This window comes from Bos indicus, chromosome 19 (genome assembly GCF_029378745.1).
Source record: "Bos indicus isolate NIAB-ARS_2022 breed Sahiwal x Tharparkar chromosome 19, NIAB-ARS_B.indTharparkar_mat_pri_1.0, whole genome shotgun sequence".
Classification (NCBI taxonomy): Eukaryota; Metazoa; Chordata; class Mammalia; order Artiodactyla; family Bovidae; genus Bos; species Bos indicus.
This window is the reverse complement of record NC_091778.1, coordinates 62474928-62619106: the sequence shown is the minus strand read 5'-3', so window position 1 is coordinate 62619106 and position 144179 is coordinate 62474928. Positions and strand designations below refer to the sequence as shown.

At 43.6% G+C, this 144179-nt stretch overlaps 2 protein-coding genes across 5 annotated transcripts in view; both read right to left on the bottom strand.

The window, feature by feature from the left end:
* ABCA10 (ATP binding cassette subfamily A member 10) overlaps positions 1 to 53926 on the bottom strand; it is a 54586-nt gene extending 660 nt beyond the window's left edge. Inside the window, exons 1-39 of one of the 2 annotated variants that reach the window (XM_070774182.1) lie at positions 53619 to 53926; positions 51583 to 51684; positions 48744 to 48951; positions 46246 to 46410; positions 45803 to 45906; positions 42955 to 43181; positions 42243 to 42384; positions 41568 to 41753; positions 40332 to 40479; positions 37895 to 38063; positions 35965 to 36023; positions 34814 to 34924; positions 34276 to 34451; positions 33956 to 34075; positions 33577 to 33715; positions 31559 to 31649; positions 30935 to 31074; positions 30073 to 30192; positions 28525 to 28723; positions 25913 to 26079; positions 25017 to 25150; positions 22951 to 23088; positions 20728 to 20829; positions 19471 to 19638; positions 19148 to 19261; positions 12675 to 12791; positions 11505 to 11588; positions 9420 to 9511; positions 8608 to 8728; positions 7845 to 7959; positions 7384 to 7475; positions 6112 to 6290; positions 5777 to 5852; positions 5612 to 5706; positions 4752 to 4871; positions 4506 to 4646; positions 1867 to 1946; positions 703 to 758; positions 1 to 584 (exon numbers count right to left, since the gene is read on the bottom strand). The exon at positions 1 to 584 is cut by the window's left edge and continues 660 nt beyond it. In XM_070774182.1, coding sequence (XP_070630283.1) covers positions 486 to 584; positions 703 to 758; positions 1867 to 1946; positions 4506 to 4646; positions 4752 to 4871; positions 5612 to 5706; positions 5777 to 5852; positions 6112 to 6290; positions 7384 to 7475; positions 7845 to 7959; positions 8608 to 8728; positions 9420 to 9511; positions 11505 to 11588; positions 12675 to 12791; positions 19148 to 19261; positions 19471 to 19638; positions 20728 to 20829; positions 22951 to 23088; positions 25017 to 25150; positions 25913 to 26079; positions 28525 to 28723; positions 30073 to 30192; positions 30935 to 31074; positions 31559 to 31649; positions 33577 to 33715; positions 33956 to 34075; positions 34276 to 34451; positions 34814 to 34924; positions 35965 to 36023; positions 37895 to 38063; positions 40332 to 40479; positions 41568 to 41753; positions 42243 to 42384; positions 42955 to 43181; positions 45803 to 45906; positions 46246 to 46410; positions 48744 to 48951; positions 51583 to 51678 — 4890 coding nt within the window. In that variant the 5' untranslated portion in view covers positions 51679 to 51684; positions 53619 to 53926 and the 3' untranslated portion in view covers positions 1 to 485. Of the gene's footprint in view, positions 585 to 702; positions 759 to 1866; positions 1947 to 4505; positions 4647 to 4751; positions 4872 to 5611; positions 5707 to 5776; positions 5853 to 6111; positions 6291 to 7383; positions 7476 to 7844; positions 7963 to 8607; positions 8729 to 9419; positions 9512 to 11504; positions 11589 to 12674; positions 12792 to 19147; positions 19262 to 19470; positions 19639 to 20727; positions 20830 to 22950; positions 23089 to 25016; positions 25151 to 25912; positions 26080 to 28524; positions 28724 to 30072; positions 30193 to 30934; positions 31075 to 31558; positions 31650 to 33576; positions 33716 to 33955; positions 34076 to 34275; positions 34452 to 34813; positions 34925 to 35964; positions 36024 to 37894; positions 38064 to 40331; positions 40480 to 41567; positions 41754 to 42242; positions 42385 to 42954; positions 43182 to 45802; positions 45907 to 46245; positions 46411 to 48743; positions 48952 to 51582; positions 51685 to 53618 lie in introns of both variants that reach the window. The other variant, XM_070774181.1, reaches the window with a different exon arrangement.
* Positions 53927 to 64944: 11018 nt separating this feature from the next.
* On the bottom strand, positions 64945 to 128029 carry ABCA5 (ATP binding cassette subfamily A member 5). Of its 3 annotated transcripts, XM_070774179.1 has the most exons (40): positions 127890 to 127980; positions 118335 to 118482; positions 113940 to 114059; positions 112702 to 112906; positions 111785 to 111946; positions 110361 to 110449; positions 108623 to 108852; positions 106720 to 106861; positions 104688 to 104876; positions 102767 to 102914; positions 99776 to 99944; positions 98380 to 98438; positions 97260 to 97370; positions 93872 to 94047; positions 93013 to 93132; positions 91846 to 91984; positions 91232 to 91322; positions 90657 to 90796; positions 89485 to 89604; positions 86703 to 86904; positions 85939 to 86108; positions 82864 to 82991; positions 80060 to 80197; positions 78445 to 78558; positions 76864 to 77034; positions 75765 to 75878; positions 74984 to 75118; positions 73520 to 73594; positions 72938 to 73029; positions 71895 to 72021; positions 71461 to 71578; positions 71267 to 71358; positions 69563 to 69738; positions 69101 to 69176; positions 68918 to 69012; positions 68117 to 68236; positions 67387 to 67536; positions 66930 to 67009; positions 65761 to 65816; positions 64945 to 65255 (listed from the first exon to the last, which is right to left on the bottom strand). In XM_070774179.1, the coding sequence occupies exons 3-40, from the start codon at positions 114039 to 114041 to the stop codon at positions 65148 to 65150; spliced, it is 4929 nt and encodes a 1642-aa protein (XP_070630280.1). In that variant the 5' UTR covers positions 114042 to 114059; positions 118335 to 118482; positions 127890 to 127980; the 3' UTR covers positions 64945 to 65147. The 3 variants fall into 3 exon arrangements, with proteins under 3 accessions (XP_070630280.1, XP_070630279.1, XP_070630281.1); XM_070774178.1 differs by lacking the exon at positions 118335 to 118482 and having other exon boundaries at positions 127890 to 128029; XM_070774180.1 differs by lacking the exons at positions 89485 to 89604; positions 118335 to 118482 and having other exon boundaries at positions 127890 to 128029.
* Between the last annotated feature and the right edge of the window lie 16150 nt (positions 128030 to 144179).

Here is a 144179-nt window from a genome sequence, read left to right as displayed (position 1 = left end):
TTGAACAACACAGCACATGTTAATATCATGTGATTTATGAATTAAACACAAAACAGGCCTGATCAGTGTAGGGTCTGATTACATTAACTTTGTCTGCTGCGTTTCCCTAACTTTGCCTCTTCTCTCCATTCTAAAATTTAAAAAGCCATTTAAAACCCAATCACGGGATTTCCCTGGAGATCCAGTGGTTAAGACTTCTCCTTCCGATAGAGGGGGTGTGGGTTCCATCCCTGGTCCGGGAGCAGATACCCCACGTGACACAGGGGCAAGAAACCCAAACGTAAAACAGAAGCAGTACTGTAACAAATTCAATAAGATCTTTAAAAATGGTCCACATCAAATAAAAAAATATAAAAACCTTAACCGTTATTGAATGTCTGAACTACTGAATGCTGTGTTAACTTCAAGAACAAGAGCTTCTTCTACAGTTATGGGAACTGAGGATGCAGTGAGAGCTAACATCCGGCACGAGGAGGTTCAGGGTCTTAAGACTCTTCCTGCGGCAGAAGTTTCCATCTGACTGTCGTATCCACGTCATCATCCAAATTCCCCAGCTCCTGCTCTTTGGAGAGTTCTAAGAATACCTAAGTCAGAGAAAATAAAGAAGGCAACGACCATGTCAGGGTGTTTCTGAAAGGTGGGAGTGCCCTGAGACTCACACAAAGATGCCCTAGGTTGATGCTCGAGGGTTGAAAACCTCACCTGCTCCAAGGTGGCCTGGGAAAGGCTGTATTCTTCCAGGTCGAAGGCCTGTTTCACTGCGAGTAAAGGGGCTGACGTTAGGGTCTGCACATTTGTCATCAGAAGTATTTTCAAAGCCAGCAACATTAACAGCAACTTCGAATTCAGGAGATACTTTAGGATATGGGCCAAGTAAACTGCATTTTCTTGAAGGATAAATTAAAGAGTGCTGATACGGCTAGTCAAAAGAGCACTGCATCCCCGTGTAAACGACCTGTAAGCCTCCCTCTCGTTACCGAGAACCGTGTGGCTCTTTCAGCGTGCGGCCTTCTGAGGCTCTGTGCCTGTGTGCTTTGGCCTCCAAATCAACTGCTGAGCATCGCTTTGTTGTTGTGTAGTGCTTACGTCGTGTAGTGCTTACGTCGTGTAGTGCTTACGTCGTGTCCGGCTCTTTGCGACGCCGTGGACCGCAGCGCGCCAGGCTCCCCGCCCTTCACTGTCTCCCGCAGTGAGTCAGGGATGCACCCAACCGCCTCAGCCTCTGCTCCTTCGGTCTGTAATGCACCGAACCGCCTCAGCCTCTGCTCCTGGTCTGTATTTACAGATCCACGGAGTGCACTCCCTGCTGGTCCCCGTTCAGTCAACGCCATGCTTCTCACATGTCAAGGTACCAGAAACACCCAGCGTGAGCTGTGCTCAGCGCCTCTGAAACCAGTTCAGAACCGCCTCTCCGACCCTGACTCGCCAGTCTCATCCCTGCGTGTTTTCAGTCGTCCCAGCACTGACATAAGCACACGGATCAGTGGAGTAGAAGGTATCCACAGTTAGATTGAATCCGTGGCTCCAAGCTTCTGCTCTTGTGCCTCTGACTTTGACAAACCTGGAGCTGCCAGAAGCTCGCCTTGGTGTTCTTTGGGATGCCACAACGATAATTATGCTCCAATGGTATGCTAGGGAACCAGGACAGAGTGTTCTGACTTATTTCCTCGTGAGCAGAGGGGGAATCGGGTGGCGTGAAGCCAAGTCTAGGGTCGTCCATGCATTCCCTTTAAGATTTTTAAGACTATTCCAGGGGAAATTTTCCAAGGCTTGACTGATGCTATACATTTTGTCCTTGAAGTTATGTGATATCCATTCCATATGAAAAAATTTACAGTACATTAAGTTTCAACAGTCTAAACTCACCTGCCTCTAATTTGGAAAAGGTCTGAGACAGAGGGTGGACATCCTCTATGGCTAATTTATATGCCATCACAAACGAATATCTGGGAGGAGGAAAGAGGGAGAGTTACTATCCTTCAACATTACAATACTGGGAAGGTCTTGACAGCTAAAATAACCAAAGAATTTTTTAAACGTTTCCTTTAAATAAAAGGCGAATAGTTTAATTTGATACAACATGAATCTGAGCCAAAAAATTATCTTTCGTCATAAAAATCTGATTAGGACAAAAATCTGCTTGCCCCTAACTTACTGTTCAAGATAAATTCTGAAAAATCACTCTGATACACTTTCACACTTGGCCTGTGGTGTCTTTCTTTCGTATTCTATTTCTTACTCTCAAAAGCCAATCTTTCTATGCTCCCTGGAACCTTTTAATCAAATTTTCTTCTTTTCAATCTTTTGTACAAGAATTAAAACTTGTAGAGCTCTCTCCCTTTAAAAAATTCTTCCCTGACCTCTAGCCTTCCCAAATATGTCCATCCGGGACCTCATGTTGCACAATTCAGTGAACATTCTTTGGTCCTTCTCCTTTAGACTTCTCAAAAGAATCAAATTCACACACACTTAATAACTTTCTCCTTTTTATTTATTACGTCCTTGGGGGTTTTTAAGTTAATTTTCACTGGAGACAGTTCTTTACACTGTTGTTAGTCTTTGCTGTGCAGCAGAATGAATCAGCCTCATATGGATACAGATCCTATCCCCTCTGGTTTGCATTTCTTTCCCATTAGATCACCACAGAGCACTGAGTAGGGTTCCCCGTGATCTTCAGTAGGTTCTCATTAATTGTCTATTTTATGCATACTATCAGTCATCTCCCTGATTCACCCCACAGCCCCTTCCCCCTTGAAGAGAAAAGTAAATATCGTACATTAACGCATGTACGTGGAATCTAGAAAAATGGTACAGATGAGCCTATTTGCAGAGCAGACACAGAGACACAGATATATAGAGAACAAATGTACAGATGAACCTATTTGCAGAGCAGACACAGAGACACACATGTAGAGAACAAATGTACAGACACCTATATGCAGAGCAGAAACAGGGACACAGGTAGAGAACAAATGTGCAGACATCTCTTTACACATCATGGATATGAGCTTTCTCTCCATCTTCTGTGCACAGAGCTCACTCTTGAGTGTTTACACATGATGTTTTCTCAAAAGAGTGACTCTTATCCCCATTCTTCCACCGGCCAAACCTGCTCAGCCTTAAAGTCCACCCTTAACCCTCATTCATTTGCATCTTCCTTTGCTAATACTCTTTCCTCAAAAGGACTCAAGCACCGTAAGAACCTCGTCTATCTATCTAGTCCATACACAGTGTCCAGCCTCCAGCACGATATGTGCTCATAAGTAATAGTTTTTAAAAAGAGTAGTAGTATGTAAGAAAACTGTACACCTTTCAATGAAATTCTGGCTCAGTCTGCTATTCACATGGGTTTGCTTATCTTTATTTGTAACTCACAGCTGACCTCATGCAACTTTAAAGGAACCATTCCATTCTCCAGGGGGATCTTCCCATCCTGGGGATCTTCCCATCCCAGGGACTGAAACTGGATTTCCTACATGGCGGGCAGATTCTTTACCATCTGAGCCACCAGGGAAGCCCAAAGGAACTATAGGGAGGATCAAATTATTTATAGTCAATTAATTTAAGATAGAGTCAGGGAAGTTCCCTGTGGTCCAGGGTTTAGGAATCCACCCTGCAATGCAGGGGGGCTCAGGTTTGATCCCTGATTGGGGAACGAAGATCCCACATGCCTAGGAGCAACTAAGCCCACGAGCCAAAGCTAGAGTCCTCCGGCCACAACAAAGAGTCCACGCGAGTCGGGGAAGAGCCCGTGGGCTGTGACTAAGAGCTGACGGGGCCAAAGAGGTTAGTGGGAGAGATAAATCCAAACCCCAGTTGGAGCAGGAAACTGCAACCCACTCCAGCATTCCTGCCTGCAGAATCCCCAGGGACATCTTAAACACCCCCCCCCCCCCCGCCCCCGCCATTAAGGCAAAGTCAGCCTTTCTGAGGCATGTGAGTCTGTTCGAGCTCTTGGTGTGATTTCGTATTTGGTAAAATGTTATAGACTGATACAGAATTTTCATTGTCTGTTTAAAAAAACCATTAAATTGATGATCAAGCTTGTACTTTCCCCCTAATCTCTGTCATTCCACAGTTTACACACACACACGGACACGCATACTGTCCACCCATTAATACGAAACACTCACTGAGAATAACTTTCAGGTGTTGTCTGTCTCCTGTGTGTCCTTGTTGCTGTTTAGCTGCTCAGTCATGTCTGACTCTTTGCGACCCCATGGACCGTAGCCCGCTGGACTCCTCTGTCCATGGGATTCCCCAGGCAAGAATACTGGAGAGGGTTGCCATTTCCTCCTCCAGGGGATCTTCCCGACCCGGGGATCAAAGCCCACATCGCAGGCAGACTCTTTACGGCTGGGCGGCGAGGGAGGCCCCTCCCTCCTTCCTAGTGGCCCCTCCACAGCCTGTTTGTAACCGACAGGCAGCCGGGGCTCCCTCTTCCCATCCTCTGGACGAGCCGAGGCCGTGGGTGCTGGAGGCCTCACACCTGGGGCGGCCCTCACCTCTGCTGCCGAGCAGCCTGGGGGAAGAGCTTGAGAATCTCCATGTGCAGAGGCTCCACCAGGGTGAGCGCCTTTACCTTCACCTCCAGTAAATAGTCTTTGCCGAACTTGCTTTTCAGATGCTGAACGGAACCGATACACCTGGTCCAGGGAAGGGAAAGAAGAGTTGAAAGACAAGAGAGGCCTCCTGGGCTCTCTGCCCCTGCGGATGCGGGGGAGGGGTCCGCGCGCCAGCCAGGCACCCACCTCAGCCTCCCGGACACCATGATGGCCACGCGGTCGCACACGGCCTCCGCCTCGGCCATGGAGTGGGTGGTCAGCAGGGCGCCCCTCGCCGAGCTTTTAACAATGGCCTGGATTGCCTGCCTAGAGACAGAGTAAGGGACTGTTTGCACTTCGAAGGTTATCTGGGAAAATTGATGAACAGGAATGACCAAGGAAGTCTTAACAGAGAATGCTTAGATTATGTTGCAAGAAAAAAAAAAAATCTTTGGAGAGAAAGAAGAAAAATTGTCGTGTGTTAGGTAATTATATCACCAAGTCAACAGGCTCTTAGAATGAAAAGCAGATGTTTTAAAAGTGTGCCTGACTTGGTGTTTGCTTGAAGAGCAGGAGAACACCACACTGCAGGGTTTTCAACGACTGAAAAATAAATCAGGAAGAAAGAGGCAGCGGGAGGACCAACAAGAGAAAGAAGTCTATGGAGCGCCTTCAAGAGCCCATTTGATTCTTAAAATGTCAATTTTTGTCTTCCTTGAGGAAATCTGAGTGAGTGAGTGGTAGTTGCTTAGTCGGGTCCGACTCTTTGTGACCCCATGGACTGTAGCCCACCAGGCCCCTCTGTCCGCGGGATTCCCCAGGCAGGAACACTGAAGTGGGTTGCCCTTCCCTTCTCCAGGGGATCCTCCAGACCCAGGGATAGAACCCGGGTCTCCTGCATTGCAGGAAGATTCTTTACCATCTGAGCCATCAATATGTTGAATTTCAGTGAATCAAACAATAGAGGGTCTGAGCCTCAAAGGTTAGTGGAGAAAACGTGAAAACTCAATGAGCCATCGCTCCAGACTTAGACGGTTGACACCGACACTTCATATGACGCCCCTCACCACATCTGCAGCTGCCCCTCGGGGTCCATCCCTGTGGTCGGCTCGTCTAGGAGCAGCAGAGCCGGGCTCCCCAGGACGCTCAGCGCGAAGCTCAGCTGCAACAGAGAGGAGCCGCGTCGGCGCCGGCCTGGGTGCGCGCGGGGGCGGGGGGCGGCCTGGTCCTACCTTTCTCTTGGCCCCCTCGGGTAAGGCCTTGGCGGGGAGCGCCATCTGGTCCTGTAGCTTCAGCGCGTCCGCCAGCCTGCGGGAAGCACTCTGATTACGTCCGTGCCCAAAACATCTAGGGCACCCCAGCACTTTCAGTCGGAGAGACGTGCACGAAGCCTCATTCACAGGGCCCCAAACAATACATGTCATGACTTGGTTCTCATTCAGATTTTCAATCATTTGCATGCAAGTTAGAGGCACGGTTCATCATCTCCTTTTCACATTTCCTGAGTAAGTTCTGTGTCCCCCCTTCCTCCAGCTACAAACCACATGCGGGAGGCTTCGCACCACACCTTGAAACGCTGAGAGCAGCCTCCTCTTTGGTCAGGCCTTTCACGGCCGAGTACAAGTCCAGGTGTTCTCGGACCGTGAGGTCGGGCCACAGCACGTCCTCCTGTGGACAGTACCCCAGATGCCTGAAGCCGCCGCCTGCCTGTCGCGTCGGAGGTGTTCCGCTGTCCCTGAAAACCACCTGCATCGAACAGCAAAGGTCAGCGTCACCTGCCTGCCGCTTCGACCCTCCTCCCATTGCTGAAGGAGGGAGAAACGACCATTCAGCCACAGCCCTTCTTCAGCATGCAAGAGGGGTTTTATAAATTCATCTGTTTATTCTTTTTTTTTTTTTTTTTTTAATCATTTGATGCTGGAGAGAGTGTGGAGAAAAGTGAACCTTCTTACACTGCTGGTGGGAATGCAAGCTGGTGCAGCCACTACGGAAGACAGTATGGAGGCTCCTCGGAAAACATAAAGGACAATTACCATGTGGTCCAGCAATCGCAGTCCTGGGCGTATACCCAGATGAAATTATCATAAAAAAAAATACCTGCAGCCCTATGTTCAGAGCAGCGCTAGTCACAACAGCCAAGACATGGAGACAACCTCCGTGTCCATCAACAGAGGAGCAGACAGAGAGGATGGGGCACGCACGTACGATGGATGTGCAGCCTCGAAAAGGAACGAAAGAACGCCGTGCGCAGCAGCGTGGATGCAACTGCAGATTATTTCACTAAGTCAAGTCAGTCACAGAGAGAAAAACAAATATCACACAGTAGCACATATGTGTGAAATCTCAAATACGGCACAAATAAACTTATCTAGAGACTCACAGACATAGAGGGCAGACTGTGATCGTCAAGGAGGACGTGGGGAGGGAGAGGGTGAACTGGGAGTCTGGGGTTGGTATAAGCAAACTATATGCATATATATAAGTATATTCACAGGATGGCTAAACGAGGTCCTGCTGGAGCACAGGGAACTATATACAACGTGATAAACCATAATGGAAAAGAGTGGCAAAAAAAAGAGTGTATATATGTGTATAACTGAGTCACACTGCTGGAGAGGGAAGTCCGGTGTACTGCAGTCCCCGGGGTCGCAAAGGGACAGACATGACCAGGCGACTGAACTGCACTGCTGTATGGCAGATATCGGCACAGCACTAAATCAGCTATACTTCAGTAAAACATAAACCATTTGACTGACTGATGAGAACAACAGAAGAGGCCACTGACACTGAACAGGACATTCCCCCGGCCGTGAGCTGGGCTGCCCCCCACGCCACGTACCACTCCCGCGGTCGGCTTTGTGTCTCCAGTTATCATCTTAATACAAGTGCTCTTCCCAGCTCCATTGTGCCCCAGCAGTCCCAGTACTTCACCTGGAAAAAGGCTCACCATCACTTTCTGTTCTTAAAAAATCGGCTAACCCAAAATCACTTAGCTCAGGAATGTTTGAAATAAAATAGCATTTTCAGACAGCACCTCTGTCATTTCTATGTGAATGAAAAGACTGCGGATTTACATGAGAAGAGTTTGGACATCTGGATCTAAGATAAGTTGGTTTTCTTGACATTTGATCTGGGACAGGATTTTGAAATAAAAACGTCTCTCTGCCAGCAAGTCAAATATTTTTATAATTACATGTTAACTGAGATATATGAACAGACTGAAAGAATGAAAAGCATTCCCTTCCTAGTGCTAAAACTAGAGAATAAGGAACATCCTAATAAACAATACATTATCCAAACCTTTGTTAATACAGAAGGAAACATTCCGAACGGCTGTTTTCGTCTTTCTTGCTGAAAAGCACCTTTTCTTTTCCTGTTTATATTCCTTGTGTAAACAGCTTGCCATTATTACTGGCTTCTAGAAAACATGGGAGAGCATGATTTTCCTCTTAAATATTTCATATTTTGCGCATTCATGTTTCAACTTTCATTTCCTAGGCTACGAATTTAACCAGATTTTTTGTGCCAATAGTAATTCAGCCTCTTGTTTCAAATAAAACCCTCAAATGTACATTTACGACTGAGGACTTCTTTATCAACTTCTTATGAAACTAATTCCTAAGCAAATGTATTTCCTTTGTGTTACGCTAACCTTGCCTTTGGCATTAATTGCCCTTCTTGTTAATTTTAATGCAGTATGAATTCACCTACTCTTTTTCATACGCTATTTAGAATTATTGACATGACAATTTCAATATATAGCAAAATGGAATTGAAACTCTTCAAGGTGTGGGATTTTGTTAAAAACTGATAAAGAATATCAGAATTCTTGAACTGCTCTGATGAATGAAGATTAAAATCCACCAAAAAAATGGAAGAAGAGAAAATTAAGAGCGAAGACTGGATAAATTCTTCAAAAGGTAACGACCTGAATATGAGCTACAAATGGAAGGACTGAGGATGCAATCGCAAGTTTTCACACTAAAAGCCAGCACTTTGTCCACTCTACAAGACAAGCTGACTATTTCAGTACTTCACCAGCGGCCCAGTTGCTTGTTTTCACCTCATCCAAGCTGGACGCAGTGAGTGCATTCGCCGTTTTCACCCTTTCCGTTTGAACGTCTTCATCCTCTTCTTCCGGTTCTTCTGGGTTTGGACGATATTCCCCTCTTCTTGGAGAGATTCTACAGAGAAAATAAAAACATTAAAATGAAATTCTAACTGTACAACCACTACCAGGAGAATATGGCTTCAATGATTTAATTCTTTTTCTCTGTTTTACAGGAATGTAAATGATTACATAATGACGAACAGGATTCTCCTTGACAGTAATAACTCCCTCAAGTAGCCAAGTCCCATGAAATACTCTTTGACTATTTATTCTCTTTAAAACTTTTTATCCCATCCATCGACCAGCTCTTTAAATCCTCTCAAATACAGACTTAGTCTTTTTAGTCTGTTACCATCTAGGTCATCATCCCGTTGCATCATAAACGATCACCATAACTGGCCTCTCTCGCCTTTTCAGAACATTTCACAATGAGCTCATTTTTCATTCCTGCGTCTTCTACTCAGAGACCTGTTCTTCCCATAAGCGGGAGAAAAAACAACGCTTGAAGCTTAACCACTGCGTGAGCAGCTCACAAGACAAACACCCAACTTGCCCAAAATCACAAGACCCGTGTCGAAACTGTATTACTGCACTCAAAGTAATTCTCATTTTTTTTGTTTTTGTTTTATTTTTTCAGAATAATATTTCCCAGTGGGCCTAGCCAAGAGTTTGGATAGTAAATCCATACTAATAAAATGATGTTAAAAGAACTGCTATACACATTACATGTTTAAATTATATTCAGATGTTAATGTTCTCCCAACCTGAAAAATGGATCTTTCCTCATTGTTTCTTTTCCATACTTCATTTCCAGGCACCGTATAATAAAAAGAAAAACGATGATCTGAAGGTACGGCTAAAGGCAATGAAAAATGATTAGAATATTAGTATCATCTTGGGATTCAAGCTCCACGGGCGGAATATGCCTTCTGCCATAGGAGATTTGATCCTTTTCTTACAAATTTGATAAAAGTCTTATAAAATGCTTCTCACATGGAGAAGTTTCTCAAACCAACCTTATATATGCTGCCTACAAGGGACTCACTTCAGAGCTAAAGACAGATACAGAAGTAAAGGGATGGAAAAAGGTATTCCCTGCAACGCAAAGACAGCTCACGTGCAAACGCAGCCACGCTCACATCAGACAAAACAGACTTTAAACAAAGACGGTGATATGAGACAAAGAAGGACATTCAGGACTTAGGGATCGATCGAACAAGAAGAGACGCAACTGTAAATACATAGGCATCCAAAGTAGAAGCGCCTAAATAAAGTAAATGTTAGCAGACACACAAGGAGAAGCGGACGGTAACGCAACGGGAGTGATAAGTGATGCGCGCGTGCTCACTCATGTCTGACTCTTTGCCCCCCCGTGGACTGTAGCCTGCCAGGCTCCTCCGTCCGTGGGATTTCCCAGGCAAGAATACTGGGGTGAGAGGATTGCTATTTCCTCCTCCAGGGGACCTTCCCGACCCAGGGATCGAATCCACGGCTCTTACATCTCTTGCACTGCAGGTGGATTCTTTACTACCGTGCCACCTGGGAATCCCCAGGAGCAGGAGACTTTAATGTCTCACTTATATCAATGGACAGATCATCCGGGCAGAAAACAAAGAAACCAGCATTGGCCTTAAGTCATGTATTAGATCAATTGGACTTTATATATACATACAAATTTCATCCCAAAGCAGCAGAATATATTCCTGTCAAGCGCACATGGAACATTCCTGGAACGGAGCACACGCTAGGCCAAAAACCAGGCCCTGAGAAACTGAAGAAAACTGAAATCACAACAAGCATCCTTTTCAACCATGACTCTCTGAGACTAGAAATCAACTATAAGGGGAAAAGTTGCAAAAAACACAACGATGTGGAGGTTAGATAACTGTGCAACTTTGGCATTTATTCACGGCCAGCAGAAAACCGCCATGTGTGATGCGTCTCCGTGTACATGGGTGAAACAAGAGGAACAAACATTCAGTATACAAACACCCATGTGCAATGCATACATTTTACACGTTTATGAATTTCTAAACATTTAGAAAATGTTCTCGCTCGTTAAACTCCTTTTCTGCCAAGAAGAGAAAACAAGAAGCCTGTGGTCCACTCTTTCCCCCTTACTCCTCATTTACTATGATGCACGGAAATAATATTTACGTTTCGCTTCAGTATCTTTTCCCAGTAGAAAATTCCACTTACTTTGCTCTCTTTATTCTTCATTATTCAAATCATCTTCTGTTTTAATCCGTATTGAAATGATTTTTAGGCACACACCACCTTTGGTATTTCTTATAAACCCCCTCGAATTGTCTTTGGATACATATATCAGCAATGTATAGTAATAGCAGTAATAACAGCAATCTAGACTTTAGAATTTCTGGTATATACCATACTGTTCTTGCCTTAAAAATCCCATGGACAGAGGAGCCTGGTGAGCTACAGTCCACCGGGTCCGAAAGAGTCAGACATGACCGAATGACTAAGCATACACTCTATACAGAAAAATACCTTTAGGTTCTACTACCATTCCATTTGATTATAGAACACAGCGGTGGTGATGGTAGTGGTCGTCACTCAGTCGTGTCCGACTCTTTGCACCCCCACGGACTGTAGCCCGCCAGGCTCCTCTGTCTGTCCATGGGATTTCCCAGGCAAGAATACCGGAGTGGGCTGTCTGCTGCATTGGCAGGCAGATTCTTTACCAGTGAGCCACCCGGGGAAGCCCGTAGAAACAGTAAGAGCAGGTATTTGGGCGAGCATTTCAATTTGCCATTCTTTGAATAAGAGCAAGTGCATCATGTGGCTATAAATCCTATGTAGTATATATTCAGATAGAAATATTTTCTTACTATGAAGATTGGTAGAATCATTTTACCAGCTGCACTCTTCTCAGAGTCCTGACTCTCGGACCTTCTGTGATACATAGAGGACAACTGTTGAAGAAAAGCAAGGGCTGTATGAAATTTCTCTGCATCACGAATATAACGTTCTTATGCTAAATACACCTGTATCACATGACTTGCTGTTTCACAGGACATGAGGGAATGCTCTGTGAATTGGGACAAGACTTGTTCTATGACACTAAAATCTGTCGGGAGGTGACACCCTTCCTTGGTTATAATCTCCAATACTTTCTGTATTCGGACTCTGTGCAGAGCGTGAGTGCAAATGTGCTAAGTCACTTCACTTGTCTCCGACTCTGTGTGACCCCCATAGACTGTAGCCCGCCAGGCTCCTCTGTCCATGGGATTTTCCAGGCAAGAATACCGGAGTGGATTGCCATGCCCTCCTGCAGGGGACCTTCCTGACCCAGGGATCAAACCCGCATCTCTTATGTCTCCTGCATTGGCAGGCAAGGCCTTTACCTCTAGCACAACCTGGGAAGCCCCAGTTCTGTGCAGTGGGGATTCACAGTTTCTTTTTAGTGGAAGTGACTGAACACACAAATGTGAAGTGGTTGGGATCTGCTGTCACGTCCCCAGAATTCTCAGCGGAACTTGGATCCTCCCAGAAGTTCCTAACAGTATCTTGCTTCCCTTCCTTCACCAACCACTCACCCCCAAAGCAATCTACTGACTTTTAGTGGTACAAAGAGCATAAGATATCACATCTTCCCTGCAGTCCTCTGTTACAGGGAAAGGTGGAGCTAAGCACAAAAATAATTTCAGATATTTATCAAAATTGAAATGGGAAACTTCCACTTCATGGTGAGAAGAGAGAGTTCTGTAACAGTGGGAAAAACATAATCAGTTACAATCCCCTCTTGGAATTCATAAACCACAGTTGGGTTTCCTGTTGCATTTCTTAATGGATTTACCTGCTTCCTTCCGGGTGTGAATAATGGGTTCTGGGTATTTGAAACTTTTAGCTTCATACAATTTTCATGTCTTCTTTTCAGAATTTACCAACAATTGAATAATTTCTAAAATTTTATTAAATGTACCTGCTCCCCTATCAGAAAAGATTTAATTAATGAGCTACATGGTCAAGGTAAAAATAAAGTAAGTAAAACTGCTTACCTCTATCATTTGGACAAGAAAAAAAACTGAAGTGCACGAAGGTATTAAAATTATACATATAATTATAATATTTTCAGAATGAGTTAGTCCCAGGAGGATGAGCATAAATAGTGAGATCTAAAGGGAAAAAATCCACAGACATAATTTGCTCAGTCATATTTAATGTAAGATGTTTTCTATAAGTGATCTTATAGATACTCCTATTTTCAATTTTCACCTTACGTACAACATCGAGAAGACCGCCTCTTTAAGAAGCATCAAAGTGTCATTACAACTGAGACACATGATTACAGTTAAAGTCTGACATAAACATCTAAAAGCTGCTGCACTATCCGGTATGGACATGCGACAACCATTTAAAAAAGGGACTATAACATTATTTTGCTTTATGAACATCAATCCTTATATGCTTTCAGCACTAGCACACAATTAACTTCTTGTCGAATGGTATATGTAGTACCATAGTTTTAGGAATAACAAGAGAATAAAGAAGGGAATAGAAACTTCTCTTAGCATCTACTATTTACCAAGTACTCTGATGAGCAATTTACCAGCACTGTGATAGCGAATGCTCTTAGAGAGACTCAGTCCTAACCCTGTAAAGTGCTACTGCTTTATATATACATTCTCTGAGTTCAGAGAACTAAACCTCAAAAACCTGAAGTAACTTCGCCCAATATCTTACAGCTATTTAGTGCCAACTTAGAATCCAAACCTGGGCTGTCTGACTCCAGAGCCTAAATTCTTACCCTCCATACTTTTATAAGAAGAGATTGGGGGCTTCCCTGGAGGTGTTAAGACTCTGCTCCCACTGCAGGGGGTCCAGGTTCAATCCCTGGCCCAGGAACTAGATTCCACAAATTGCAACGTAAGATTCTGCATGCTGCAAGAAGACTGAAGATACCATATGCCACTGTGGAAAATTCTTCAAGAGATGGGAATCCCAGACCACCTGACCTGCCTCTTGAGAAACCTGTATGCAGGTCAGGAAGCAATAGTTAGAACTGGACATGGAACAACAGACTGATTCCAAATAGGAAAAGGAGTACGTCAAGGCTGTATATTCACCCTGCTTATTTAACTTATATGCAGAGTACATCATGAGAAACGCTGGGCTGGAAGAAGCACAAGCTGGAATCAAGATTGCTGGGAGAAATATCAAGAACCTCAAATATGCAGATGACACCACCCTTGTGGCAGACAGTGAAGAAGAACTAAAGAGCCTCTTGATGAAAGTGAAAGAGGAGAGTGAAAAAGTCGGCTTAAAGCTCAACATTCAGAAAACGAAGATCATGGCATCTGGTCCCATCACTTCATGGCAAATAGATGGGGAAACAGTGGAAACAGTGGCTGACTTTATTTTTGGGGGCTTCAAAATCACTGCAGATGGTGATTGCAGCCATGAAATTAAAAGACGCTTAGTCCTTGGAAGGAAAGTCATGACCAACCTAGACAGCATATTGAAAAGCAGAGACATTACTTTGCCAACAAAGGTCCGTCTAGTGAAGGCTATGGTTTTTCCAGTGGTCATGTATGGATGTGAGAGTTGGACTATAAAGAAAGCTGAGTGCCGAAGAATTGATGCTTTTGAACTGTGGTGTTGGAGAAGACTCTTGAGAGTCCCTTGGACTGCAAGGAGATCCAACCAATCCATCCTAAAGAAGATCAGTCCTGGGTGTTCATTGGAAGGACTGATGCTGAAGCTGAAACTCCAATACTTTGGCCACCTGATGCAAAGAGCTGACTCATTGCAAAAGACCATGACGCTGGGAAAGATTGAGGGCAGGATGAGAAGGGGATGACAGAGGATGAGATGGCTGGATGGCATCACCAGCTTGATGGACATGGGTTTGAGAAAACTCCAGGAGTTGGTGATGGACAGGGAGGCCTGGCGTGCTGTGATTCATGGGGTCGCAAGAGTTGGACACGACTGAACTGAACTGAACTGAAGACTTGACATGGCCAAATAAATAAATATTTTTTAAAAATTAGAGATACCAAGGGAACATTTCATGCAAAGATGGGTACAATAAAGGATAGAAATGCTGTGGACCTAACAGAAGCAGAAGATATTAAGAAGAGGTGGCAAGAATACACAGAACTATACAAAAAAGGTCTTAATGACCTGGATAACCACAGTGGTGTGATCACTCAGCTAGAGCCAGACATGCTGGAGTACGAAGTCAAGTGGGCCTTAGGAACCAGTCCCACGAAAAAAGCTAGTGGATGTGATGGAATTCCAGCTAAGCTATTTCAAATCCTAAAAGAAGCTGCTGCTAAGTGCTGCACTCAATATTCCAGCAAATTTGGGAAACTCAGCAGTGGCCACAGGACTAGAAAAGGTCAGTTTTCATTCCAATCCCAAAGAAGGGCAATGCCAAAGAATTCAAACTATCTCACAACTGCACTCATTTCACATGATAAGCAAGGTAATGCTCAAAATACTTCAAGCTAGGCTTCAACAGTACATGAACTGAGAGCTTCCAGATGTACAAGCTGAATTTAGAAAAGGTAGGGACCAGAGATCAAATTGCCAACATCTGTTGGATCATAGAAAAAGGAAGAGAATTTCAGAAAAACATCTATTTCTGTTACACTGACTACACTAAATCGTTAGACTGTGTGGATCACAGCAAACTATGGAAAATTTTTAGAGAGATGGGAATACCAGATCACCTCACTTGCCTCCTGACAAGCCTGTATTCAGGCCAAGAAGCAACAGTTAGAACTGGATATGGAACAATGAACTGGTTCCAAATGTAAAGGAGTACATCAAGGCTATAAGTTGTCACCCTGCTTATTTAACTTCTATGCAGAGTACATCATGCGAAATGCTGGGCTGGATGAAGCACAAGCTGGAATCAAAATTGCCAGGAGAAATATCAATAACCTCAGATATGCAGATGACACCACTCTAATGTCAGAATGTTAAGAGTAACTAAAGAACCTCTTCTTTTTAAAATTTATTTAATAGGAGGATAATTACTTTATGATCTTGTGATAGTTCCTGCCATACATCAACAGGAATCGGCCAAAGGTATACATGTGTCCCCCTCATCCTGAATCCCGATTCCCCCTCCCTCCCCACACTATCCCTCTGGGTTGTCCCAGAGCACTGGTGTGGGGGCCCTGCTTCATGCATCAAACTTGCACTGGTTGCAAAGGTGAAAGAGGACAGTGAAAAAGCTGGCTTAAAACTCAACATTTAAAAAACTAAGACCACGGCACCTGGTCCCATCACTTCATGGCAAATAGATGGGGAAAAAATTCAAACAGTGACAGACTTCATTTTCTTGAGCTCCAAAACCACCGTGGATGGTGACTGTGGCCATGAAATTAAAGGGTGCCTGCTCCTTAGAAGAAAATTATGACACACCTAGACAGCATATTAAAAAGCAGAGACATCACTGTGTCAACAAAGGTACGTATAGTCAAAGTTATGGTTTTTCTAGTAGTCATATACAGATGTGACGGTGGGACCATAAAGAAGGCTGAGCGCCAAAGAATTGATGCTTTCAAATTGTGGAGTTGGCGAAGAGTCTTGAGAGTCCCTTGGACTGCAAGGAGATCCAACCAGTCCATTCTGAAGGAGATCAACCCTGAATATGCACTGGAAGGACTGACACTGAAGCTGAAGCTCCAATACTTTGGCTGCCTGATGCAAAGAGATGACTCATTGGAAAAGACCCTGATTCTGGGAAAGACTGAGGTCAGGAGGAGAAGGGGGCGACAGAGGATGAGATGGTCGGATGGCATCATTGACTCAATGGACGTGAGTTTGAAGAAACTCCAGGACCTAGTGAAGGGCAGGCAAGACTGGTGTGTTACAGTCCATGGAGTCACAAAGTGTCAGACACAACTGAGCAGTTGAACAACAACAAAAGTTTAAAAAAAATTAAGGAGATATTGCATGAGTCAGCTGTCCACGCATCCAGTCAATGAGTCAACCTATAATGTGTCAGATACCAAGATTTTAAGTATATGAAACTGATTATAGAATTAAAAAAAAACTCTTTAAAGTGTTCTCTCTATAAGCACAAGAAATATTTTCTCATAGAAAAAGCAATATAAATGGAAATAATCTGAGGGTTCATCAGCGTATTTTAGGACCTTAATCAGAACTTCCCGAAAGGTTCCCTGGCCACACCGTCACGGTTATGAGAAGCGGTGCTTTAGTGAGATGTGTGTCGGTGCATCTTCTGTCTCGTGGAGACCTGCAGCCAAGCTCTCTAATCTAAGAGTGCAGGAAAAGAACTTACCCTTCACCACCCTACTTCCTCCTCTCCATCCCTTTCTTTTACCTTTTTTTTTTAAAGAATCATTTATTTGGCTGCATCGGGTCTTGGTCGGGGCTGAGGGACTCTAGCTGAGCTGCACAGGCTGAGCTGCTCTGTGGCTTGTGGGATGTTAGTTCCTGGACCAGGGATGAACTCACGTCCTCTGCATTGCAAGGCAAATTCTTAATCACTGGAAAGCCCCCTTTCTTTTTATCTTACTGTACAAATTAGCTCATCCATCACTTCTAACCCATTAGAAAAATTAAAATAATCCTCCCATTAACTGTTCCTTCCAACAAGCAGCAATAGGTACAATCTGTCCACGGCACTTCCCAGGCAAGTACACTGAAGGGTGGGTAGCCATGCCCTTCTCCAGGGGATCTTCCTGACCCGGGGACTGAACCCACATCTCCTGCACTGCAAGCGGATCTTTACCATCTGAGTCACCAGGGAAGTCCTAGGATTCCATGCTTAAAGGTCAACCAAATATGAACTCTTGATTAAAAAAAAAAACAAACAAACATACAAGGCGACAGCCCATTAAGAGTGAGTCGAGAAGGGGAAAAAATACAGATTAAAACTATCTGAAGACTTTAGCTACTAGAATTATCAAACAACAAATACAAATATGTCAATTAAATGTAGACATAAATCACATGTGAAATTTTAAAAAAACACAAACTAGTAACCAAAGGCTGTGAGGAACAGTTCAGGAAATTTGAAACAGAAGCTGAGTTCTGAAAAGCAAAACTGAGGTTTTAAAAATTAGCCAAAGATTAAAGATAATTTAGACACAGTCGAATGGTTTTTGGTCATAAAGCCACTGTTAGAATAAACAGGATCACCACATAAAGTTTCCAGACTTAAACATACCCAATAAAATAGTCTCAAAACATATACAGCAACATTAATTCGAGGGTAAAACCGACAAATCTACCTTTCCATTGGAATGCATGAGGAAAAAAATTAGATCAAGAGCAATTCCAACAGTTAAGGACGTATTACCGTGCTATGACATTTAACCACCAATATCACAGCCACCAATAAAACCGGCTCAGGATCACAGGTATACAGGGACGAGACTTACCAATAAAACCGGCTCAGGATCACAGGTATACAGGGATGAGACTTACCAATAAAACCGGCTCAGGATCACAGGTATGCAGGGATGAGACTTACCAATAAAACCGGCTCAGGATCACAGGTATACAGGGATGAGACTTAGAAGCTTAGAAGCAACTCAATCACCTTTAGGATGTCTACTGTTGCAATGAATTCTCGAACTGGTTGCGTTTGGACATTTCTGCCCACAGTAAGCCCAGTCTTTGGATACCACCCACAGTGACCACCAGCGTAGGTCTCACGGCCTTAGAGAAGCAAGACCTTGGTCTCCTGACCCAATCCCTCCACCTCGTCCCCAAAACAGACAGGAGGAAGGCGAGTCCACGAGAAAGAGAGAAAGGATAGAACGTCTTTCCTTTTCTCACCAAGGTCCTCAAACTAAGGGCATGCCTGAAATGCAGCTGGAGAAGGAAAGTTTCATTGTTTGTAAGGTTAAAAGTTGCGTTTTGGACTCGACTGGCCTTTTTTAGTACTTAAAGCAAATCTTAAGGAAGGAAACAAGACTGTGTTAATATCCACAACGGTCAGAAAGGAGTGCTGACCTGCTCAAGATGCCAGCAAGGCCTGGGGGAGGAGGCAGAGCAGAATATGCCTGACGTGGCTAATAATTTTATTTCTTAATAAAACTTTCCTCTGTTTACTTGTTTGCTTATGTTATTAGTCAATTTGGCCACCTAGCACAATTTTTTTTATTATTATTAATAAAGGAAGGAGGAAACCTCCCTGAGTTGAGAGGCTCGGGCTCAGGTCTAATCCTTTAAAGTTTCTCCCACTCTATCAAATGAGGGAATTGACCCCAGTGATCTAGCCTTTCAGCTAGGACACGTCAGGATTTCTATAGCTGTTTCATCTCTTTCCAAAGAAACAGAAGTGCCAAAGAGACTTTTGAGAACAGAAAAAAAGGGAAAAAAAGAAGAAAATGAACTGAAACCTTAAACCATGAGCAGGGCCAAAGTGCGAAAGAAGTAGTTCCACTTCCTCCTAAGTATTTATGCCTAACTCTCCAGTTTTAGAAAAGGAACTTCAGGAAAACTTCATATAAATACGTATGTGTGTGCATTTTCAGATACTTACGAGAAAAAAGCTGAGGGACCAAAAGCCGTTATTTTTCCTTCCGCTGGGAAAGAGGAATGAAATCACGTACGTGAGGAGTATGAGACACGCCGCACAGCCGGCCACGCAAACCACCTGACCACACAAGATTAACAGCAAGGTTAGAGACGGGGTCACGGACAGGGTGAGGGGCAGGCAGAGGATCGGATCCCAGATCCCAAAGCTGTCAAAGGCAATTTTCTTGCACATGCCTTTTGTTAAGGACAAAGTGTTAACGAAAACGAATTTTTTTGTTTTGATTCTATTATTATATTTGGGGAGTTTGGGGGAAAATGACCACTTACCAGAGCAAACATGAATTGTAGTACAATTGTGGATTCCAAAAATATGTAGTACATTAAATGTATCGAAACAAGAATTCCGAAATAAAATGGGATGTCCACCAGGGCCTGTCCACACCAGTATGCTGAAGGACAGAGGCCTGAGATCCGTAACTGAGATTGGGCTTTTTGCTAGTGAAGAAACAGAAGGGATACGGGTGAGGCCGAGATCGTGGGTAGAAGAGGTATTTTGTTTCTGTGAAAATGTTAATTTTTAGTAAAATTTTAGAAGTAGTATGCTGCAGCAGCTACTTTTTTTGGTGAAAAGTCCATGTTCTTTTATATAGCAAATCTGCCTTCAGGAATTTGCTAGCCTGGGTTTAGAAGGCAGGCCACAGGACAACTAAGACACTCACACTATCCCAGAGAAAATAGCATGTCTCCCAGCTGGGGCTAGCAGTAAAGAATCCACCTGCCAATGCCAGAGATACAGGTTTGGGCCCTGGGTGGGGAAGATCCCCTGGAGGAGGAAAGGACAGTCCACTCCACTGTGCTTGCCTGGGAAACCCCAAGGACCGAGGACCACGGCAGACCACAGTCCATGGGGTCGCAAATAGGCACGACTGAGCACAGATGGCACGTGGCCAGAAAGAGCATTTTCCAAAATCCCTGCCATCCTGCTGGGGCGAGAGGATGGGGTCACCACTGGCCCTGCAGGAAGCGTCTGACCTGTGCCCCCTTTACAAGAATGGAGTCAAAAATTAGGAAATGTGGCATATCTTATATTTCACACTAAACAATTCCCTTTAGAATTGTAGATTAACTACACAAGTCAAAAGTAGTGCATTTTCACCTCTGAAGTTGATGTGAAGCGATTCCCTTGTTAAAAATATGTATGTATTTGGCTGTGCTGGGTCTTGGTTGCAGCATGCGAGCTCTTAGCTCCAACATGTGGGATCCAGTTCCCTGATCAGGGATTGAACCTGGGCCCCCTATATTGGGAGTGCAGAGTCTTAGCCACTGGGCCACCAGCAAAGTCCCTAGGGTGAGTCCCTTTAAAACCAAGGTTACTTTACTGTGGTCAGTCATGAACTTTCTCACCTCTTTGACATCACGATGAACCATTTAATAAAATGCATACTTAGATTGGAGTAATACAATTCATGTGTAAACATTTTCTCGTCTAAGACAATAAAATTCCAGCTTACTGAAGTCAGAGAGAATCGTCTCTCCTCCTCTGCCCACCCTCCATGCGCCCCCTCCCCTCACCCAGCTTCTTACTTTGTAATCACTGACGCTGCTCATTCCAATGTAAGGAGAAAGGCAGTTTACGACGAGCAACAAAAGAAAATCCAAAAGGCCCATTCCCCATCTTGGGTTATCCTGCAAGTTCCAAACACATTCGTAAGCTACTGCGCTTGTTACCGATCACACAATCAAACACAAGGATCAAATACATTTAGGGAAAAGGTGAAAATGTCCAAATGGAAGGATATACCTGATTTAAGAAGCAAACAAAGAGCAAACATGTTTGTTACCCTTAAAGGCAGGTTCCATTCCCAGGAACTGCACGATTTGAAAAGAAATTTAAAATCTGAATTTTATACGCCTGTGTTAAGAAGACAGACAACAGTTTCTTTTGCATATTTGGATCTGGTGCGTGAAGACTAAGTCATTTCAGTCATGTCTGGCTCTTATACGACCCCATGGGCTGTAGCCCTCCAGGCTCATCTGTCCATGGGATTCTCCAGGCGAGAATACTGGAGTGGGTTGTCATTTCCTCCTCCAGGGGATCTTCCCGAGGCAGGAATCGAACCTGTGTCTCTTATGTCTCCTGCACTGGCAGGAAGGTTCTTTACCACCAGCTCCAGATCTACCATAATCAAACACTTCTGTTAGGAAACATTTGGAGGCTGAGAAGTGGTTATTAAAATCATGTGTGATCAAAAGTTGCACTGCACTCCACAAGATACAAAAGACAAAACAACCAAGACCCCAAAGGACACTGTAATATATAAAGCGACAGAGAGAACACTGAAATTGTAAAAAGAATCGTAATTTCAGGGTTGGACCACACATTCCACACTTGCTTTAATCAGCAACTATGAAATGCTCAGTAAATTCCCCAGGGAAATCTGACATAAGATTAAGAATTTGGGTTGGAGGCTTCTCTGGGTGTTCTAGGTTTTCCAAGAAAATCTGTTCATTCATTAATTTCAGAAACTATGTACTGGGTACCTAAGAAGTATAAAAAGCTATTCCAGACTATGAACCAAAGAAAGCCCAAATTACTAATATGACTCTTTAACAGTTCTCTGTCATTTTAGACGTCTCCATGTCCTTTAGGATCTTGGCCCTTTCAGGTTCTATGTCTTAGGGAGCTGGCTGTAATTTCTAACCAGACACAATTTTAGACTGCAAGAGTGGGGCCTGTGATAGAGCATGATAGCGTATTAAGTGTGGCAAATGAATGGAGAAACAGAGCCACTTAAAGGGTCGAAAACAATAGGGAACATTCGACTTACTAGAATTCTATTATACATTTACATTTTCCCATAAACATTTTAAAAATGGTAATGAAGCTAAACATTCAGTTCACTTCAGTTGCTCAGTCGTGTCCGACTCTGCAACCCCATGAATCGCAGCATGCCAGGCCTCCCTGTCCATCACCAACTCCCGGAGTTCACTCAAACTCACGTCCATCGAGTTGGTGATGCCATCCAGCCTTCTCATCCTCTGCCATCCCCTTCTCCTCCTGCCCCCAACCCCTCACAGCATCAGAGTCTTTTCCAATGAGTCAGCTCTTCCATGAGGTGGCCAAAGTACTGGAGTTTCAGCTTCAGCATCAGTCCTTCCAATGAACACCCAGGACTGATCTCCTTTAGGATGGACTGGTTGGATCTCCTTGCAGTCCAAGGGACTCTCAAGAGTCTTCTCCAACACCACAGTTCAAAAGCATCAATTCTTCAGTGCTCAGCCTTCTTCACAGTCCAACTCTCACACCCATACATGACCACAGGAAAAACCATGGCCTTGACTAGACGGACCTTTGTTGGCAAAGTAATGTCTCTGCTAAATATTAAGTGAGCTGAAAAACTCTTTATCTTTCAGAATAATGGCAAGCATGTATCGAATGCTTACTCTCCCCTTGCAAAATGTAACTCCCTCCTAAGATGGATTTTTTTTTTCCTGTGCCGTGTACGCTGTATCTCCAGCATCTAGAAGCAGCCGGTCCTGGCAGACACTCAAGAAACACTTGCAGAAGGAATGAAGACGGTACATGCCAGGCTCTGTGGCAGATGCCTAATAAATTCACCTGACCCTCACAGCTTCACAGGAGGTGTGAGGATGTCCCGCTCTTAGAGGAGAGGCCCAGGAAGCAGGAGGGCTCGCAGGGAGCAGGCTGCATGCTCAGGTACAGGCTCTGGCGCCCCTGCCCCTTCCTCAGCTGAGGAAGCCCTAGGCAGCTGAACTGCCTCTCACAGAAGTTACCCCTCTACTTACGGGTGGAAACGTGCTTCTCTCCGTCTTAATAAGCTCTGTGACATTAAAGATTCCAAGCAGGGCATTGCTAACAATCCCAATGAGAACAGGAAAACAGTTCATCCTCTTGGTATTGCATGCAACTGAAAATCTGTAATCCTTTAAAAAAAAAAAAAAGGAACGCAAATATACGCTCTAAATTCTTAGAGTAAATCTCCTTATTGCAGAGTCTGTAAACTGTCGGGGTGGAATTAGGATAGGGAGACAATTAGCTTTTCCTTGACACTTCTCCCTACTGGAATTGGTACAAGACTGCCTTATTTTTGTAATTCAAGTGACTTATTCTATACGTGAAATAAATGGACATTCACGAACATGGAAAGATGTCAAAGATCTAGATTCTATGTGACAAGGAAAGTCGTAGGACTTGTCTAATACGATTTCAATTTAGAAAATATGTTTCTGAACATGAGATCATTCTAGATATAGTGAGTTGTGTTTTTATAAAGGAAAGAGTGTAGAAGATAATTACTAAATGCATTAATATGAATATAATACAGAAAAACGAATGGAATTGTGAAGAGCATTTTACCTTCTATGCGACATACTCCAGTAACGTTTGAATTAATCTATTAAACAGTATTGCTTTTTTCTGCCTTATGGAGGTATAGTGAACGTCGCTCACTTGTGTCCGACTCTTTGTGACCCCAGGGACTATACGGTCCATGGAATTCTCCAGGCCTGAGAGAGGGTGGCCATTCCCTTCTCCAGGGGATCTTCCCAACTCAGGAATCGAACCCAGGTCTCCCGCATGGCAGGCAGATTCTTTACCAGCTGAGCTATCAAGGAAGCCTTATTGAGGTATAATTGGCAAATAAAACTGAAGTTATTTAAAACACTTGAAGTGTGCATCGCAGTGAGAATTCCCTGGTGGTCTAGTGGTTAAAACTTGGTGCTCTCCTCGCTGTGGCCCGGGTTCAATCCCTAGTCGGGGAACTAAGATGCCTTAAGCCACGCAGTTCTGCCGATAAATAAATAATGTGTACATCATGGCAACTTGATACCCATATAACTGTGAAAGGATTCCTCCCATCAAGTTAACTAACACATCCATACCGCACATGTATATGTGTGTGTGTGTGTGTGTGTGTGTGTATTTCTTTTTGTTGGGAGGGCAAGAATACTGGAGTGGGTTGCCATTCCCTTCTCCAGGAGATCTTCCCGACCCAGGGATTGAATTCGGGTCTCCCGCATTGTAGGCAGACGCTTTACCGTCTGAGCCACCAGGAAAGTATCTCATACTTGTATAAAACATTTAAATTCTTCCCTTAGCAAATTTTAATCACACCATACACTGTTACCAGCTACAGTCACAAACTCACATTAAAGCTCAGATCTTATTTATCCTATAGCTAAAAGCCTCTGCCCTTTTACCAACGCCGTCCTACTCCCCCACCTGCCCCTAGCCGCCACTTTCTACTCTCTGTTCTATGAGCTTGACGGTCTTTTTTTTTTTTTTAAGATTCCACTTCTAGGTCGTACCATATGCAGCATTTGTCTTTTTCTGTTTGGTTTATTTCACCTACCATAACGCCCTCCAGGCTCATCCATAGTGTCCTCAAAAGACACTTTGCTTTTATAATGAATAAAGTAATTTTAAACAACTTTATTAATAATAATAATAAAATTTATTAATTAAAAATGATCCTATTAAGAAGTAAAGAAGGTGGAAACTGTGCCCTGTAGAGGATTAAAATTTCATACCTTCTTCTAAAAGCAGCAAAGCCGTGTTCAAGTTGTATTGATTATAGAATAATTGAGCTGTTTTCTATGATTTACAAGTATTTGGATGTGGCAAAAAGCCATGCATGATAAAAGTCCATGGAGGCAAAAAAAAAAAAAAAAAAGATTCAGATATATTCTTTCCCTTGGAATTATAATTTGAATTGTTGAATGTGTATGTCTTTTAGACAAAGGTACTTAGTGGTAAACAGAAGCAGATCTTTTTTCCTTCCCACTTAAAATCTATTTAAAAATAAAATTTGGTTTGACAATCTTTTTAAAAAAGTCCATGGAGGCAAACGTACCCTGTGGCCACCAGACACGATGATGGCTCCGTTGTAGGAAGGGTCGTCTGAGCCGTTTCTATTTCTAGCATCATCTACCTCCAGAACTAGATTCTGATGCTTCAGGGACTGCACAGCATCTTCAATACTGGATCCTGAAGAAGCCCGCGAAGAAGGCAGCACGAGAGCAGGAAGGTCAGTGTCAAGGCTTTAGGATAACGGTTTCGTCTTCTGTGAAGGAATGGTGCGCCTGCCCCGGTAGAGCCCCCGTCACGCTCCCAGCTCAGGAAGCGCTCTCTGATGCTGGGACCTAAGACTCCAGCCCACGCTCTCGACCCTCTCCAGAAAGTGTTCACTTCTCTTGCAATTCTTAGTTATTTCCTGAGAAATCTGTGATTCTCACGGAAATAAAACTTTTTATTAGTGAATGTTACAGACTTTCCAGAACTCTGCAATGTCTGTAATTACAAAATACACACAAAATCCCCCCTCAGGACCCAGACGTGGGGACCAGGGTACCCCAGCACGATGCTTACAGCCCTGGTGACCGAGTCACGAGACCGGCACAGAATCAAGCAAGCTTGATATTCTCCATTCTTCCATTATTTCTCTTGATTCGAAAACAAGTCCTTCAGTTTCCTCAACGTGAAGATGAGGCAGGCTAGACAGGCCCTGCTTCCGCCCCTCATGTTGTTGTCAAGACAGGTTTGTCTGCCTCTCAACTTTGCCCTCCTCAAAGTTCTTTGATAGTGAAAACTGAAGACTACAGCCTTCTTGGTGGTCCAGTGGTTTGGACTCCACGCTCTCACTGCTGAAGGTGTGGGTTCAATCCCTAGCCAGGGAACTAAGACCCCACAAGCTGCATGGCATAGCCAAAAAAAAGCTCACTGAGGCTACACTGAAGGCCTGTCGCTCACCTGTATTGTTGATGATCAACAGGTTGGTCAGAGGAGGTTGAGGGAGCTGTTCCAGAGAACGGAAGTACATTCCGGGTGAAAACTCCCAGCGATGATCATGAAAATACACTGAATACACGATCTTCTCGCAGACAGTGGGGATTAAGGCAATTCCGAACACCACTAACCTAAGTCAGAGAAAATGAAACCGTGAGTCTAAAACACGTTCCCTCTGATTAAGTCACAGACACGCTCTTTAAAGGCCAACCTATGGAAATCCAACACGCAGACATGCCATGTAGTTACACAAAATGAAACCCAGAGTGGGATTAATCTGAAAGTGGGCCCACATTTTAGCGTGATTGTATCACGTTGCCAGGCGTCCGAGGGGGACGGAGGACCAGAGGAGGAGGTGAGGTCCGGAGGGTTCCTCCGCGGGCGTGCTGGCTGACCAGGACGCGTGGAAGAGTCTGCGGGACCTCAGACAGCCTACCTAGGGGGTGCTTTTAAAATATCTCTTTACTCTTGTTGCTTCATTCTTCTTTCATTTTTATTTTTTATATTATAAAAGTATGACAACACATTTACAGGAGATTTGGAAAATACAACGTGACATATAGCTCCACTATACATTACAGTTACTTTTTAACTAGATAAATTAAGATTTTTAGCTGGGGTTTCAGCATTAAAAGTCTCAAAAATGAACAGAATAGACAGCAAAGTAGGCTATATTAACAGTAGACCTGAAAACCACTATGGACCAATTCAACATAATAAAGATTTATCCGATATAGAAAAGTGTGATGGACTCAGAGGGCCTGTCTCGAGAGTTCTGGACGGCAAGGAGCCGTGCTTCACGCTGTGGCTCCAAGTGCACCACGAGCACGATTTCAAGTGACGCTTGACCTTCTGTCCGCTGTTACTTGACATGTATCTTAACTTTGATGAACCTACATGCAGCACTGAATACGCCAGCTTCAGATCCTAGAACTCACTCCAACAACCGTAAGTAAAACACTTCCAAGCCGTCTTTCTGTTTCACTAGCAAGTATGTGCGTCCACTCTTTTCAGTAATCTCCTCCCTATCAGACCTCAGACTCTGTCAGCCTCACGGCTTCTAGAGAAAGAACAACGAAGTCCACCAGAGAGGATTCCCCTCCGGTCTTATCAACGACAAAGAAGACAGATCCAAGGACGCGCCCGAGGTCCCATTCCACCCCTCTGGTATCACAGGCGATGCCTCTGCTCGCATCGCAGGCCGGGCCTCAGTGCTCCTCGGGACCTGCTCCACCCCACTCCTGGGACCTCCCACACTGAGTTCATCTTTCCTTCATCCTCCGTGACGTCCCTGCTACTGGCTCATTCCCATCATCACTAAAGCATGTTCTCTCTGTCTTCATAAAGAAATAATGAAATTTCCTTCTGACTGCAGTCTCCCTTCAGCTACTGATCATAGAAAGAACAGTAGAAATTCCCTCTGTGGTCAAGCACCTCACAAGCGTTATCTACTTTCAGGCTTTCTCTTCGTAAAACCTGAAGGACTTCCCTTTTGCCAAATAAAACAGAGGCTTTCAGTTCTGAGCCATCATCCTCCACCACTTGTCTGCTAATCCTTTCCCGTTCTCTAGTCTTGGCTCAAAGGTGAGCATTTCAATGAGACCAACACTGACCCACCTGTCGAGAATGAACCCTAGCTCCCTCCCCAGCTTCTTGGTCTACTCTACTTTGTATAAGCTACTATATAATGTATTTAGTTTTTATATTTATCATTTTTTACCTTTTCCCCCAATCAGAAGGTAAACACTAACAGAAGGGTACAGATCTCAATCAAGGTATGTAGAACAGTTTACAGGCTTCAGTAAAGGTTTGTGGTGTACTGAAAAAACAGCATGGTTATTGGGTAGTTACTTGATTGGTGCTTTTCTCCCTGACAAGATCGTCCGTCTCAAGGCCTTTTCAGTGGTGTTTAATTACTGCAGACACTCAAAACAAACCTATTACATGAATGAAGAAATCAGTAGACGTATTTTCTTGACATTGGGACCTTTTATGCATATATGGGTAGAAGGCAACGGCACCCCACTCCAGTACTTTTGCCTGGAAAATCCCATGGATAAAGGAGCCTGGTGGGCTGTAGTCCATGGGGTCGCTAAGAGTCGGGCACGACTGAGCGACTTCAATTTCACTTTTCACTTTTCACTTTCATGCATTGGAGAAGGAAATGGCAACCCACTCCAGTGATCTTGCCTGGAGAATCCCAGGGACGGGGGAGCCTGGTGGGCTGTCGTCTTTGGGGTCGCACAGAGTTGGACAAGACTGAAGCGACTTAGCAGCAGCAGCAGCATGCATATATGGACTAAAGACTTGAAGAGTCTGATAAGGACTTCTCTGGTGGTCCAGTGATTAAGAACCAACCTTCCAATGCAGAGGACACGGGTTCAATCCCGGGTCGGGGAACTAAGATCCCACGTGCCTTGGAGCAACTAAGCCTGAGCACTGCAGCTGGAGAGACGCCAGCACGCCCCAGGGAGAGACCGCGCCCTGCAGCCAGGACTGCACGCAGATGAGAATAAGTGAGTAAATATTTTTAAAATAACAAAACAAAAAAATTTCTTAAAAAGTGCGATACTCACAAGGACAGGAAAATCTTCCTCTCATTCCTCAGCTTTAAGAAGCGGAGTCTCGCCACCGCACAGACTTGGCGTCTCCACAGAGCTGCAGAGCTGGCGGCCTGTTTCACTTCCGGAAGGGAACCAAGAGCCTGCTGGGCTTCAGACTCCGCTCCAGGGTCTCGGGTCACGTCGATTTCCGCCAGGCCCCCGACACCGGGATCTGTAACCATGTGATAGACTATTACAAGAGGTTACTTTACTTACATTTTCTCTTTAGAAACTTTGAGAAATGATGTTAGACAATTTGAAGCAACACTTCTAACACATCGACTGCTGATAGCTACAACTTTTACATTCAAATCTTTCCTTCAAACAAATGTAATGGATGCAGTTTCGGGGAGGGAGGGAGTCAGTTTGAGGGCATGGGTTAGGCGTCTAGAGTGCATGACTTCATTCGTATCTGTAGAGAAAGCTCTTCACTGAGGGATCTGTGCAGAGCGTGTCTTACGCAAAAACACCATGATAAATGTCTACAGCCGAATTTCCTGAAAATTCTTCTCCTTCCTTCGTCTCCTCCAGAGGATCAGTTTATCACCGACGGTTGACATTCAGTAACTTTTTCAAGACACCGTGGTGTTAAGTAAGAGAAAGTCCATGAAGATCCCCTGTTTGAGTCCCACCCACACCACACGTGAGCCGTATGACTGCGGCTAATCACTCAAATGTGTAAATCTCACTTTCTCACCTACGTCATAATATAAATAAAATAACTTATGGGGATTAAGAACAACAGAATCCTGGGTTTCCCCGGTGGGCCAGTGATTAAGACTCTGCCTTGGAATGCAGAGAACACGGGTTTGATCCCCAATCTGAGAAGATCCCACAGGCTTTGGGGCAATCAAGCCTGTGTGCCCCAAAGCCCATGCTTTGCAACAAGAGAAGCTGCCCCAAGAAGAAGCCCGTGCCCCACAGCTGGAGAGCAGGCCCCTCTCGCCACAACTAGACAAAGCCCACACACAGCAAAAAAGACCCCGTGCAGCCATAGATAAATAAATACTTTTAAATAGTAAAAATAAAATCAGGTTTAAAAAAACCCAACAGAATCCAGCAGTTGAGCATTATGTCTGGCACATAGTAGGCTTCTAAATTCTTCAAATTAGTATTACTATAAAGTAAGAGAAGATAACATCTTATTTAATTATCTGCCATGAATATGTTAAATAGAATGAGTTGGTTAGCTAGGCAAGAGAACATTCTTACAGGGAATGGCAAGAAAGAGACAAACCTGGATTTAGGACGTTAGCAGAGAGCTACTGAGGGATAGTGGTGGGCACTGCAGAGGGAAGAGGTTAGACCCGACGGGGGGCACACAGTGTCCCAAGGAGACTGGTCTGGCCCCAAGCCTGATGACGTTACCATAAAACATTTATGATACCTTAAAAGGTGGATGGCCCCCTTTATGCCTAATTCACCTTCTAGTTAGAATTCCACAGAAAAATCTATAAATATAAATTAACACATGGTCATTTTCTTTTTCCTTAATTTCCTGCTAGACACACATTTTTATACCTGGCCCATTAATTGCTGATCTGCCTTTTAGGTTCAAGAATACTTCATTTAGAGTTGTCATGGAAACACCAAAATTCATTATGCCCTGGTCAGAAGAGTTTTCAAGGTCTCTGCAAAGATCTAAAAAGCAAAGTAACAAAACAATGCAATTATTATTGGTAAAGAGTACACTAAAATACTAATTGCTAACAATTACTCAGGATAGATAAATCTGAAAATATTTTCACATTATAGATGCCAGCAATTCAAGAAAACATTCCCATAAGGTGTTCTCTTGTCCTTCAAATCATTTTTGTTATTTTACATCTCTATTATAGTTTCATAAACTTTAAAATCTCCTGCATTTCTATGGCCATGTGTGTGTTTATATCTGTATGTCTATTTAAAAACTCAAAAAACTTCAAAATAAAAATTCAGGCGGCATGGAATAAACTGAATTTTCTTCTTTGTACTTTCCAAATTTTTTTATAATCAGTATCTTACATTCATAATTAAAATTATAATTACCAAGAAACTATAGACCTGCTTGTAAATGTTTTAAAAATGTTTATTGAGCCTGTATCTCAAACAGAAATGAAAGGTTTCTGCTGATTCAGGAAAGATATATGTCAAAGCTTCGTTTAATGTTGATGAAGAGAGCAAACCTGAGTTTCTCAGTGGACTACATTCAGGGAAACTTAGTTGCTCTCTCATCAAAACCATGTCCAAGTAACACACTTCATTACATTGGAAATGGGAGGGAGAGTACTTATGGATACTTTCATGTAGAAGCTTCAGAGCAGGACTTGGAGAGCCGCAGAAAATGCAGTCAGCATCATCGTGGGCCAGGGGCTGTACTCTATGTGGTCACACAGTCTGTTACCTGGAAACTTGTCTGTTCTCTCCAGGGGCAAAGTATACACAAGTTTTTCTTCACTTTCTGCTGTTAACGTGGCATCTGAGATGTGCTGTGTGATGAGGGATGTGATTCTCTCCGTATTACACCTTTCATTCCTGTGTAAACTAAATTTTCAAAAGAGGCATGAGTCCTTCAAGTTCTTCTCCAATATGACTGCTCACTAAAAGACAGTTTTTGGTTAAACAGTCTGTATATATTACAGGCATACCCTGCTAACATCAGTAACCGGTTCTGACATTCTAGGAAGTGGATTTGGAATACAATTTTAGACTTTTAGGACAAACCATTTTATTAAAAATGATCGACTGCTTTTAGGCGGACACAACTGCAGATTTTTCCTATATAAATATTGCCAAAAATGTTGTATTGAAAGATACAGACATTTTTAGAAATTTTCATGCTTAAAACCAAGGTGTAACCAATAAGAAAATGTTAACAAGATATTTCGTAGTGTCTATTGTAAATCAATCCTCTCCCCAAATGAAGCTGACTTTTCTTACAGTTCTAAAGATTACATGGAATTACAATATGGTCACCCCTCATGTGGATACAGTCTTATCAACAACAATCACACCCAGAATACGTTACCTTAAGTGATATCCAATACCCCATTTCCGCTTCAGGAACAGAGACGACCCTGCGCATCTGAGTTTCCCGTTAGACAGAAACACTTTCCTATCTGAGTAGAAAGAGAGAAAGAGTAAATTTTGTAAACTGCTTGTATAGAACATTCTTTCTGGAGACCAAAACTGGCTGGATTTTTCAGGATGAATGCAACCTTGGTACCTAGAGTTCCTAGATGCTGCTACTTGACACCAGTCTCTACCCTGGGACTGACAGTGCTGACCTGGGCACACAGAGGCTTGAGATGGGCTGATGCATTGGGTCTTGCACTTTCAAGGCTCAGTCAACACCATGAGAACCTACTTGGACCATGCCTCCTAGAAGATGTAATACACCTACAGAGGGAGCAGGACCATGCCTCCTAGAAGACGTAATACACCTTCAGGGGGAGCAGGACCATGCCTCCTAGAAGACGTAATACACCTTCAGGGGGAGCAGGACCATGCCTCCTAGAAGATGTAATACACCTTCAGGGGGAGCAGGACCATGCCTCCTAGAAGATGTAATACACCTTCAGGGGGAGCAGGACCATGCCTCCTAGAAGATGTAATACACCTACAGGGGGAGCAGGACCATGCCTCCTAGAAGATGTAATACACCTTCAGGGGGCTGAGTTACCTAAGTCACCCTCGCAAAGGAAATCCACCCTAAATATTCATTAAAAGGACTGATACTGAAGATGAAACTCCAAAACTTTGGCCACCTGATGCAAAGAGCCGACCCATTGGAAAAGACTCTGATGCTGGGAAAGATTGAGGGCAGAAGGAGAAGGGGACGACAGAGGATGAGATGGTTGGATGGCATCACTGACTCAATGGACATGAATATGAGCAAACTCCAGGAGATAGCGGAGGATGGAAGCCGGGCATGCTGCAGGCCATGGGGTCGCAAACAGTTGGGCACGACTAAGCGGCAACAGCGAAAGCCAATGGCCATTCAACCACCAGCTGAACTGCCAACTCTGCAACACACAGGCCAAGTGAATGCCTATTGATTTAGGGCACCGAGCTTCGAGATGGCTTGTGACAGCAGTTTTGAGGCAGGAGACAATTGACACAAGAGATAAAGTGCATCCAACCTTGATTTCATGTGGGAAACTTCGGATACTCTTACAAGGCACATCAACAGCAAAAATTTCTCTCCCTTCCCTGAGACCCTTTCTGACCTCATTTTCCCCAGATTCCTTCTCTACATGATCTCTGGCCTCACTGAAACCGTCCTCCCCACCTGCCAAGATTTCCGAGGCAAAATGTTTGCTGTCTCTCTAATTCTCCAAACTTCACACCTGACACCTCATTCAGTAAAGAAAGGATCTCCCTAGAAGGGCAAAAAGGACTGCAAATTTAAAATAGAGTTTTTCCCAGCTAAACATTCCTTTCTACTCAACAAAAAATATATATTTTTGTATGTGCATGTGCTAAGTCACTTCAGTGGGAAGCCACATATTTTTGTATACACACACACACACACACACACACACGCATACACAATACAGCTTCCCAGGTGGTGCGAGTAGTAAAGAACCTGCCCGCCAGTACAGGAGATGTGGATTTGATCCCTGGGTCAGGGAAATCCCCTGGAGGAGGGCGTGGCAACCCACTCCAGTGTTCTTGCCTGGAGAATCCCATGGAGAGAGGAGCCTGGCGGGCTACAGTTCATGGGGCTGCAAAGAGTCGGACACGACTGAACCGACTTAGCATGCACACACACACATAAAAAGTAACACTGGCATTTCAAATTTTTAAAAATATGCACTTGTGATTAATATAAACAGCCCAGAAAGTTACAGACAGGAGGATACATAAAGCGTGAGTCTGAGAACTCACGGGGGTCAGAATGCCTGGACGCCAAGTGCCACTTTCAGATGCCCTTTCTCAGATGCACGGCAAATGAGACTCTCTTCTTTCCAACAGACGTTAGAGAGAATCTCTCTCGTATTCAGCCCTTGAATACCGAGTCAGTATAAAGAACCCAAGACTCACCAGCCAGGATGTCAGCCTCGTCCATGAACTGCGTACTAAAAAGGATCGTGTGGTTAGTTTTCCGCTCCTTCAGGAAGTTCCACACGAGGTGCCTTGAGAAAGGATCCAGTCCAGCAGTTGGCTCGTCCAGGAGCAAAACCTGCAGTGGAGAGCACGCGAAAGCACCTTCTGTTTAGAGAGAGGCTCTTCCGAAAACAACACAGAACCCAGTATGACATCTGCGTTCAAACAGAGTCCTTCATCGGATCCCTAACAGGCTCGCGTGGCCCTTTATTATAAATTTACTCTCACGTTTGGCAACTAAAGTGCAGTCTGGACTTTAACAATCATTTTACATCCTTCAATCCAGATTCAACTCAAAGATATTTTTATCTCTTACCTGAGGATCTCCTAAAATGGCAATCCCAAATGTGAGTTTTCTCTTCTGTCCACCACTTAACTCTTTAGCGATGACATCTTGAATATTGTGCATGTCTAATTCCATCATAATGCCTTTTACCTATCAAAAAAACTACATTAATAGAAAACATTTTACCTGAAGCAGTCTTAATTTGCTAATAGTTAGAAGGAATTTATTCTAGAACTCCATTGATTACGTTTTATTTATGAAAGAGTAAAGTAATAGTTGAACAAAAATATGATCAGGAGCAAACTAAGTAAATTATTTCCAAAGTCATCAATTCTAATATGTTCATCTACCTCTTGTTCCACTTCTTTCGGTGGAATCCCTTTTATTTTAGCAAATAGCCTGAGGTTTTCTCTCACAGTAAGAAAATCGAAGTAGATATTAAATTGTGGACAAAATCCAGTGTAATTTCTAATTTCTTCCATGTTTATTATTTCAGAGAGTTGGGTGTTGTAAATAGTGGCAGATCCTATGGATAAAAAAATGTAAGTCTTTAACACCAGGATATTAACTCTATGCAGAGTGATAATATAGGATATTCACTGAAGAAACTCCCATTTTATAGCTATGTAATTAATACATTGAAAAGATGCAGATTATTCTTGACATAAATACCACTGTCCAAAGCAATGCAAAATATACACGGAATGACAAATAATAGTGAAAAAGAGATACAAGCATTTTAGTTTATGTAAACACGAAATAAATATTTCCCATTTTAAATGGCTCAACTTTGCAAAAAGCCTCTTTCTGAGAAACGTTTTTCTTTCACATAACCAGACTGAGGAAGCTGTTCAGCAGCCACCTTGGTTTGTAAAATTCTCTTCTCACCTTCAGTGCAAGCAGACCAGCCGCCAAGGATGCTCAGCAGTGAGGATTTGCCAGCTCCGCTGTGGCCAAGAATCGCCGTGAGCTGGCCTTCATAGACGTCAAGACATATGCCTGTTTCCGGATAAAATCTGAAAGTTAGACTTTGGATAATACTCCAATGAAGTGGGCCTTTAAAAAAAACAACACTGAAAGAGTAAAGTGTACCTCCGCACTTCATTCCACTGTATTTTAATATGACTTTTTACAATTATATATCTACTTGTGTCTATTTATGAAGACAAAGCCTCACTTCCTCTGAAGAAATTAGATCAAGACTGGAAATATAAATCCCCACTTTCCTCCCTACCACAAATACTTTGAATGTCAAAGGATATATACAATTAATATTAGAGAACATAGCCACAGATATGAGGATAAAAACAGAGGAAGCAGAGTATGTATTAATACTTCCTGGACAAAGGCAAGTCTCCATTTCTACTAAGAAGCAGTCTCACTGAGGGTCCCAGAGCCAGGTACAGACACAAAGCAGCGGCGTATGCTGTCTACTCTATCTTAGCAGGCAAGGGGGTCGGTAAGGACAGGGTGCTCAAGCTTCCCTGGCACCAGTCAGCTTCTGACCCATATCCCAAGTGTGGGCGTGGTCTCAGAGAGGGCTGCTGGGATCCAGCACGCGTCACAGGCATCCTCATACATGCATGCTTATGACTTGACAGTGTTTTAACATTTGAGTAATTATCTAACTCCATTGGGAAGCAGCAAAGAGTTCTATGAGCATCCCAGAATTGTTGAGACTCACTGAAAATGTAAATTGTGGGGTTAAATTGTGAGAGAATCAAAAATAAAGCAAAGCACAGCCCAAAACAGATGATGAAAAGCCCTATGAAAATATTAACACCAACAAATCTGGTGATGCTCCAAGCTAGCGTCAAAGATTACACACTTGCATATTTAGTACAATCCCATTTCTTAAACTGTCTCATCCATACACAGAAAAATATGTATTAGTGATTATGCCTCATAGTAGAAATTTAAAAAAAACATTCCTTTTATCTATATTCATTCTCTAATTTTCCATTATGACTATTTGTATTTTCAAGAAGTGAAAAACATTTAAAATTAGAAACATCAAAACAAGGAGTTGTTCTCTTTACCTTGCAATGCTTCTACTTTTTCAGGTTTTCCTTTATATTCTTTTCTAAGATTTCTGATTCTGAAAGAAGATTGAAGACTATGAGGTGATTACAGTTTCTGATGACGCAGATGACGCCACTGGCCAACACTACCGATCATGATTGACCGTAACCTTCCCCACAGGAGGGATTTATTGTCGGAGTTCTCAGGAGCACGGGGTGACACCGGTTGAGCGAGGGGGTGGAGGTGGGACCCGCTTCCCACAAACTGGTGAGAGGATCCATCTTAACGGGAAGAGGAGGGCAAAAGCCCCTGCCGGGCCCAAAGGAGATTTCCACGGGCATTTCATGCCTTCCAGCTGCGTTAGCAAATGAAGGGGAGCTACTGTTGGAAGAAAGCCAGGAAGAAGCCAAGGAGGGGGAGCAGTGGAGAGAGGCTTCCTCTCTCTTGATTATTCAATGGTTCTTCTCTTCCTCGGGCAAATTTATCAAAATAATAGTGGCTTCTGCCCTGTGTTTCATTTGTTTTCCCCACCTTCATTCCCAGCATAAGACACAGAGCCTGGGACTCCACCACGCTTCTGAAGCCATTCTCAATGAAGTTACCCATGAGGTCCTAAGTAGCGCATTCAGCGGTCACTTTTCAGCCCTTGTTTCATAAACCTCATCACTGACTTGACAATTGCAAACCCTTGTCTTCTTGTCCTTAGCTCTGTTCACTTCTGGTTTCCACCTCGATCTCAATATTCCTTCTGGGCATACCTTATGGACTCCTTAAATTGGACTCTATACCGACCAGCTATTTTTCTTATTCTCAGATCGTTGCCATACAGTATCAGCCCCTCTTCCTGCTTCCTCTCTTACCAAAAATTCTCATTCTCAAGTCTGTGTCTTTAGATCTTTCTTCAAAGCTTCAGATTTATGAACTCAGCCTTCTATTATATATCTGTACATGGATACCAAACCCGCATGGATAATAAATTGACATGTACACACTTCCTTTTATGTAACAGACATATTGCTTAATTATCTCACTGACTCAAGAAGAAGCCACTGTACTATGGAATTACATCACACATTTCTTGGGAAGAAATGAGGCTTGGAGAGCTCAGAGTTTACCAGAAAGTCATGGAGCCACTAATTAAGAAGAAGTCTTTCAGGATGAAAGCAAAAATATCTGAAAGAAAGGAACTTCCAAAAACACATCATCGACTAATGCAGATTCATGTTGATGTATGGCAAAACCCATCACAATATGATAAACTAATTATACTCTAATTAAAAAAAATTTTAAAAAGAATGAAAGCACATCATCCCGAACGGATAAAGAAGCGGTGGTACATACATACAATGGAATATCACTCAGCTGTAAGGAATGCATTTGAGGCAGCTCTAACGAGGTACACGAATCTAGAGCCTATTATACAAAGTGAAGTAAGTTAGAAAGAGGAAGACAAATATTGCATGTTAACGCATATATGTGGAATCTAGAAGGATGGCACTGATGAGCCCATCTTCAGGACAGCAACAGAGACACAGATGCAGAGAACAGACTTGTGGCCCCACTGGGGGAAGGAAGGGGTGGGGCAGATGGAGAGAGTGGCTCTGACCACACACAGGATCCTATGTAGAACAGATGGATAGCCAGCGGGGATTTGCTGCATGACTTGGAGCTCAACCTGCTGGTCTGTGACACCCCAGAAGGGTGGGATGGGGTGCAAGGTGGGAGGGAGGTTCAGGAGTGGGGGACGTGTGTGCCTGTGGCTGATTCACACTGATGTATGGCAGAGACCAACACACCATTGTAAAGCAGTTATCCTGCAATTACAAATAAATAAATCTTTAAAAACCACATCATCCACAACAGTGGACCTGTGGTCGTCCTTGTGGCAAGTTAATTTATCACACTTTTACCTAAATGTGTACAAAGTCACATAAACTGTTAAGTCACCTTATGGCTTCTTTTCCGTGGAACTCTGGAGACACTGGCTCGAAAGAATCATCGCAGGAGAGCTCAGAATTCATTTCATTCCCAAAGACTTCATGGTGAGTGTTTTTGTGTTGGGACCAAAAGGAAGACTTCAGGAAAAACAGTGGTGAATGCCGCTGGCCACTTTCATCTGAGCCATAAAGACATGATTCCATGTTGAGTCAAGCAAACGGCATCACTGAAGAACTACACCTGTCATAGTGTAGCTTGATGGCAATTTCTTCTACACATTAATGACTTCTATTCATTTTTTCCAGTTTTATTGAGAAATAATTGACATACATAATTATATAAGTTTAGGGAGTACAGCATAATGGTTTGATTCACAAACAGTGTGAAATGATGGCCACAATAGGTTCAGCTAACATCCTTCATCTCATAGAGATAGGATGAAAGAAGGAAAAAAAAAATTTCTCCTTGTGATGAGAACTCAGGATTTAGGCTCTTCACAGCTTTTCTACATATCACACAGCATGTTCCCTACAGTCATCATGCTGTGCGTGGATACTACTTATTTATAACTGGAATTTTGTACTTCTTGACTGCCTTCCTCCAGTTTTCCCTGCATATAGCTCCATTTTGCTATTTTTGTTGTTTAGTCACTAAGTCGTGTCTAAATCTTTATGACCCCAATGGACTGCAGCCCACCAGGCTCCTCTTTCCATGGGACTTCCCAGGTAAGAACACTGGAGTGAGATGACATTTCTGGCTCCAGGGGATCGTCCTGACCCAGGGATCGAACCTGCATCTCCTGCGTGGGCAGGCGGATTCTTTACCACTGAGCCACCAGCAAAGTTCATACTTCCATATACCCCTGTATATGAATGGTAGAATCAATTAAAATATTTGACATTTAAATGAACTTATATTCTAATAAAGAAACGGGAATATAGGGCAACAGTTAAAAGCAAGGGCAGCTCTGGATCTAAAGCATCAGAAAAAATAAAATGAGATGGAACTTTAATGATATATCCACGGAACATGAATTTACTGGTGACAAGAAGAGGAAATTCAATAGGCTTTTCCAGAGACCATAGGAGAACCAAAGCAGCACAGAGCGTCTGCGTGTCATGCCCTGTCGCAAGCCAGCACTGTGAGCAGACACAGGGGCCACGCCAGGACAGGGACTGATGCGGGGGAGACGCACACGGAGCTGCGTGCAGGAAAGAAAGACGCTGGGGACGTGGAGGAAACATAAGGGAAAAGCAGAGCTGGAAAACGGGTCTTTGCAGAGACAGACAGAAAGGAGGGAGCGATGAGCCTTCAGAAGCTCAATGTGGGCAAGAGGAGAGGCTCAAGGATGAACCTTCGCCGAGAACAGCTAGAGGTGAGCCGGCCAGAAAGGGGAGCTGGGCTGTGCAAAAGCAACGGGAAAAGCGGGGAAACGAAAACTGGGAAATACATGCATCTTCACGTGAATTCATTTCATTCGGAGAAGAAAGGCATAGTAATTATGAACGCTTGGAGGACTTAATAAGAAAGAACAGAAATGCTACCTATTAAAATAGGAATTAAATTCTAGATGGAAGTATTGGAGAAAAAATTTTTTCATACAGTTAAACTGTTTGGGCCACCAAGGGGTTCCCCTGGAGGCTCAGACAGTAAAGAATCGGCCTGCAGTGCAGGAGACCTGGGTTCGATCCCTGCGTCGGGAAGATCCCCCGGAGGAGGAAATGGTAACCCACTCCAATACTCTTGCCTGAAGAATCCCATGGACAGAGGAGCCTGGTGGGCTACAGTCCACAGGGTCACAAAACTGTCAGACGCGACTGAGCACACACACCAAGGGAATACAGGTATATTACTTCCTACTTATGTGTGTAGACCACACTTGCGTTTTATAATAATTATTTAAAAGTTGGTTGTAGAGTTTATTATTTTATTTGTAGAACATTATATAAAGCATTCCCGTTAGACTGATTTTTTTTCACAAAAGGGAGAAGAAGTTATCCATTAACTTTGCACTGTAAATGTTAGTATTTTGAGATGCAGAAGAACAAGTTTACTAGAGGTAAATAGCAGGAGTGATGTGATGAGCTATCCTATCTTACGGCTGTGAACTCAAGTGCTAAGAAGCAGTGTTCTCTAATGGTTGATTTAGGTGTCTCCTTTCCTCTCCTGTTAACACACACACACACACACACACACACTCCTTACTTCTTACTTTTATAAAAGATATAAACCAACAGAAATGCAAGTGGTTTTTCATTAAAATGTCTCAACAAAATAGTTCCATTCAGATCATTAAACAGTGAGATGAAAATGAGGAAATTCTACTGTTTTGCATGTTTTTCCTTTCCTCTGCAATCAGAAATGCTTTTAAAATGACAGGTCAACAACCTTTCAAGACACAGAATTATTTTAAATTCAACTCTAATCACATCACACTATTACTTACCAGGCAAAATGTGCTCAAAATATAATGTTAATGTCAAATAGAGCAGAGTGTCAAATGCCAGAAGGAAGAAGATCACTATCATTGTGTATGACTCCCCAGAGGGATCAGGGAATACAACACCACTCACGTGATACTCTTGATGCGAAATCTGAGACCACAAAGAATAAAATACAGTCAAAGTTAGACACACTGATAAAACTGAAGGTCTTTTAATGATGCTGCATAGGCAACTACAATTTTAATTTTAATATTCTTTTTCCTTAAAAAATGCTTCGTGAAGTTCTGAGTAGCAATGTTGCTTTTGACAAATAAAATTATTGTCACCAAGTGGGAAATGCTCTAAGAGAAGGTAGGACAATTGAAGAACCGAAACTTAATTGATTCATTAATCAGAAATCTTCAGGAAGGGGATTTAGAGAAGTGGGAAAGCAAACAAAAATAATTTATTCTGGGAAGAGAAACCCAGAGATGGCAGGGAAGTGAGAGGCCATTTGAAGGAAGTATGAAAATCCCAAGTGTTCATATGTTGCAGATGTGTTAAAACACTAGGTAAGTACTGAAGACTTGAAGAGGTTGATTTTAAGGGTAGTAAAGATAAAACAGATCACAAATACCATAGCTAAGCTTCACAGTGCATTGTTCTAGCCTCATACGTAAATAACAGCACAATTCCCTGTGAGCTCGATTCCAACATCCTGACTTTGCAGACGAGCAATGAAAAACTGCAGAAGCCTGGTGACCCGGCCGAGGTGACTCAGCAGGAAGTGACAGAACTGAGCCTAATTCCTGGTGCCTGGCCCTGAGCCCAGCTCAGATCCTGAGCAATTATTTTTCTCATTTAAATTTCCCAAGAGTTGACAAATGATCTGTTTGATAACTCTGATAAGATCTTTTTTAAAGATTTTTTTTGGATGTGGGCCATTTTCAAATTCTTTATTGAACTCATTACAATATTCCTTAAGTTTTATGCTTTCTTTTTGCTTTTCTTTTTTTGGCCGAGAGGCCTGTGGGATCCGAGCTCCCCGACCAGGGATGGAACCTGCATCCCCTGCGTTGGAAGGTGAAGTCTTAACCACTGGGTCGCCAGGGAAGTCCCGATAATATTTTTTATTTAACTTTTCAATAGCATAATTTCTTAAGATTCAGGGTGATTGATCATTAAGCTTGAGGAAGTACCAAACTGTCTCAATAATGCTGAAACTCTAATAAATAGTCACTAGGTGGCTGTGTTCTTACCTGAGCCACCCCAGCAGTGAAGGCAAAAGGGCTAAACAGACATAAAGCCCATCCCAGTGACGACGGGAGCTGTCTGTACAACGCAGTGAAGCCCAGACAGCCCCAAAACACAGTGAAGAGAGAGCCAACCACGCCAGTCAGGATGGGCCTCTTTATCAGCACGCAGAGGAGGAAAGCCAGTGCTATCTGAAGGAAGAAAGAAAAGTTCCAGAAGGTATATTATTTCCCTCTGAGAATCATGAATAGCAATATTCACTCGTTCATCACGTGAACAAAAACTTTCTCAAAAACATACAGAAACCAGAGTACAAAATGAGAAGCTCTAGGCTACCAATACTTTGAAGAAATATGGCTGCTGCTGCTAAGTCGCTTCAGTCGTGTCCGATTCTGTGCAACCCCACAGATGGCAGCCCACCAGGTTCCCCCATCCCTGGGATTCTCCAGGCAAGAACACTGGAGTGGGTTGCCATTTCCTTCTCCAATGCATGAGAGTGAAAAGTGAAAGTGAAGTCGATCAGTTGTGTCTGACTCCTAGCAGATCCCATGGACTGCAGCCCACCAGGCTCCTCTGTCCCTGGGATTCTCCTGGCAAGAACACTGGAGTGGGGTGCCATTTACTGGCTCACATATCTGAGACTTGAAGTAGGATGAGAAATGCATATTTTGCCAACTCACCAAAGACAGGCCATACAGGGTGAAAAGCGAGACCAGCACCACGAAGCCAGTAAGGATAACCATTTGGAATAATTTTATGACCAGAGTCATGAAAATGGACACAACAAAGACGAAGCCAGCATACATCAATGCCCAGGAGAGCCTACGGTAGAAGCAGAGAATTAATTCAGAATGTCGCATGTCCGCAAACACGTGAGAGGCGGTATATGAGAGTTCAGGGTGCACACTCCGGGAACGAACAGACTGGAGTCAAGTTTATTATTGACGTGTGGCTCTGTGCACTCTAGTGGTGTGATCAGGGGCAAGCCTCTTTTCTCACTCCGTCTGTAAAATGGGATTAATTGTGTTAACTATCTCATATGGTTGTTTTGAGGATTCAATGAAATAATGCCCATGAAGACTTTTGCCTAGCAATTATTAAAATTATCTTAACAAACACAAAATGAATGTTAAAATTAACATTGTCACTGTCGTTCAGTCACTAGGTTGTGTCTGACTCTTTGCAACCCCGTGGACTGCAGCACGCCAGGCTCCTCTGTCCTCCACCATCTCCCCGAGTTTGCTCAGCCTCATGTCCTTTGAGTCAGCGCTTCTATCCAACCATCTCATCCTCTGTCACCCTCTTCTCCATTTGCCTTCAATCTTTCCCAGCATCAGGGTCCTTTCCAATGAGTTCCCCCAGGTATTAATGTGGGATACACAGTTAACTCACCAAAATGCTGACTGTTGAAGACCCATGGCTGTCATCAGCTTCTTAAATTTTTTTCGTTCCTTTGTAATGTTTAATGATGCAACATACACAAAAGGGGAGAAATAAACAATACAAATAAAAATGAACCATTCGTTTATACTTTCTCCCTTAGAAATGAAAGGGGGTGTCCTCATATTTATTCCAACAACTGATATCAACTCTTCCATCACAGAATGATTCGTTGTGACCTAAATTGGGATGTTAACAAACAAATGCATTAGGTTAACTATAGAAGAAATAGACTAGAAAACCACATTTATGGTTTTTTTTCATTTTCATACAGAAGAATTTATATATTTCTAGCAGCTTAAACAACAGATTGGTTCCAAATAGGAAAAGGAGTACATCAAGGCTGTATATTGTCACCCTGCTTATTTAACTTATATGCAGAGTACATCATGAGAAACGCTGGGCTGGAAAAAGCACAAGCTGGAATCAAGATTGCCGGGAGAAATATCAATAACCTCAGATATGCAGATGACACCACCCTTATGGCAGAAAGTGAAGAGGAACTAAAAAGCCTCTTGATGAAAGTGAAAGAGGAGAGTGAAAATGTTGGCTTAAAACTCAACATTCAGAAAACGAAGATCATGGCATCTGGTTCCATCACTTCATGGGAAATAGATGGGGAAACAGTGGTAACAGTGTCAGACTTTATTTTTTGGGGCTCCAAAATCACTGCAGATGGTGACTGCAGCCATGAAATTAAAAGACGCTTACTCTTTGGAAGAAAAGTTATGACCAACCTAGATAGCATATTGAAAAGCAGAGACATTACTTTGCCAACAAAGGTCCATCTAGTCAAGGCTACGGTTTTTCCAGTGGTCATGTATAGATGTGAGAGTTGGACTGTGAAGAAGGCTGAGCGCCAAAGAATTGATGCTTTTGAACTGTGGTGTTGGAGAAGACTCCTGAGAGTCCCTTTGACTGCAAGGAGATCCAACCAGTCCATTCTGAAGGAGATCAGCCCTGGGATTTCTTTGGAAGGAATGATGCTAAAGCTGAAACTCCAGTACTTTGGCCACCTCATGCGAAGAGTTGACTCATTGGAGAAGACTCTGATGCTGGGAGGGATTGGGGGCAGGAGGAGAAGGGGACGACAGAGGATGAGATGGCTGGATGGCATCACTGACTCGATGGACGTGAGTCTGGGTGAACTCCGGGAGTTGGTGATGGACAGGGAGGTCTGGCGTGCAGCAATTCATGGGGTCGCAAAGAGTCGGACACGACTGAGTGACTGAACTGAACTGAGCAGCTTAAAATAGTGAGATAGAGGTGGAGGGAGGAAGTTGAGGCTGGATACATAAATGACTCTCACAGTTCAGGCAAGAGATGACCATGACCTGAATAAACGCTGGTGGCAGAATTGAAGAGAGGTAAGTAGAGCTGAGCTTACAGTTAACAGGGCTGGATGAGAGAGAAGATGTAATGTTGACGCAGAGGATGTGATCTCTGATAACTCCTCAGTTAAGTGACTGGCTTTGGCATTCCCTGGAGATAGAGAAAGGGCTTCCCAGGTGACTCGGTGGGTAAAGAATCCACCTGCCAACGCAGGTTCAATCCCTGGGTCAGGAAGATGGCAACCCATTCTGGCCTGGAGAATCCCCATGGACAGAGGAGCCTGGTGGGCTACGGTCCACGGGGTCTCAAAGAGTTGGACATGACTGAGCACGCATGCGTGAGATGGAGAAAATGTTTTAAAGACTGGGTCACGTTTAGAGAAAAACACCCACATTCAGTTTGGAACATACAAATCTGAATTGTTTATAGGGCGTCAAAGTAAGTAGTCAGCTACTCAGGACTACAGTGGAGCAGACCTTGTCCATCAGCTGTGTTTGTAAATAGTTTCACATGTAGTCACGCACATTGGTTAAGAGTGCTTCCACATTAAAAATGGAAAGTTGAGTATTTGCAACAGAAACTGTTTGGCCCCCAGACCACAGAATACTTGCTCTCTGGTCCTTTAAAGGACAAGTTTACTGGCCAACAGTTAAAGCAGGGTTCCTACAGTTATCAGCATGTAAACTGTAAATAAGTGTACGGTAAAGGATGAGACCGTGTAGAGAAAGTATGGAGAAAAATGCCTTGACTAGAACCTGTAGAACCACAGATTGAAAGAGGTGGGAGTGTAACGATGGATAAGATTGCAGGAAGACGGAGAAGAATTGCTAGAAAAATGAAGGAAAACCAGGTGAATGCTGTGATGTTTAGTTAAAAGACCAAGTAAGACAAGGAAGGAAAATGTCACGTGTTAATGACATGAACGTTGTTACTGACCTCAGAAAAATCATTTTGGTGGCATGGTGGGAATAGAAATTTTATTGAGCTGAGTTGAGCTCAAAGGAAGCCAATGCTTTCAAGAAGTAAAGATGTTAAGGGGAAAGACAGTGTTTGTTTGAGGAGGAACTGTGAATGGGAGAAGGTCTTGATAAGAAGGAAAGAAATTGATCATTGTAAGTACTGAAGAGAAGAATGCTGTTGAAAAGGGGAAGCTGAAGAAAGAGGTCGTGGACGGGAACGCCCATTGCGCAAGGCTCCTGATGCAGTGCGCAAGGATCGTGTTTCCAGCCCTGGCGCTGAGGAAGGACCGGGCGGAGGGAGGGGCGGCGGAGGGCGCGGGCGCCGGGCGGCGGTTCCGCACCGTTCGTGCTGGGAAGCGGGAGGCTGTGCGCTCCCTCTGCTTCCCTCTGCTCGGGGAAGAAAACGGAGCAGCCTCTCCTGAGAGGGCAGGATGGAGGAGGGGGCAGGCACGAAACGCGGGGCAGAAGTACAGAAGATTTCAAACAGGTCTAGGAGGCTGGGCACTTACTTCTATAATTGCAGCATTAATTGCAGTTTGAAAAGCCACAAACCCGTTTTTCCAGTATATTGACAAGAGACAGAAAGCTTCATCACGTAGAGCCCAACAGTGGTCTTTAAAGAAGAAAAACATGCACATCATTACGCAATGGGAATCAATGAACGGAATGAAAACATTAACCCCGGTTCTAAAGTGAACTATCTGAGTGTCCGCTCAAAGTCCATGACGACCAAATGCAGAGCATTTTTAAAGCAAAGCAGCAACAAAGGAGCACCGCCATCACATGGCTGACAAAGTAGTGAGACTCCTCCTGTAAGGAAAACATCCTGAAGTTCAGAAATGAAAAGCACAGTGCTTCTTTTCTTGAGTTTATTAACGTTTCCATCAGGCATTTCCCATAGAGGACTGGACAACGCAGCAAAGAACATTTCCGTCAGTTCTCAGGCACTTACCTGAGTACTCGAAGTGCTCTCTTAAAATCGGGACCCTGTGTCCCCAGCTGAACTTCAGCCGGTATGAGAAAGTGTCATTGAACACAATTCCCACCATCTCAGAGTCGTTTCTTGGGCGTACTCTGTCCATGGCGTCTTCATTAGGGATCCCAAGGATTGTTCTTCCTGCCAGGTGTGAAAAATATGACTGATTAGATGAACTTTATTACTAGAGGACACAAGACCAGTAGCAGTCGCTTAGGTTTCCCATACAATTATTGATGCCATGGGTGCGTGTGTGCTCAGCCTCTTCAGTCGCCTCCAACTCTTTGTGACTCCATGGACTGCAGCCTGCCAGGCTTCTCTGTCCATGGGGTTCTCCAGGCAAGGATACCGGAGAGGGTGGCCACGCCCTCCTCCAGGGCATCTTCCCAACCCAGGTCTCCTGCATTTCCTTCTGAGCCACTGGGGTAGCCCACTGGTGCCATATATTATGGTATCACCAAGTAGGTACCTCTAAGTTAAGGGCTGAAAGTCTTTCCTGTTGTTTAAGGCTCAATGTAAATACGTGAGAAGATGTGAATGATATGCCACTGATTCTGAACCCCAGAGGCTTGGGCTGCATGGGACCCCTCATATGTGCGTTTTTCCCAGAAGGAAACGCTGCATTACTGCACTCCCCAGGCACTGCTGGAACGTGAGGTTGCAGAACCCTGAGTGGAGGGAGCTCAGATGCTGAGGAAACACAGATACAGGGGCCAACCAGGAATTACTCGGGTCTTCAACTTCCTGAAGAGTAGGTTCCTCTAGCCCCGCAGAGGTTCAGGGGTCAACCGCATTCTTTTTAAAAAAGCAGTTGTGTGTGTGTGCACAGTTGTATCTGACTCTTTGAGACCCCACAGACCGTAACCCACCAGGCTCCTTCATCTACTGTATTTTCCAAGCAAGAGCTGTCCTGGCTTGCTCTGGGGTTTAGGGATGTCTGGGAGCATCAGCATCTGGGCCCATTTCTTTATCTAAGGATTCGCTTCCCTAACGTTGTGGCTCGGAGGCTGGTGCCTTCACAGTGCTGTTGCTCAGACTGCCCTCCAGGACTTGAATCTGGAGCAGAACCAAAACAGCGCCTGGTCCTCAGTTATGTAGAGTGGGGCCTGGGTCAGGGTAAATCAGATTACTGTGTCCACTGAGGGGAAAAAGCAGGGTCTCTTTCACCTTAGCATCTTTAAATCTGAGAGTGCTAGCTGAGGGCAAAGAGCCTAGAGTTAAGGGTGCCTGGACACAACTTCTCTGCCGCTTGTTAAAATCTTAGCTGAGCAACTTGGAATCTTGCTTCCTCTATATGCAAAGTAGTTCCCAATAATTTAGCATAGTCATAATCCCCATTGAAGTGAAGAAAAGCTGAATTTGTGCACCTGTGTGCATGCATGCCTACATATGTGACCGTGTGTGTATGTGTGTACATATTATCCTAGAAAGATACACACAAATTTTTAGAGGAGGAAATGGTGGCTTGAATGAAGGCAAAAGCTTTCATTGTTTGCTTCAGACAAGTTTGTACTGATTAACTGGCTGTTACTTTGGCAATTAAAATAATTTTAAAATTAAAAGTACTTTAAATAACCAGTAGAAATGCTTCAGAATTTGGTAGGGTTTTTCTCTGCCAAGATTATAAGCAGATTTCTATCATATGAAGATAGTACGCCAGAAGTAATAAACAGCACACAAAGAATCAGAGTGCAAAATCAGAGGTAAAGTTAGAACCCACCCAGGCTCTCTGGAGTCAAGGACACTGTCTTAAGAATTAAGCTCATACAACATTTATAATGAATGAGTTCACCATATTAAAAAACAGAGATGTTACTTTGCCAACAAAGGTCTATATAGTCAAAGCTATGGTTTTTCCAGTAGTCATGTACAGATGTGAGAGCTGGACCATAAAGAAGGCTGAGCGCCAAAGGATTGATGCTTTTGAACTGTGGTATTGGAGAAGACTCTTGCGAGTCCTTTGGATAACAAGTAAATCAAACTGGTCAATCCAAAAGGAAGTCAACCCTGAATATTCACGGGAAGGACTGATGCTGAAGCTGAAGCTCCAATACTTTGGCCACCTGATGCAGAGAGCTGACTCATTGGAAAAGACCCTGGTGCTGGGAAAGATTGAAGGCGGGAGGAGAAGGGGGCAACAGAGGATGAGATGGTTGGAAGGCATCACTGGACATAAGTTTGAGCGAGCTCTGGGAGATGGTGAAGGGCATGAAAGCCTGGTGTGCTGCAGTCCATAAGGTTGCAGAGTCAGACGTGACAGTGTCTGAAGAAGAACAAAATCTATGTTCCTTTGAGACCTACCCTTACTTGGAGCTTCACGCCAAGCCCTCCACCCCATGTGAAAGGAGGATCCTGCCCCAGTTGAAAACCACTGACTCACAGGCTGGGTAAATAAACTCAACTTGCAAAACAGACTTAAAATTTAATGCAAATAGGTTGCATGATAATGAAGCCTGGGCCACGGAACAACACACCTTTCATAAAGGCAGCTGCAGCCACCTTATCCATGATGCTCTGGGTCACGTTAGTGACGGGGGTATAGGCCACCAGCACCAGGTCGGAGTCATTAAACTCGTCCACGCGTCCCAGGACCTGAGGCGGCTGTTCCAGGAAATGAGTAGCTCTGAAGAGTTCCGCAAAGAGGCAGAGAGCGAGCCCCAGGAACAGCACCATGGCCCACTCCTGCAGCGCACAAGAGAAAGGGGCTGAGTCATCACGGGCGCTCAGACAGGGAGGGACAGGTGAGCACGCTTTAGACGGAGGCATCACCGAGCTCGGCTTCACTTCACTCGCCCACGTTCTGCCTTTCTCAGCTACCAGCCGTCTGTTAAGCAGACCACCATTTCACTTGACGACAGCCTGACCCAGGGAGCTCAGCCCGGGGCCCTGTGACACCCGAGGGGCGGGAGGAGGGAGGCAGGCGGGAGGGGACGCGTGTGTACCCAAGGCCGATTCATGTCAATGTGCGGCAGAAATGCACACGACACTGTGGGGCAACTATCCTTCAAATGAAAACAAATTAAAAATAAAACAAGCTACGAGGATATATTGTACAACACAGGGAATATAGTGAATATTTTATAACAAGTGGAGTGTTACAGTTGTGAATCGCTACACTGGACCTCTGTAATAACTTATGTAATATTGTACAGCAACTATACACCAATTAAAAAAAAACCTTTTAATCTCCAAAAAAGCTTTGAGGTATGTAGCAAATATGGGATGGATTTATCTCCAAAGATAGCTTTGAGATAATACCAAGTATGTCCATTAATCTTAACCTAGAATCATAGCCCCCTCATATACTCCCGATTATTCACCCTCATATGAATAAAATATAAGTACACAGCATCCCATAAGAGATACTTTTGTCAAAGGGTTTAACCTGAAGTTAAAAATCTATTTTTTAAGGTAAATACTGTTTATGAGAAATGCAGATGGCTGTAAATCAGCCATGTCCGACTCTTTGCAACCCCGTGGACTGTAGCCCACCAGGCTCCTCTGTCCGTGGGCATTCTCCAGGCAAGAATACTGGAGTGGGCTGCCATTCCCTTCTCTAGGGGATCTCCCCCACCCAGGGATTGAACCCGGGTCTCCTGCATAACAGGCGAATTCTTTACCACTGAGCCACCAGGGAAGCCCTTACTGTAAATTCACTATACTTGAATAAACGTTTTTTAATTAAAAAAGTTAAAAAATAAAAAAAGGAATGGAAATGGTAAAGAAATGAGTTAAATGACAGCATGAAGAAGCGCCAGGCAAACGCACAACACGGGTATTTCACAGGAGGACAGTGTTGGGCTCCCTGGTTTGAGCAAACCAACATTAAGAGACATTCCGGGGAGTTCTCCAGGGTTCAGCGGCTGAGGCTCCGTGCGTCTCCTCAGGGGCCAGGTGCTATGTCCCACTTTGATTCCAGAGGCCGCACAGTCAAAAAAATGTTTTATGAGATATTTTAGAGGAAATTTTAGGAAACTGAATATCGACATGGAATTAGATGACTATATGCAATTACCGCAAACTTTCTGAAGCGCACTTGCGGTTATGAAGGAGCCTGTCCTTAATTTTCGTGGATGCTAGCGGAAGCCTCATTGGTCATGTCATATGTGTTAAGAGAGGAGCTGAGGGAGATGAAGAGATGAAGCCACAATGGCAGATGCTAACAGGTGTCAAACCCAGGCTGTAGATGAACCGGACGGGAAGTGAGTTCACTGGGCCAGTCATCCTACGTTTGAGATTTTAAACATTTTTGTAAGCTTTTTAAAAATTGACTTGGATGATCACTGTAAGGGTTACCCTTTATCAACACAGCAACTAAAATATTAGAACTGAATGCTTCAAGAGCTAAGGATGACCCGTGTGCTTCAATAAAAAAATAAAACATTTAGATAAAAAAATTTAAAAATAGAAAAAAAAAGAACTGCTGTTTTTCAGCAGAATATAGTTTCTGTGTGGTCAAGGCAGCTCCAGGTGTATTTCGTGAGAACATACAGCAAAGATCCTCATCTCGACGGCCTTGACCTTGTACTAGAGACTGAACAGAGGGCCAAGACGCTGACAGCCAGGGACCTGGCTCCCTGAAACTACTCCACGTTTGCAAAAGCATAATCTTCAAAAGAAATCCCCCAGAGTTCCCAAATTTTTGCTCGAAAACAATTTCCCCAGTCCTATGAATTGACAAGGGCCTCCCTGGTGGCTCAGTGGTAAAGAATCTGCCTGCCAGTGCAGGAGAGGCAGGAGACCCATTTAGATCCCTGGGTCAGGAAGATCCCCTGGAGGAGGGCATGGCAGCCCATCCCAGTCTTCTTGCCTGGAGAATCCCATGGACAGAGGAGCCTGGTGGGCTACAGTCCACCGGGTTGCAGAGTCGGACAGAACTTCATAATGAAACAAAAACAATTCACAGAATCTTGTCAAAACATCCCCAGTAGAGTGCTATGGTTCACCTGTTTAAAATCTACTTCATTTTGCTTCCCCCCCTCCCCCAACCTTTTTTTCTTACACTAAAGTTGGCCTGGGGTAAATCAGGATAACTCCACAAGATTCAAGTGGATTATTTACTTGGTGAATGGCTAGTTATGTTCAATAAAAAGTTATCTACTTTGCTTTTTAGGAGCAAACATATGCGCCTGCGCCTTTTGCCATAAATATTATCCTATTGTGCAACATTTGCAAAACATTACCTCGGGAACTCCAAATCAACTAGCCCACAGAATTTATGAACATAAAAAGGCAATAAAAATGGCATAATATGAAATGACAGATTTTCATTCACTAAATATGGAAAGATATATATTTCTTTGTGAACCATACCAACGCGCTCTCTTTTTTCATTCTCCATTTTCTAAGGAAATTCTTGTGCAGGAGGGCCCAAGTTTGTTGACACACGCTCCTCTCTTTTTTAATCATTTCGTCCTGTTCATCAACAGAGAAGACAAAATCAATATTACACAGCAATAGGCTGTGTAAGAAAAAGGGCAAAAAAAAAAACCCAAAACAGTTAAAGCAAAGCTCCTGAACACACAGTCCCAGGTGCCCTGGCTGAAGGCCTCGTTTGGCATTACTGTTAACACACATGCAGTTTTTTAAAGAGTATAAAGTGGTAACGAATGTAAAATGTCCTGCCAGCTGACCTTTCTCTGAAGGCTCGATGGTTATGAACGAGGTAAGGGCTGTGGTGTGGGAGCTCTTTTCCTTTTTGTCTCAAAAGCAAATTTTCCTGCCACATCCTGACTTTGCAACAATCTAAAGCAAATAACTAACACAACATTGTAAATCAAGTGTACTCCAATAAAAATAAATTAAATCAGAGAATAGATGTTAGCAATGTAAGACCCTGATGCTGGGAAAGATTGAAGGCAGGAGGAGAAGGGGGCGACAGAGGATGAGAAGATGGTTGGACGGCATCACTGACTCAGTGGATATGAGTTTGAGTAAACTCCGGGAGAGTGAAGGACAGGGAAGCCTGGTGTGCTGCAGTCCATGGGGTCACAAAGAGTCGGACATGATTTAGTGACTGAACAACAACAAAGTTTAGAATCCAAAACACACTTGCCCTTGACTTAGTACTTTTTAAAAATGCATAACAGGAATAAAACCTCCTCCAGTTTTCTGTCCACTGGAGATCTGCACTTTGAAAGGCACGCTTTTGGAGGCTGATGTGATGACATCTAGTGGTAAAGACAGAGGATGAGATGGTTGGACGGCATCACCGTCTTGATGGACATGAGTCTGAGTAAACTCCGGGAGTTGGAGATGGACAGGGAGGCCTGGTGTGCTGCGATTCATGGGGTCGCAAAGAGTCAGACACGACTGAGCGACTGAACTGAACTGAACTGACTGAGTGGTAAAGAATCTGCCTGCAAACGCAGAAGACATAGAGGCATGGGTTCAATCCCCAGGTGGGGAATAATCCCTTAGAGGAGAAAAGGGCAACCCACTCCAGTGTCCTTGCCTGGAGCATCCCATGGCAGAGGAGCCTGGTGGGCTGCAGTCCGTGGGGTCGCACAGAGTCAGACACGACTGAGCCCACACACACAGGAAACCAAGGGGAATCACTGTACAGTCCTTCTCAGGAACCCAGAGCACATTTCTACTCTTGAAACTCACGGGTCCCCCTTTAGGACTTAAGTCTGTCAGACACACAGCCCGAAACCAAAAGCCTCGGCTAGTGAGTGCAACTCGCTGCTGATGTGTGTAGACCACCACACGGGACAGAGGGATCTCCTGTGTTTTCAGTTTAAAATGCCAGAGGTGAGCATTTGGTAGCACAGCTCTGGTGACTTCAATGCACTCGAATAAATGCTGATGCTACATACAAACTGCAGTATTTATAGAAGTTGCTGGATTTCCTTTCCTTGATAAAAGGAAAAGGTAAAGCTACCAAATGCCAAAATAATCTCTAAATTCTAACTCGAGAAAGTTTCTAAGGGAAAACATTCATCTTCATGAAAAGAAAATAGAAAAAACCACGAGGAGAAGCAGCCTGTCCTGCTGCATGCACAGTCCCGAGAAACAAAACTCTGCAGGTTCTCAAATGGCCAACCAGACAAGGCAAACCCGACACAGAAAAAGAATACTCTTTACACACGTTTCCGGATCTACCTTCCACTTCACTATCACACTACAAGACCATTTTACCGAGTTGAGAAAATGAAACTCCTCATCAGGTCCACCACAGAAAACAGAATGACTTAGAAATATCACAACTATATAATACTTTTAACCATGTCAATCCAGACACTTGCCACTGATTCTGCCCTTTGTACCTCATTACCTTACGTGGAACAAAAGGTAAAAACAAATTCAGCTTACTGTCAGGAAAGTAAGAGTGAAGAACTAAGACGCACCTTTGATGCCCTGGTTTCTTTCTGTCCAGGAGAGTTTAAAGAATCCTTCAAGAGCTTTCCTTAAAGCTGTGTTCATTCAGTCTGGCTTCTGCAAACAGGCCATGGTCTGTATGGAAAGCGCCTGCCAGATACATTCTCTACTTGGGAAGCTGCTTTCCTCCTGAGTCTTTCCTCCCGTCCAACTGTGCCACAGGGAGGCTGCAGCCACGGACCGTGCCCAAGGCTGTCACGTGTGCTTGCTTATTGCTCTATCTTTCTGGCATAGGCAAAACAGCAATCAGATTCCAAAAGGGATTTTTAAAAACCCGGGCCTGAGTAAGTCTCTATTAACTCTGAATGATTAAAACTTAGAGAGCCAACACAGAAGAGAACAGATTTAAAAGAAGGGAAGTTGAACGGAGGCTGTGAGAATGATCTCAGAAATGAGAGTAACTTATACAGGAAAAACGTGAGCAAAGACTTTCCTGCACGGCAGCTAAGTGGTGTTTGCTGCGGGCCGGTTCCTATGGGCCAGGAAGTATGCACGAGTATGCAAGCGTGCTCGGTCGTGTCTGACTCTTTTCGACTCCACAGACTGTGGAGCCCATCAGGCTCCTCTGTCCATGGGATTCTCCAGGCAAGAAGAGTGGAGTGGGTTGCCATTTCCTCCTTCAGGGGATCTTCCTGACCCAGGGACTGACCCCTTATCTCCTATGTCTCCTGCACGGGCAGGTGGATTCTTTACCACTGCATCCCCTGGGAAGCTGCTAGAAAGTACGCTAAGGGTTTGCAATGAATTATTTAATTTACACTGAAAGCAAACCTGTGTGTTGGGTAGGATATTTTCACACATGTCACAGATTAGAAACAGGAGACTCAAAGGTGACATTATTTGCAGATGTTCAAATAAAAGCTAGTAAATTCAAATAATTTAGAGTAGATGGGCAGAATGGTTATTTTTTTAAGCTACAAAAATATTGGACATTCTCAGAATTGTAAATAAACCCCTGTTTATCAACCCTGAAAATCTCCTTCCACAATTTTAACTGTAATTAGCACATTTCTTGGGGATGTGTACACAAAGACCACTCACAAAAGCGAAGGACAGAGAGAGGGTGGGGCGCTCAGACTGTTGGAGCTGTTACCGTTCTTCATTAAGATTATGGAAATAAGGACTTCCCTGGTGGTGCTGTGGCTAAGACTCCACACTCCCTGTGCAGGAGGCCTGGTCAGGGAACTAGATCCTGCATGCCCCAACTAACATCTGGCACAGTCAAAGGACATTTAAAAAAAAAAAAAAGAGTATGGAAATAAACATTTTATTTGACTTTCATTGCACCCCTCCCTGTTGTCAGTCACACTTCTCTCCTTTTTTCCCCACTCGTTCTTTGCTGGAAGTACAAGTCCATGAACTAGAAAACACCAAATATTTAACCTGGTTCCAATCCCAGACATGAATGACAATATTTATTTTAATGGATGGGAAAAACAACTGAAGTCGTGTCATAATAGACACACGCTTTCTTGGTAACCTACACTGAAAGGGTAATGCATCCATCTCCATAATTTTAAGGTCTGTGGTCTCCAATATGGTGCAGTGAAGTGCTTACAGGGTTAGGTGTTTTGAGACCTGCATTTCTGTCATGCACAGGTGCTTGCCTTGGACAGGTGACGTTTATAAGAGGCTCCGACGTTTTCTGTGTCCAGCTTCTCTGCCTTGGTAACAGTGCAGCTCTACTACGGGGTCACAATTCCGAAATCTGCCAAACTGGGGTTTATGGGTAACCGTGCTATGTGATATCAACCCAGCCCTCATCACCCCACTTCTCATAGATCCATTTTTTATATTTCTTTTTAAAATTGAAATATAGTTGATTCACAATATCATGCTAGTTCCAGGCACACAACAATGGGATTTGATTATCTCTATTTTCTAAGATTCTTTTACCTTATAGGTTATTACAAGATATTGAATACAGTTCCTATGCTATACAGTAGGTGGTTGCTGTTATTTATTTTATATACAGTGGTGTGCATCTGTTTATCCCACACTCCTGATTTATCCCGCCCCCATTCTCTCTCCCATTGGATAAACACAGGTTTGTTCTCTATGTCTGTGCATCTGTTTAGTGAGTTTTGTATATGGATTCATGGGAATCATTTTTCAGATTCCACATGTAAGGGACATCATGTAATATTTGTCTTTCCCTGACTTACTTCACCAAGTACAATTATCTCCAGGTTCATCCATGTTACTGCAAATGGCAATATTTCATTCTTTTTTTATGGCTGAGTAATATCCTCCCCCGCACACACATATATACACACACACATATTTCACATCTTCCTCAGCCCTTTGTCTGCTGATGGCCGTTCGGGTTTTTCCCAGCCCTTGATGACTACAGAGCTGTAATGAGCGCTGTAGATAGAGCTGTAATGAACGTGGGGTGCGTGTGTCCTCTGAGATTACAGTTTTCTGCAAATACGCCCCTGGGCTTCCCAGGTGCCGCGAGTGGTGGTCAAGGAGGGAGAGGGAAGAGAGGCAGGTGGGGTCCCTGCGTGGGGAAGGGCCGCTGGAACAGGTAACCCACTCCTGCATTCCTGCCTCGGAAACCCCGCGGACAGAGGGACCCAGCAGTCCACAGCGTCTGGAAGAGCTGGACACGACTGCGCGCACGCGCACAGGGCGAGCGTGTTTGGCTCCTCCATGCTGGCCCCCCAGCAGCACCAGGTGACAGGCCCACGCAGGAGGCTGCCTCTCCTGGCCTCTTTCTAATCTCCCCTGTCCTCCTCTCTCTGGCCCTGAGCGCTGGTCTGCACCTTTGCTCTGGGGTCCACCCAAGGTCCCCTGGAAAGCGCCCCGCCCTGCCCCAAACTCAAGCCGGAGACCCGAACTCATCAGGTCACTTCATGGCTGCTGCTGCTGCTAAGTCGCTTCAGTCGTGTCCAACTCTGTGCGACCCCATAGACGGCAGCCCACCAGGCTCCGCCGTCCCTGGGATTCTCCAGGCAAGAACACTGGAGTGGGTTGCCATTTCCTTCTCCAATGCATGAAAGTGAAAAGCGAAAGTGATGGCGCTCAGTCGTGTCCAACTCCTAGCGACCCCATGGCTAAAGCCTCGCTAACCGCCCGCTGAGCCTTCAGGGCCTGGAACATTCGAGAACCAGCAGGTGCGGGGCAGGGACACGCGGGCGGATGCCCCGGGGCTGCGGCGCTGGCACACCGACCTTAGTTTGTAAAAAAAACCTACAGTTTCTAACAAGCGCAGTAAAGTGAGAGCCGCATGGCCACGGAGTCATTGCTTATTCACGACGTCCCGAGTTCCGGCTTGGAACCAAACGGGCCGAACCCGAACCCGGGAGCAGGAAGGAGGCAGCCCATTCCCCCACTCCTAGGGATGGGACGTGGAAGATTCGCGAAGCGGGGCTCAACCAGCCGTCATCTCCTCCTGATGAACCACATACCCACCCTGCTACCAAGAGCTGATGTTTGCATTTATAACTGAATTGTAGGAGAATTTACTTCTTTATCATATTAAATGTGACCTCTCCTAATATGATGAAACTCTGTTTTGAGGTCACTTTTATGTCTTTCAATAAAATGCATATACTTTACCCTAAAATTATTCCCTGTCTTTTGCAAGACTTATTGGTACATAGTGTAAACTTCCCATTACTAACATGATAGGATCTTTAAGAAAAAAAAAAACAAAACACATTTTCTAATTAGTTACTGCTTCCCTGGTAGCTCAGACATAAAGAATCCACCTGCACTGCAGGAGACATGGGTTCCATCCCTGGATCAGGAAGAGCCCCTGGAGAAGGAAATGGCAACCCACCTAGCATTCTTGCCTGGAGAATCCCATGGCCAGAGGCGTCTGGCCAGGCTACAGTCCATAGGGTCACAAAAGAGTTGGGCAGGACCCAGTGACTAAACAAATTAATTGCTGCTTGTCTAGAAAGTGAAAGTGAAGTCGCTCAGTTGTGTCCGACTCTTTTCGAGCAGTGAACTGTAGCCCACCAAGCTCCTCCGTCCATGGGATTCTCCAGGCAAGAAAACTAGAGTGGGTTGCCATTGGATCAGGGTTAATTTTGCATGTTACTTTGAATTTTGCTGAGCTCTTTTATCATTGGAGATTTTTTTTGAATTTTCTAAACAATATGTTCATCTGTGTTGACGCAGTTTTACGATTTCTGTTTTCTAATGTTTTACGACTTTTGTTTTCTAATAATCCTTACAATTCTCTGAAGTTGAATTCCTGGGATAAAGTGGACTCGTTCATGATGTAGGTCTCATCCTCTCTTTTTTTTTTTTTTTTTATAATCTCCTATTTCCTTTCATGGCTCTGTATTACATCTTTTATCCTTGATATTCCCTTCCTCATTTTTCCCTTACCTCAAATTGCCTCTTTTTTTTTCCTGTTTGGTCATTAATTTTAAAAGCATACAGCTAAGCTGTGCTCTAGTTTCTGACCTATAGAAACTGTGAACTGGTTAATCTTTATTGTTTTAAGATGCTACATGTTGGGGTGATTTCTTATGCAAAAGTACATCACAGGACCCTGGGTGGTCCAGTGGCTAAATGTCTACACGCCCAACGCTGGGGGTGCAGGTTGGATCCCTGGTAGGGCGACTAGCGCCCTCCTGCTGCAGCTGAAGATCCTGGATCCCCAGCGCTGCAGCTAAGGCCTGGCACGGCCAGATAATTTTGTTAAACAATCAAAGAAAATATTCCAATAAACTGACACTTCTGACTCATATTGATTCTTTCTCCCATCTGAAAATTATCATGGACATCCCTAAGTCCTCCTTTATATGGGAAAAAAACCTGAGTTTTCTCAAGTATGTATCACTAGTTTTACTATTTGAAGCAGTAAAAATCAGGCTGTGATCATATCTTTATTACCAACGACTCCCCCAGAACTCATTTCCTGGAGGTTTTGTTTTACGGTCTCTGCCCATCTGCCTCCTAGTTATCAATAAAATTCACTTTTGTTTAAGAGACAATGATAGAGGATTTTCAGCAGGGCTTCCCTGGTGACTCAGACATAAAGAATCTGCCAGCAATGCGGGAGACTCCAGTTCGATCCCTGGGTCGGAAAGATCCCCTGGAGAAGGAAATGGCAACCCACTCCAGTATTCTTGCCTGGAGAATCCCATGGACAGAGGAGCCCAGGGGTCGCAGAGTTGGACACGACTGGAGTGTCTAACATAGAGGACCTTGCCCAGAGGACCTGGAAGGCTTGATTTTCCGGCTCCTTAGAGAAAAGCTAAGGAGGGGAATCAACGCTGACGATGTAACTGGGCCGCACGCGAGTGGGGTCCTTCCCGCCCTGGCTGTGCGCCCCTTCCCTCTGAGGAATGCCTGGGGCGCCTTCTGGCTCCCTTGCGTTTCTTGTCCTTTGTTCCGACGCTCTGAACCCTGGGTCGCCTCTTTCCCACGTGAACTAGCGTAAAGACGACGCTTTCACTCTGCGGGATGCAGCCTCCAGCTTCCAGGCTGACTCGCTGGCTCCAGCTTGGGCTCTTCCTGGGCCCCCGCGTGCGTTAGTGGTAGCGGCTCAGTCGTGTCCCTGCACGCGTGCGTGCGAATTCCCTTCAGTCGAGTCCCGCTCTGTGACCCCGTGGGCTGGAGCCCGCCGGTCCCCTCTGTCCATGGATTCTCCAGGCGAGAACACTGGAGGGGATGTTCCTACGCGGGGATGGAACCCGGGTGTCCTGCGTCGCAGGCAGGCTCTCCGCCGGGAGGACGCGGCCCGCGGCACGGCGCGCTGGGGCCACCTGGTGGCCGAAAGCGCTCCCGTCTCGCCGGCGGCTCTCACCCGGCGCCCAGGTGGCTGGAAACTGCGCGCCTCAGGCTCTCCTGGGGGCTTCCCTGGTGACTCAGCGGTAAAGAACCCACCTGCCAATGCAGGAGACCCGGGTTCCATCCCTGGGTCAGGAAGGTGCCCTCCAGTTTCTTGCCTGGGAAGGCCCATGGACAGAGGAGTCTGGCGGGCTACAGCCCAGGGCTCACAGAGTCGGACACGACTGTGCCACTCAACGACAGCAAAAGCCCAAAAGGTCAAAGCACGAACATAAAACAGTCCCCGGGACAGGTGCCAGCCTACTCTCTGAGGTGAGACCGGGCTTTACGCTTCTCACCCTTGAGAAGCTCCGATCCTTACCGGAGCTGCCTCACCTGCGTGATCCGTCTCTGCCTCTGGTTATCGAGAGGTGGACTTCAGTGACCTCTAATGGCTTTATTTAGCAAATGCTATGACCCTGGCGAGGTCCGTGTGGAGACATAGGGGAAATAATTAATTATTGTATTGATATTCTTTGTCAGTCTGCATTTAAGCAAGAGTGGCAGCAAGACTTCTAATCATGTAGCTTTGTGTATGCTGTTTTTATGCTGCATAAAATTAATCTGATTAATTAGATTTGCAAGAGCTGCTTAGGTCCTTGAGAAACATTGGTTCATTAAGTTTAAAATCTTTATCTAAGTGTTGAATCAATTTATTTAAATATTCTAAGGAAAATGATATATATTAAATATTTGGAAATAATTTAATCTGTTAAATGTAATAAAATGTAAGCAACAATGATTGCTTTATATTTTTACAAAATAGATTTGAGATAAAAAAGATCTACAAGAATGTCTAGTTTAAGTTTAAAATATGAATGTGAACTAAAACACAGGTAACTGTCAATACCGGGCTAGATGAGGCACAGGCTGGAATCAAGATTGCTGGAGAACTATCATCAACTTCAGATACGCAGGTGAAGGTGAAGGTGAATGTGAAGTCACTCAGTCGTGTCCGACTCTTTGCGACCCCATGGACTGTAGCCTACCAGGCTCCTCCGTCCATGGGATTTTCCAGGCAAGAGTACTGGAGTGGGGTGCCATTGCCTTCTCCAGGGGATCGTCCCAACCCGGGGATCGAACCCGGGTCTCCCACATTGTAGGTAGACGCTCTTACCGTCTGAGCCACCAGGGAAGCCCTTATAATTAGTTTTATTATAAAGGATTCAAACGAGGATCAACCAAATGAAGACACATGGAAGATGAGGTAAGGTCTGGGAGGAAACGCAGAGCTTCCGCACCCTTTCTTTGTGGAATCGAGGCTCATTGCTGCTGCAGGTGATACGGCTCAGAAGGTAGAAAATGAAGAACTAAAGAGCATCTTGGTGAGGGAGAAACAGGAGAGTAAAAAAGTTGGCTTAAAACTCAACATTAAAAAAAAAAAATCATGGCATCTGGTCCCATCACTTCATGGCAAATAGATGGGGATAAAGGGGCAACAGTGAGAGATTTTATTTTTTGGCTCCAAAGTCACTTCGGATGGTGACTCCAGCCATGAAATTAAAAGACGCATGCTACTTGGAAGAAAAGCTATGACCAACCTAAACAGCATATTAAAAAGCAGAGACATCACTTTGTCAACTAAGGTCCATATAGTCAAAGCTATGGTTTTTCCAGTAGTCATGTACAGATAGTTAGACCATAAAGAAGGCTGAGTGTCAAAGAATTGATTCTTTTCCAACTGTGGTGGTGGAGAAGACTCTTGAGCATCCCTTGGACGGCAAGGAAATCAACCCTGAATATTCTTTAGAAGGACTGATGCGAAAACTGAAGCTCCAATACTTTGGCCATCTGATGTGAAGAGCTGACTCACTGGAAAAGACCCTGATGCTGAGAAAGACTGAGGGCAGGAGAAGCAGATGACAGAGGATGAGATGGTTGGATGGCATCACCAACTCAATGGACATGAGTTTGAGCAAGCTTGGGGAGAGAGTAAAGGACAAGGAAGCCTGGCGTGCTGCAGTCCATGAGGCTGCAAAGAGTGGGACATGACAGTGACTGAGTAATAACAACCATCAGTGTTCCTTCTTGAACATTCTTGAAAACACTGAACAGATACTAAAAATAAATTACTAACAATTTCAGGGCCAGGTTTTTCCTTCATTTTTAATATACACTAAGTAACAAAGTATCCATTTCGTACAAAATGAAAAGTTGTGCTAAATTTTCAGTTCTTAAAGCTTATTACTAATACTATAATATTTACTTTTCTTAAATAGGTGCATTGAGAATTAATTACATGTAACACATTATGAATAAAAAAGAAGTAAACTTTTACCTTATAAGAATAGCTGATATAAAAATTATTCACCTGAGAATAGATTTTTTCATTTTATGTAACATGTTCTTTTGGGAAAGAAAATGAAAAATCATTTAGCAATATTACAAATACATTAGAGAGGAGCATTTCTATTTTTAAAAGATGAACATCTATTAATGCTTTACATAAAAATACAGCATAATGTTTTGTCAGATTCTTAGTACAACCAGAAGAAAATGTGTAGCCAATAGAACAATAAAAGCAGGACACCACTAACCCTCAGTAGAACTGTGCCCCAACAAAACATTGTTCAGCCAGCAAAGCACCATCATATTGTATCAGAGTTAGGACCCAAGTATCTGGGGGCTTCTCTGGGGGCTCAGGGGTAAAGAACAGGCCTACCACTGCCGGAGATGCAGGTTCCATCCCTGGATCAGGAAGATCCCTGGAGAAGGAAATGGCAACCTACTCCAGTGTTCTTGCCTGGAAAATGCCATGCACAGAGGAGCCTGGTGGGCTGCATTCATGGGGTTGCAGAGTCGGACACGACTGAGAGCTAAATAACCCAAGTTTTTCTAATGTCCTCCTATTGGACTGTAAGATCTTACAAGGCCAAAGTGGAGAGTTAACAGTTTTATCCAAAGACCCACCGCTTGAAACGTGATCACTAAAATGGCGGTGGAATTATATTACTCTAAAAACATTTTAATGATAAAAATACTGGTTTTAGATAGTTTGGGGTGATTTAAAGGAAAGAAGGCATTTAGGGGAACCTGCAGCCTTTTACTGAGAACAAACCCGCTGGAAAGATAAAGCGGCTCAGGGAGGGACAGAGTGGAGTCTGCGCATCGCTGTGCTCCTCCCGCCTCCTTCCCGGGGCTGCAGACGGACCTTTGCCTTGTTGGTCACTGACCAGCGCCACTCCGTGAAGTCCAGCCTTTACTGTTAAAATTTGACTGTGGACAGAAAACATAAGCCAGGGGGCGTGGCTTTTTTCCTAGCTTCTTCCTAATGTATGTATTTATATTTATTTGCATTGATACAAAAAAAAAAAGCTTTGAGGTTATAGTTTAAGACATTTGAACTGTATAGTCAGTAAAGATAAACTCTGACTTGCTGTGTCCCTTTCTTCCTACTCCACTCACCCCGGTTTTCCTAAGTAGTAGTTAAACCGTACTTCTGACTAGGAAAAATGCTCCTACTGTGAAAAAATGGGAACAGAACATTCCTATGAATAATTCATGACCAAGATGTATCCACTCAAAGTATGTAAATACTTAAAAAAAAATTTTTTTTAAATGCTTACAAGAGCACAATAACAGTACAATAATGAACCAGACAGATGCGAATTGTGACCGGTGAGCACAACTGCAAAACTGTATCCCCAAAGAGAAGCCCCGGGTGTTACGTTAACATTAGGCACTAAAAGATATCTCTTTAAATTTACAGCAACCAATTTGCCATGACTTGCTTAGAAAGTACAGTGCGTTGCTTATTAATTCATCTATAAAGGGAAAGGTCTTCCCTCAAATGTTTCTGGACTTGTATTCATCATGCAGTGCTACAGTTTAAAAGTGACAGCTTTTACTAAAGATTCTAAGAGTGAGATTCTCAGGTGAAGAACCAAAGGTTAGTAGCGGGAGGTGAGTGCCATGGTAACAGGAAGTTAGACCCTAGTGCCAACTGAATCTTACGAGGAGAAATAACTTTGACGTGGGTTGCAGATGCCAGCAGAGGCTCTGAGACAGCTCGTTTAGTTAGAAGGAAGACCTGAGACACCAGGCAAGGTCCCTGTACTGTTAGGAATGTGACGGCAACAGCAGAGGATATCGCCAGTCGTGCACTTGTCCTGAGTCTGAAGAAGGTGCACCACTGTATCCTCAGCTGCACAGCCTGACTCACAGCCATCTTACCGCATGGCACAGCGAGAAGTTCAGGTTCACCACGTGAGTTAGCAGCCTCATCAAAGGGTTCGCATTTTCAGAGAAACTCGGCACCAAACCCTTCTGTTGTGACTGCTGTTCTCTAAGACTCTCTGTCACACAGTATAGTCACACCCCAATATACCTGTTTTCCCGAAGTTGGTAACTCTCATTCATCTGGTTGAGATATAACGTCAACTGGGACTTCCCAGGTGGTAAAGAACGCGCCTGCCAACGCAGGAGACACAAGAGACACAGGTTTGATCCCTGGGTTGGTTAGATCCCCTGGAGGAGGGCATGGCAACCCACTCCAGTGTCCTTGCCTGGAGAATTCCATGGACAGGGGAGCCTGGCGGGCGACAGTCCAGGGGGTCGCAGAGAGTCAGACACGACCGAGCGACTGAGCTCACAGCACAGTATGCTTTATGTTATATCCCTGCCGTCCACACACGGGGTCTACACAGAAGTATTTGTACGGATACCTTTACCAAAATCTCACTTCAACTCTTGTCACAGAAGGAAACTGGTTTCTTACTAAAGAGAACTGTGTAGAATTTACTTTTCCTTAATTTAATGACCACAAGTTTATCTATGTTCCACCATATTCCAAAGTGAGTCTGAGGTGAGTAACTAAACAAATTCACAGTGATATACTTAACACTCTACAAAGGAGAGATATTCAAATAACAAAGTTCATTTATAGACTAAAATATATTCTTTGTAATGAAGAGGACACAAGATTTCCATTTTCTTTCGGGGTGGAGGAGAAGGTATGGATTAATTCTTGCAGCCCTATAGATGTCTGTCATTCTAGCCCCAAACAACCGAAGGATCAGATTGGTACATGCTAAGAGTCTAGACACAGTCTTCCACAATAACTGAAACATCTCTGAATTCTACCGTAAGCAAAGGAACTGTACCTGAGTTACTTACGTCTACAGTCACCTACCAGAGCAAGGTCTCCTTTCAGTTATCTCAGCGAATGCATCTCGCCCAGTGAACGCCACGGCCTGCAAAGCTCTCTCTGCAAGCAGCATGTCCAGTGTTTAGCTTTTTAGGAGGCCAACTTCCATTCAGTTTCTCTTAGAAATTAAAAAGGAGAGCGGACTTTCGCTTTATGTCTCTGTTCTACATATTTGTCTTCTTATTTAGATTGGGGCATTACATGCTTATGTAACTAGATGGTATAAACTTACAGATAGCTGCTCAAAATAAAACGATTCTATCACTATGTCTTCAAATCATAAATTCATAAGCACTGCTTCTGAAAAGTGAACAAGGACATAGCTAACTTCACGCACAGACTACAGCACCACACACTGCAGATGCCAACGCGCAGGCTCGCATGGCTGCACGCAAGTTTATTTGAAGAAAAGCAAAACACACAGCTGATGGCATCAAGGGAGTGAGGGAAACCCCAAGTGCTCTCTCGGCTCTTCGACTATTGCTCAAGCAATAAACTGTTAAACCAAAACTAAATCGTAAAAGAAAGAAATGTGGGAAGTGGGGCGAGCAGCATTAATTCAAAACACGACTCTGTCCTCCTGCGTCCTTTCCCACCAGAGTGTGCTGTTGAAGGTGCCACAGCTGTTGTCTTCCTCCTCTTGCTCTTTCGTGAGTTCCACAAAAACCTACGTGGAAATAAATGAGTACAGTATTCTGCACTGCAATTATCCTAGGAACATTTTAACTACATCAGCAGTGGCATGAGGATGTACCTAAATACACGAACCACTCAAGTATCAAGAGATACACTTAATATTATTTAAACAGAATGATCCCCACTAATCCTATATACTGATGAATGTCATTTTAGAGGATTAATACATCATTTTTTTTTTGACTGATAAAGTAGCACTGTGGTAAAGGATAATTTATAAATATTTAGGCAATGTAATTTCAGATGTGCCAATATGAATGCCATCCATCATGACTCATTTTCTTGAAACTAAAAAAAAAAGAGCTATTCGAAACAAACAGATGGAGAACCTCAAGTTTAAAATTCACACAGTTGAGGAACACTCCACAGTAACCGGTCTCTGGCTCACAATCTCCTTCCCTCTCCATAACAAACCTAAACACTTAGATATTGCACTCTTTCTTCTACAGAACTTTTAACAGTTAACTTTGGGGTACCTGTTCCAACGTTGCTTGAGAAAAGCTGTACTCTTCAATAGCGAATGTATGTTTAGCTGTGAAAACACAAAAAGTAGTATTTCACTTAATAATATTTTTGAATAATCAAATGGCAATACCTACTGAGTGGCTAACCACTTGTGCTTTTTTCATCTCTCTGATTGGCCCACTCAGCTTCAGGCTGTCAGTGACGTCACCCCCTACCTGCCTCCCCTCCCCCGCCTGCGGCCGCCCCACAGCCCTGGGCGCGGGCTCACGGGCCGCCCCACAGCCCTGGGCACGGACTCACGGCCGCGTCCTGCTGCCCCTTCTCCCAGCAGCTCCTCGCCCCCTCCTCCGCTTCTGCCGCGTTACTCCTTTTGGTTCATGCTTCTGTTGATCCCTGCTCTCTATCTCCCACCCCCACAATTCCAGCACAGTCTGTCCTGGACTTCTGCAACTAGATTCTGGATATCAGTCCTGTGTCCATATACTTCTTTACATGTATTTTAGATCCTTCTGCAATCTAATCCAATATCAAAGTTCTGGTTTTCTATTCACTCCCTTAATTCTCCCGCATTACTTCTAATGTCCCCTTTAATCATAAAGCAAGCACCAGGAGACATAGGCTGCTTCATGTTTTTCAGATGCTTTTTTATAAAGTGACCTGGACCTGAACACATGCCCGTCCAGAAGATGCCTCTCTCTGCTGGTGAGGTGTCTGCATCCCACCGAACATTTATTTTTAAAATGCTGACATCCCACAAACGTCTCTGCAGGTCAGTTCCGGAAGGCCCACCCTTCTGCACCATGAACTCTCCTCTCCTTTCTCCTGCTGCCCCTGGGTCTTGCTCCCATGGCTCCTTCCATGGCCTAATACAAAGTGAGGACTCAGGAAATCCAATGCTCTGGCTTCTGGACTGAACTAGTGGGGGCTAATTAAACTCAACTTTCTTAGACGCAACGTAAAGGCTGGGGTGACGTCCTCTCAAGAGGGTGAAAGGCTTACATGACAACACAGCTCATCGACAAAATCCCAGGCTGTATTTTCCTATAGCTTAGATTCAATTAACAGAAGGTCATCTTAGTGTAGTTTCTGCAGTAAACTGAGACCCAACTTCTAAACTTTTTCATAAAATTCCCTCATAATTTGAAAGCCACCTCACAGTGTTTTTCAAATTATTACTCACCTTCTTCCAGCTTAGAAAAAGACTGTGAAAGGGACTGAACGTCTTCCTTAGGAATTTTATAAGCCAGAATAGTAGAAAAACTGAAAGCAAAGATGAAGGAAAATTCAAAAGTGACTACTAACTGTGTGTTCCGCATCCAAAATTCAATACTTTAAAACTTCAAAATAAAACTCCCATAATTTGACACTAATTTACATAAAAATCATTTGAAATCTTAAAATATTTCCACGCACAATAAAATAACCCTTTCCTTACTACCAAATAAAAGCTGTCAAATCTTTAAATACTATCACATATTGAAAGATCTAACACTAAAAATAAGTTAAATGTGAAGCCATTCATCAAACTACATTAGTCCAATAATTACAGCATTTTCCCCCCCAATCCTTAACACAGTAACCGATTTTCATGATTACTATTCGACAGAGAAATGCAACTACATTTTTAAAAACGTTACCTTTCCTGACGGCTTGCGTTTGGGAAAATACACTGAACTTCTCTTTGAAGACGGTCTACTTCCAGGTCTTCTATCCAATCCTTTAATTTGATTTCCAAAAAGTATCCTTTTCCATATTTACTCTTCAGATGCTGGACTGTCCCAATACACCTGTAGTAAATTTTAAAAGAACGTATAGATAAGAAAGAAGCCGATAGTTTCAAAGGTAATTTCTCACTTCAGGATAATTGAGGACTTCCGTGGTGGCCCAGTGCTTCGTCTGCCAGTCACCGCCGGGGACATGAGCTCAGTCCCTGGTCTTGTTCCAACCAAGCCCGTGGCCACAGCCAGCCCGTGTGCCTCCACCAGAGAAGCCACCGCAGGGAGAAGCCCACACCCGCCGTCGAGAGTAGCCTCCTCGTCACAACTAGAGGAAGCCTGCTCACAGCAACAGATCCAGCGCAACCAAAATAAAGTTCATTATAGAGAAAAGAATAGATGAGTAAAGTTCTTAAGCTGGAGTCCTTGGCCAATTTATGTAAAAGTTGCAAAGGTAAGAGAGAACAGGGAGTCTGCACCGGCAGAACAGCTGGCCAATATTTGGGAGAAGTAACACATTTCCAAGTAATACTATGGAAAGCTGATTAAACAAGGAAGCATGTCTCAACACTTAAACTGATACGGATCATGCGACGTCTCTGAAATGACGCCGCCACAGCCCACACCCTGCCTCCCACTGGCCGACGCCCACCTCAGCCGCCCGGACACCATGATGGCCACACGGTCGCAGACGGCCTCCGCCTCCTCCATGTAGTGAGTGGTCAGAATAGCGGCCCGCTTCCTGTTTTTGAATGCGGTTCTAATCGCTCTCCTACAAAATACAAATGAAACGAACAGAAGGGAAGATGGCACATGAATGTTAACGAAAACACCCAAGTTTTTAAAAATCCAGCTCTTGGGGTCACAGATTTACCAAATATCAACTGCTATACTTATTATACTCTGCCCAGCTATGATTCCTCTATCCTAACTAATTTACTTTATTTCTGAAAGCCTGTCAAGTGGAAAGAAAAGCTCATGATTTCAAGTGTCCCTATGGGTTGAAAGTGTGTTAACCAACCAGTTATATAAACTGAAGAACCTTCATGTTAGAACATAAACAGCCACAGAATCACAGGGAAATCTTAACATGTGTCTGACCCAAACCTCACATTTCACAGACTTGGAAACCTAGGCTCAAACAGTCTGTCAGCTCTTAGCAGAGTTTCAGTGCACATAACGTACATTCTAGACAGTAGCCTATGAAATGCTCACTTACGTATGTTACTCTGGACGAGAAGAAAACCATGTAAAAACTATTCAGACACCAGTACTCTCATTTTGGTCCCAGAATACACAATGTGTTGTTAACAACTTCATGAAAATATGATTAAGTTTAAGGGGATCTCTAGAAACCCTTAATCACAATTTTTCCTTCCGTGCAGGACTTTGAATGAGTATGTACCCGTAACTGACAGGAACCCGAGTGACAGCGTCCCCGCCTCACACTCACCACATGTGCTGCTTGGCTTTGGGATCCATGCCTGTGGACGGCTCGTCCAGCAGCGTGACCGGGGGGTTCCCCAGCATGCTCAGGGCGAAACACAGCTGGGGGACGACAAACACGGGGGGCTGTAAGACACTCGCCGGCACGGTGCCGGGCGCGGGGCTGCATGCGCGCGGTCTGCAAACGCACCTTGCGCCTGATTCCTGCAGGAAGTTTCTTCACTGTTTTCTGCAGGTGTTCTTTTAGATCAAGTGCATTTGTTATTCTGCAAAAGAGATGGCATGAAATGAGCATGCCACAATACCCACAGATACAATTAATAATACAGACTGTGGTCCCTGAGGCTGTTTTTTCTTCCTAAAACAGATAAGTTGGTGGAAGCTCACTTCAAATAAATCAACATCATGACTAAAAGTTTCGCTTTAAATTAAAATACGTTTCATGGCAATTCATAAGTACATTTATTCTGTATTCAGAAATGTAAGTGTTTTCATTTTCATAGCTGTCATAAGTTGGTAAAAGAATATATGGAAAAGTAATGATCTTTTTCCATGAAAAACTATGATCCAGGGAAATGCCTGTTGTGAAATTTTGAAACTGTGTGTCATGACCTTCCGCAGGTGACAGGGGGTGCTGAAGGCGGGGCCTTACCGATCTGTGACCTCCTGCACATCACTGGCTCTCATCCCTTTCACAGCTCCATAGATCTGGAGGTGCTCCTGCAGGGTGATGTCTCGCCACAGGGGGTTGATCTGGGGACAGTAGCCCATACACCTCACGGAGTCGTCGTCTTCAGCTGGGTGTGGAGAGTAGTCTCCTAGGAAGACCTGCAGAAAGACAAACCAAGTGCAAGGACCGCTTCTGGTTCACCCAACGTCAAAAAGGAAGTGGCCGGTGGATTGATTCAGACTCCTTCCCGGAGTCAGGATAACGCCAGGTCAGACTCTCTCTCCTTTCTGAGGAAGATGGGACCTACACTGCTGAGCTGGAGGTGAGTGACCTGGTCAGAAACGGGGACCAGGGATGCAGGGCTTGGTGTGTGGGGGGAGGAGGCGCAGATTTAACCACGAGATCAGGGGCTAGTTTTGTGTGTTCATTTACTTATATATTTATTTCCGGCTGTGCTGGGTCTGTGTTGCTGCAACGGCCTTTGTCCAGGGGCGGCGAGCAGGTTTCTCCCACGGTGGCCTCTCTTGCTGTGGGGCACCAGCTCGAGGGCACGTGGGCTCAGTAACGCGGCTCCCAGGCCCTCGAGCACACGCTCAGAGAAGGTGCACGAGCTTAGTTGCTCGGCGGCACGTGGGGTCTTCCCAGATCAGGGATCAAACCTGGGTCTCCTGCATTGACAGGTGGATTCTTTACCACTGAGCCAGCAGGGAAACCCTGAAAGGTGCTGTTTGGGCCAAGGAAATAAGTGAACTTGATCACCTATTTTTCTATGGGATAAGGAATAGCCAACATAAGCGACACCCAAGGCAACAGAGTCAGGTGTGCTGGGTGTTTTCTGGGAAAGCAGTGAGCCAGAGCCGCTGGCGAGGAGGAAGCGGGAGGTGGTATCAGGGCAGTCGTGCAAAGTTCACGCAGACAGCTCAGGAGGTGTGCCCGTCACCAAAGGCTGGCTGAGGGCAGGCTCAGCTCCGCTCCTCCACTTCCTGAGGTCAACACAGGGGTGGCTGTTAAAGTCAGGGGACGAGTCACCTGCGCTTGTAGTCACCACAAAACAGGAACACTGTATACACACGTGCTCTGCATGTCCGCACGGAAAGTTCACTATGCACAGTATTCTCACAAAGAGAGCATAATTTGATCAAGCTCTCCTAAAAAATCAACACCAAAACCATAAAATGTGAGCACTGAAATCCCATTTGTCACTGTCATATTGTTAGTCTGTCACTAAGTCATGCCTGTTTCTTTTCGACTCCATGGACTGCAGCACGCCAGGCTCCTCTGTCCTTTACCATCTCCCAGAGTTTGCTCAGATTCACGTCCATTGAGTTGGTGATGCTATCTAACTACCTCATCCTCTGTCATCCCCTTCTCCTCTTGCCCTCAACCTTTCCCGACATCAGGGTCTTTTCCAATGAGTTGGCTCTTCTGATCAAGTGGCCAAAGTACTGGAGCTTCAGCTTCAGCACCAGTAGTTCCAATGAATATTCAGGACTGATTTCCTTTAGGATGGACTGGTTGGATCTCCTTGCTGTTCAAGGGACTCTCAATAGTCTTTTCCAGCACCAATTCGAAAGCATCAATTCTTCCATGCTCAGCGTTTTTTATAGTCCCAACTCTCACAGCCATACATGACTACTGGGAAAAAACACAAACTATATTCAATATAGGCCACACCCTAGACCATACCTGGCCTGAAGTTGGCTCAATGTCACCAACCAGGATATTAATAATCGTGCTTTTGCCTGCGCCATTTGGACCCAACAGTCCCAAGATCTCTCCTGAGGGAATGAGAAGAAAAGTCATCAAATGCAAATCAAACTGAAAAATGAGAATTACTCTTCTGCGACAGTTATTTAAGAAAAAAATAATTAAATACCAGCCTTTTTTCACACAGAAGGAGACATATTTATTTGCCACTTTCTTTACTTTTCTTGTAGGAAGAAAATCTTTCTTGTCTTCATATTCTTTATGCAGATTATTGACCATAATGGCTGGTTTCTAATAAGGAAAATAGGATTTTAAAAGAGAGTTATAAATCAAATATCTATCACTAAATGAAAGGCAGTATACACCTCATGTCCATGTCATAAGAACTGTATTTCCTAATGAGGGGTACTATACAAATAAATATCCCATTTATGGCTGAAGTAATGGCTTCCTCCAAAGTAAGTGGACAAAAGTAGTTTTTCAAAGACAGGACTTTTTCCAGATTGATTCATATGAAAGAGGACTGTTTTTCCAGGTTAATTCCTGTGTGCGAGGAGCTGACCATTGCTGACCACTGCAGACAACCCAGCACTAAAGACTAACTCACCTCCTCGCAACACTGACAGCTCATCAGCTCTTTGACCTTCAGCCTTTCAGCTTTGACATCTTCATCTTCATCCTCATTGTTGGGTGGTTCTGAAAACTTTCTGTGTTTGGACTTTGTCGAAAGAGTCCTAAAAGTATAACAGATTTTCAGGTAATACTAAGAAATTCAAGCACTAAGCACAGAAAAGACCAGGAAAAAAAAACCCAACACATCGACATGAGCTCTGATGTTAGAGAGAGCTCTGTTAACCAGGTAAGGAAACTGGAGTGGATTGCCATCTCCTCCTCCAGTGGATCTTCCCGACCCAGGGATCAAACCTGCATCTCGTTTCTCCTGCATTCTATACCGCTGAGCCTCCTGGGAAGCCTCTACAAGGTAGCATCACTTGGCAAAAACAAACAAACAGGTAGTGAGGTCCTGCCACCAGCTTCAGCATGGGTGAGCTTTCAGGACATTATGCTAAGTACAAGAAGCCAGACAAGAAAAGGTCACGTCTTGTGTAACTCCACTTATGTGACTGTGAAATTGGCAGATGTACAGACAGGAAGCAGATTAGTGCTTATAGAGGGCTGAGGGGAAGCTGAGGGGGGGAAAGGAAGTGACTCCTAACCTGTACGAGGTTTCTTTTTGGGTGGGGGTGATGGAAATGAGAAAGTGAAGTGAAAGTCACTCAGTTGTGTCTGACTCTTTGTGACCCCATGGACTATACAGTCCATGGAATTCTCCAGGCCAGAATACTGGAGTGGGTAGCCTTTCCCTTCTCCAGGGGATCTTTCCAACCCAGGGATCAAACCCAGGTCTCTCTCACATTGCAGGCAGATTCTTTACTAGCTGAGCCACAAGGGAAGGCCAAGAAAATTGGAATGAGTAGCCTATCCCTTCTCCAGTGGATCTTCCCAACCCAGGAATTGAAGCAGGGTCTCCTGCATTGCAGGTGGATTTTTTACCAACTGAGCTATCAGGGAATTAGATGACAGTGTGGTTGAACAGCTCTGTCAATATACTAAAAAAAAAAAAAAAAAGAAAGAAAATTAAAAACTGACCTGAAAAAGGGATCCTTCCTTAATGATCTGCCACCATATTTTTTCTCGTAGTACTGCAGGAGAAAAACCCACAGCACACAGTGCAGGTACGGCTGAAAGAAAAACAGCTCATGACTGGACAATTGTTGGTTATTTTTTCTCCTGCCTGTACCAACAAAACCAAAAACCACTATCAATACATCAGGTTCCTTACCATCACTGAGAACATTCATCATCTTTTTTTTGCATGTCATACAGTGAGGCAGAGATGAACGTGAAAGCAAACCAAGGCAGACCTTTAGTAACGATTTCTGTGTAGTTTTCTACTGGAAAGTTCATTGTCTGTCAGCTTCGTAAATTATAGAATTTTTCTAAAAAAGCTGTTTTTTGCTTCTATGGAAGCCAGATTTATTGTTAAATAGAATTAGTGGCATGTCAAAAAGCCCAGTGTATTAAAGTGGGTGTGTGCAACATGCAAAGCACACATTAGGCAGCAGAACTCACACGCCTGACTCCCCACATGCCTTGTTTCTATGCAGCGGGATAACAGCTGAACAGAGGGTTAGGACCTCTTGACCAAACTATGGTCAAGTGACTTCTTACCGATATAACAGCCACCAGAAGGCTATCCCACGGGTCGTAGGTGTCCTCATTTCTCTGAAGATTCTTCCAAGTAATCTGAGACAAGAATGTTTGGAAATTTGTATGCAGCTGTAACACTGTGATGCAATGCGATCTGGTGTCTGTCCACAGTCCCTGGCACAAAACTTCTAAAGCCCTTGGGGTTTCCCAAGTGACAGGTGAGGAGAACCAGCCCCTTCCTACTCGCGGAGTCTCTGCTCCTGATGGGACCTCTGGGGACGCAGGCTGACTGCCAGAGGAGCCAGCCAGACCCGGGAGCTGGCACTGCCGGTCCGGGCCACGGCCCCGGAGGGGAGGAGGGCCTGGAGACTCATCACCGCCTCCTCGCCAAGGGACGGAGCCGCCGGTTTCTGACCCGGGGCTCAGGGAGCACCCCAGGCGGGGGGCGGCTCACCGCCGACGGCAAGGGGCAAGAGCCCTGCCTGCGGCCCTCGGTCCCTGGGGTCTACTGCAGGTCCACTGTGACACTCTGGGACGGGAATCCAGGGCTCCCCTGAGTTCTGGGAGCCGCTGGGGCAAATCACCGAACCTCCAAGAAGGGGGTCCAAGTCAGACAGAAGGTGGGTGACGGGGGCACCCACAACCTGCGTCCGGAGTCTGAGGTGGGGGGCAGCCTGCAGGATTGACCCCTCGACCCCCCGAGTCTGCACTAACTCTGCTCAGGGTCAGAACGGCAGCACGTGAGGGAAAAGCCCACATGTTTGGTGTTAGAAGCATTGTGAGTAGAGGAGACCATTTTCTTTGCTGCAATGTGTAGAAATAGTTGGATTAAAATTTTTTAAAAATGTATTTAATAGCAAACATGTCTCCTCCATAAACTAGCTAGCTATTCATATTAATGGCCATGTTTTGTAGTTAGATTAAAATCTTCCCCACCCCAAAATATGCCTGTCAGGGCAGGTATAAATTAAACCTATAAACTGAAGCTAAAAAAGGGGAGGGGAGGAAAGTAGATACATGGGCAGAATTAATCAGCAATCATCCTAAACTAAGAACTCATCACTTAATTTTTTTCTAATCACATAGCAATTGTATTCAATTAACTAGACTTAATAAAATTTTTATATATTTTTCCTCAAGAAAAATTCTCTCTCATCCTTTTAATACAATGTTTAATTTTTGAAAAACTCCCCCCAGACAAATACTGACTGCAGTCAGATCATCATTCTAATTTAGGTACACTGTTTTGGGGCATAAAAGATGTCATAATGAATACAATCCTTCTCCTTTGAGAACTGACAGCTTAAATATATGCCTGAAAAGATTTCAGTCATTTTAAACTGCTGCATTAATAACACTTTAATCAAGTAGTAGCAGCTAACTTATTTTTTTATTATTATTTCAGTACAAGAATTAAGATCCCAAAGATTTAGGCAGTATTTATTTATGCTTTTCTAAAAATATTCAAACATCTAAGAGACCTACCTTTATGAAACCAATCAGGCAACCAAGAAGCGGATAGATTGGAACAGTAATGCAAAAGATATAATGAAGAATAATTGTAGCTGTGTTTCCCATGAAGTAAGTTATTTCAGTGACTGCAATGCACGCCAATGCTGTCTAGAGAGAATGACGAGAGAACAGGTGAACAGGTGTTTAGAAATTTCATACAAACTTCCTGTGTGCCTCACCATTAACTGAGCCTTTACTGCTCAAATAAAACAAGGAACCATAGTAGATGCTTAGCCAGGAAGCACCAGTTAGCTGATACCAGCTGTTTGTGGCTGGCACCTTGGCATTTGGTTGCTGTTGTTCAATTGCTGAGTCTGTCTGTGTAAGTCTATACTGTTGACTCTCTGCAAGCCCCATGGACTGCAGTTCCTCCACTATCTCCCGGAGTTTGCTCAGATTCATGGCCATTGAGTCGGTGATGCTATCTAACCATCTCATCCTCTGTCATCCCCTTCTCCTTTTGCCTTCAATCTTTCCCAGCATCAGCGTCTTTTCTAATGAGTCGGCTCTTCACATCGGGTGACCCTGGGCATGCTAGGTGCGGAATGCAACAAAATACCATCCTGTCTTGGAATGGATGGGGCTGAAAACAAGCAGATACACAGACAGACATTGCCAGCCAGCTATCTAAGTTCTGTGCTTAGAAAAGACACAGCAACCTTTATGAGTGTAACCACAAAAAGGAAAAGAGCTTGTGACTCTCAAATTGTGTGCTATGGAAAGCTGAGACAAAATAGTATAAAATGTGACTTACCACAGAATAGATAAATGACCAAAATTCTTTGGTATTTGCAATTTTTTTAAAGGTGAAAGACGTAATGTAGGTAAACAGAACAACGGATGGAACATAACCGATAAGGCAAAAAACCTGGAAACAGAAATTTGTATTTTTATTTAAAAGTGAGCAGCTAACCATACATATGATGTAAAATACCAGTCACATTAAAATATCAAGGAATAATTATTTTTCAAGTTTTACTGCTCTACAAATCGCTCCAAAAACTGAAATTGTGGTAACCTAAGGTGTTATCATCCACCCATCCACATTTCTCCTCAATCAATAAACCTCATGTTTTCAACTGTTCACACAACCTTGAGTAAGTCATTTAAAACGAAATACTATTTGTAGTTCTTTTTTATGCCAAGTAAAATACTATTTCATCATTTTATTACCAAAAAAAACACAAGCATAATGAGTTACAATTAATCTCAAATAAACTATTAGCTTCTACTTTAATGTACAGCACTTAATGCATTTTATAAATTTGTAAGAAAAACATTTATTAATTTATAAGGTAGAAATTAACATGCAAGGTCAGTATGCTCCCTGGTTAAAGCTGCATGTTTATTTTCAGCAAATCTAACTGACCAACCTCTGTCTTCCCTTTTTCCTAACATAATTCACAGGAAATTACCTAGTATCAGTCACTCACTGACATACAAATATGAATCCAAGTCATTCTCCTCCTTAGTATTTTAAGCCATATTTTAAACTATGGAATAAAAGAGCTTCCTCTTCGTGAAATTATTCTCAGGCACAGAGACAAAGGAGATATTTAGAGAAAACCTGTTTACATGTTCCTGACGACGCACCAGCAGGCCCTCTACATGAAGGGCCACCTCAGCTCCGAGGAAGTATTGTATGATGGTGAAAGAGTTGTTCTTAGAGCCACTTAGGGCAATACGACCTGCACTCGTTATAGGTACCATATACAATAATTAAACAGACACTGGTTCTGTTTTCTGGAACATCATAATTACTTAATCAGACAACTGTCACATCTATAAACATTTAGCTTTTCAAGATAACATTTTATTTATAGATAGCATGAGCACAACTGATGTTAACTTACCACAGAAAGGAACTTGACAGCATAAAAATATAATCCATAATGAAATGCAAACAAACTGGCTATCATCAAAGTAAGGACCACAAAAAATAAGGGGATGTCAACAATAGCCTGTCCGAGCCAATATGCAGAAGGCAGGAGACCTGAGAGCTTAAGCTGAGTATAAGCTTTGATCTAAAAAAAAAAAAGGAAAAATTGATTATAATTTGAAACATACTACAAACAAAAATCTCTAGCAAATGATTGCAGAACTCCTAATTTTACATCAACAAGAAGGGTCACATTGCATCAGTAGGTAATAAAAGCCCTCTGACAGCTAAATATAAATTCCATTTAGCCTTTAATCTGGTTCATTGTTTCTGAGGCATAACAGTCTCAGCAGCATTTTTCAGCATCAGAACGCAGCAGTGCCGCTAAGAAACGAAGCTAAAATAAAATAAAAGGGCCGTGGGAGTCACAGTGGCGCAAACAGCAAGCTGCCGAAATGAGACTTCTGAAATTCTGTGAAACAGAAAAAGCATGTTTAGGAAACACAATGCTTACTTTTAAACATTGACCTTTCATGAAAACACTAATAAATGGCCAAGTATCATCAGACTTACACACAGCTTTCAGCTTAAGTGTGAAACTTGTACTTGGACGCATCTGAAACCTCTTACGCGTTCGTGTGTAGAACATGAGTGTCAACTGTGATTATTACCACGAGGGAACACCATTTTCACCTGTGTGAACAGCTGACAGTGTAAACAATCATTGTTTTCCTAACATTCTCACTACATAATTTTGAAATTTTAAGATCTTCCATAAATGCAAATACCTAACAACCCTGTTCAGGTGATTTTTGTCATCTATAAAAACATCTACTCATAATAAAAAAAATCTACTCCTAGTAATTCAATGTCTGATAGGAAAGAGCTGGCCACAGAGGACGAAAGAGGGATATAAACATTCGTTAAGAAGAAGAAATGATTTTCTGGTCTATAAATATTAGTTAAGAAGAAGAAATGATTTTATAAGTGGACAATATTAGTGTTCAATGAACACAAGGACAAAAATATTAATTCCAATATACATATAAAAACATAAAGCACGTCAAATACAATCATTTTTTGAAAATTCATGTCCCTCATACGCTGCTGGTGGGAGTGTAAGAGGCTTTTATCCACCCTGAAAAACAGATCAACGATGTCTTATAGAACTAAACGTGCAATCACCATGTGACACGCAAGTGTGCTCACAGGCGTTCACGCCAGAGAAAAGAAAACACGTCCACCCAGGAACCTGCAGCAAACGTCCAGAGCAGCTTAATTCATAACAGTCAGAGCTGAAACAGTGCAGATCCGCACCCCGGAACACTTTTAAAGTGCACGACAAGCACGCAAACAGTAAGTGACAGTTGTTACTCTCACTGTGATAAACGTATTTATGCTCCATTTACTTACTCTCAAAATAACAGCTGCACATAAGTCTTGCACTCACACAGAAAAGCTCAGTTTCTTGTCTGAGAATTCTTTTTTTTTTTTTTTTTTGGTCTGAGAATTCTTAGCAGTCAATTGCACCTGTGATTTTTAACTGAGTCATTACCTTGTGATTCTCTGCATTTTCCATGGCGAAGTAAGGAGGCATTGCGGTAACAATAACCCCAAGTAAAGCTGCTTGGAAGTACAGCTCGATTTTGAAAACGATGTCTGTGATTTCCTGAAAGACAACCTCAGAGTGAGAAACAGAATGGAGGACCACTTTATATCAAGTTACTAAATACTTTCCAAGAGCCCATCAGAACTGAAGAAACACATCAGGGTACCAGCCCTGGACAAGGTCTCTGTGAAGAGACAGGTGCAGAGTAGTTACCATGCAGTGGCTACAGTGCCAACTTCAGTGCAGTCGCTCAGTTGGGTCCGACTCTTTGCGACCCCATGAACCGCAGCACACCAGGCCTCCCTGTCCATCACCAACTCCCAGAGTTTACCCAAACTCATGTCCATCGAGTCGGTGATGCCATCCAACCATCTCATCCTGTGTTTTCCCTTCTCCTCCTGCCCTCAATCTTTCCCAGCATCAGGATCTTTTCAAATCAGTCAGCTCTTCGCATGAGGTGGCCAAAGTACTGGACTTTCAGGTTCAGCAGCAGTCCTTCCAATGAACACCCAGGACTGATCTCCTTTAGGGTGGGCTGGTTGGATCTCCTTGCAGTCCAAGGGACTCTCAAGAGTCTTCTCCAACACCACAGTTCAAAAGCATCAATTCTTCAGCGCTTGCTTTCTTTATACTCCAACTCTCACATCCATACATGACCACTGGAAGAACCATAGCCTTGACTAGATGGATCTTTGTTGGTAAAGTAATGTCTCTGCTTTTTAATATGCTGTCTAGGTTGGTCATAACTTTCCTTCCAAGGAATAAGCGTCTTTTAATTTCATGGCTGCAGTCACCATCTGCAGTGACTTGGGAGCCCCCCAAAATAAAGTCAGCCACTGTTTCTACTGTTTCCCCATCTATTTCCCATGAAGTGATGGGACCGGATGCCATGATCTTAATTTTCTGAATGTTGAGCTTTAAGCCAAGTTTTCACTCTGCTCTTTCACTTTCATCACCAACTTGGTGCTGATTAAATAGCTGTGTGATCCTGGGAAAATTATTGTACTTCTGTGTTCTTATAGATGTATACAGGATAATATAGCATATTAATTAACATTCACCATTTATTTAAAAATAATACTGCACGTGAAGTGCAGTTAACCTGTGCCCGAGTGGTTCTAGCAATGAATGTGACTCTCACAAAGTCTTCACTGATGCCTGGACTATAAGCCAGCAGGCATCTTGGAGACTCCTCTTTTCCACTAGGAAAGTCACGCCCAAGCTCAGTCACCGGTGGAGCCAGGAGCTTCATATTCCCAGCAGGGTGGATTGTGGCTCCCTCAGGCCCATGGGTCCAGGCACAGACGGCAGATGCTTCAGACAACCTGGTAACCAGCTGGTGCCCCAAACAAACTGCTCAGAACCACGCTCAGCAAAGCCGGTCCTGCAGCAGACCCCAGACCCGGGATGTGAACCACCCCCAACTCAGGTTTTAAGAAGAGTAGACATCACAAGATGAACGTCTATAGGTTTCATTTGTTATTATCACTGGTTATTTCACACACACACACACACACACACACACACACACACACACACACACTCTTACACGTTTGCTCACCTGAAAGAATGGGGTATTCCAGACCTGGATGCTTTCAGTGACGTTTGAATGGTAAAGATAGTAGTTACTAATGATATTCATCAACACGGGTAAAGAGTAAACCATAGAGCTGTTGAAAACAGCAGTAAAAACATAGTCCTACGATTCAAAAAAAGAGAGTTATTATACATAGCATATATGTAAATGGATATATGATTGCTGTGTACGCAGCATATGAATATGATTGCTTTTCTCACCAACTAAGTTAAAGAAGACTCTACACATGGACATCACCAGATGGTCAACACTGAAATCAGATTGACTATATTCTTTGCAGCCAAAGATGGAGAAGCTGTATACAGTCAGCAAAAACAAGACCAGGAGCTGACTATGGCTCAGATCATGAACTCCTTATTGCCAAATTCAGACTTAAATTGAAGAAAGGAGGGATAACCACTAGACCATTCAGGTATGACCTAAATCAAATCCCTTATGATTATACAGTGGAAGTGAGAAATAGACTTAAGGGACTAGATCTGATAGATAGAGTGCCTGATAAACTATGGATGGAGGTTCGTGACACTGTACAGGAGACAGGGATCAAGACCATCCCCATGGAAAAGAAATGCAAAAGAGCAAAATGGCTGTCTGAGGAGGCTTTACAAATAGCTGAGAAAAGAAGAGAAGCGAAAAGCAAAGGAGAAAACGAAAGATATAAGCATCTGAATGCAGAGTTCCAAAGAATAGCAAGAAGAGATAAGAAAGCCTTCCTCAGCAATCAATGCCAAGAAACAGAGGAAAACAACAGAATGGGAAAGACTAGAGATCTCTTCAAGAAAATTAGAGATACCAAGGAAACATTTCATGCAAAGATGGGCTCGATAAAGGACAGAAATGGTATGAACCGAACAGAAGCATAAGATATTAAGAAGAGGTGGCATACACAGAAGAACTATACAAAAAAGATCTTCACGACCCAGATAATCACGATGTTATGATCACTCACCTAGAGCCAGACATCCTGGAATGTGAAGTCAAGTGGGCCTTAGAAAGCATCACTACAAACAAAGCTAGTGGAGGTGATGGAATTCCAGTTGAGCTATTTCAAATCCTAAAAGATGATGCTGTGAAAGTGCTGCACTCAATATGCCAGCACATTTGGAAAACTCAGCAGTGGCCACAGGACTGGCAAAGGTCAGTTTTCATTCCAATCCCAAAGAAAGGCAGTGCCAAAGAATGCTCAAACTGCCACACAATTGCACTCATCTCACACACTAGTAAAGTAATGCTCAAAATTCTCCAAGCCAGGCTTCAACAATCTGTGAACCGTGAACTTCCACATGTTCAAGCTGGTTTTAGAAAAGGCAGAGGAACGAGAGATCACATTGCCAACATCTGCTGGGTCATTGAAAAAGCAAGAGAGTTCCAGAAAAACATCTATTTCTGTTTTATTGACTATGCCAAAACCTTTGACTGTGTGGATCACAATAAACTGTGGGAAATTCTGAAAGAGATGGGAATACCAGACCACCTGACCTGCCTCTTGATAAACTTATATGCAGGTCAGGAAGCAACAGTTCAAACTGGACATGGAACACCAGACTGGTTCCAAATAGGAAAAGGAGTACATCAAGGCTGTATACTGTCACCCTGCTTATTTAACTTCTATGCAGAGTACATCATGAGAAACGCTGGGCTGGAAGAAGCACAAGCTGGAATCAAGATTGCTGGGAGAAATATCAATAACCTCAGATATGCAGATGACACCACCCTTATGGCAGAAAGTGAAGAGGAACTAAAGAGCCTCTTGATTAAAGTGAAATAGGAGAGTGAAAAGGTTGGCTTAAAGCTCAACATTCAGAAAACTAAGATCATGGCATCTGGTCCCATCACTTCATGGGAAATAGATGGGGAAACAGTGGAAACAGTGTCAGACTTTATTTTTCTGGGCTCCAAAATCACTACAGATGGTGACTGCAGCCATGAAATTAAAAGACCTTACTCCTTGGAAGGAAAGTTATGACCAACCTAGATAGCATATTCAAAAGCAGAGACATTACTTTGCCAATAAAGGTCCATCTAGGCAAGGCTGTGGTTTTTCCAGTAGTCATGTATGGATGTGAGAGTTGGACTGTGAAGAAAGCTGAGTGCTGAAGAATTGATGCTTTTGAACTGTGGTGTTGGAGAAGACTCTTGAGAGTCCCTTGGACTGCAAGGAGATCCAACCAGTCAATTCTAGAGATCAGCCCTGGGTGTTCTTTGGAAGGAATGATGCTGAAGCTGAAACTCCAGTACTTTGGCCACCCATGCAAAGAGTTGACTCACTGGAAAAGACTGATGCTGGGAGGGGCTGGGGGCAGGAGGAGAAGGGGACAACAGAGGATGAGATGGCTGGATGGCATCACCGACTCGATGGACGTGAGTTTGAGTGAACTCCGGGAGTTGGTGATGGACAGGGAGGCCTGGCATGCTGCAATTCATGGGGTCGCAAGAGTCGGACACAACTGAGCGACTGAACTGAAGTTAATTCTCACTAACTATATTTAAAACTGATGCAACATATCATAGAAATAATACTTAATGATAGATAAAAATAATCTAGTTTGGAATCTAGATATTCTGATATTTTAAGCAAAAAAAAAAATGATAAATATAATTGTATTCCTCATAGCTTTATATATTGGTTTTCCATCATGGCATAAAATATATTACAAGTAAACACAGCAAGCTATTTCCCAAAGTAAATTTTAATTTCCAACTCATAAGGTTAATCAGCAAACGATTAATTTTAGAGGAAAGACTTCAATCCCATGCGATGCTCTCACCCTTTCTGACCGCACCACGTTCAGAGCTGCGCTGTGGGGAGCGGCGGACATGTAGTCAGTGTCATTAAACATCGTCACCATTATGTTCTGATTTGCGAAAAAGCTAAGAAGGTCACTGATATCCGAGTCTGGTATCAGAAAAGAAGCAAATGATAAACCATTAGCTTAAATGAAAAACAGACATGGGCTTTTAATAATGTGGCAAAGCGCTCCTTTCTGAAGACCTTTTTCCTGTTAGGTGAGACGTGAGTAAGAACACTCGCTCTGCAGCCTGTCTGCTGAATCCACACCCACATCAATGCACACAGACCTCAGAGCAGAGGCTGACACGCAGCAACTGTGCCACGCTCAGCTGCTGCTGCTGCTGCTGTGACTCACGCTCAAAGTGGCCCATCACACAAGAAATCCGGCTGAAGACTGCTCCAACCAGACTTTTGTGAGAACAAAAGTCCACCTGGCAATTTTATGTAACGAGGTAACCTACCAGGCTCAGAGATGCCGAAGCCAGGGGCGGGGTTAGGTAACATCCCACCTGGAGGGCTGCTGTGTGTTCTGAACAAACTGTATGGACGTCAACTGCCTTCAAACAGTGACACTCAGATGCAGGTCTCCATCTACAGCCTTCAGGACGCGTGGAGCCCAAGGGAGATGCTGTGTCCCGCCCGAAGCCTAGCCTGTACCATAACACCTGGGGAGTGGGAAGAGTTCTCTGTCCATCACCGGAAAGGCCAGGATTCAAGCAAGAACGAGTGTGAATTTGAGAGGAACCAAAATCAAACAGAGGAAAACTCTATGGGTGACTGAGTGGTACAGCCGGTGGCTCAGACTCAGATACAAGTGTTTTAGTGTCAGAGACGGGCGCTTCCGTGACATGGTCTCTACTGATTCAGTGCGTTAACAGCATGATTCAGAGTCAGAGAGAAGGGCCCTTCCTGTGATACGGTCTCTACTCCAAATCCAGTGTGTTAACAACACGCGTTTCAGGTTCAGAGAGACGGGCGCTTCCTGTGACACGGTCTCTACTCCTGATCCAGTGTGTTAACAATAAGTGTTTCAGTGTCAGAGAGACAGACGCTTCCAGTGATACGGTCTCTACTGATTCAGTGCATTAACAACACGTGATTCAGAGTCAGAGAGAAGGGCCCTTCCAGTGATACGGTCTCTACTGTAATCGAGTGTGTTAACATGCATTTTAGTGTCAGAGAGATGGGCACTTCCTGCGATATGGTCTCTACGGTAATCCAGTGTTAACCACCTCCGATCTCCAAATGCTAGAGCGGTTCTGTCTTCTCGAGACAGCACTGCATCACCCATGATACAGAAAACCTCGCCAGGAGGGTAGGGTACCCGCCAAGACACAGAGTCAGAGGCCGTGATTCCTAGAGGAAATGAACCTTTAGGACCAACAGCAAGGCCTGGGAGATGTGAGATAGATAAAGACCGATAGGTAGATGGCTGGGTGGATGGACAGATATGTGGAGAGAGAGACAGACTGATAGTGTAAGTAATTCTAGATACACTTAAAAATATCAAATGGGACAAAACCTGGAAACCACTAGAATTTTTGGAGATCAGTGAGAGTGAAATCCAGGCAGAAATACTTGAGATGACATACAATTCCTCAAATACCAAAAAACGGTCACAGCGTCACAGTGTAGGGCTCCATGCGGTCCTGCATTTCAGCAACGTGGAGTGGATATTAAAACCAGAACAAGAATTCTAATGAAAGAAATGAAAAACACAACGCTTTCCATTCAAGTGTGTTTTCTATCACTATATATCTTCTTCCTCCAAAAGAAGAGAGGTTACACCATAAACTGATAGTTAGAATTTAGGAGCGATGATTTTAACAGTCGTCTGTAATCATCCCAAACTGTGATTACAATGCAGGGCAAAAGTTTTTGGCTGACAGTGAATCAAAAAGGAAAGATATGAGAATACAGGTGAAGTGCTGGGAAGTGTTAAACTACAGAGAATTTGTGAGCAAACAAGCAGTACAAGAAATGCAACTCTCCAATGTGTTTCAGCAAAAGACAAGCAAAGAAGCTGCTTGTGCTTTACTGAAAATTTGTATTGTTAGCTCACTTTAACTTCCTCCTCAAGGACCTTGGGACTATAAACCATCCACACAGATAGGAGATGTTGTAGAAACATCTAATTCACGTCAAATTCTGAATTAGGTCTTAACGTTTTGAAAATCAAAGTCTTGTTATTGGGTTTTTAAAATTTTATTCTGAGCTTTGCTCAAAGCCATCGGCTTTAAATTTTCTTTCATATTGGATACTTATGTGATAAAAATAATAACAAATCCAAAAATATCCACTGCAAATTTAATGTATTTGATTATAGAGATTTCCATGACAACTGTCCTTTATTCTAATTTTTCAGATAGTCCTTAAAAACTGTTTAAACACTTCTTTGTAGATATGTAACTACATTAAATATTATATGCTGTAACTCTAAAGAGTTTTCAAGTTCTGAAGTTTGTTTTGCTCATTATAAACTTTTGAGATGAATTACGCTGCTCTGAGAATAATGCCACTATTAAAAAAGGAAATTTTATGACTATCAACAACATAAATCAAGATATTTTAAAAAGTGTTAGATCAGTCCTGGGTGTTCACTGGAAGGACTGATGCTGAAGCTGAATGTCCAATACTTTGGCCACCTGATGTGAAGAGCTGACTCTTTTGAAAAGACCCTGATGCTGGGAAAGATTGAGGGTGGGAGGAGAAGGGGACGACAGAGGATGAGATGGCTGAATGGCATCACCGACTCAATGGACATGAGTTTGAGTAGGCTCCAGGAGTTGGTGATAGACAGGGAGGCCTGGCGTGCTGCAGTCCATGGGGTCGCAAAGAGTCGGACATGCCTAAGCGACTGAACTGAACACTTAAACCAAAATTTCCTTAATCTATTACTCAGCATCAATGAGGGGTTTTATTTAACGTAGGTTTGTGCAGACAGACCATGCCTTTATCTTAGGTATATTTCTAAAATCCAAATCTCTGACCTATGTCTACCCCTCACCCCAGGCGGACAAGCACACACTCACAAACCTTCACACACTCTCACCAGTGGAGTTCTGAAGGAGCAGACTGGTTCTGTATTTATCAGGTTGATCTCCGGGTTTGAGGAAGTATAAGTCTGGAACAAGTCTGATGGGAACCACAGCATTTTTCAAAGAGTGATGTACCAAAAACATGAAAATCTGAACTGTGAAAAATATTAAAAGTAAGAGCAACCTGAAAGGAAAAAAAAATACAGTTGAAGGCATATTAACATGTAAATATACAAAATAATCTTCCTTTCCATGACAGTTAAAAGGTACTCATTTGAAAAAGAAGCTTCTCACCAGCTCTTTGCTTCCCACGAGAGTACGTGATGTCGGGGCCACTCTCTCTCCTTGCCGCCCCCCCCAACCTGCGTCTACAGGCCCGTCATCTGCATCTGGGCCTCTGCTCCTCCCCTGTGCAGGCTCGTCTGGGCCTCTGCTCCTCCCCTGTGAGCAGGCTCATCTGTGCCATGTTTCAGGATTCCACAGATATGTGTTACTAGCATTACTCGCGTTTCTGACTCACTTTGCTCTGTGCAACAGGCGGAAGGCTCTCCCACCTCACAGAAGTGACTCAGTGTGTTCCTGTTACGGCTGATACAAAGTGGCTTGGAGGGAGGGGACTTATGTATACTTAGGGCTGATTCGGGCTGTGGTACAGCAGAAACCAATACAACACTGCAAAGCAATTTTCCTTCAATTAAAAAATAAAAAAAGAAAAAGAAAGAAAAATCTTAAATTGAAAAAACCCCAGCTCCTCGGGCAGGAGAGTGCCTGTGCTTACACAGATCTCAGGGACTTGCTTTCGCGTCTCAAGTTGAGGAAGTGAAACCTGGCGATGGTAAACACCTGCTGCGTCCAGAGGCCCTTGGCGCTCACCAGAGCAGCCTTACTTTCGGAGAGAATAAGCAAGCTCTGTTCCATCTCGTCGAAGGACTTTGAATCCAACTCTTCCTCTTGCGGCTGCTGAGAAAACACGCTGTAATCTATGTGCCGAAACAGAAGGATGGAAAGTTATGTTATCGCCCTTCAGAAGATGGAAACCTTCCTGAAGCATGTAAATTTCAAAACATGCCTGGCGGGGAGCGACACGGGCCAGAGGGGCTGTCACGGACTTTGGCTACATGATCGAAACTGAACGTGGGCACAGCTCATGACCAGGACGTGCTCTCTCTGGTAGGAGCCCAACAGAATTAGGTGCAGAGGCTCACGGAAACAGGGACAAGAACATCTGTAGCCAGTGCCCTACCCAGCAGCCACACGTGGGACGGAACCCACATGTCCATCAACAGGTGAGAACATAAAAAGCCATGAAGTTCACCTGTAACAGAACAGTGTGAAGCTACGAAAGTGAACAAACTACTGTATAACTGTAACAGCTTGATCTTACAAGCATTATATTAAGTAAAAGAAACCAGAATATATATAAGTAAGAGACACGTTATATGGTTGATGCCAAGAGACTGAAACCAGGTGAAACGTCTTGATGGGGATAAAAAAGAGTGATTCAAAATTAAAAGATGTGAAAAATAATAAAAGGAGATGAAGACTGGCTTCAGCATGAAGAAGGACTTAAAGGTGCTGTAGAAAAAGCCAGCAACACCTGAACAGAGCACAAGCCTCTTATCTCCATTCCCACGACACAGACATTTTCTAGAAACCTCCTCGTGTCCCTCAGGCTGTTGAGCACCACACACACGAGCGCCTTCCGCGTGGCGTGCTCTGTCAGCCCCAGGATCACACCTGCTCACCGACAGCGCACGGCATCCTGACGCAGACTCCCTCTGTCGCCCCTGCTCCCACACCTTGTCTCTGCTCAACTCCATCGAACTGACGAATGCCGCACGTCTCCAGCTGTCTGCGATCTCGAGACTTCCTGTGAGCTTTCCTTCTCTAATCACTATATAAAGGAGGGACTTAGAGACACAGTGGGGGAAGGAGCGAGAGGGACGAATGGGAAAGCAGTGTGGACGTGCACAGCTACCACGCGTAAACAGGCAGCTAGTGGAAGAAGCCGCACAGCACGGGAGGCTCGGCTCGGGGCTCTGCGCCGACCGAGAGGCTGGGCCGGGGAGGCGCGGAGGGGCACACGCGCACTCAGTGATCTACCTCATGTGCAGCGGAGACAGGCAACGCTGTACCGCAACTTCCCTCCATTAAAAAACACACAGGAAGATTACAGTCTGACACCACGTTCTCATCGTAAAGTGACTTTCCTCCACGACCGAGAGGACCACCCCACACCCACCCTGCTGCGGTCAACCCTCCACTCAGCCTCACCCTGAGACGCACTCATCTCAGCCGCGCCACTGAGGGTACGTCAAGCTCACGACCAGCTTCCGCACTTCCAAGTTTCTCCATCTTCTGCGTTACCAAAACCACCCTTTCTGTTATCACCCAATTCTCACAGCGATCAGGAAGAAGCAACCGCCTTCTTTCCTTAAACACCACGTGGTCCTGGTTCCCGCCTCTCTTGTGAAGAAAGAAAGCGCAATAATGGTACCTTCCCGCCAGCGCTTCCTGCGCTTCACTGCCCACGCTCGGGCGGCCCCTCTACTCCGTGGAAGGGGCCGCACCCGACCCCTGGGGCCGTCTATACACAAGGGACCGCAGAGCGCGTGTCTCTGGCCCTAGCAGCCTCTCCTGGCTCTAAGCATGTGTGTCACAGCCCATGGGCATCTCCACAGGGATGTCTACCAAGCGTCTCAAACAACACAAGCGAAATCACGCCTGGAATCCTTCTTTCCAGGAACTGGCTGCTCCCCTTTGGTCAGGAAACGGGCGATTCCATTTCCAATTCTCAGGCTGAAAGTTTAGATACCTTCTTGACTCCGCCCTTCCCCAACCCCCGACAGGAGCCCAGCAGTAGGTCACCACCAGTGCCTCTAACACGACCCAAATCTGTTCGTGTTTCCCAGTTTTCACAGCCATCCAAGTTCAAACAAGGATCAGCGGTAACAGCTTCCTGACCGCTCTTCCTGCTTCCAGACTTCCTTCACAATCCATCTGTCATCCAACAGCTGGAACACGCTCGTTGAAGAAGCATATCAGCTCACGTTGCCCCTTTGCTCTGGAACTCTCTGTGAGCTGCACATCACACAGCACAGAGGCAAACGGAGCGCTCCTGCAGAGCTTCGGGGGCTGCACATGCCCCTCCCTTGCCTGCACCTCCAAGCTCCTCACGCCATGCTCTCCCTGGCGCTCTGGTAGCCTTTCTCTGTCACCAAAAACATCCAACCCATTCCTCAGTCAACACTGCTACGGCAGCACTTCCCTCTACCTGGGAGACTCTGCAATACAACCTTACCTTTCCTGCCTCTGGATCTCACTCTAAGTATCGTCTCCTCATGTTCCCGAGATACAACCTAAGTTACCTGCTTCCCCAGACCGCCCCACTTTCCTTCACAGCGCCTACCACTATCCGTAAACATCGGAGCTACTTATTTACCTGCTTACTCCTACCCTTTCTTTCCCCAAGTAGACATTCAGCATGCTTACACAATCACTGTCTGGATCACTACCTGTCTGGTTCACAGCCTAAAATGTTCTGTTAGATTTGTTTTTACCTGCTTGGTCAATTTCCGCTTCAACTTCTAGCTTTAAGAATACATCTTCCAAAGTCGTCATGGAGACACCATAAGAAATAACACCTAAGTTTGAATGACTGTCTAGAGCAGAAAATAAGCCTAAAAGGAAACAAATGAAAGAACTTTGTATAGCTAAGCATACTGTCACGAATGATTCTAAAATGTCCTTTAAAAGTAGAGAACGACTGAATTTACTGTGCTGCCACCACGGTTCCCAAACTTTCTGGTCTCAGAACCCCTTCAACATTTCTAGAAATTGCTGAGGACCCCACAGAATGCTGCTTAGGGACACGTACCTGTTAGATGTGAACCATGACATAAATTAAAACTAAGGAATGTTTTACAGACAGAATGATAGGCAGAGTACACTACGTTGACATGTACACTTCAGTTAATTAGTGATTCCTTTTCTTCAAACTAATTCAACTAACATAGACAATTTCTATCTAACTATTGGAATGCGATGGGATTTCTGTATAACTTATCTTCAGCAGTAATATCCTTATGGTTATTAAGAGATCCCTCAACAGATAAAGGAGACTGAGCTTGAGTTCCTCATCAGAATGCAGAAAATTAAGGCTACAAATAAGATAATGCAAGAGTTTACTGTATAATAAGGTAATTCGTTATGAAATCATGAAACTGAAAAGGCAACTGAAGGCGTACACAACCATGTATGTGTGTGTGTTGTGTGTATGTGTACACATTGGTGTGTATACACATTTGCATGGGTGTACGTGTGTGTCACATCTGTATGCGTGTGAGTGCATGTGTGTATGTATGTGTGTACATATTTGTGTGCATGTGTGTATGTATATGTGTGTGTATATTTATATTCTTATTCCCAGGGGACCTACAAACAAAGGGAGCAGTTTCTTTCCTGATAACACAAGCAATTATTTACGTAAGTTAACATACTAGTTAGGAATTTCTTGCATGACATTTATGAAAAAAAAAGAAACGCTGGCTTATAGCATTTCTGGTTTCCAAAAGTAAAATAAAGCAGAAACAGAATATTAACTCTGGGTACCTGGGAGCATGTAAATATTACACAGAAAAATAAACCAAGTAAAAAACCAAGTAAATTAAGAGAACCGGTTCCCAAGGCGGGATCTTAGTTTAGCAATCATGAAACCAGAAGTAGGGAATACCTGAAAATTTGTCCATGTCCTTGAAAGGCAAGCTGTACACAAGCTGCTGCTCATTCTGTTGCAACAAAGTGGCCGCAGGTATATGTTGTTTAACCAGAGAAGAAAGAGATTCTGTGGCACAGTATCTGTCTATGTACATGCTGGAGAAAACCCAAAAACATGATTTCTTATGATGACTCTGAACAGCCCAAAGTAAATTCTGAATGCTTTTAGCAAAAGTCTGTGCCATAGGGCTTCCCTGATGGCTCAGTGGTAAAGAATCCAACTGCCAAAGCAGGAGACACAGGTTTGATACCTAATCCAAGAAGATCCCACATGCCCGGGAGCAACTAAGCTGTGTGGGTCACAACCACTGCGCCTGTGCTCTGAGGCTGGGAGCCGCACGACTGAAGCCTGAGCGCCCTAGAGCCTGCGCTCTGCACAAAAGAGGCCACGGCGATGAGAAGCCTGCACACCGAGGTGAAGAGCAGCCTCTGCTCGCCGAAAATGGAGGAAGCCCGCACAGCAGGGGAGACCCTGCAGCCAATAATTTAATAAACAAATAAAAATAATTTAAAGAAAAGAAGGATCGATACCTCAGCCGGTAGCCAATTCCCCATTTGCTTTTGAGAAAAATTGAAGAACCAACACATTTTAACATTCCTTGTGATATGACAGCCTTCCTATCTGCAAAGAGAGATTGGCGTTTCAGTTTTACCATCTGTGACAGCATTAATAACTAGTATTTGCATTTTCTGGATTATCCTATGAGACACCAATGTTAATATGGTAAATTATCACATTAATTATCATTACATTGTTAAAACAACTTCCCACACGGCGGAACTGCGTGCATCCTGGGCGATTCTGTGGGAGGGGCCCCCTGGAAGTGTGTCTGGTTCCCACACAGGGTCAGCAAAGCCTCTGCTCTCTGCTGACCCTGCCCCGTACCCTGTCAGCTTCACTGTAGTAACTCATGCTGGGAGTGGGACTGTGTGGGGTCCTGTAAGCTTTTGTGGCAGATTACCGATCCTGGAGGGTCAGGGGCTCGCCCCCAACACAAAAACATGTGATTTTAAAAGCAGTATAATAATACCTTTTTGGTAAAAAACGCACAATTTACTTACTCCTCAGAATTCAGCATTTCTATGTCTAATTCCCATTTGGCCCCAAGACCTCATCCTTTAAAAAAGCAAGTAAAAAATCTCACCAGCAAGAATGTCGGCTTCATCCATGAAGTGAGTGCTAAACACTGTCACCCGGTTCGCTTTTCTGTGTTTCAGAAGATTCCAGACAATGTGACGAGAACACGGGTCCATTCCAGCTGTTGGCTCGTCCAACAGCAGCACCTGCGTGCAAAGGGGTGGGGGAGGGCAGGAAGCCTCAGGAAAATGAAAGTATATAAAATCTATGTGGACCCTGAAAAGCCTCCCCATTTAAAGTTACTGTATTATAATGTATTAGATCTGAGTTTTTCACTCATACGTTGAGTTAGCATCAATTTAAAAAGTCATCAGTTTGGCATGTGAATCCTTTCTTGGTCTTAATTTTAAAAGACTAGTGTCTGTAATATGTAAGTTGTAAGTATAACAACAACCAGATAAATAAACTGAGAAACAAAACACTGAAAAATAAACTGAGAAACAACGTTGACTGTATCGCTTTTGGCTAAACAGTTAAATTCTGTAGATGTAACAACTGCTCGTTAGAGAATTATGTTCTATATTAGCTCAAGGAAAGCAGTTTAAGACTATTTTTCATTTCAGAAACATGGAGGAGGAGGGACTGCCATAAGCCAGGACCCCGGGTCCCCCCCAGCCACAGCAGCGGGCTAAACGGGGCAGGGTGGGGGACCCCGGGGCCCCTGGCTGCAGGCGGGCACCTGGAAGCCTTCTGACCCAGGGCCCAGCCCAGCTTCTACAGGACAGAGAACAGCACGGAACAGACACGAGCAGAAGCAGGTCAACAGAACAGTGGACGAGTCCTTCAATTCTGTCCTTATTATTAGATTATTACTGTAACCGTAACAAACGTACAGAAAACTGCAGAGAGTAACAGAACAGTACTTCTACAGCCACCACTGAAATGTAACAAATGTTAGTTTACTTCAGATCTTTTTTCAGAGAAATAAAACCCTGCAGACACAAGTGAAGTCCATCTGACCCCTTCTCCTTCTGAGAGATGACTGCTGTCTTCAAGAGGTTGTGTATCTTTCTGACTTCAGTTTTAAAACTTTATTATTATAATTACATCCATAATACTGTATAGTATTTTATGTATGTTTCATATACTGTATCTATGTATATATTTCTACAACTTGCTTTTTTATTCAGATTAATTTAAAACTATCTCATCGGCAACACTATTATCTGCTCACCTTTGGGTTCCCGAGAACAGCGATTCCTAAAGACAGTTTTCTTTTTTGGCCACCACTTAACTTTTTAGCCTGATTATCTTTGATAGCCTGCATGTCTAAATCCAGTAAGACTCTCTGCACCTATGAAAGGCAAGTGTGAATAAAAGTTGTTTAAATCTCATTATTTACATAATTATCAACACTACTTTCTAAGTGTTCCACTTTAATACCAACCTTTAAACTGCTCTCCTGGTATAGAATTTAATTGTGACGCATTGCTGCTGTTGTCTAGTCACTAAGTCTCATCTGACTCTGCAATCCCAGGGACAGAGGAGCCTGGCGGGCCACAGCCCACGGGGTTCTCCAGGCAGGGACCCTGGAGTGGGTTGCCATGTCCTCCTCCAGGGGATTTCTCAACCCAGGGATGGAACCTGTGTGTCCTTCATTGGCAGGCAGATTACTGCTGAGCCACCAGGAGAAACCCAATTTGGACACATACCCACCTATAATTTTGAAATAAAAAAAAGATTCCTGATGCGAGGGCCTGTTTTACTTCTGTGACCCCTGGCCGGTGGGGAGAAGGGGGTCAGTGCATAGGCTCAGTGTGTACGCGTTTGTCTGGCAGGGGAAGCTGGTAGGAGTGAAAAGAAAAGAAACCCACACGGAGAGACTGGAGTCCTCCAGACGGAATGAGGACGTTTGCTATGTGCTGCAACTTTGCTCCAAATTCCATCTGATTCTTTATGATGACTTTCTGCACACTGGCTCAGAAGAGGTTTTTATATTTAGATTTTCAAGCATATTTTCATTACACAGGTTACTGCAAAAGGTTACTAATTTATAGTGAATAAAAGTAAAGGTTTCTAGACAGATAACATACTTCCTGTATGACATCATTGGCTGGTATTCCTTTGATTGATGCCAAAATGGACAAGTTTTCCTCTACCGTCAGGACATCAAAGTGTATGTCTAGCTGTGGACAAATGCCAATCATTTTCCTGGCTTCAAACATTTCATCTATTTCTGAGACTCTGTGTCCATATATGGATGCGAACCCTAAAAAGCAAAAAATACATTTACATTAAATATATTAAATACTAATATGTATGTTTTCAGATCAGATCAGTCGCTCAGTCGTGTCCGACTCTTTGTGATCCCATGAATTGCAGCACGCCAGGCCTCCCTGTCCATCACCAACTCCCGGAGTTCACTCAGACTCACGTCCATAGAGTCGGTGATGCCATCCAGCCATCTCACCCTCTGTCATCCCCTTCTCCTGACCCCAATCCCTCCCAGCATCAGAGTCTTCTCCAATGAGTCAACTCTTCGCATGAGGTGGCCAAAGTACTGGAGTTTCAGCTTTAGCATCATTCCTTCCAAAGAAATCCCAGGGCTGATCTCCTTCAGAATGGACTGGTTGGATCTCCTTGCAGTCCAAGGGACTCTCAAGAGTCTTCTCCAACACCACAGTTCAAAAGCATCAATTCTTTGGCACTCAGCTTTCTTCACAGTCCAACTCTCACATCCATACATGACCACTGGAAAAACCACAGCCTTGACTAGATGGACCTTTATTGGCAAAGTAACGTCTCTGCTTTTGAGTATGCTATCTAGGTTGGTCATAACTTTCCTTCCAAGGAGTAAGCGTCTTTTAATTTCATGGCTGCAGTCACCATCTGTAGTGATTTTGGAGCCTCCCAAAATAAAGTCTGACACTGTTTCCACTCGTTCCCCATCTATTTGCCATGAAGTGATGGGACCAGATGCCATGATCTTTGTTTTCTGAATGTTGAGCTTTAAGCCAACTTTCTCACTCTCCACTTTCACTTTCATCAACAGGCTTTTGAGTTCTTCTTCACTTTCTGCCATAAGGGTGGTGTCATCTGCATATCTGAGGTTATTGATATTTCTCCCGGCAATCTTGATTCCACCTTGTGTTTCTTCCAGTCCAGTGTTTCTCATGATGTACTCTGCATAGAAGTTAAATAAACAGGGTGACAGTATACAGCTTTGATGAACTCCTTTTCCTATTTGGAACCAGTCTGTTGTTCCATGTCCAATTCTAACTGTTGCTTCCTGACCTGCGTACAGATTTCTCAAGAGGCAGGTCAGGTGGTCTGGTATTCCCATCTCTTTCAGAATTTCCCACAGTTTATTGTGATCCACACAGTCAAAGGCTTTGGCATAGTCAATAAAGCAGAAATTGGTGTTTTTCTGGAACTCTCTTGTTTTTTCCATGATTCAGCAGATGTTGGCAATTTGCTCTCTCGTTCCTCTGCCTTTTCTAAAACCAGCTTGAACATGTGGAAGTTCACGGTTCACATATTGCTGAAGCCTGGCTTGGAGAATTTTGAGCATTACTTTACTAGCGTGTGAGATGAGCGCAATTGTGCGGTAGTTTGAGCATTCTTTGGCACAGCCTTTCTTTGGGATTGGAATGAAAACTGACCTTTTCCAGTCCTGTGGCCACTGCTGAGTTTTCCAAATGTGCTGGCATATTGAGTGCAGCACTTTCACAGCATCATCTTTCAGGATTTGGAATAGCTCAACTGGAATTCCATCACCTCCACTAGCTTTGTTCGTAGTGATGCTTTCTAAGGCCCACTTGACTTCACATTCCAGGATGTCTGGCTCTAGGTCAGTGATCACACCATCATGATTACCTGGGTCATGAAGATCTTTTTTGTACAGTTCTTCTGTGTATTCTTGCCATCTCTTCTTAATATCTTCTGCTTCTGTTAGGTCCATACCATTTCTGTCCTTTATTGAACCCATCTTTGCATGAAATTTTCCTTTGGTATCTCTGATTTCCTTGAAGAGATCTCTAGTCTTTCCCATTCTGTTGTTTTCCTCTATTCCTTTGCATTGATCACTGAAGAAGGCTTTCTTATCTCTTCTTGCTATTCTTTGGAACTATGCATTCAGATGTTTATATCTTTCCTTTTCTCCTTTGCTTTTCGCTTCTCTTCTTTTCACAGCTATTTGTAAGGCCTCCCCAGACAGCCATTTTGCTTTTTTGCATTTCTTTTCCATGGGGATGATCTTGATCCCTGTGTATACTAATAATTCAGTTATTTGTATGTATTAATAACAGACATAAAATAAGAGTTAGTATACAGCTGGAAGACACAACACACCCTGATTTCTATACAAACGGTGATCTGCTTCCACTTATATTCCAGCCTCATTTATATTCCCTATAAATGGCCTTCATTTTCAGGGCATATTACAGAGCAGAGAGCAAGGGGTCAGAGGTTTCACACTAACTGCCCACTGATGCATGACTTACACTATTAACAATACTCCAGCAACAATTTCCCCTCATTTCTAAGCACTACGCAGTGGCAAAGAGAACAAAGAAGTTAAAATTTACCCCTGACCAGCTGCGTGACTTTGGGAAAATCACCTGATCTAAATTCGAGCCTTCTTATCCTATAAGCTGAATATTAATACATCCCGCTTTACTTAAGAACTAGTAAATCAGTGTGATAGTGTGGGAAATTGTATCAAAAATACATAAATCCTTACATCAATGAAAGATATTATAAATACCATCAGAGAGTGACACAGAGATAAGAGACAAAATCAAACTAATTTTAAAAGTCAAACCCCTGCTGGTGTGTGGCAGAGGCCGACACAAGATGGTACAGCAGTTACCCTCCAATTAGAAAAAAAAGTAAAACCACATCTAAAAAGATGCAGATTCAATACACGGACACTCGGCCCCTTCTTAAAGTGAAATATTTACTGCCCTGCAGCTCTACGTGACTGTGGAAAACCGGAGCTGCTGTACTAGATTCTCACCTACAGGGCAACCACATACAGCAATTACACATTTGAGGTATTGCTCTAAAAATCCTAAGGAGACTGTACTGACATTTGTCATTCTTTCCTTCTGAACTTACTGGTGCTCACTTAGAAATATTCATTTTCTCAACCAAAATGTCTATAGGCCTCATTTAATTTCCAATTAATTGGTTTATCCTTCCTTGAAAATGAACAATAAATATAAACACAAGTAAAATATCTAATAAAACAAGTACAAAATTAGATCATTTTTACTTAAATATGACTGAATCATCTTTATTTTCTGCTGAAGAACAAACGAGTGTAATAAAAAGGAGAAAAAAATGAACACAGAAATTGATACCAAATCACTGACAAAAATCAATCAGTACATATTTCACGGATAAGTAAATGATCACGGTCCTTTAGTTACTAACCCTAATAAAACAAATTAGCAGATTCTTAAATCAGAAAACTCTTACCCTCTGAGGGCGGGCACAGCCCGCACAGAATATTCATCAGTGTGCTCTTTCCTGTTCCGCTGTGGCCAAGCAGGGCAGTGATCTGGCCCTCGTATATGTCAAATGATAAACCTAGTGCAGGGAAAAAGGACGTTCAAATGTGATCTTTATTTGCTGAGTCTTGCACAATAAGATAAGTCATAATACTTGGGCAATCTTGAAATAAATCAATAGATTTAAAGACAGACGTTACCAGCATATTTAATAATCTAAGATTTAATATTGTAATACAACAATAATTCTTTCTTATAGTCAACAGTATGAACAGTAAGAAAAGGTAACACAAAATAAACTTTTATTTCTTTGTTACACTGACAGAGTCAGAGGGGGCACAAAATATCGGGAGGGAGGTTTCTATGTACCCACTTTTGGGAACTCCCGAGGGTATTAAGAAAGCCCATGGACAGAAGGAGCCTAGTGGGCTAGTCCATAGGGTCACAGAAGAGTCAGACACGACTGAGCGGCTAAACAACAAAGGGAATTAAAACAAAGAGAAGAACAAAAGTTCGTTTCCAAAGGTATTTAGAGGCATGTTAAAATTATCGGCAAAAAATCATGAGTTAACCAACAGCATTTTGTTGGACTCACTAAGTCGAGTCTGACTCTGCGACCCCATGGACTGTAGCCCGCCAGGCTCCTCTGTCCATGGGATTCTCCAGGCAAGAGTACTGGAGTGGGTTCCCAAGCCCTCCTCTAGGGGATCTTCCCGACCCAGGGATCGAACCTGAGTCTCTTATGCCTCCTTTATTGGCAGGTGGGCTCTTTACACTAGTGCCACCCGGGAAGCCCTGTGTACACATGCATGACAATAAAATTAAAAGAGCACAGGTTTGTTTTAAGAACTGACAACTTTTCATCTTAGTAGGTATTACTTTTTTCTTTTACTACTTTGACGTTGAACTTTTCATCTTAGTAGGTATTACTTTTTTCTTTTACTACTTTGACATTGTTAAATTTATTCTGAACATTAATCACATAAAGAAAGTATCTCTAGAGAAAAGATAGAAAATTGTGGTAAAGGAGTTTAAATTTTCCATTTGTACCTTAATCCTACAGACTGAACACTAGGAGAGTTACTCACTTCTCAAAGCCTCTACATTTTCACCTTTCTTTCTGTGGGTCTTCTGAATACCACTGATTCTGAAAAACACCATTTACTACTTTAAGTATTTAAAGCAATCTCCAAGTGTGTATCTCTGTGCATGATACTTTTAAGCAAAGCTGTCATATTTAACGGGAATGAAGTATCTTCCTACTAAAACAATAAATCAAAGAAACCTGGCAACAATAATAAAAGTATTTTAAAGAAACTATAAGAAAAGAGTATATTACTTCTCTCCATTTTAAGTGTAATTCATTCATTTTTCATGACAAGCCAACTTCTAAAAAGAAACTGAAACATTTGACTTAAGCAATTTACAGATTTCTTATTTCATATTTGATTCTTTTCCATTTGTAATTAATTAATACTTGTCATATCGGTTAAGAGAGCTTAAAAATCAGATGCTATTTCACATCAGTACATGTTTCAAACTGTCTCGAAGTGATTCTCTCATTGCACTTTAAATGTTTTACATAATTTTTTAAAGAATTAACAGTCTTGCTCATTAGTTTAATTTTTACTCTTAAGAAGGCTGACCACCAGTCTACTGATTGCATCTTAAATACCTAGTTCTCCTTTGCATTTATATGTTTTTCTTAAATTTAAAAAACACAAACTATACTTTTTCTTTCACTTTTCTCTCTTTTCTCCTTCTCCTTATTTTTTTAAATTTGGTTTTGACTGAACTAGTAAGGAATAGTTATGAATTTCTCTGGTTCTCTGAAATTAAGCTGGTGTGACAAGTTAATTATGTCACAGTTTCTAAGGGTCTATCAAATTAACAGCACAGTTTAATGTCCGGCATGTCTCAGACAATGCAGCTCGAACAGAAATAGAAAACCAGTATCTATTGCTTTAATTTACATGGTTTTAGTAGCTAAGTAGTGTCCAGCTCTTGAGACCCCATGGACTGTGGCCTACCGGGCTCCTCTGTCCATGGCATTTTCCAGGCAAGCATATTGGAGTGGGTTGCCATTTCCTTCTCCAGGAGATCTTTTCAACCCAGGAATTGAACCCAGGTCTCCTGCATTGCAGGCAGATTCTTTATCAACTGAGCTATGAGTGAATCCCTCTTAATTTATATAATGAAGAAATTTTAAAATGGCTTAATTTTATAAATACTAGATTTTATTAAAAAATTTTCTATTCAAACGTAAAATGTCAAACCTAGCAGCAAATTTATTCTAAATGGTTACAAAGAAAATAAAAACTTAAAAGAGAATTAGCCCTTGATACTGTTTTTTAAAAATCACAAAATGTGCACCAAATCTCCTAAAATACCATGCTTACATACATTACATAAAAGACAGGATTTACACATGGCATGTCCCATCAGCAGTTCTTAAGACCTAAACTGCCAGAGATTAAATCATACCTGATGGCTTCTTTTCCTATAAATTCTGAAGAAACAGGCTCAACAATTTCACTAAAACTAACATTCCCATTCACGTTGCCCTCTGATAACTCCTTATAATTCCTTTTGCTCTTTGACCAATATGATGGCTTCAGAAAATAAAATGATGATCTCCGTAAGCCAAATTCTCCTGAAAAATACAGGAAAAAAAAACACACACACAACTGAGTTATCCTAACAAATTATTTCTGAAAACTAGTGTTTAAATCAGAAAGGCAGTCTGTGTAAACTAAGACAACCTCAAGTTCAGACATAAATTACTAAGTCATCAATGTGAGAAAAACAGAAGTCTTACTGACAGATAACTCTTATCCATAAAGTTTCAGGGCTGCTGCAAGTCCATGGAATGTAAAAGGTAAGCAAAGCACATTTTCCACCCTAGAGACTTCCATCATTATGAGGACACGTACATGCCTAATGGCTAACACTCGGCACACAACGTGAGGCATGAGTGCCAGCAAGAGTTCAGAAGGTGAAGAGGGTACATCGCGGTATTCTGAAGGTTTGAGTCAGCATCACCTTAGTCTTTGGGAGCGGACAGTATTCGGAAAGGCTGCTACAGCTCACAGAAAGGACTTTTTCGATGCAGGAGAGTAACAGAGCAGGGCCAACACAGGAGACTCCAGTCTAGCTAGCTGCCCACGGCACAGGCAGGCTTCCTCCCTTTCTCCCCAAGGAATCAACACTCCCCATCCTTTCTAACACGCCCCCACTGATGACCACGTTTCAGAGGGAGCCGCTCCCAACTAGAGAGAGTCCAGTGGACCAGATGGGCACCATGCAGGCTCTGGCGACTCCTCTGCTTCAGCCACAAGCAGGCACCAACTAAAGAGAAGAGAAGGGCTTGCTGGGCACAAGTCTCCTGTCCCTCTCCCACTGGACGTGAACGAAGTGCAACCCCGTGCAGGCACCAGGAGATAAATCCACCAGACTCTGAGACAGGAGCAGCAACATGGAGAAGGTGGGACCCTGATGACACAGCCAAGCAAGGCAACCAACTGGGAGCCCACCCTGACTCTGGACTCTGAATGAAGAGACTGATTTCCTTCTTGTTTAAGACAATTAAAAAAAGGTCCTCTGTTACATGAGTAACTAAACATAATCTAACTGCTACACTGGAGATGTGTTTAAATAAACAGGACTGAATGGATGGATATAAAATACAATAAGGAGAGGGTAACAGTGGTAACAAGGGACTGAATGTATAAAAGTATCGTGCAGGACATCAACACTCGACAAGTTTCTTTTTAATTCAGCAGGATGTGCTCAGCAAGGTTTCTGAGCAGGTGATCATTGACTAAAGGCAGTGGCAAGGTTCTTGGACTTGAGGTGGTAATTAGATGAGCACTACTGCGATGGTCTACAACAGTGCAGCCAGACAGGACTCTGCAACAGTGGACAAGACCTCGTCTGCACTGTAACCAGTGACCAGGCGCAGCTGCTGACCCCTCGGCAGGTGCCTGCGCTGCTCCCTGGGGGCTCAGCTGGTAAAGAATCTGCCAGCAATGCAGGAGACCTGGGTTCAACCCGTGTCAGGAAGATCCCCTGGAGGAGGGCGAATCTGCCAGCACTTCGGGAGACCTGAGTTCAACCCCTGGGTCAGGAAGATCCCCTGGAGGAAGGAAAATCTCCCGGCACCGCGGGAGACCGGAGTTCCATCCCTGGGTGGGGAGGATCCCCTGGAGGAGGGCGAATCTGCCGGCAACGTGGGAGACCTGAGTTCAACCCCTGGGTCAGGAAGATCCCCTGGAGGAGGGCATGGCTGTCCACTCCAGTATTCTGGCCTGGAGAATCCCGTGGACAGAGGAGCCTGGCGGGCTACAGTCCATGGGGTCACCAAGAGTGGGACACGACTGAGCGACTGAAACAACATTCGCCCTCCTGAGGAAGGAATTGCTCATTTGTTCAATTATAAGTAATTAAAACTTAAAAGTCACAGGTGTCTTGTCATGTAAGACTGCAGATCAAGAACACAGACAAAATGAACGAGGAACTCAAGGGGGAGAGGAAAGGGGGCAGGAGTTATTTAACGGTATTTTGAACCTGCACAGGTTTGAGGTAGGTGGAGGATAAAAGACACGGGGATGGGAGAGGTTACAAGGTTGCTCCACTGTCTCGGATCTTAGAGGGTACAATAGTGAAGCGCTTCAGCCAAAAAAATGGACATGGGGAAGGACTGAGTTAGGAAATTCAATTAGGGATTTAAGGCTTTCAAAACACTGGTCTCTTTTTGCCCAGTCTCCTTACATTCACTGGAAGTTAAGGTATAAGGTACAAAATACAATTACAATTACATTAAAAGCTGTTAACAGTGAAAACGACTTAGAGTGCTGCTAAGTCGCTTCAGTCGTGTCCGACTCTGTCCGACCCCACAGACGGCAGCCCACCAGGCTCCCCCGTCCCTGGGATTCTCCAGGCAAGAGCACTGGAGTGGGTTGCCATTTCCTTCTCCAATGCATGAAAGTGAAAACTGAAAGTGAAGTTGCTCGGTTGTGTCCGACTCTTAGTGACCCCATGGACCACAGCCTGCCAGGCTTCTCCATCCATGGGATTTTCCAGGCAAGACTACTGGAGTGGGGTGCCATTGCCTTCTCCACGACTTAGAGTACTCAGCTAGAAAAAAATCTAAAATTAGGTTAACCCACAGGGAGCTCAACCTGGTGCTCTGTGACAACCCAGAGGGGTGGGATGGAGAGGGAGGTGGGAGGGAGGCTCAAAAGGGAGGGGACATGAATACATGTGGCTGATTCATGTTGATGTATGGCAGAAACCAACACTATATTGCAAAGCAATTATCCCACAATTAAAAATAAATGAATATTTCAAAAAGAATATTAAAAAATCAAAAACAATAAACCATTAATCTTGTAAGAAAAAAAAAAATTAAGGTAACTTTAGGTGGACAAAAACCTGAAAAATCTTTCAAGTAAAATTCAGTGACTATCTGCGTACCTGGAACAACTTGATCAAGATAAACAGCCAAGAGGGCGTAGAAAATGCTGTTAAGAATCAGCATCATAATAGCAATGATTAGAGGACACGGGCCTTCAGTCAAATTAGAAACTAAAGCACCTTCATCAACGTCTTCTAAATGCATGACCTGAAAAACAGAAATGTCCACCTGATAATACAAAAATAGTCAAAAAATAAGCAAAAGCTAACATTATGTCCAGAGTCAAGAAACTGGGCCGCTTAGGAGATTAAATGGTCTAGCCAATGAGTAATATGAACTTACAAAGAAAACAATAAAAACTTGACCGAAATATGAGTTAATCACAACAACACTTTCTGATCCTGTTTTTAAAGCTGTGTGTCAGTTTTTGCAGCATGTTTCTTTAGTGCTATGGCTATCAAATGAAATGAAAACTGATGCTAGCAAAAGGGTTTACGGTCCAGAGAAGTCAAACAAGTTATCAGAGGATAAACTTATGGTCAGCACCTTTCAACCCTGAAAAGGGAGAAAGTTCTATAACTAATTAACGCTATCAAATTATTCATAGCAGATGTACTGACAGAGCAGAGGAAGGACAGTAGTGCTGAGGTCTCGCCCAGGTTGCAGGCCCGCCATGAGGCAAACAGACTCTAACTGCACATGGAGGGTTTCAGCATCCCCGTCCGTGAAACAAAGGTGGATTACGTGGCACCGAAAGTCCTTCCCACTCAACACAAACCCGTGAACCTATAATCCTGTCTTTCTCAGTGAAGGGGAATGCAGTGGATACTCAGAACATGCAACACCAGCTTTGAGGTCTCAAATAATTCGCATCCGTTAAACTTGATATTCACAAACAATTCAAGTCCTGCAAATAGAAGTCTATCCAGCCAATGTGAATAATCTCTTATATGAAGTAATCACATTTTTTCTTCTTTATACATTAACTAAACACATGTTCTAATATATAAAGCAGTTTTTGTGAGAATTTTCCTCTTAGAACCTCACTGCTCTTAAAAACTAAGAAAAATCACATTATAAACACCAATGAACATGAAAGAGAAAGTTGCTCAGTCATGTCCAGCTCTTTGCGACCCCATGGACTATACAGTCCATGGAATTCTCCAGGCCAAAATACTAGAGTGGGTAACCTTTCCTTTTTCCCAGGGATCTTCCCAATCCAGGGATCAAACCCAGGTCTCCCGCATTGTGGGTGGATTCTTTACCAGCTGAGCCACAAGGGAAGTCCATAAACACCAATACTATTCAGGTAAAGACAATCCCCTGAGTCCTGAACTTATAAAATCCACCAGGGTTTCCCTGGTGGCTCAGATGGTAAAGAACATGCCTGCCAATGCAGGAGACCTGGCTTCAATCCCTGGGTCAGGAAGACACATTTTTCATGACCGTAGTAGTGAGATAAGAACTACGGTTGTCCAGGTACTAAGTCGTGTCCGACTCTTTGCAACCCCATGGACTGTAGCCTGCCAGGCTCTTCTGTCCATGGGATTTCCCAGCCAAGAATACTGCATGGAAGAGGGTTGCCATTTCCTCCTCCAGGGGATCTTTCCAACCCAGGGGTCAAAGCTGTGTCTCCTGCGTTGGGAGGTGAGTTCTGTACAACTGAGCCACCTGGTGCTTTAACCAGTGACTTCTAACAAGCTGAGTTGTTCCAATGAAACAGACTACTGAGTTTCATTAAAACAAAAAGTGAAGAGCTCGCTGATAAAAAGGTCATACAAATGAAAACCTTAAAAATGGAGAAAATATAAATGAAATCAATATAAAACGTTCTCTGGTTTTCAAATAGCATCCTTTCCCATGTTTATTGTAAAATAACTTTTTGCAAACCAAAGACAGGATTCATGGTAGTATAATACGCTGCATGGAAGTGGAGAGAAAGCAAGCATCTGGGAAAGCAAGATTAAACACTTTACGTACCTGTGCGATGCCAATCAGGAAAGTGCACTGACAGAAGGGACTGAGGAGCCACACTAACGATGGGGGGAAACTTTCCATGAGGACTATCAAGAGGCCAACAAATCCAAAAGCCACGGTGACTAAAAATTCAACTATTCCCACATGCTTTGATTTTTTAAAAAGAGGCGTCAGCATTAAAGCAAAAAACACCTATAAGATACAAATGTTAATGTTAATGCATTGTTCATATACACTGATGTAAAAACAAGATTAAATTTTTGCTTGTGAAAATACAAGCTATTTTCATTAGAAACTACATTCACTAAAATTCAATTAATTTCTAATTAATTCCTTGGTGGCTCAGTGGTAAAGAATCTGTCTGCCAATGCAGGAGACACGGGTTTGATCTCTGGGTTGGGAAGATCCCTGGAGGAGGAAGTGGCCACCCATTCCAGCATCCCTGCTCGGGAAATATCAAGGACAAAGGAGCCTGGTGAGCTATAGTCCACGGGGTCCCAAGGAGTTGGACACACACGTCTTAGCAACTAAAGAACAACAAATTTCTAAAGGTCATGCTGAGATATTTACTTTTCATACAAATAATGCTATACATTAACAATATAAACTGACAAATATTTAAAACTGCTCTTATTCTATGTAATAGGCAAACATGACCATCTCAATTCCACAGAAACCAAAAACTATCAGGCATCTCTGCAGTTAGACATGTTCAAATACGAACAAAACAACTCAGCAAGCTTTCAAATAGAGGACCCAGCTTTTAATGTGTTGATAAGAAACAGAGGCAGTTAACAACCAGGCAACTATATAGAGAAGCATACACGTTATTTGAGGCAGGCTTCCATGCTGGCTCAGCTGGTAAAGAATCCACCCACAATGCGGTAGACCTGGGTTCAATCCCTGGATTGGGGAGATCCCCTGGAGAAGGGAAAGGCTACCCACTCTAGTATTCTGGCCTGGAGAATTCCACAGACTGTATAGTCCATGGGGTAGCAAAGAGTCAGACACAACTGAGCAACATTCACTTTCACATACATGTTATTTATAAATTATCATGTTAAAGAGCAGAGATGATAATCAAAATATTTCACAACTGATACAGCATGGGACGTGAGCCAATCAGAATGGAAACTAGGACCACGGAAAACAAAGGCTGGGGGCTTCTCTGGTGGTCCAGTGGCTAAGACTCCATGCTCCCCACGCAGGGGGCCCAGGTTGGATCCCTGGTCAGGGAACTAGACCCCACAGGCTGCAATTAAGACCCAGTGCAGCCAGATACATCCTTAAAGAAAGCAAGCAGCGCCTGGTGGTGCACAACTAGCATTTAGCCAAATACCCGGCCCGTACCAGCACTGTCAAAGAATTAAATTTACAAAGACGTATCTTTACACAGCATCATCCTGTAACACATATTACCTTGAAACGTTTAGGATTTCACGAAAACAAAAATAGAGTCTAGTATAAGACCATCTTGCTGCTGCTTCGTCGCTTCAGTCGTGTCTGACTGTGCTAGCCACAGACAGCAGCCAACCAGGCTTCCTGTCCCTGGGATTCTCCAGGCAAGAACACTGGAGTGGGTTGCCATTTCCTTCTCCAAGGCATAAATGTGAAAAGTGAAAGTGAAGTCGCTCAGTCGTGTCCGACTCTAGCGACCCCATGAACTGCAGCCTACCAGGCTCCTCCGTCCATGGGATTTTCTAGGCAAAAGTACTGGAGTGGGGTGCCATCTGCTCCACAAGACCATCTTAATGATGTATAAACCCAGTTATATGAAGATCATAAAAGACAGACTCAGAGGAAATATGTGTGGAATACATCATATGAAAACTAGTTAAATTTAAACTTGAGAATATTTTGTAACTTTCCTAAAAATGAGGAGGTACAATGATACAGCTCATTCATCAGAATTAACCGAGGAACAATCCTGTCTTTCGTGGGAAGTCGACTGGAAGTAAACCAAAACATAAGACTTTACTGTATTAATCAAATATTTTGACAGTTCTTTATTCCCATTTCAAGTGAAAGTACTTACGGATGATAAGCCATAGAGGAAAAAAAGGAGAAATATCACAAAGCAGCTACTCTGAGGGAATAAGGAAGACGCTGTTGCGATGACTGCCATGAGAAGGGACATGAGAAAAATCAAACTTGTGTAGAGAAGAACCCAGGAAAGCCTAAAAGGGGAACAAAGACACAGTTATGGCTAAATACACGGGCCTTAATAATTAAAAAAAAATCATTTTAAATAAAACTTCAGCTTTATTTTAGCCGTTTCATTCTTAAATTTAAGCCAATCACTTCATTTCTATGTATGCTCATGTACTGAAAATTAAAGCTCTTGTATGTAATGAAAAATATAGTACTGGTTAAGCTGTAGATAAAATTATCAAGTTATCATCTCATATAGAGATAAAATGGTGATTATCTTCCCAGGAGTCAAAAAAAACTTACAGATTTATAGCAAATCACAATTCATTTAAATCTAGTACTTTCAGAAGTTCAACAATGCACATTCTGATTTTCTTAAAATACAGAAGAGTTTAATGACTGACGATTTTCTTTATGGTACACACGGCAACTGAACTCTAACGGCTTTTGGTACTTTAGATAGTTGTAAAGGCCACCTTGCTAAGCAACAACGTTATTACTATGGAACTCAACGTGAGACAAAGATCAACAACAGATTCATCACAGGACTCAACGTTTTCCCTCAAATCAGAGCTCAGGGGATTTGAGCCTGAGTGACTAACTGCCCCACAGTCTATTATTTTGCTTTTGTTTTTCAAGTTAGCAGGTAACTTACTGCACAGCATCATAAAAACCACCAAAAGAGGGTCAAAAGATACCTAAACTACCAAAATTAAATCTAGCATTTTACAGAGGCAGAAATGAAGCACTGAGAAACTGATCTACCTAAATTCTTCCAGCTACTGTCTCCTCACAAAACATTTAATATTCCAGTGTGTCTCAGAGACTGACCACTAGTGAAACCCCCAGAGTAAGAAATGAGCAAAGACGATGTCACATGTCATATGGGGATAACCCCATATGTAATACGGTTCAGCTGCTGCATTGAGCTAAATGGAATAAAATGGTTGATAATAACAACTCATATTTGATAGTACTAACATCTCCGTCTAGTCAAGGCTATGGTTTTTCCAGTGGTCATGTATGGATGTGAGAGTTGGACTATAAAGAAGGCTGAGCGCAGAAGAATTGATGCTTCTGAACTGTGGTGTTGGAGAAGAGTCTTGAGAGTCCCTTGGACTGCAAGGAGATCCAACCAGTCCATCCTAAAGGAGATCAGTCCTGGGTGTTCATTGGAGGGAATGATGTTGAAGCTGAAACTCCAATACTTTGGCCACCTGATGTGAAGAGCTGACTCATTTGAAAAGACCCCGATGCTGGGAAAGATTGAGGGCAGGAGGAGAAGGGGACGACAGAGGATGACATGGTTGGATGGCATCACCAATTCAATGGACATGGGTTTGGATGGTCTCTGGGCATTGGTGATGGACGGGGAGGCCTGGCGTGCTGCAATTCATGGGGTCGCAAAGAGTCGGAGACGACTGAGTGACTGAACTGAACTGAATGTTTCCCCCAAAGTAAGGTCAAAATAAATGTTCTTACCGCATAGTGGGGAAAGTATGGAAAACATACTTGGAATTGTTTATAAAATTTCATGCCTCTATAAAATTATCATTGTACAAAAATGTTAATGTGCTCATTGGTGAACTTTTTCATTTGTTTCTCTGGAAATAATTATTTGCTGGAGCTTTGTGATGAGTCTCAAACTCCATGACAAAGGTGGGAACTGCAAGAAAAGAGGTTCAGGACCTCGTCGAGTCCAGTGAGTAACAAAACTGCAGTACTGAAGATTTGTAGAACTTTCGCAATTATTAACCACACTAAATAACAAAGTTTTATTAACATACCAAAAGGCCGTGTCATGAAGTCCCATTATCTTTAAAAACTCTTTTAACTTCTTCTCTTTTTCTGCTACGATATGAATTGCCAAAAAGTATCCAAAAGGTGAAAATGCTATAACTAGGTATATTAAAATTACTCCTCGGGGAAAGGTGTCTATTTCTACAACAGCCGTTTCTCCCATAAGAACAGCTTTAGTTGACTCCAGCTCTTTCCAAAAAGAAACATTGGTCTTCATCTACAATCAAGAAAATTTAAACACATTCAGTTAACTTAGTTCAGAGAGCAGCCCCTGAAATAATGAGACAATCACATCCCCAGAGTTAGTCCATAACCTACTGCAAACACAAGCCTCAGAACACTATGTACCAGAAACAAAGTGGCCGCCCCCAGTATCACGGTACTGCATAGAGCATTGCTGTCACGCATTCTGGAAGCACGTCAGAAAGTTTAAAGTTTGAAGTTGGGAAGTACACATGTTTTTATTAAATAATTTGTCAAAGAAAATAAAACTGCACAATAACCATCTTTAGTGACAGTTATGTATGCAACTTAATAAAAATACATGTTTATAAAATTGAGGAGTTAAAGAATGATGACAAGTGCCATGAAAGAATAACTCTCTTTTTAAAAAATGTTCTTTTAGGTAGTAAGTTCTATTGTTTACAAATATATATACATATGCAGCATGCATAGAGACAGGATAATAGAACTATGCATGCCCTATGACACTCTTCTGCCTCTTGTTCACGTGAACGGCTACAAGGAGCTCTGCTGCACCTGTTCGTGTGGTGAGGTCTGGGCTGTGGCAGCCAAGGTCTTTGGCCAAAACACAAACAGGTACTTCAGCACCGTCAAGGCAACATGCCCTCTACTTATTTCACAGTCATCAGCCTGCGCCTGTGTGTTACTGAACACTGTATCTACGATACGTTCCTGCCATGCTGGGAGAGCCCGCAGGACACGTGTGTATCGTCTCATGCGGCTCTAACAGCGGCCCTGTCCAGTAAGCATTACTTCTGCAGTCATTTCACGTGTAGCAGTCTAACAACCGACAGTGACAGGGCTCCCTCCCAAGGTCTGCGGTTCATTTCTACTAAAACGAGAAACACTGGGTCAGGTCTTCAGAGTCTAAACACAACATTTATACACAACAACTGGAGTGGCAGTATACTACTAAAACACAGGAACGAGAGCCCAACAGCCACAGTCTGAACTAGCTCTGCCACTGATCGACTGAGGCTTGGAAAGCCACTTCATCTTCCTGTGTGTCAAGTGCATAAATGAAATGCAGACAGAGCCCCAGCCTCACAGAGGTGTCAAGACTCAATGGGCTGGTGCTAGTACACAAGGGGGAAACAACGTTTTGCAGACGAGTGACAAATATCTGTTAAAAATAAGATCGACCACTATGATTAAGATAATAAAGGTAACTTCTTTAAACTAAGTTATTCTTATTCAAGGGGAAAAATCTGCAAATACAGGCCTTTCATAAATATTGCCTACAGACAGCACAGACAGGATAACACAGGCATACAGAGTGCTGAACAGTGTGCTTGGAGACCATGAAACAAAAGTGGGTTTCAAAAAAAATTAAATCAGAAAATATGGCTTCTTCCTTCTCTTTTTTTGTAAAGGAGCTGACCTGCGTGATGTAATTTGGTACACGTGACAGCAGTGAAATGAACTTCACCGGTGAAGACGTGGGGCATGGTATGAACCCTTGCCTTCCTTCAGCACCTTTACCTGTATGATGGCTGCGTCTATCGAGGCCTGCAGAACTGTGAACCCTGAGGACCAGAACTGGACGGCGTCACACGATGGGGAACAGCCAGCTACAGAGGAAACGCATGAGAGGTAAGGCTCAGCACAAGGAGGCAGCGCCCAGTGGGTCACCACAGCGACACAGCTGATCCCTCTCTGACAGAAACCACAGCGACACAGCTGATCCAGCTCTGACAGAAACCAGAGCGACACAGCTGATCCAGCTCTGACAGAAGCAACGAAAAGCTCTGAAAAGAGCAACTGCCCTCCAAAGGCAAACAAAGTCTATCACACCCCTTACTGTTTATTTGAAATGTTTGAAATCAGAGAGTTACGTGTTTTAGGATACTGAGTAGTAAATGCACACAAATGGAAGCAAATAAATCAGTGGCTGCTGCTCAGGGGCTAAGTCGTGTCTGACCCTGTGCAACCCTAGGGACAGCAGCATGCCAGGCTCCTCTGTCCTCCACTATCTCCTGGAGCTTGCTCAACTCATGTCCTTTGAGTCTGTGATGCCATCCAACCACCTCATGCTCTGCTGCCCCCTTCGCCTTTTGCCTTCAATCTTTCTCAGCATCACGGTCTTTTCCAATGAGGTTTTTTAAAACAAGTCACTTTTCTGGCTTAAGGTAAGTCATTTTACAATGAATTATCAGCTTTAAAAGCTTTCCAGATGCAAAGGCAGGTCCAAGTGAAGAGCACAGAAAAAAAAGAAAATTATCTGAAGGCTTTTTGGAATCAAGTCACAAATATAAAACTTAATATAGTGACTTTAACATTGTTTCAATAAATGTTTTTGGTTGATAATTATTTTTTCAGAGGCTTAGGCATTGAAGGCTGTTTTCCATGTTTCAAACATAGAATTAATAAAGTTTATTGGTGGAAGAACTTGAGATTTTAAAATATGTACCATACCATGTACAAAAACAATTATGTGGAGAAAAGAACATAGACTTAGAAAGTCATATAACTCAAGATAAAATTGTTTAATATAAATTACACGTGCATGACTGCTAAGTCACTTAAGTAGTATGAGGCTCTTTGCAACCCCATAGACTATAGTCTGCCAGGCTCCTCTGTCCGTGGTATAATCCAGACAAGAATACTGGAGTGGGTTGCCATTCCCTTCTCCAGAGGCTCTTTCCAATCCAGGAATGGAACTGCAGGTGGATTCTTAACCACTGAGCCACTGGGGAAGCACAGTATAAATTATACTTCATATTATATATGTAGCTGTGGATACACAGATATACACACATGTTCTCATGCTAGAGTTGACAGTCTTCTGATCTGAATAATTATAGTTGGAAATTCCAATGTAGGACTCCATCAAAATTTGCATTTGAACTAAGAGCAATAAAGACATGCATTTAATTGATTTTCATGGACCATTTAGGGCTACTTGCCTCTTGAATCCATATAAACAGAAGATACTGGAATCGTATCAGGAAAAAACCGGAGCTCGTAGGACATGAAGTCTTTGAACACAACGCCTACAAAGGTGTCAGACTTGGAAAGACTAGATGTTACCAATTCTTTTTCATCTGCATATTCTTCAATAGTTACGACTATAAAATAACAAAACAAAACTAGCTCAAATACATGAATAGTTTATTATAGTACAACAGACCAAATTTACCTTTATACTTGATGAATGTAGTATTTTATAAGCATTTGTTGAATGCTCTAACTTCTTAGATAATGAATACAGCTCTTCTAAAAACCAAACTAAAAAGTAACAAACATCAAAGTTGTGCAATTTTACAGACACTATTTCTTTCTTATCTGTCATTTGACTATACATAAGTTATGTGTCAGTGTAACACATAAGCTATTAACATGATAAATTAGAGCATACACTTTACATGTAATATATGTAGTTCATTTACCTATCTCAAGTGAAACCATGAAATAACTCCTTGATAAATGAATGGATACTTTATTTTCAAATATTCCTTCTTAGGAAGAAAATTCCACAATCCTTCTCAGAAACAAAATACATATTTTGGTAACTATGATACAACTCTTCTTTGAATAAAAATTGACATTTAAACCCAGTATTGCTTATTTTATCCTATACGAATATGCTTGCTTTATAAATGGCCCATGATATAAAATATTAAAACATAGAGTATACTATAAATGAAAGTTTCACAAGAAACACAGGCCAGTAGAATCAAATGACGTTAACATTTTTTTAAAACTCTGTATGGTTAAAGGATATATACCTAAATGTTAAGAACGGTATTTACTCAATAAAGCAAACAGCACAACACAAAAGAGGCTGTCTGTAAGGGACAGGACCCACGCCAGCTCACAGTACCGTCAAGAAGGTGATCCACAGACACTTTCTGCATGACGCTCCTCGTGATGTTAGTCGCGGGCGTGAATCCAAGCACGACGTTGGTGAGGACGGACGTGTCCAGGGCACTGAGTTCTACATCAGGCACTTCTTCATATTTCTTATTTGGATGCATCATGCTAATTAATATTAACCAAAACAAAAAAAACAGTGGAAAAAGAATTTCCTGCAACACAGGAAACAAAATGATTACAAAGCATAACAAAGGCAGCAAAAGTCATCAAGCTTTCTATGAATATAACTAATACTAAGAAAAAAACATGAAGAACTTGGGTCTCCTTTCTTAAGCACAAAAAGTAAAAGCACTTCTATCCTAAAAGATATATTGTGCTGAACCAAACCCAACAGCAATAATTTTTCCTTTACATTCAATTTCACTAAAATATTTTAAAATTCAAGTCACCATAATATATTTAAGTGACATAAAAGCTAGTATTTAAACATCTGAGATTAATAATATCAAATATAATAATAAATTTATTCATATATAACTTTAAAGTGACTTACCAATTATCTATAACTCAAAGACACCATAAAAATGTTTTTGAGTCTGAATTAAGACTTATGTTTAATTATACCTAGATTTCTACTCCTAAAACTATACTCAGTTACATTCAATAATTGCCTTTAATGGGGATGAACTATTTACTGTTTCATCTTGCTGTTTAATTGTTCTGCCAAAAGAATAATACCATTCTGTCCTTTAAAATCATTATTGACTGGTCGTCCAGAGTTCTTACTTCCTTTTATCTCTTAGATCAATGTATGCTAAACAAATAAATATATAATAAAATGATGTATGCTTGTGGAGACGGATATGTGACATAATTGTAGTAATCCTGGCCAATTCAACCCAGAGTCCGAAAGATGGGAGGCCATGGGGAGGAAATGTGGAATAATGTTCCAGGAAGTTATTTGCAGAATTTATTTTTCACCTCATGAAACAGGAAATACATGCCTTGAGGTTCAAAATCAAGCACTGACATGAAAGTCACTAAATTTGGAAACTTATCAACATTTTTGACATTTAGAAAACGTTGGATAACTTAGATATTTTTTTCTGAGGCTAACACAGTAAGTTTTCACTTCGCAAGCAACATTATAATAAAAGTGCATGCAGCAGAACAAATCATCTCTTAAAGACAGGACACAGTGAGGTGAGACATGCTGCAGTGATGCACGGTGGCTGAGCAGCTCACCTGAGCACTGCTCTTCTTGGTCCTGCATTTCACCAGGTAATTCTTGAGGAGCAGCGTTCTCGTCTGCCTCCAGACCCCGTCTTCCCGAACTGCAGTCGCCATATTTTCTAGGCTAGTTTACTGGAGAAGGGAGAGTAGAGGGAAAAAATACTGCAACCACACAGTCACGTCTAGGCCATTCTTAATGTTAAAAACAGACAGACAGATGTCTGAGTCGCAGATCAGATAGTTAAGCACACTCCACACCATCTCTCCTACCTGGACAGGATGCACTGAACAAAATGAGAAGGTTCTGAAAGGTAAACAGCAGCTTGTGAAACCAGCGAGGGCCCACTGGGAATCTGAAAGCAGCAGGGAGGGAAAATGGGCAGACGAGCTTAGGGAAGCAGACCACTGCCCAGATGCAGACGGGTAGCTGGGTGGCACACGCGGGCAGATCCCAGCTGCACTGCAGAGGCTTCTGAAAACTAAACTGAAATTAGACCCGAAGCTCACAGACTGTGGGCAGAAACTTAAGACCCGAACCTAACCAGGTGGATGGCATGTTCGCAGAAGACACCAATGTTCTCTGCAGGATGAAAACAAAACTCGAGGTCTCACACCACCCAGCATCGTTCCACTCATGAGGCGTGTGGAAAACACCAACTCTGTTAGGAGAAGAAAACCCATAGATGCCAATACCAAGGTGACCCAGATTTTCAAATTATCTGACAAAAACCCTAAAGCAGCTGTTTAAGAGGTACTCCAGCAAACAATGGTAAGAAGACAATGAAAGAAAACACTCATTTCCCTCTCGAAAACAACCCAAGTGTCAGCAAAGAAACAACACTTTAAAAGCAGCACCAAGTAGTAATTTCAGAACAGGAAAACACAGTAACAAGGCAAATCCACAGAAAGGGCTCAACAGCACAATGGAGACAAGAGGAAAACAGTCAGTAAACCTGACATAACAAGAGAAGCTATTCAGTCTCAAAAAGAGAGAGAACAAGCTGTGTGTGTTGTTTTTAAACAATTAACAGTATCGTTTCTCAGAGAACTGAGATAGGAAGAGTCTAACATTCAAATGGCCAGAGAGGGAGAAGTGTGTTAATGCTGGACAAATACTTAAAGAATTAATGGCTAAAAACTTCCACGATCTGGCCAGAGATGAAAAGCCTGAGTTTCAAGAAGCTTGACGAAGCCCATACAGGATAAATTGAAGAAGTCCACACTTAGACACATCATAACCCAACTGCTAAAAGTGAAAGACAGAGAAATCCTGAGAGCAGCCGGAGATTAACCACGTGCTTTGCTACAGGGCAGTGATGCTCCGAATGAGAGCAAATTTCTCGTAAGAAACTCCGGGGCTAACGGGGGTGGGGGCGGGGGCGGTCCTCGTACAGAGCTGGCGGGGCGCAGAGAGGTGGCGCTGCTGAGACAAACACTGCCGCTGGTCCCCGAGGGGAAACCAGAATTCCTGTGTGACTCCACTCCTCCACTTGTAGGTATTCACCCAAAAGAACTGGAAACAGGAGCACAGACAAATGCGTGTGCACGCAGGGTCAGAACTGCCAAGACACGGAAACAGCCTGAATGTCTATCAACAGAGCGGGGGACAAGTGGAGGCGGTGCGCACACACGACTCACTGTTCAGCGCAAAGAGGAGTGAAGCACTCACACACGCTACGACGTGGGTGAGCCTCCGGAACGCTGCAGTGAGCGCTTAACAAGCCAGACATGAGAGGTCAAGCGTGAGCCCATCTACATGACATTTCCAGAACACACACATCCATAGAAATGGAATGTGGACAGTTGGTTGCTGGAGCAGAAGGGGAGAAAGCGCTTAGTGAGTCAGGGGTTTTACTTTGGAGCGACAGAAAAAACCTCACCTTTTTTTTTTTTTTTGAGCTGTATGACCTAAACCACCGCATCACAGGCCCAGTATCCCACTCCCAGGGTAAGCTGATCCTCTAGGGGCCCTTCTGCGAGTGGACCTCTGTTGGAACTATCTCTGCTCTTCAGAGAGGCTATGTGAAAGCAGCAATCAGAGTGGCCAGCCCCCCACTGGTTCCCTCCAGGGGCCTTATCCCCATCTGCTTGCCCCTATAACCCAGAATGCCTGCAAACTAAAAGGCATTGAGCGGGCAGCTCGGAGGAGACGCCCAGACAGTTCTGCTAAGCCTCCTTCCGGGGCAGAATTCGCTGCCTTGCTTTATATAAACGCATCTGATGGGAGCCACTGGGATGACTCCCGTCCACAACAAGCACCATCTATTCCAGGCTGGCTGGCCATCTCCTCCTAGATAAAAAGCAGGCGACTTTTTAGAGGCAGCTCATCTTAACCCCCAAAAGTCAATATACATAACTAAAGTTGGGATCAAATAAACATCCTCTTTACAGGTACAGAAGACAGACAAAAGGGTTATTTTTTTAATTTAACGACTGGATTACAGACAACTTTTCTCTGTGCTTTTTTTCTATTTTCCCATCAATATGTGTTCTTTAGACAGTGGGGAAAAAAAAACAAATTACACAATTAGACATACTGTAAAAATAAGAAATGAGTAAATTAAAAAAAGCAAAATTAAAGCAGTCAGGAAAGGAAGATACACTAAAAATAAATTCTTCTAACAGCCTCATGGATGTTATATCAGATTCTGTAAAGAACTGGTAATCTTCTCGAGGCTGATGAAAGAAAGGAAGAATGGAAGGAGGGGACTGGGAGGGAGACAGGCAGATGGGTCATACTTGTTCAAGGATGACTTCCTACAAAACAAACATAGAAACACTAACCAGCAGAGCAGCAAGAACAGCCTCAAGTCCTCCGCAAAGCACACTGATTTAGCGTAGTGGGTGCCACTGAATTATTCATTCGAATTGAACGCTGCATGCTTTGTTCTTTGTTTTTAGAGAATGGGCCCCTCGTAAGGCAGCTGATGGGACTCCCAGTAGTTTTCCTCCTTTGAGAAGTGCTCCCTGAACTCAATTAGAGTTGATGGCCTTGCCTGAAGTCCAGAAACCTCTGCACCTGCCCACCGCAGTCAGGGCTTCTTAAACCATCACCGTCACCCCTACTGCCACTGAGCTGTGCCAATTAAATCTTCTTCTGGCAGCATGGAAGTTTTAACTAAGAGAGCAGGGCTTGGGGATCGTGGAACAGAGTAATAGAAACACCTAAGAGAGTTCATACGTTCTTGGTACTAAGTTTTCCCCAAAGGTTTGGTATCTACTGTGCCCAAAACTTGATTCTTCTTCCTTGGAGTATGTGAAATGCCCTGATACCCACCCAAAGTATTTCATTTACCCTGAAGGCAGCCAGACCAGACAGTTTCTGTCTCTGCTATCAATGGACTCAACCAGCGTAACAGGATAACATGCTCCTGACTCCATGGTTAGGACGCTCCCAAGGGTAACCAAGACTGTCCAAGCGAAGCGCGGCAGTAACCCAGGGAGACGCTCCACGCCTGCCCACCTCCCCACCCACGAAGGGCAGGGCACCCACGGGCGTGAGCGTGCAGGGCGGCAGAAAGCTGAGGACTGCTGTTGCAAAGGTTTTCAAGTGGCTTAAAAAGTAAGATTAACAGGGAAGCATCTCTGCAGAAGATGACACAAGACAACTAAGCAAAGAAGTCACGCTGGTGTCTGTTCAGCCTATTTGCCCCTTTCTTCCAAAGCAAAGTCCCAGGACTTCCCTGGTGGTAAGGTGGTTAAGACTGTGTGCTCCCAGCGCAGGGGACTGGGGTTTGCTCCCTGGTTGGGGAACAAGATCCTGCATGCCACAACTGCAGCCACATACACACACACGCACACAGACACACACACACTGACACACGCACAAACACGCGCACACACACAGTCCTGCACACACATACACACAGACCCACACACAGTCCTGCTGCACACACACAGACGCACATAGACACACACAGACACACAGTCCTGCTGCACACACACAGATGCACACACACACACACAGTCCTGTACACACATACATGCACACACACAGACCCACACAGACCCACACAGTCCTGCTGCACACACACACACACACACAGATGCACACACACAGACACATACACACAGTCCTGCTGCATACACACACACACACACTGACACACACAGTCCTGCTGTACACACACACACACACACTGACACACACACAGATGTGCACGCACAGTCCTGCTGCACATACACACTGACACACACACAGATGTGCACGCACACACTGACACACACACAGTCCTGCTGCACATACACACACACTGACACACACACAGATGTGCACGCACACAGTCCTGCTGCACGCACACACTGACACACACACAGTCCTGCTGCACACACACACAGTCCCTTCTTCAGCAGAAGGTGCTTTCCCCCGTCCTCCTCCTGCCCCGAGCTCCATCCCAGATGGATTACCTCCCCATCGCTCTTCCTCAGCCAGAGTGCCCTCCATCACTTTGTGCTCAAGTCTCTCAGGGAGCAGGGCTTCCCAGGAGGCTCAGTGGTGAAGCATCTGCCTGCAGTGCAGGAGCCCCAGGTTCGATCCCTAGGTCGGGAAGATCCCCTGGAGAAGGAAATAGCAACCCACTCCAGTACCCTGTCTGGGAAATCCCAAGGACAGAGGAGCCTGGTGGGCTACCGTCCACACGGTTGCAGAGAGTCAGACATGACTTAGTGACTGAACAACAACAAGAAAAATCTCATGATTCTAATATTCTAAAACTCTAATCATGTGAAAAATGTAAATGTCAATAACTTTGACCTTCTATCTACTCAAGTTATTAAAGTGAAACATCCTTTTTTTTTTTTTTTGGTTGTTTACAAACCAGCGGACATTACTTTCTTTGTAGCAGCCTGAAAAAAGACACACTACTCTGAGAATGAAAACATCTTTTTTCTATTTTTTAAAAAATGTATTTATTTTACTTTACAATATTGGTTTTGCCATACATTGACTTGAATCCGCCATGAGTGTACATGTGTTCCCCATCCCAAACCCCCCTCCCACCTCCCTCCCTATTCCATCCCTCTGGGTCATCCCAGTGCACCAGCCCTGAGCACCCTGTATCATGCCTCAAACCTGGGCTGGCGATTCGTTTCACATGTGATATTTTACATGTTTCAATGCCATTCTCCCAAATCATCCCACCTTCGCCCTCTCCCACAGAGTCCAAAAGACTGTTCTATACATCTGTGTCTCTTTTGCTGTCTCGCATACAGGGTTATCATTCAGTTCAGTTCAGTTGCTCAGTCGTGTCCGACTCTTTGCGACCCCATGAATCCCAGCACGTGTTACCTTCTTTCTAAATTCTATATATATGCGTTAGTATACTGTATTGGTGTTTTTCTTTCTGGCTTACTTCACTCTGTATAATAGGTTCCAGTTTCATCCACCTCATTAGAACTGATTCAAATGTATTCTTTTTAATGGCTGAGTAATATTTCATTGTGTATATGTACCACAGCTTTCTTATCCATTCATCTGCTGATGGACATCTAGGTTGCTTCCATGTCCTGGCTATTATAAACAGTGCTGCGATGAACATTGGGGTACATGTGTCTCTTTCAATTCTGGTTTCCTCAGTGTGTATGCCCAGCAGTGGGATTGCTGGGTCATATGGCAGTTCTATTTTCAGTTTTTTAAGGACTCTCCACACTGTTCTCCATAGTGACTGTACTAGTTTGCATTCCCACCAACAGTGTAAGAGGGTTCCCTTTTCTCCACATCCACTCCAGCATTTATTGCTTGTAGACTTTTGGATAGCAGCCATTCTGACTGGCGTGAAATGGTACTTCATTGTGGTTTTGATTTGCGTTTCTCTGATAATGAGTGATGTTGAGCATCTTTTCATGTGTTTGTTAGCCATCTGTATGTCTTTTTTGGAGAAATGTCTGTTTAGTTCTCTGGCCCACTTTTTGATTGCGTCATTTATTTTTCTGGAATTGAGCTGCAGGAGTTACTTGTATATTTTTGAGATTAATTCTTTGTTGCTTCGTTTGCTATTATTTTCTCCCATTCTGAAGGCTGTCTTTTCACCTTGCTTATAGTTTCCTTTGTTGTGCAGAAGCTTTTAATTAGGTCCCATTTGTTTATTTTTGCTTTTATTTCCAATATTCTAGGAGGTGGGTCATAGAGGACCCTGCTGCGGTTTATGTTGGAGAGTGTTTTGCCTATGTTCTCCTCTAGGAGTTTTATAGTTTCTGGTCTTATGTTTAGATCTTTAATCCGTCTCGAGTTTATTTTTGTATATGGTGTTCTATTTTTGTATATGGTGTACATAAGTGTTCTAGTCTCATTCTTTTACAAGTGGTTGACCAGTTTTCCCAGCACCACTTGTTAAAGAGATTGTCTTTTCTCCATTGTATATTCTTGCCTCCTTTGTCAAAGATAAGGTGTCCATAGGTGGGTGGATTTATCTCTGGACTTTCTATTTTGTTCCATTGATCTATATTTGTATTTGTCTTTGTGCCAGTATCATACTGTCTTGATAACTGTGGCTTTGTAGTACAGCATGAAGTCAGGCAGGTTGATTCCTCCAGTTCCATTCTTCTTTCTCAAGACTGCTTTGGCTATTTGAGGTTTTTTGTATTTCCATTAAAATTGTGAAATTATTTGTTCTAGTTCTCTGAAAAATACCATTGGCAGCTTGATAGGGAAATGAATTGCACTGAATCTATAGATTGCTTTGGGTAGTATGCTCATTTTCACTATATTGATTCTTCTGAGCCATGAACACGGTATATTTCTCCATCTATGTGTCCTCTTTGATTTCTTTCACCAAGTGTTTTATAGTCTTCTATATATAGGTCTTTTGTTTCTTTAGGTAGATATATTCCTAAGTATTTTACTCTTTTCATTGCAATGGTGAATGGAATTGTTTCCTTCTCTGTTTTCTCATTGTTAGTATATAGGAATGCAAGGGATTTCTGTGTGTTAATTTTATATTCTGCAACTTTACTATATTCATTGATTAGCTCTGGTAATTTTGTGGTGGAAAACAAAACATCTTAAAGAAGGAAAATCAACTAACTGCTTGTTTTTTTTGAGATATGAAGTGCCTGGCTGGGCTGTTTGAAAACTCAAAAGAAACATTCTTAATGTCGATTAACTTTTCACGTGCATCTAACTGGGAACTTCAAAGCTGGAGTCAGGTTTTTGTAAGCTGACACAACTCTGATCTTATCTGCCCGCCCCTGCGCCCACGCGCACAGCCACGCTGGTCTAATCAGGTGCACCATGAAAAGGGCCAGGGGGTGGGGGTGGTCAACCCGGGAGGGTGGCTCTGCATCGGGACGGGAAGCACCAAGGGCCGTGAGAGCCACCCGCACATCACAGGTGTGGGGAGATGCCGTGCAGCTTCTTCAAGTGTGAGGACCACAATGTCTCTGGGGGTTCCCTTCTGTCAAGAGGACAGAAGGAAAAGCAACAGAAGAGGGGAGCCTACGCCAGACTGGCAGGATAATCCCAAGTCCCCAGGGTGCCCCCTTGTCCCCACTGTTTAGCAGGTTGGGAAAGAGGGTTCGGGGTGGGGGTGGAGTGTGGGAAGGCAGTGCCGTCTACATTGAAGATCTGGGCCAAAGATAAAGAGACCTGTCTGAGCTGAAACCAAGCCCTACAGGTTGGTGGGGCAGGGAGGTTTCCTGAAAGCTGGGGATCCTCCCCGCAGAGAGGACATGAAAGTGGTTCTTCTGACAGGAGGGCACAGCTGGAAAGGGGGCTGAAAAGCTAGAGATGAGGCGTGGCCAGCAAGGGGATGTCTTTAAAAGCTTTAAAACTTGTGCTGCACCTGTTCTTGGTCCCAAAGAAAACCTGTGTTTAGCATCAAGTTCTAAGTTCCTCCTCTTTCTACACTATGATGCACCTTGATTATTCAAAACATTATAGCCTACGTGTGTATACTCAGCCGTGTCCAACTCATTTGCAACCCCATGGATTGTACCCGCCAGGCTCCTCTGTCCATGGGATTCTCCAGGCAAGAATACTGGAGTGGGTTGCCATGCCCCTTTCCAGGAACCTGAGTCTCCTGAATTGACAGGAGGATTCTTTACCACTGAGCCACCTTGGAAGCCCACAGTCTACGTGGTGGCCTTCAAAAGGACAAAAGAGAAAGGGACTGACGGATGCCTGGCCTGCCCCCCATTTATCACTGGCTGCAAGTGGAAAAGAAGCAGAGAGCCAACATCCAGAAGTTCCCCCACTAGGAACACAGTTCACACAAGCCCCAGGCATCCTAAAGAGAGGACAGACAACCACAGAAAGCGGCTTTTTGAGTAGACAACACACCTAAGACCTTCTCTTTTGCAACATAAACTAGAAAATGATCCTTAGAAGCATAAGTTGACAATTAAAGGACAATAAGTCTTTTCGTGGCATGTTTTTAACAAATCGTACTTTTTTGGAAAACTCATAATACTTGATCCAGTTCCCAAGTCTTTCCAATACAGTACCTTGAAAACTCTTTAACAAAGGCAAATTCTCAACTAAAAAAGAACTGGCTAAAGAACTATGACAAAGACAAGGAAATAAGAGCACAAAATTATTTTTATAAACCTCTGAAGTTACTTTCCATTGCTCCACAGTATGTCTGGGGAATGTATTGATATGTTATAGAGCATAAAATGATAATTAGGTAAGTTTTAAACACCCACTATCCCTGAAGGTGTAATAACATTCAACTTCCTGTTGAAGGATGGAGGGGACAAAAAGTGCTCACAGAACCGAGAAAGCTATCTTGAAACCAAGAAACGAGGCAGGAAGCTCTGTGTCATCAGTGGATCAGTTTGTTACAGGGTAACTTTCTCACATGGTGGGCCTGGGGTCAGGAGAGGGGGTGGCAACCTGGAAGCATTTGCAATCTGCACTCCTGGGGCGACAGGGACAACTTTACAGTTACCCTAGAGTGGTGGTAGGTGGGGCTTCCTTGGTGGCCCTGCCTGAGATGCAGGAGACTCAGGTTTGGTCCAGGTGGGGAAGATCTCCTGGCGAAGGGAATGGAGGTAGGTGCTTGGATAATGGAACGTGCATTTCTAAGTCAAGATTCACGAATGAGCAACGAGACTCACGGACTAATGGAGCACACAGGGCACCTGATCCTAATGATTACTAAACAGTTTCTAGTAACTGCAAAGCCCTTAACAACAGAGAAGTGACCCTCTGCACAGTTCAGTCCTGGGTCAGGGAGGGGATAGCACAGGATCGACTGTAACGGTACAAGATGGCATCAGTGATGCTAATGGCCATATATTTTTCCCAGAGAGAAATGACTCAGAGTAAATCTAATAAGTGGCAAGGATACTGAAAGCCCACTAAAGCCATCTTCCTTTTCTAATGCATTAATAATTGACTTAAAGACTAAATGTTACAAGGCCCAAAATTCAATATCAGAAATTCATTAATGTATTAAACAAACATTGATTACTACATTAGATGCACTATGAAATATATTTCACCTTTTTCAAAGCAATAAAAAATATGTGCACGACCTTTGGAAATAACTGTTAGGAAAAAATCATTTGGAATGTATTAATTTTATTTCTGAGAACAACAAATGAAATTACATCCTACAAAACAGAGGAATTGAGTCATCTTGAAGTTCATAGCCATCCTGGCAAAAGATGTGGTCAGTCACCTTCTCAGCAAGTTTGCAAAGATTCTTGGAAAGGATCTTAGCTGAAAATGTTCCCAAGTCCCCAGCAGAGGACCATTAGATGTAACTTCTGATCTAACCAAGCAGAACTAGTTATGACTCCTTCGTTCCAATCAATAAACTGTTACTGCAGTTACCATATTGTGTCATCGTTATCTGTCTACATCTTAATCTTGAACTTGACCATGAAATCCTTGACAAAGAAGACTGCCTTCTTTATCTTTGCTTCTCTACCACTAATGATAATACTAAAACCAGTATGATCTCACTGCAAATCCCTCTATCGAGATTCACTGTCTTTACAAATCAAAGGTCTGCAAAGTACAGTGGAGGATGAGGGGGTGAAATGCAGCCCAAAGCCTGCGTGTGTACAGCCTGGGAGCTAAGCCTGTTTTTCACTTGTTTAAATGTATGGGGTTGAGGTGGGAGGGAATCAAAGAACAGTAATATTTTGTGACATGTTAAAATTATATGAAATTCCAATCTCGAGTCTATAAATAAAGGGTTCCTGGAATGGAGCCACGCTCACTTGTTTCTACACAGCTTACCCCCGCTTTTGTGTGACAATGGCAAAGTCAGGTAGTGAAGAGAGAGACAGTGCAGTCCACAAGATCTACAGTATTTATTAGCTGCCTCTTTACAGGAAAAGTCTGCTGACCGCTGTTTACAGATTAAAGGAGGAAGAAAAGTGGCATACTCATTAAACATTTACTGAGGGGTTTACTCAGCAAACATTAAAAAAAAAGGAAGTATTAGACACTGTTACTGACTTTGCAGACAAGATTTAATATAATGTGTTAAGTGCAACTGGGGAAAGCGCATGGGGAAGAGTGGAATGCAAATTCCAGGCAGAGAAAAAAGAATGAAAAAAACTAGACTCTGCAAGTGGCTTGACCTGTGTAAAGAACAGTGGAAGTGTTAGTGGCTCAGCCCGCCAGGCTCTTGTGTCCATGGAATTCTCCAGGCAAGAATCCTGGAGTGGGTAGCCACTCCCTTCTCCAGGGGCTATTCCCCACCCAGAGACCAAACCCAGGTCTCCTGCATTGCATGTGGATTCTTCACCATCTGAGCCACCAGAGAAGCCCAAGAATACTGGAGTGGTTAGCCTATCCCTTCTCCTGGGGATCTTCCCTAGCCAGGGATCAAATCCAGGTCTCCTGCATTGCAGGTGGATTCTTTACTGTCTGAGCCACCCAGGAAGCCCCGTGTAAAGAACAGGGGGACCTGCCAAGAAGGCAGAAGCCAGGCAAAGTGAACCCGGGACACGGATGGTCAAGTACCTTGTGTGCAAAGTTAGATTAAATACTTTTATTTTGCTCATCGCTACTTCCTTGACTTCACTTTTCATATCTGAGAACTGTTTAATTACCGGAATATCCCATATTTCACTCAGAGAAGGCAACAGCACCCCACTCCAGTACTCTTCCCTGGAAAATCCCATGGACGGAGGAGCCTGGTAGGCTGCAGTCCATGGGGTCGCTAGGAGTCGGATACGACTGAGCGACTTCACTTTCACTTTCATGCACTGGAGAAGGAAATGGCAACCCACTCCAGTGTTCTTGCCTGGAGAATCCCAGGGATGGGGGAGCCTGGTGGGCTGCCATCTACGGGGTTGCACAGAGTCGGACACGACTGAAGCGACTTAGCCCATATTTCACTAGCCCTTTCACTCTAATCTCCAAACCTCAAACTTCCACCCACGGCACCACCCTCAGATTATGACTTTGACTGCTACTTTATTGAGCAACTGAAGCCATTGGGAGAAATTTCCTAAATGCCCCACGACCCCTTCTATCCACCCACCTACAGCCATGCCAGAGGCAATGTAACCCATTTCAGCAAGTTACCATTTCTGCCTAAACTAGAGACTCTGTTTCCACTAGGTCTCTGAGCAATAAAGCCCAAATGGAATCTGGTGTTAATGGTACCTTTAATTTAAGATTTAAATTTTGGAAGAAGAGGTTAAGAACATCTTTGGCAGATGACTTGAAAGAAATTCCTGCCCCGCTACACATACCACTGGCTCCTCAATTAATAAAATAAAAGCACTACTGAAATCAAGCCCCTTAACGGGGGATAAATTATAAATGTTCTCTTCTTCTCTAGCATTTTAAAATTTACTGAAAGTAGTGTAATGATAAAAGAAAATAATAACCATCAATATGATTTAACCTAAATTTTTTGACAGTATTTCTCACTGAATGGGAAAATAATGCCAAGGTACCCACATGATAAGTCACACAGTACCTTTTCTTATACAGAGTGTTAGCTGCTCAGTTGTGTCTGACTCTGCAACCCCATGGATGGTCCATGGAATTCTCCAGGCAAGCATACTGGAGTCAGTTGCCATTTCCTTCGCCAGGGGATCTTCCTGACTCAGGGACTGAACCTGGGTCTCCCACACTGCAGGCAGATTCTTTACCATCTGAGCCACCAGGGAAGCCCTTTCGTATACATAACAGGTTCCTAAAAACTTGTGCTTAAAACTACCCTAATCTGGTTAATTCACACACTAGCAAAGATTCCAATTTATTAGAATGCTATGAAATTCTTTTATACAATCATCCCTCTCAAACTCAAGGGCAGAGGTTACAAATTGTATTTATTTTGGTATTTCTGGCACAGAGTTTAGTATATGGAATATAAAAGACACTCAACTAGATCTGTATTAATAAATTTGTTCTTGCCTTGAATGTGAGATTTCCCTATACTAAATCCTGTCTGAAGGAAAATACACTTAAACAGCACATATTCGAGGATTAATTGATTTCCTAAAGGAAGTGAACCTTAAATATCCATTCCAAGGACTGATGCTGAAGTTGAAGTCCCAATACTTTGGCCACCTGATGCAAAGAATAGACTCACTGGAAAAGACCCTGACGCTGGGAAAGTTTGAGGGCAGGAGAAGGGGTCGACAGAGAATGAGATGGTTGGACAGCATCATTGACTCGATGGAAATGAGTTTCAGCAAATCCAGGAGACGGTGAAGGACAAAGAGGCCTGACTTGCTGCAGTCCATGGGGTTGCCAAGAGTCGGAACACGACTTAGCAACTGAACAACAACAATAATGCCTTACAAGTTAGCGTTTAACCCAAACACCCCAAAAGCCCTAACTGCCTAAATAATGTCCTTTTGTATGGAGTCTTCCCTAAAAACATGTAATATTGCTCTCTGGTTGGAAGCAAAAGAATTTTTGCTAAATTCCATGAGAACTTAGAGTCTGGCATCCCTGGGTTGGAATCTCAGCCATTCTTGCTAGTTGGGACCTAAATAAGTGACTTAATCTTTTGCGGGGACCGTTTTCCACATCTGCCCCGTGGAATAAAACCCCTCCGACCTCAGAAGGATGCCGGCGAGACTGAGTAAGATAATACTGAACCTCGCCTATGGCCGGGAGTCCAACATACACTCTCTGACTCCCCTTCTGCTCCTGCAGAACCAGGACGTCCTCCCTGGAAAGTAGATTCTTCCAGACTTATTTATTTAGAAACGCCTTATGAATACATTATGACACATTCATGCAACAGAATACCAGGTAACTGTTAAAAAGTTATATATCATATGTACATATAAAACTCTTTGGCCAGGATATCAGAAGAGCCAGAGGTTAAAGCGTCTGCCTGCAATGCGGGAGACCTGGGTTCGAACCCTGGGTCGGGAAGATCCCCTGGAGAAGGAAATGGCAACCCACTCCAGTATTCCTGCCTGGAGAATCCCATGGACGGAGGAGCCTGGTGGGCTACAGTCCACGGGGTCGCAAAGAGTCGTTCACGACTGAACGACTTCACTCATCCACGCCTTGGGAGCCAGGAGCAACCTTGCTGCAGCTCGGAGAGCCTCCAGCCTCCTGAGCGTTCGCATTTTAAGTACTTTCACGCCTGGAGCCCGTCCTGGCGTTTTCGGAATGAGAATCGGGTGTTTCTCCCCTGACTGCGCCCGGGCTCTGCGCATCCCTCCGCAGTCCTCCTGAGGCGAGGGGTTGGGGGCAACCAAGCCCCCAGGGGACCCCGTTCGGGGCCGGGTCAGAGGACCGTCCTTCTCCACACGTCCCCTCCTAACGACGCCGGAGGATGGGGACCGTCCAGCCGAGCCCGGGGGCCGTCCCGCGGCCGGACGCCCCGAGCCCTGGAGGGGAGCGGGCAGCACCCCCACAGGACGCACCCTCGAGCCTCGGGGCCCATCCTGCCCCCCAGCGCCCGCTCGGCCGTTCCGCGCCCCGGACCCCCGGCTCGCCCGGACCCTCCTTGAGCCCTCACGCCTCCCCGAGGGGAGACAGCTCCAGGGCGGGGCCTCCCACGCCGCAGCCCCCAGCGCCCGCCTCACCTCACGGACGGGCCGCGGGGTCCGCGAGCACCTCAGCTTCTAACTGGATCCGAGAGTGCGGCCGCGCGCGCCCCCGACGCCGCAGGCCCGCGAGAGGCGGGGCGGGGCGGGCGCGGCGCCGGAAGTCGCGCTCCGCCCCGCGCCCGACGCACCTGGGGCGGGGCTGCCCGAGACGCGGCCTGCGGGCGCGCGCGCTCCCGCCTCTCGGCCCCGAGAAGCGTGTGGGCGGGGCTACGAGGAGGCGGGGTTACGGGGGGAAGCCCTGAGGAGGCGGGGTTACGGGGCGGGGCGAGTGGGCCCTCCCGGCTGCGCGTCTCCGGAGGCCCCTGCTCTTGGGATGTGCCTCCTCCGCGGAGACCTCGCCCCGCTCGCCTTGGAGGCTCAGGCAGAAACCACGGGTTGAGGTCAGGCCTCCAGTTTGAGCCCAAACCCTGCAGCCTCCTGCCGGGTGACTTTGGTGCACACTGCCCTCTTATCTGCCTCCTGAGTCACATACTTCAAGACTCCTTTATTTTCTGCTTCCCGCCTTTGAACGGTCCTCTCCCAGGTTTTCCCAGGAGGCTCAGTGGTAAAGAATCCACCTGTCAATGCTGGAGACGCTGGTTCGATCCCTGGGTGGAAGAGATCCCCTGGAGGAGGAAATGGCAGTCACTCCAGTATTCTCACCTGGAGGATCCCATGGGCAGAGGAGCCTGGCGGGCTCCAGTCCACGGGGTCATAAAGAGTCGGACACTACTGAGAACTCACTCATGCTCCCACATCTGCGTCCAGCAGCCCCTTTCTTCCTCCCGTCGCCCGCATTGGGTGCAAGGTGCCCCTGTCCCCACCAGACCCAGACCTAGGACATCTGGACGCCAAGGATGTGTCCTCCTGAGAGTCTGGCATGTGGCAGATCCTGACTCTTCCAAATGGCCCGAGACATATGGCATCTGTGGGAGGTTCTACACTGCAATTATTTTTGGTAAAAGTGTAAACTGGTGTTCTGAGTTTTATTGCCCAAGTGACCTAAATGCTGGTCAAAATTATTGCAAAGGAAAGAAAAGCTCACAACAGACTTTGTCCCCTAGATTTCTGTAGGGTCACATTTCTTGGCACAGTTTTTCACTTTTGGGGAATTTAAGTTCTAAAAAAATTCCCTTGATCCTGTATACATCAAGTAATTTTAAAAAATCTTATCTTAGTTTTTCTGCTTCTTGAATTTAAACCAAATCTCCACCACAGCCACTCTACTAAGTTCTACCCCAAAAATACATAAATATGTATGTGTGTGTATATATATATATATCAAGAAAACAAATGTTATTTCTCCTATTTAATATGGATTAAATAGGAAATTCAAAGAGCTACAGTGAAATCCATGTTGATTGAAAACCTGGCAGTGAGACATGGGAGAAGGGAGATAGAACGTCCTAGAAACTAGGATGTCGGAGAACCGAGGAGGACAAGTAGTGAAAACTATACGTGATACATTTTTTTTTCTTGAAATATCCAAGACATTCTAGTTACAAATTCAGAAGAGTATATTCTTAATGCCCTAGGATTTGTGGGCAAGTGAATAAATGGAGGTCAAAAATAAATCTATTAAATAAACAAACCTACCTGTGAAAATGTGTTACTGAAAATATACATTCACCCCAATTCTCCAGCTGTACTTCTCACTAGTAGCTTCAACCAGCTTTAACGTCAGAAGTCTAGGCATCGTTTCTACCGCTCTTCTAGACATTTGTTTCCTGGTTTCTTACCCTTGCAATGTTCTCTGTCATTCAGTCTGCTCTTACTTCTACTCTTGCTTCAAGATACCATGACGAAAACCCTAAAAAGCTCATCACCCTAGACAAAACGATCTCACTTTCCTCTGCTAGACACAGGCAACCCTCTTGTTCACCTGGTTTTCCTTATGTACTGTCCCTTCAATTGTATCGATACAGTCTGAGATTAACAACTTTTTTTCCTGCTTCCTTTTTCTTGGTTTACTTCTAATTGAAGGATGATTACAATATTGTGTCGGCTTCTGCCATACATCAACATGGATCAGCCACAGGTTTCCATATAACAGGTGTTTCTTGTGCCAACTTAAATCCCCAGGTCTGTGTGCATGGTGACAGTGGGCAGTAAATGTTGCGGCTAACCCTGCTGAGGAGAAAACGCGTCCAACAGTATGCAAACATTGTCATTAATATTTCCACGAAAGGTCACACCATGCACTGCACAAAATCTACCTAATAAAAGCAAGACGTTAAACCCCTCTCAGGGATGGATGAAAAGTTATGATGATAATACGGATTCTGGAATCCTATAACAGAGAGCATACTAAATAAGATCTTTTTAATAAAAAGACGACTGCAAAGTGATGCACTGGTCATGCCATGTTCCACCGTCTCTTTGAGCCAGCTGCTTATCAGCCTGCGTGTACCTGGTAAACAATTTATTCACATCATCTTGATCTACATTTCCATGGTTACCAGGTTCCAGGACTCAATAAGTAACTGCAGGGACGATGTTCCTTTCTGAGACTCTGTCTCTAGGAAACAGCAAACAAGCTATACTGCCTGGTTGTCATGGTGGCAACCCAAATGCCCATATCTCATTAATAGATTTCTAGACAAACAAGTCACATGGGAACACACAGCGTAGAAGCCGTAGACCGAGATGGAACAGGTTGCTGGTCAAACAAAATAAATGAGGACACAAATTTTTCATGCATTTAATGTAGAGAAAAAGAATTTGTTTTGCTTGCTGAACACCAGGCCCGCTGCTGATGAACAAAGGAGTCTGTTTATGCTGCTTTTTTACTTGCTGGAGACCAAAGCCTTTCTTCATGGCTTTTTCATGCCAAGAATTTAAGAACAAAACTGCTAAGTTGTTAGGGCGTTTTTTTTCTGACATCAAATCAGTACATTATTTTGCATGATATCAATACCCTGAAATTACACAATCCATTATGTAAATCTATTACTAAGAAACAGTTTATTATTATTCTTTGTTTTTAAGCGCTTACCATTTCTACAAGCTAAAAAGAATGCCAAGAGAGAGATGTGGTTTCTAAAGTCAGGGTTTAACTCCGGTGTAACTTTGAAGAATTTCAAATCGGTAGTTTTTTCTAGAGTACAGCAAAACAAATCAAGAAACACAGCTTTGACCAACAAAGCGGACAGAGAATCTCTTTAACAATAGATTTAACGATAGTCTTGAAGGATAGATTTCCAAACTACCATCGTTACTGAATTTGTTTTCTGTTTCGGTGTTTTTTTGACCATGATGCATGCGGGATCTTAGCTCCCAGACCAGGGACTGAACCCACACCCCTGAATTGGAAGGCAAAGCCTTAACGCCTGGACCGCCAGGGAAGTCCCTACACTGCCATCTTAAATGCGGCTGAGGTTGTTCATAAATGGCTTAGGGAAGTGACTAATGATTGGTGGAAGGTCAGACAAGGGAATGACTTCCAAAGGTAGTTTTAGTTCATTTGGCTTTTAATACTTGCTATTATTACTAATTACCATCATTGTTTTCATTACCTTGAGAAGGATTTCAAGTATTCTATTCTTTCTTTGTGTTTCCCCAAATGGAAAAATTACTCAAGAAGATAAATATTTGAAAACCTAGACAAATTTGATAGGTAAAAACTCAGTCAACCAACAGTTAACTCTGGAGTGGCTCATTGTCTTGCTTAGCAAGAACCCCAACTTTGCAGGGGAACCAAAAATGTCAACAAATCAACCATTATTCTAAGACCAAATAATAATAATAATATAAAGAGGACCCCCTGCTCCATTGTTAAACCACGTGGTGCAAACGATAAAGTACCATAGGAAAAAATCACTGAGAGCTAGAGTTACCAGGTGCCCCAGAGGGGACGATGGGCAGATAAATTTAACCAGAGTGGAGAATATATCAAAGGGCACAGAGAAACAGGCCTGCATAGGTTTTTATAAGCTCTGAATGATCAACTTACCTAAAGAATACTATATGCTCTGAAGAGGAGATGACTTAGTCTGTGTGTTCTCTCCCTCTACGGTACGGAAAACGGGCTCGAGTGCTGAAGGCAAACCAGCACAGGAAGAGAGCTGAAACTCCAGATGGCTGAGGAGACAGTAAGCGAACACCTATCTACTTCAAATAAGGTCATGTTTCTGGGCACAAATTACATCCCACAGCTGCTTATGGGAACCTGAGACCTACTGCATTGCTGATAAGCTCAGTGAAACTGTAAAAATTGAAAAAATAATAGATCATCAGCTTTCTAAAAAAAAAAAAAAAAAATCGTTAAAAGACAGTGAAAACTTGAAAACAGAAAAGTAAAACTCCAGAGTCCTTCATTAAATATATTTTATGAATGTTTAGTGGAGAAGGCAATGGCCCCCCACTCCAGTACTCTTGCCTGGAAAATCCCATGGGCGGAGGAGCCTGGTAGGCTGCAGTCCATGGGGTCACTAAGAGTCGGACACAACTGAGCGACTTCACTTTCACTTTTCACTTTCATGCATTGGAGAAAGAAATGGCAACCCACTCCAGTGTTCTTGCCTGGAGAATCCCAGGGACTGGGGAGCCTGATGGGAGGCTGTCTATAGCGTTGCACAGAGTCGGACACGACTGAAGTGACTTAGCAGCAGCAGCAGTAGCAGCAGCATGAATGTTTAGAAGAGAGTGGTTGCTAAGAACCAGTATAACTAAATTAAAGCTAAGTCATACTATTCTTCTGTTTTGATCCTCTCATTAAAAATGGGAATTATATAGTCATGACATAAGTTAATTTCAAAGCATTTAATCTGATCCTTCATGATGTTTGTGGATGAGGCTCTAAAATAAGGTTGTTGTTGTTGTGAATTTGCTAAGTCATGCCCAACTCTTTTGCAACCCAATGGACTATAGTACACCAGGCTCCTCTGTCCATGGAATTACCCAGGCAAGAACCGGAATGGGTTGCCATTTCCTTCTTCTGGATCTTCTACCTAGGGATCGAACCTGCGTCTTCTGCATTGACAGGTGGATTCTTTACCACCGAGCCAACTGAGCTAAAATAAGGACTCAACATAATTATAATTAGGTACACTCAAAGTCTGTTGGATAACTGTAGCCAATTTTTGTTGATAGTTTTTGATAACTTACATAGGTTCAGATGTAGAAAATCATTTTCTGGTCAAATCACAGTATGAAACAAAACTTATATAGCGTAAAAAACAGGACTGAAGGCAGTACTGGGGAACTAAATTATTTTAACAATTTTAACACTGAGCCAAAACCTAAATATAACACTTAACAGAAATATAGAAGACTCTTGAGAGTCCCTTGGACTGCAAGGAGATCAAACCAGTCAATCCAAAGGAAATCAACCCTGAATATCCATTGAAAGGACAGATGCTGAAGCTCAAACTCTAATACTTTGGTCACCTGATGTGAAGAACTGACTCATTGGAAAAGACCCTGATGTTGGGAAAGATTGAAGGTGGGAGGAGAAGGGGGTGACAGAGGATGAGATGGCTGGATGGCATCACCGACTCAATGGACATGGGTTTGAGCAAACTCTGGGAGATGGTGATGGACAGGGAGGCCTGGTGGGCTGCAGAGTGGGACACGACTAAATGACTGAACAACAGCAAGGAACAGTGACTTTAAAGGACACCAGTGTGTTAGCTTATAGTCCTGCAGGTTAGAAGTCCACCACGTAGTTCCTCTGGGCTAACACCGAGGTGCTGGCCCAGGTGCATGTTCTGCTCGAGGCTCTGAGGCAGAGTCTGTGTCTGATCTCTCCTGTCCCTCCCTGCATCTTCATGGCCAGCAGTGGGGGGTCAGATCCTCAGCACACAGCCTGCTGACAGCGCTCCCGTCTTCCTCTTCTACTTTTAAGGATCCTTGAGATTACACTGGCCCCACCCAGATGATCCAGGATAATCTCCCTATTTTAAGGCAGGCTGATTAGCAAATGTAATCCTCTTTTTCCATGTGAAGTAACATATTCACAGGTTCTGGGGGGTCAGGACGGGTATGTCTTTGGATGGATGGGGGCGTTATTCTGCCTATTCCGGAGGCAGGTGAATTCCAAGGGGAAGCCTGGCAAAGGGATCCTCAGGTGAAGCAAGGAAAGTGTTAAGAGACGTGACGGTCAGCTCCCCGAGTGGACTAGTAAATGCCCACTGGGCAGATACTAACACCTCTGGGTGGTGGTGACGTGGCTACACCAGCATCCAGACTATTTTGTGTTTCTGCAGCTTTTTTTTGTTTTGTTTTTTTAACTGGAACAAATGTTGTTATTCAGTCGCTAAGTTGTGTCCAACTCTCTGTGACCCCGTGGACTGCAGCACACCAGACTCCCCTGTCCTTCACCATCTCCCAGAGCTTGCTTAAACCCATGTCCATTGAGTTGGTGATGCCATCCAACCATCTCATCCTCTGCCATCCCCTTCTGCTCCTGCCCTCAGTCTTTCCTAGCATCAGGGTCTTTTCCAGTGGGTCAGCTCTTCCCATTAGGTGGCCAAAGTATTGGAGCTTCAGCTTCAGCATCAGTCCTTCCAATGAAAATTCAGGACTGATTTCCTTTAGGATGGACTGCTTGGATCTCCTTGCAGTCCAAGGGACTCTCAAGAGTCTTCTCCAACACCACAGTTCAAAAGCATCAATTCTTCGGCGCTCAGCTTTCTTCACAGTCCAATTCTCACATCCAGACATGACTACTGGAAAAACCATAGCCTTGACGGACCTTTGTTGACAAAGTAACGTCTCTGCTTTTTAATATGCTGTCTAGGTTGGTTATAACTTTCCTTCCAAGGAGTAAGCGTCTTTTAATTTCATGGCTGCAATACCATCTGCAGTGATTTTGGAGTCCCCCAAAATAAAGTCAGCCACTGTTTCCACTGTTAAGGACTTGAAAATGCTAACGTACCAGAGATGACAAGTAAATGGGCTTCATGGGTGGAGTCAACATACAATGAAGAAATGCGTTTGAAGCAGGGGGACTCCCCTGGTGGTCCAGCGGTTAGGACTCTGCACTTCCACGGCAAGGATCGGGGTGCGATCCCTGATCAGGGGACTAGATCCCACAGCCCCCCCACCCCAAAAAAGCTTTTTATCTACTAGTACTTTTTTTTTTTTTAAGTTTTTTTATGTGGACCATTTTTTAAAGAGTCTTTATTGAATTTGATGCAATATTGTTTCTGTTTTTTTTTTTTTTTTGTCTGTTTTTAGCTGGGGGGGATGTGTGGTCTAAGCTCTGGACCAGGGATGGAACTCGAACCCTGGGCAGTGGAAGTCAAAGTCCCAACCACCAGACCACCGGGGAAGTCCCTCTGCTCTTAATTTCCCTGAAAATATTCTTTTTTCATTTAAGCTTTACTGATATTAACTTTCAATATTTGTTCCTTGAACATTTCCACCACGTTCTCTTCATGAATCCGTCCCTTCGGTTTGTCAATCATACACTTGGGGTGCCTATTATATAGCCCGTACATCTTATATATCCCTAAGCGTTAGGGATAGCAAAGTAAACACCAATAGCATGGACCAGCTGTTTAGGGTTTAAATTGGACTGAGGTCTATCGACAAAAACGGGAAGTGGCAGGGAGGTGTGGTCAGAGCATCGAGGAGAGGGCGATGGTAAGACGACCTTAAGGGATTCATCTGGTACAGGCCCGAGAAGTCCAGAAGTCACTGTACATTATTAATAAGATCTGAAGGCAAAGATGGAATTAGGCTCAGGGAAGGAGAGGCCGTTACCTTCAGTATTTCAGCCTCTTCCTTCTTTACGTTTTTCCTTCCCTCGACTCTCTCTACAAGCTCAACTAGATCCTGCTTTAAAGTTCCTTCCAAAAGACAGTTGGATGTCAACTCCCTTAAGTGAAATTTTCAAAGGTTTCCTATTTGAGAAGCCCTTTGTCTATCATCCATGTTTATCCAACCCCGTATTCTCTTAAATCAATGATCAAATTTATTTCAGAACACTTGGTTTCTCTATCCAGTTAGGCATTTTTATTATGGGCACTTTTATTAGCTGATCATGACACAATTAAAAAGTGAAAAACACGTTTTCTGGTTTGGAGTTTCATTCCAGTGCTTATCTTCCTTGGCCGCTAGATGGCGCTCGCATGCCTGAGAGACAAAAATGCTGATTCCGTTTACCTTGGAAACAAGTGAACCTGAGCAATCAGGACCCGAGAAGAGGAAACAGCCCAGACTGCATTGTAGGTGTTTCTGGCTCTTAAATTTATCCTTAAAAAGTAAAACTGCACACCTCCCAATCAGTCCAGTGGTTAATACTCCACACTTTCAATGCAGGTTCCTCCCCTGGTCAGGAAGCTAAGATCCACATGCTTTGCCCTTTGGCCGAAAAACTAAATTAAAAAAAAAGTAAAACAAGCATATTCCTTTCTTTCAGGAAAGTAAGAACAGTAAGAAATTTTAAATTAAAGTACATGCCCATCTTGTATCACCTCATCCTGACCCAAGCTTTATTTTCATTTCTTTTATTTTGACATTCTAGTAATATACTGTCTTGTAACATCCCAACCTGGCAAATGGGCTTCCCTGGTAGCTTAGCTGGTAAAGAATCCTCCTGCAAGGCAGGACACTTGGGTTTGATCCCTGGGCTGGGAAGATCCCCTGCAGGAGGGCATGGTAACCCACTCCAGTATCCTTGCCTGGAGAATCCCAGGGACAGAGGAGCCTGGGGGGCTATACAGTCCATGGGGTCACAAAGAGTTGGACCCGACTAAGCCACCTGGCAAATGGCACTACTTGCTATTCTCTGCTTGTGTGCCCCCTCTCTCCCATCTTCTTGGCTAAACGGAGGCTTTTCTCTCCATCTGGAAGCCCCACTCCCTCCCTCCTAATCCCCCACCTCCGTTTCACTATTAGAAACCTCACTGATTCTCCCAGACACACTTCAAGTGGTCCCTCTTCCAGGACACCACTACCGCAAGAAGATGCTTTCTTTGGGTTCCGTTTCCCCTCTTCTAGCAAGCTTACTGTTTTGTTTAATAATAAACGTAGCATGCATCACTGCACCATGATATGCACTTCTCTAGCACTTAAAGATTTTCTGCCTTACGATTATTTATGAACAGTTTTTTATCTCTGGGCTATAAAATGTTTGCCTCTTCCGTGTGGAGACTCTCTCAGTCATCTTTATATTTCCTTAAGTATTTGTGTGCATGCTCAGTCGCTGAGCATGTTGGTTGACTGAGTGGTGTCTGAATCTTTGCAATGCTACGGACTGCAGCCCACCAGGCTCCTCTGTCCAGGGGATTTTCCAGGCAACAGTACCAGAGTGGGTTGCCATTTCCTCTGGATCTTCCCGACCCAGGGATTGAACCTGCATCTCCTGCATTGGCAGGCGGGTGGATTCTTTACCACTGAGCCAGCTGGGAAGCCCTCATGAAGTATTTAGCACGGTATTATTTACTAAGTTGATTTCAACAATATCCATACATTTCGTTGCCCAGAACTCTTAAGAATCAAAGTGAGATGATGATTCTTCGTGACAGTCTCTTGAATAATTTGGATAAAGTTCATTAGCAGGACATGCAGAACCGAATCATCTTTCCATCTAGAAATGACATCATGACATGAGACACCAATGTTTTAGAAATGACAGGAGCAGTGTAAGTATTTCAAAACATAAAGGTGAGCTCAAAAGAGAGAAAGCAACAGCTTCAGATGCTAGAAATGAAGAAATTCAAATTCACAGCAGTAAAAAGGTCCAGGAATTGAGGTTTTAACTCCATGTCGACGTGACCCTCGAGCCACTTAATGAGAAGCTGGAGATGAAATTCCTGTATAAATCAGGACCCAAAAGAGACTGTCAGTGTTTGAAGGCTCAGGATGTTGCCAAGCGTATTCTCTCGCAGCAGCCTCGGTTGGGTAGGGAAAGCACTCGTTCCCATGAGAATTCCAAGTCCCAATCTTTGGAGGTCCAATTTCACATGTTGGGGGGAACTACAATAAACGAATGTTGATTCTTGTACAACCAACTTTGATCGTACATTGTAACTTTGATCACTGATGCAGGAGAATATTGATTTAAGAAATAATGCATTCTCATGAAGAAAATTAAAATGTTGTGACATGAAAAAAAGGGAGGTTGCAGTTGAAACATTCTGTGTTTCTCAATTCTGGTTTTTCTGAGAGGAGGTTCAATCACTGGTTAATTTCAGGTATTGCAAAATCAAGTATGCAAGTTAAAAATTTATAGTCACCTGTTTGTTGCAACATTTCAGTTCAGTTCAGTTCAGTCGCTCAGTCGTGTCCGACTCTTTTCGACCCCATGAATTGCAGCACGCCAGGCCTCCCTGTCGGTTACCAACTCCCGGAGTTCACTGAGACTCACGTCCATGGAGTCAGTGATGCCATCCAGCCATCTCATCCTCTGTCGTCCCCTTCTCCTCCTGCCCCCAATCCCTCCCAGCATCAGAGTCTTTTCCAATGAGTCAACTCTTCTCATGAGGTGGCCAAAGTACTGGAGTTTCAGCCTCAGCATCATTCCCTCCAAAGAAATCCCAGGGCTGATCTCCTTCAGAATGGACTGGTTGGATCTCCTTGCAGTCAAAGGGACTCTCAAGAGTCTTCTCCAACACCACAGTTCAAAAGCATCAGTTCTTCAGCGTTCAGCTTTCTTCACAGTCCAACTCTCACATCCATACATGACCACAGGAAAAACCATAGCCTTGACTAGACGGACCTTTGTTGGCAAATTAATGTCTCTGCTTTTGAATATGCTATCTAGGTTGGTCATAACTTTCCTTCCAAGGAGTAAGCGTCTTTTAATCTCATGGCTGCAGTCACCATCTACAGTGATTTTGGAGCCCCAAAAAATAAAGTCTGACACTGTTTCCACTGTTTCCCCATCTATTTGCCATGAAGTGATGGGACCAGATGCCATGATCTTTGTTTTCTGAATGTTGAGCTTTAAGCCAACTTTTTCACTCTCCACTTTCACTTTCATCAAGAGGCTTTTTAGTTCCTCTTCACTTTCTGCCATAAGGGTGGTATCATCTGCATATCTGAGGTTATTGATATTTCTCCCAGGAATCTTGTGATTCCAGCTTGTGCTTCTTCCAGTCCAGTGTTTCTCATGATGTACTCTGCATATAAGTTAAATAAACAGGGTGACATTTAAGAACACTCAGTTCTTTCCATCTGCCTGCAATGCAGGAGACCTGAGTTCGATCCCTGGGTTGGGAAGCTCCCCTAGAGAAGGAAATGGCAACCCACTTCAGTATTCTTGCCTGGAGAATCCCATGGAGAGAGGAGCCTAGTAGGCTACAGTCCACAGGGTCGCAAAGAGTTGGACACGACTGATCGACTTCACTTTACTTTCACTTTCAATTCTTTAATAGCAAATGGAAGACACAATTAATAGATACAAAGATACGTTGCTACAGAATATATGGATACTGAACACACAAACAGAAAGGGATGGACCGACCAGGAAAGTAGATTCATGAGACACACAAGACACCAAAAACCCGTGGAGGTTTACTGTGGCCCCCTGAGTTCTCTGCTCAAGCCACTTGGATAAAAATCCATGGATGCTCAGCAAGTTATCAGCGATGGGTTACAACTGTAGCTAGACATCCCAGTTGCTAAGTCTGGTAGAGAAAGGATGAATTGGCTCCAGACACGTTCCATCTGCTCTTCCTCAACGCTGGTCCTCCCAGCCACAATGTTAGCAGAGAAAGATGATGCAGAAAAATGGGAGACGGGCCGCCTGAGCATTTCCTAACAGAGGATTCAGGTAACCTGGTCCTTCTGTCTCAACTGCAGCCCTCCCTAAGGACACCCTGAACACACTCTTTTCCCTTGCCTCTGCTGTTGGCTTTAAATGGATCCAGCAAACCATGGGCTTCCAGCATCTTAATTTGCTCTGTGAGCCTTTCTGAGCAAACCCCTTGGTAGTGAGCTTGGAAGCTTCCATTGCATCACGAGAATTCCCCAGGGCATACCACTAAGGAGAGATAAACATGTGTGTGCGCATGTGTTCAGTCCTCTCTGACTCTCTGTGACCCCCTGGACTAGCCCGCCAGGCTCTTCTGTCCATGGGATTCTCCAGGCAAGAATACTGGAGTGGGTTGCCATTCCCTTCTCCAGGGGATCTTCCCCACCCATGGATTGAATCCAGGTCTCCTGCATTGCAGGCGGATTCTTTCCTGTCTGAGCCACCAGGGAAGCCCATATATATATATATGACTGTTATGACTGTTTAAAAAAAAACTGGCATTTTTCACATTGCAGTGGGCAAAGAGGAAGAATTAAATTTGAGCCTAATTTAATTCCAAGTACATTACACACTTAATTATATATTTTCCTGTTCAATGTAAACAGCATTCGACATTTAAGAAATTAGAATTGCTATACCTGCACTTCTAAATTGAACAAAACAAGCATCGCTGAATTGACTTTTTTAAAGAACCACAAGAGTTTTGTTTTGTGTTTTTTTTTTTCCTGAAATAGCACATTCTTCTATATGAAGAACTGGAATTTTTACTCTATATCCTGCCCACTCATCACTCTGCTCAGATTAGCATTTCAATTCCTCAACTCAGAGGTCTGCTGTTATTGTTGTTTCTATTTATGGCAGACGAAAGCCAGTACTGATGCTATAAAAATAACATTAAGATACAAACTCAAAGCTCATAAGAAAAACTTTCTGTGTGTACTTGGTTGCATAAGTTGTGTCTGACTTTTTGAGACCCCCATGGACTGTAGTCCACCAGGTTCCTCTGTCTGTGGGATTCTCCAGGCAAGAATACTGGAGTGGGTTGTCATTCCCTTCTCCAGGGGATCTTCCCCACCCGTGGATCAAAGCCAGGTCTCCTGCATTGCAAGCAGATTCCTTACTATCTGAACCACTAAGATACAAATACAAAGTTCTTAAGCAAAACTTTCTGAGCTGAGGGCATCTCTAGCTGGGTTTTCTATACAAAAGTCCCTTAAGATTGACTTTCGAAATATCCTTTGACATTGGATCACTCTCTTTCACTCACTTGGTCAACCCAAGTGAATGTAATTTTCTCTTTCCTTTGTTGGATTATCAGCTGTGCAGGCCACCCTTCCCCAGAAATGCAAACCGCTTTAAGAAGGCCCAGTGGAGCAGAACTGCCCTTGAAACGCTAAAATGGGGAAAACAGCTTGAGAATGTTCTGAAGCTCGACTGACGTGAAAGATATTTTCATCTGCACTCGCTTGGTGCCAGCTCCAGGCAAAGTCAGGGAAACAGAGCACAGTGTACTGTAAAGTAATCCTGAATGGAACAGGTGAGCCACAAACGGAGAATGGAAAAGTGAGTCAGACTCACGCCACACCACCCGGAACCCACCCTCAGGAAGAACCGTCCCTGGCAAGAACTGGCGACGTTCTGCTCCTATTTCACAGCAAACGAACCTAACGCTGGGAAGGTCTGCTTCCATGCGGAGTACAGTATGATGTTCTCAGCACAGAAGCAGACACAGAATGAACTGAGTTCTCAGTTCCTGATTTCTGCTGTAAGCCGAAGCAAAGGAAAATTTTTGTTCAGGGAACAGTCACAACTGAAGGAGAGAGCACTCTGCTCATAAGGGCTGCGTTTAAACACCTGATAAAAAGTCACCGAGGGAGAGCGTAGTTTCTATGTTTGTGACAATCTTTCTGTCACTCTTTCCTAACAAAAAGACATCTTTTGCTGCAAATAGGTCACGGCTTTACACTGAAGAAAGCCTATGTGTGCACGCGTGCGCTCGGTCGTGTCCGACTCTTTGTGACCCCCGTGGACTGTAGTCCGCCAGGCTCCTCTGTCCGTGGAACTCTCCAGGCAGGAATAACGGAGGGGGTTGCCGTTCCCTTCTTCAGGGGATCTTCGCTACCCAGGGATCGAACCTGCATCTACATAAATCTAATTTATTCAGCTGGGGCTGCTGAATGGAACACACAACCAGCCTCTTTTTTTTTTTCTCTTGGTTTGCATCTAACATGCTATGCTTTGCCTTATTTTTGACATTGGGATCCTCCAATTTTCTAAACACAGCTGAATTTCAAGCTTCAGTGGAAATAAAGACGCACCTGACTTACTACAGCTGGAGAAAGCTCTTCCCGCTCCTACCCTTAAGCTGGACTCGGTCCCTTCTGAAATTAAAGTTTCACTAGGATGACGAAAAGTTTGGCATGAAACTACAATGAGAGGTTCGCACTCCTGAACTGGTTTCTCTTTGATCTGACGCCTCTGTTCCTCACCTCTTTCTACAGAAGCACATTCAGAAATAATTTATATGTATTTGCACCGGCAAGTGATAAATGCAAATACTCCAAAATTATTTTATGTTTTACCCTTACATAATAAATACCATCATGCTTTCATTTTTCAAGAAAAGGGTGGTTTTGTTCTGAAGCAACAATCTGTAGGCTTTTTGGTCTCTGAGTTACTTTACACTTTTAGGACAGCGTGGGTACCCTAAAGAACTTCTGTCTCTTTGAGTTATAATAATCAAGTCTTCATGTTTTGGAAACTGAAACACTGAAAATTATTTGATTGGCCTAAAGATAGCACCAATGAACACATTGCATATTAACGTTAACGTCATCCTAGTTTAATGAGTATTATTTTGATATTATACCCTAACAAATGTAGAGCTGACTCATTGGAAAAGATGCTGATGCTGGGAAAGTTGAGAGCTGGAGGAGAAGGGGGCGGCAGAGGATGAGATGGTTGGATGGCATCACCAACTCGATGGACATGAGTTTGAGCGAGCTCCGGGAGATGGTGAGGGACTGGGAAGCCAGGTGTGCTGCAGTCCATGGGCTCACAGAGTCAGACACAACTTAATGACTGAACGACAACAAGGAACTACTATCCCAAAATGTCAGGTTGTTCCAGAGTATAATTAAGCACTAAACTTTGGAAGTGAATTTATCTGCTTTGATTTATTATACCCGAGTCTCAATAAAAGCCACGAAATATTAAAAATTATAACAAAATTGTCTCAATTCTGATGGGCCAGCTTCTCTGGTTTACCCATCACCTTCACCTACAATATCAGAGTTCTTGTTTACCTGGTGTGTAGTTTGCCATGGACTGAGCCTGGTGGCCCACAGTCCACACGTTCGCCAAGAGTCGGACACGACCGAGCGACTAAACACACTTGGTCCACACGCAATCTGCCTACGAAGCAGAGTCTGCCTCTAACAGAAATACTTTTCTTCATTTTTATTGACTTTATTATGGACTTGATCATTCAAGAAAAAGAAACACAAAGATCCTCGATTACAAAGAGCTAAGGTTCTGTACATAATGCTATGCCCATGCTTTTTAAAAATGTATTTACTTATTTAATAAAAAACAGAAATGAATTTCTCACATACTGTATTTTTGAGGGGCCACTTCCTGGTTATAGATGGCCAATTTTTTATTGCTTTTTTTTTAGGTCACGCTGCGTGGCTTTCGAGATCTCAGTTCCATAACCAGGGATTGAACCTGGGCCGTGCAGAGAAAGCGCAGAGTCCTAATCAATGGACGGCCAGGGAATTCCCATCTACGCTTATCTTTAAATGTTACATTGTCCCATTGATTAAGTAGTTTCTCAGACTCCCATTATTCTATCTTAATTAAATCCCCAAATTTCTTTCGACAACATTTTTAACAGCCTTCCCACAATTGGATATGAAATATAGATTTTTTAAAAATTCAGGCTATCTTTTATAATAAAACTATCTTTGACATTTCCTAGAGGGCCTCTGGAAAAGCACAAAGGTCTATTACTTTATGAAGAGAGAGATGCTAGAAATAATTCGGTTAAGTTTGTTTGACGTGTTACAATAGGAAGAGTTGCACAGGAATGTTTCTCAAAGTAGAAGTGCACAGAGCCTAGCCCAGGTTAGATATGTCTAAGTATACTCTTACAAATATTCCTGAAATCAAGTGGTTTATGGTTAAAAAGAAAAAAAGTCCTGGAAATTTGTTAACGCCTTTGTTGACCATGTTTTACACAGACAGTGAAAACAGACAATCAAAATTCTCAAGAAATAGTAATTTAATGTTCCCTGTAGAGAAATCCAGTACTTTTCATTATAATATTATAGTTCAGTTCAGTCGCTCAGTCGTGTCCGACTCTTTGCAACCCCATGAACGGCAGCACGCCAGGCCTCCCTGTCCACCACCAACTCCCAGAGTCCACCCAAACCCATGTCCACGGAGTCGGTGATGCCATCCAACCATGTCATCCTCTGTCGCCCCCTTCTCCTCCGGCCCTCGATCTTTCCCAGCACCAGGGTCTTTTCCAATGAGTCAGCTCTTCACATCAGGTGGCCTGAGTACTGGAGTATCATGGAGAC

What these genes read in the sequence shown, in the direction of transcription:
- ABCA5 (XM_070774178.1), bottom strand. Translation starts at nt 114,041, where the DNA reads ATGGCGACTGCAGTTCGGGAAGACGGGGTCTGGAGGCAGACGAGAACG. An exon ending in GGACATGGACAAATTTTCAG is followed by an intron (nt 89,605 to 90,656) that starts GTATTCCCTACT and finishes GTTTCCTTTTAG; the next exon opens with GCTTATTTTCTGCTCTAGAC. An exon ending in GTGCAGGAGGTCACAGATCG is followed by an intron (nt 69,177 to 69,562) that starts GTAAGGCCCCGC and finishes TCTCTTTTGCAG; the next exon opens with AATAACAAATGCACTTGATC.